The sequence below is a fragment of the Clupea harengus genome, chromosome 23, assembly GCF_900700415.2.
Source record: "Clupea harengus chromosome 23, Ch_v2.0.2, whole genome shotgun sequence".
In the NCBI taxonomy this organism is placed as follows: domain Eukaryota; kingdom Metazoa; phylum Chordata; class Actinopteri; order Clupeiformes; family Clupeidae; genus Clupea; species Clupea harengus.
Genome location: NC_045174.1, coordinates 6,852,243 through 6,964,088, shown reverse-complemented (window position 1 = coordinate 6,964,088; position 111,846 = coordinate 6,852,243). Strand labels below are relative to the sequence as shown.

At 40.7% G+C, this 111,846-nt stretch overlaps 4 protein-coding genes across 9 annotated transcripts; 3 read left to right on the top strand and 1 right to left on the bottom strand.

The window, feature by feature from the left end:
• Positions 1 to 1,412: 1,412 nt before the first annotated feature.
• ccdc57 (coiled-coil domain containing 57) lies at positions 1,413 to 28,321 on the top strand. The gene is made up of 19 exons (XM_031561521.2): positions 1,413 to 1,572; positions 2,348 to 2,772; positions 2,917 to 3,025; positions 4,116 to 4,217; positions 4,467 to 4,624; positions 6,355 to 6,429; positions 6,651 to 6,851; positions 7,561 to 7,719; positions 9,344 to 9,506; positions 10,888 to 11,019; positions 11,324 to 11,501; positions 11,612 to 11,782; positions 11,870 to 11,970; positions 12,263 to 12,373; positions 16,014 to 16,167; positions 16,379 to 16,482; positions 21,084 to 21,203; positions 21,300 to 21,480; positions 28,137 to 28,321. The coding sequence occupies exons 2-19, from the start codon at positions 2,375 to 2,377 to the stop codon at positions 28,319 to 28,321; spliced, it is 2,802 nt and encodes a 933-aa protein (XP_031417381.1). The 5' UTR covers positions 1,413 to 1,572; positions 2,348 to 2,374.
• Positions 28,322 to 29,199: 878 nt separating this feature from the next.
• fasn (fatty acid synthase) lies at positions 29,200 to 58,862 on the top strand. The gene is made up of 42 exons (XM_012814622.3): positions 29,200 to 29,579; positions 33,249 to 33,389; positions 34,287 to 34,439; positions 34,549 to 34,722; positions 34,838 to 35,038; positions 35,297 to 35,419; positions 36,152 to 36,267; positions 37,037 to 37,171; positions 37,426 to 37,900; positions 38,046 to 38,233; positions 38,440 to 38,629; positions 39,828 to 39,922; positions 40,050 to 40,184; positions 40,767 to 40,970; positions 41,150 to 41,265; positions 41,445 to 41,620; positions 41,889 to 42,080; positions 42,210 to 42,290; positions 42,400 to 42,579; positions 42,733 to 42,912; positions 43,195 to 43,398; positions 44,214 to 44,527; positions 44,946 to 45,329; positions 45,660 to 45,824; positions 46,075 to 46,190; positions 46,455 to 46,609; positions 46,736 to 46,939; positions 47,117 to 47,267; positions 47,501 to 47,679; positions 48,562 to 48,681; positions 48,791 to 48,913; positions 50,283 to 50,506; positions 50,625 to 50,817; positions 51,057 to 51,208; positions 51,390 to 51,481; positions 52,156 to 52,553; positions 52,684 to 52,872; positions 53,845 to 54,072; positions 54,529 to 54,740; positions 55,337 to 55,435; positions 55,764 to 56,015; positions 57,689 to 58,862. The coding sequence occupies exons 2-42, from the start codon at positions 33,263 to 33,265 to the stop codon at positions 57,809 to 57,811; spliced, it is 7,518 nt and encodes a 2,505-aa protein (XP_012670076.1). The 5' UTR covers positions 29,200 to 29,579; positions 33,249 to 33,262; the 3' UTR covers positions 57,812 to 58,862.
• LOC105888806 (potassium voltage-gated channel subfamily A member 7-like) lies at positions 58,782 to 66,690 on the bottom strand. Its single transcript, XM_012814548.3, has 3 exons — positions 66,211 to 66,690; positions 64,654 to 65,435; positions 58,782 to 60,927 (listed from the first exon to the last, which is right to left on the bottom strand). Exons 2-3 carry the CDS (start codon positions 65,356 to 65,358, stop codon positions 60,076 to 60,078), a joined length of 1,557 nt encoding a protein of 518 aa, XP_012670002.1. The 5' UTR covers positions 65,359 to 65,435; positions 66,211 to 66,690; the 3' UTR covers positions 58,782 to 60,075.
• A 12,178-nt stretch (positions 66,691 to 78,868) lies between these two features.
• si:ch211-234p6.5 lies at positions 78,869 to 98,942 on the top strand. 6 transcript variants are annotated; one of them, XM_031561107.2, is made up of 22 exons: positions 78,869 to 78,995; positions 84,851 to 84,923; positions 85,019 to 85,117; positions 89,579 to 89,651; positions 89,875 to 89,975; positions 90,068 to 90,186; positions 90,402 to 90,581; positions 92,114 to 92,330; positions 92,432 to 92,551; positions 92,722 to 92,790; positions 92,924 to 93,004; positions 93,094 to 93,231; positions 93,330 to 93,428; positions 93,545 to 93,647; positions 94,222 to 94,247; positions 94,433 to 94,516; positions 94,617 to 94,695; positions 94,801 to 94,874; positions 94,982 to 95,488; positions 95,742 to 95,824; positions 96,452 to 96,528; positions 96,623 to 98,942. In XM_031561107.2, the coding sequence occupies exons 1-22, from the start codon at positions 78,961 to 78,963 to the stop codon at positions 97,639 to 97,641; spliced, it is 3,456 nt and encodes a 1,151-aa protein (XP_031416967.1). In that variant the 5' UTR covers positions 78,869 to 78,960; the 3' UTR covers positions 97,642 to 98,942. The 6 variants fall into 6 exon arrangements, with proteins under 6 accessions (XP_031416967.1, XP_031416965.1, XP_031416964.1 ...); XM_031561105.2 differs by having other exon boundaries at positions 93,539 to 93,647; XM_031561104.2 differs by having other exon boundaries at positions 93,330 to 93,443; positions 93,539 to 93,647; positions 94,442 to 94,516.
• Positions 98,943 to 111,846: the final 12,904 nt, after the last annotated feature.

The following is a 111,846-nucleotide window of genomic DNA, read 5'->3' as shown; positions in this document are numbered from 1 at the left end:
TGCTGCATATCAGAAATGGCCAACAGAAAAGCGAATTATTCTGAGACGGCTCCTGTTACCATGGAAACAATAAACGAAGCTAGCTTTAGTATCTGAATATCAGAAATGGCTAACAGAAAAGTTTTGAAAAGGTACGAGAACGGAGGGCAAAGAAAACTATGCATGGTCTTGGTCATGCTTATATCAAATTGTGTATATGTACAAACATGTGTATATTTGAATGTGTGTATTTCACTGCTATAAAAATATAGAAAGCAGGTGTTTGATGGTTGTCTCCATTTGCCTTCTCCGTCAGTAGTTTGAGTATGCTATGCTAGGCTATTTGCAGATTCTGTTCCGTTTTTCTCAATGATGGTCAAATTCAATTATTAGTAGTTAAAGAAGCACTATTTCGATAATTTAGATTTCGTTTCAGTATTTCAAAGTGAATGAGCTGTGGGAGCACAAGAACAGTGAGCGTCTAGCAACGATTATCATAGACATATATGATGTATGTACATATGCCTATGGCGATTATATCCTTACTATCAAGATTCTAAGTAACATGGAGACAAAACTTTTTTTTGTACTCCACGTAGATCATAAACCCTTCAATATTTAAACGAATCAATGAAATCGGTTGAGAAATGTAAACGCTATAGTGCTTTTTATCCAGAAAAGCAGGAGCTCCCCCATTCACTTGCATGTGTTTACTGGCCAGTCATCACCTCCCCAAGATGGCGGCAAGTTGGCACGTCGCAGCAACGTCCTGAAGCAGACAATGGGGCGTCTATGTATATATGTCTATGAATGCAACAGCCCTGCACACCTCCTCGTATGCATCATGTTATTGAAATGAGTTCCCGAAAGTGAAAAATGGTGTTTGTTTGTTTAACAAGAAGCAGACCACTGAAGCATGTTGACGTTGTCAGAGGAGTAGAAAACCTTTGTGATTAAATTATTACCAAACAGTTTCCAATTGATGTCTTTGAAACAAATCTATTTAATTCTTGCCATAATCTCGACACATAACTGCTCTGAAATTGAAGTTATGTACTGACATCTGAGTACTTACACATTACAGCCATCAGTAGAGATATCAATAAATACGTTTCACATTGATTTACAGGTTGCTTGCCTGCTTTTAAAGGGGAAAATTGAGAGAACCACAATGCCCCAGTTATAAAAAGCAATGTTCATATAGCACAGTAGCTGAGCTCATTTTGTGGACTTTTCCATTTACGCCTATATGCGATACATATTTATATAAGCGTTGAAAATATATCAATGGAGAGATTATGGGAGTCACGATTTTGTTGTGAATATCATGACACGTTTTTTAATTTAGAGGCAATTCATCCCTGGTCTTCCTGAAAGGGTCTATCCCCCTCCCCCTCGCAAACCGAGTTTGAGGAAGTCGTTCGTCAGGTGGCTCGATGTTCATCTTGCCCCAGTGCCCGGCTACGTATCTAGAAAGGAGTTCAGTGATAAGAACGGGTTTATCACCACTTTCTTTTTAATCTTTCATTTCGCATAAGAAAGTTGAGTGTGTGCGAGCCGATCATTTTGGCAACTTGGTTTTCCGTTGGTAAGGTAAGGTAAGGTAAGGTTCTACGTTTGGCCAAATGTCTCGGCAGTGTCTTTAGTGTCCAAATTAACGTTGCTTAGCAACTCCGCTATTGTTGACAAGCTGTTGAGCGGTAGTTTGGTGTTAGTAACGTTAACTTTATACAAAATGAAAAATTCACTACTTGGACGTTTACATTATGTGGCATTCAACATTGTAACACTGGTTACATTGCCGTTTACAGTGCCTGCCATAGACGGTTGCCTACATTTGCCACTTGTTGGCATAGCCTACACACCATTTCAGTTTTTGTATTACCCCACCACACCTGAAAGATCCATACACAGAGAATGAAGAGAAAAGGAAAAAAAGAAGAGAAATCTTAGTTGAAAAGTCCCAGTATAAATGCTATAGATGCGGGCATTTGGCTACCTATCTCGAATTGAAACCAGTTAAAGAAATCGTTTAAAACGCAGGACTGATGGTGACATTTCGCGCCCTCCTAGTTCCCTAGGATACTCTTGTAGTTTGTGAAAGCCAGTCTTTTTTTGAATAATTGCCGTCAATATGAAATGGGTGTCCTTAATCAGCAAGTTGCGTTTACACCTTCAAATGTTTAAGATCCTGTGAGTTGACAATGCTATCTAGTTCTAGTACATATGCTGTGATTTTCTGTTTGTTTATTTATTTATGCATTTGTTGTAGATATTTTTATTTTCTGTACTGATTTTGTAAAGCTTTAGTCAAAAAGGTGCTATAGAAATACAATTATTATAAATTATTGTTATCTCTTATATGCAGGTTACTTGACATAGGCCTACTGTGGAAATGCTGAACTCCAAGGACCTTGAGTCTACATTGGTCCAGAAAGAGAGGGAGTGGAAGGAGTTACAGGCACTACACACCCGGCAGCTGGAGGCTGCCCTCAAGGAAGCAACAACTGAGCTTGATGCCCAAAGGACACGTTTCCAGTGCCTTCAGGAGGACTTTCAATTCAATCTCAAATTGTTGGAAGAACGAGATCATAAACTGGAGTGTTATGATGCCATGGTTACCAACTTTCAGGCTAGTGGCTGTATAAGACTAGAGGAGGTGAGTGAGCTGCATGTACAAATCGGCAAGCTGCAGGATGCAGTGATGCAGGAGAAGAGACAGTGTGCAGCGCTGCATACCATGCACCAGCAGAAGATGTCAGAACTGCAGTTGCATCTCAACACAGTGTGCAGGTAGGCTCACAAGCACCATGCTCACCACTCAACTTGGCTGAATGTTTTCCTCCAAAATGATGCAATAGCCTGCCAGACTAATCCATCCATTCCTAAGTACCTCAGCTGTCACTTTGTGTCTTTTGTCACTCCCTGCGATGGCAGTGAAAGGAACGAAGAAATGCAGAGGCTGAAGGAGGAAAATGAGAGCCTGAAGGGCAGAATAAGGCTAAAGACACAACAGGCAGAGGGGGAACTGGCATTGCAAAAACAGGTGTGCTTGAAAGAAATACATTCATTGACTTGGAGTTCAAAGGGAACATGTATTTGGAAACTGTATTTTTTGACCTATTTTCAAAGCCTATTAAGGTGAAAATAATGTGATGTATCTTAACATGTGTTTCTCAAAGCACATTGTTTCCTCCCCATTATTACATAGGCCTTCGGAGGGGCCTTTGGAGGTATCCATACTCTTTAGTTATTTCTGTGTTCTTCGTTTTCAAATTTTAATGCATTGACATATATTTTAGAATACATATAGGACCCTTATTGATCAAATGTATTCAATTACATTGTTTTAAAGCTATTCTAAACCTAAAGGTGTATTTTAGAAACAATTTGGGGGTCTTAAGGGAAGTGACACCATCTATAATCTATAATGATAAAGTAAGGGGTGTTGTGTATTCCTACCAGACTGTTTTTAATGGGGTGCTATGGAGCACGAACCTAGCTAGGAACTATCCTAGCTATCTCTAGCTTAGGGAACCATCTTAACAGTTTTCAGCAGCTAGCGTGTAACGAACTTCTGTGGGAATATGAACTCGTGAATATGAACTCGTGAATACCTCAAACACCTCAGTCTGACAGGCCTTGGACTCTGGAATGTTAAGGTTATTAAACAGTTTCCTTAACTACCTAGCTAGTTAGCTAGCATAGCAACTCTTGGAGACGTTACAAGTGTTGTCAACTTTAGATGAGATGGAAAGGAATGTCTATGTTAATTTTAATATTTCAAATGTCAATTTTCAATTTTACAGGACATAGGATCAGAAGATTATCATACTTGAATTTACGGCATTACTTTATTGTGATGTTGATTGTGCTGTTTATACAGACACCATATTAGTATGTAAATATTTGATTTTCAACACAAGCTGTTACACACTAGTTAATATAACTATTACTCAAGATTTTTTTTTATTTGAATACATGAATCAGTGCCATAGTACGGTAACAATACTTGAAAACAGTTTTGGCTTATTCTACCGACCACCGATCATAACACAGCAAAAGACAATTCTTGAAGACAAGAGTAACTTGTTTTATGCAGATTGTTATTTGTTTTGGTCTGATTTTCACCACAGGAAATGATGGCATACTTTGACGTTGAAATGCAGAAACAAGAGCATGAGTTCAACCTGAGGACTGATGACATGTGCAGTGAGGTCCTGTCTCACAAACTTAAGGTAACATATTTTATGACAAACTTGTATTGCTCAGAATGTTTCTGTGTTTCTGTGCTTCATTAATAGATTGATTTTTGACAGAAAGTTTTATCGTTCTAGATTGCTTTCCCATTGTAGTTCCTCAAACATTGCTTAGTTAAATATCATTTCAGCTTTATTGCAAATCAGGTTAAGTTTGTTGCAGATCTTTGTGTATTGAATGTGCAGCTCCTGTGACTAATTTGCAAACTGGATAAAATCACTCTGCAGGTGGAGCTAATGAATAAGGAGCTGGAGGTGCACAGCAGAACTCAGAGTCAAGCCACTCAAGCCTTACAGGCCTCTGAGGACCAGTGCTACCAGGCTCAGAAGGACATTCAGCATGGAGACTGGGTCCTGAAGAATATCATTGCAATGAAAGATACTAGGTATTTTCTACATGATTGCTGTTTTTTTTTTTTATCATTGCTACTTGTAGATACATTGTGTACAAACAGTCAGGTGAGAACAGGCTGTCTCTTGATATGGAGTGAGTTCATCTCCATTATCCACCCATTAGCCTACTGAGACTGATCAGATGAGAACAGGCACATTCACCTGTACCCCTCCCTTAGCCTCTCTCTCAGCTCCCTCTTCATGCCCCTCAGTCATCCTCTGTCCCCATCCCTGAAGGCTCTCTTCTTCCTGTTCATTCAGATCATTGGTGATCCAGGGCATATTATAGAGAACATCCCAGTCTTTGGCCTCAAAACACCCGTGCAGAGTCCCATTTGCTTCCAGTGACCACCTCCTCACAGTGGGTTAAAGTCTCCAGAAGTTGTTCTGAAGGCATTCAGGTGTTGTGTTTTCTGTTCTGGGGGCAGAATGGGGAGAATGTTGTTAGGCTTGATGGTGCCCACTTGAGCAGGGGTGGAATGAAAGCACTAAACAACCTGTGCTGGTAGAGCCCACAACCTCATTTTCATTTTCAAATGTTTGTTGTTGCTGGCTTACCAAAACCGTCTACTAACACTTCCAGACATTAACATTTCTTATGCTAACTGAAATTGTGGCAAATGTTCAGTACTCCGCAGATTAAAATATGACTTATGGTACAGATACATGCCAGCGACGCAAAACGCTTCCATCACTTTGAGTGGGCTTGGCGTAGCGTGTGAAAATAGCATAATGGACTAGCGAGCTAGTTAGCAAGCTAGCCAGCTAGTAGGCTATCTAGTCATTTGTCTTTATATCAAAACTGTCATTCTGTTGAAGTAAACCCATGATTAAATATCTAACATACCAGGAACAACAGCAACCCCTTACATGGCCATCCAAGCTTTTCTTTTTAGAAAATTAAACGACTGAACAACGCCATAGTCCTGCAATTTTCAAACCGTCAGAGAGAACATCAAACAATCTGATTGGCCGCTGCTGGCGAAATTCGCTCCTCATTTGCACCCATTGTGAAATGTCAACTTATATTTTAGTTTCAGTAACCTGTGTTAGCAACAAAACATATTTAATGAACAGTGAAAACTAAACAAATATTTTACGGAATTATCCAATTTGTAGTCATATTACATTTGAGAGATGTTAGGGTATTTTAGAACGGTAAATGGGAAAACGATGCATTGATTAGTGGCCTAAACTGAATGAGCACTGTGCTGTAAAATACAAATAAATGTTACCTTTCTGTCTCACCTTTTGTTGTGCATTAAGGCCCCGATGAATGATAGGCAGCTGGATCATTGTATTCACTGTGTGGCGTAGGGCCAGTTGACAACATATTCTGTTGTTTAATGACCGTGACGTGTAACTGAGTGATCGTGATCGTGATCGTGACGTGTAACTGAGTGGTAAATGTTATGCTGTCAAACTGTGTAGAGATCAGATTAGATGTGCCTGCCAGACATTGAAAACCAAGATGCAGATTACATACTAAAGAGGGAAGTGGCAGAACGCCTTTCTCAACATGAAAGGCCTTCCTTTTTGATCAGACGTTCTAAATGAGGCGTCGTCCCTCAAAGGTGCTTAGGTCTTTGGGCATGTTAGGAAATTACCAAACTAATGTGTTCTAGTAATCAAAATATTTTGTTTTTGATTTGTGTTTTTACAGAGACTCTGCTGAGGGGTGTTAGGAACGTCAAGTGATTTTTGCCTTTTTGATATTTTCTAGAATACAGGAGCTTGAGGATCAACTGAGCCAGACAGAGTGCAAACATGAAAAGGAGGAGGAGAAAGCCCACAGAATGTATGATTTCAGCTCTTTAATGGTTTGGTTTGACAATTCACTTGTTCAGAGGTTGAGGTGCTAATATTAAAAATACTACACCTATTGTCAGTCTTGGATTGGCTTTTTCATCAGAATCTGTTCTGAGTATTAAGGCCTGGAAATGTTTCAGTCAGAGACAGATACTTACTCCTATCAATATACCGTATATGGCACTTACCGTGTGTAATACATGTTCACAGGTATGCAGAGCTGGAGGGCCATGCTCGGGAGAGAGAGACAGCCCTGGCCCAGATGCGTGATGTCCATGCTCAACAGCTCTGTGAAGCAGAGACCAGGAGAAGAGATCTGCAAACACAGCTGGATGTCTTACTGGTTGAACAGACCATAAGAGACAAAAGCCACACAAAAGATTTGGAGCGGAGGGACCAGGAACTTCTGCAGTAAGCAAGAAATCTATTAAACCCTAGCTGAACAATGACATCGAGGTCATCTCAAAGAAAGAAACCTACATAGAAACATTTTTGCATTCCTCTCTCAAGAAGAACAGCTGTGACATTACATCACTGTCTGATTCCATTGTCACAGCACTGCATAACTCCACCTCTTTTCCAGGGTGTTGTTGTGTTCTTCTAAGAGTTGTTCATGGCTCCAGCATTGCCTTCTGGTTTGAGAGGTTTAAGAGGTTGTGTGAACGGCCACGCTACAACCTCTCCTCATCTCCAGCAACATGCATGCCTTTTGCATCTCATGGTGCCGCCCTGATGGCAGCATGCTTTTCTTCCCCAATCCTACATTTATACTGGCTGTACCGCTCCTGTGTTGTTTTTGTCATCCTCATGTTACCGTGCCCTGAATCAATTGTTTTGGTTGTCAGAGCACTTTCATGATTACCTGTAGGTGTGCACCACCCTCCTTTGTGCACAATACAAATAATATGTACTATAGTTACTATTCTTATACAAATAATATGTACTATAGTTACTATTCTTAGGAGCAGTTTGTTTTGTCCGAGTACACAGTTTTTCCTGCTGATGAAAACTGTTATTGTGTACCCGTGGCAGTTGTGTACTAGAATTAAAATGTTTATTTCAGTATTGCTGTAGTTTGCTCTATGATGTTGACAGAGTACTTTTGTCATGCTTTGCAAAGGCTTCGTACAGAACTTGAGGCGACAAAATCCAGCTGGGACAAATACATCACACAGGTGTCTAAAGACATGGTGATCAAAGACACAGAGCTTCTGACTGCAAGAGAACAAGAAACCAGACTAAAGGAAGAACTGGACAGATGCATTGAAGATGTGAAGGGGTGAGTTGTGAGCTGAAGGTGAGGATGGAGAGGGGGGTTTGAAGATGTGAAGGGGTGAGTGGTGAGCTGAAGGTCATGATGGAGAGGGGGTTTTGAAGATGTGAAGGGGTGAGTAATGAGCTGAAGGTGACGATGGAGAGTTGGTTTTGAATTGTAGTATGGCTTATTTGCTTTTTTCACTATGTTCTGGTGTTTTTTTAACTTGTTGTTTCCTGAATAGGGTTAACATTTGGGACTAGCTACATTTAACCAACGGTTGGGGTGGGATCAATCTTCTGTATTTCTTTTCTGTGGCAGTTTTCTAGGGACTGTTGTTGTTATTCAACTGTGAACTGATATTTAGTTTTGTTATGGGAACAGAACTTTTTATCACCCCTCAGTACTACCCTTTTTACTATATTGTACATAAATACATGTCTTGATGTTTCATGTGCCTTTTAACTATATTACACATAAATACATGTCTTGATGTTTCATGTGCCTTGTTCGATGCTTGTTTATTAGGCCAGTATAGAAACTGTGTTACAGCTATGGCAGGACTTCTGCACAGTCTTCTGTATTGGCCCTGTACTGGTTCAAACTGTACTGGGCTGTTTGTTCGTTCAACACTAAATATTGAATTATTTCCCAGTTGTAAAATGTAAGAGAAGCTTTCGCAAACACAACAATGCCAACTATATTGCCAAAAGACACAGTGAGCATGTTAGCAAGCTTTTATCAGTGCCAAATAGGCTTTTGGTGGTTTACGCAACATTTTTGCATGCCTTTGAAATAGTTAGCTTACTAGTGTCAAACCAAAACTCCTTACTGCTGCTTTAAAGCTGAGATGGAGTCTGTGAGGGAATAGGGCCGTCTGCTGAAGTTGATTCAGACTGAAAGTCTTTATCCCTGTGAAAAGCAGTAGCAAAGTATATGAAACATACTCTCCATTCTGTGGCGTTGGATTGAACAGTGAATGTTTTACATTTTAGCAATACTATTTCAGCTACCAACTAGGGTTTAAATGTAAATGAGGACTAATTTGAGTTCTCTACAAGACAATTAGGTTCCCATTGTTAGTATAATCGTTCAATTTATGTGACATAAGATGGTTCTCGTAGACCTGCTCCCATGCCTATTCTGCTAGATGGATGGCTGTCACACACACTTCTGTTTGTGTCATGTTGACTCCAGGGTGTAGACCTTCCTTATGACACCATGATAAGAATACCATATAGTTGGTGTAGATATCATGACTCGGATAAAATCACACATTTAAGCATAATTATTAATACTACTGTGCGTTATCACGGGCAGTGCTAAATGTTATTATCAGAATAATACTGCAATACCCACTGTAGGAATCTAGACCCTTAGTATAATATGTCAATACTGCAGCCATGAGAATAGTTATATAACAGTATATCTGGACAGGCATAAGAGTATATGAGGACAGAATCAGCGGTGTCTATGAGACTATTTATATAACAGTATATCTGGACAGGCATAAGAGTATATGAGGATAGTATCAGCTGTGTCTACCATACTATAGCAGCAAACTAGAGCGTTAGCCCTGGTTGAGTATCTCTAAGTGAGTTTGAGTAAAACATTTTGATTTCTCTGTTGATGTGGCTGATCTGCCTAGGTACAAACGGCAGCTAGCAAATGGGCTGAATCGTGAACAGGCCCTAGAACAGAAATGTATGCAGTTGGAGTTAGATTGGAAGAAGCGCTGTGAGGATACCTGGGCTAAAGACTACATCAGAGACAAAGAGCTTATAGAAGGTCTCACCCTCTCTCGAGACAAAGTAAGTTTAAACAACGGAAATATACTGGGTACTCATTCATTATAGACGCATGCAAATCTATGATTATTCCTCTAAATTGTTAGCTTGGATACCAGACCGAACTTAGCCCCGCCCACACATTTTTTGGTTGGGAAGTTCGGTCTGGCATTACTCCATTGAGGAGAAATTATCTGCGGACAGACATTGCCGTACCAATCAAATTGTCAAGGCGGGCTTTATACGATGATGGACAGATGATCAACCGTAACGTAATCAACCACGTCACCAAAGAGCTTTTGGGGTGAATTCGTTTTCAACAAACATGGCTGCCGTTGGAGAGCTGAAATGTGGTGATTCGAGTCTGTTTTAGAAGACATTGACAGCACATTAATTTTGAAAGAGGAACAGAGAAACGCGATCAAGGCATTTGTCGGTCGAAAAGATGTTTTTGCCGTCCTTCCTACGGGATCCGGTAAAAGTTTAATGTATCAGCTGGCCCCATGGTCTACGTTATGGTCATACTACGTTGCTCTGATTGGTTCTAGATATATCCAATTGAGCGAAGAGGCATTTTTTTTCCTGGTTCGGTTGAAACACGCCCCATAATCACAGCCCATTGGAGCGGTATCAGACTCATATTCTGACTAGAATTATGAGTATGACGTCGTCAGGCTACTAAATTGTACTAGCTAGCTATTTCAAATGGATTGTGGTCCTCTGGAGTTGGAGAGAATATTTGGGCATTTGATACTTACATTTTGTTCTGATATTGTTAAAAATGTAAGCAACTTCCAGGAGTTATCCCAAAATCACATGCATTTTTTTTAGAATCTGCACAATATCAGTTTTATAATATAGAAATAGAATGCCTATCATATTTTTTTTCTTACAATCGCTTGTACACTTACAATAGGCTGTTAACACGTATGAAATCACCACACCAATGAGAGTATGTACACAGAAGAGGTGGATGCACTGGCTACAGCTGAACCCCCTTATCCCTCAACATTCTACTGATAGGTGGACTGTTTAATGAAAATAACACAATTTTGAGGCAAATATAAATTAAATTAGAAAACGGAAAAAAATGCAGAAGGGCCACCTATAAAGTCAGAGGGCAGATGCTTGAGCACCACCTGGGGTCTATCTGCAAGTGCCTGAACTTAGCTACTCATTCCAACACATATAACTATGTAAAACTAGACCGCTCATATAAAAGCTTTACTATTTAAGCTATACAGTAGCTATATTATTGGAACCAGGTTAGATATTGGCAAGTAGAAGAAGAAGAATAGTTAGCTATTGGAAGTTTGCTTAATTTTTTACCTCTTTTAATAAATGTACCTCAATTCATGTCTATGTTTGTATTGTTTTGTGTAAAGCTTCTGGCCTTTCTACTCAGATGATGGCTGCACTACATGACAAGGACAAAGAACTGAAAGAGATGACTGTCCTGCTGAATGCGGTCACCATGGAAAGGGTGGAAGACCAGGCCTTGCATGGAAAACCTCATGGATTTACAAATAACTCTGAGGTGAGAAAGAACTAATGACTGGGCTTTGGCCATAGCATCCATCCATTTAGAACTAGTAACGGCTGCTCCACAGCTCTGCTTTGCATGATGACCGTATTACCACCTTTAACGTGCATTATATTCTGCTACCCGAACGCCATGTCATTCGTTATCCCTTACTTACAGTACAGTGTAACAGTTGCCGTTTTTTACCTGAAATTCACTATAAAACATGATGATCTTTAAGAACTGAATTTCATTAAAACAAAGTGTACTTTCCCATTCACTACTCTTAACTATTGCTTCAATCTGTGGTGATTTGCAGCAGACTCCAGGCCTCAGTCTTCCCTCCTTGGAGCTGTGCCGGCTGCAGAAGCAGAATGCGGGTCTTCGTGCTGTGGTTGCTGAAATGAGGAAAGAGATGGAGAGCCTGACCACAGAGCTTCCTGCTGTACGAACAGTCAGCCACACTCAGGACAGGAAAATCCAAACGTGCCTATCAGGTCAACCACATCACATCTCATGATCAGATTGTGATGTTTGTTTTGAAAACCAGTCTGCAGTTATGCCAAGACTATAAAACACAATAGTGATTGTCATGAAACTCCCACAGACAGGACAGAAGATACCCATATCATGGAGGAAGAAGTTAAGGAACTTAAAGCCAGGTGTTTGCACCTTGAGGACCGCTTGGCAGAAGTCTCCAGGACAGCCACACCAACACCTAGGCCTATTGCCTCTGAGAATCTCGTGAGCCATATCAGAAGTCTTAAGAACACCATAGGTAAATCTGCCTCTAATAAGTCTGTGTTTAGAGTGTTATATAACTTTGCCATAATTACAGTATACAAATCTGTTACTTTGTTTACAGATAAACTCCAAGTGGAAAAGGTTGCCAGTGTTGCAGCACTGAAGGAAAAACAAGTCAGGATAGCACTTTTAGAGACAGCTGTGTCCCATGCCCTGCAACAGGTACCTAACTGTAACTGCTCATGGTAGAAAATTGCTTTCTTCATCAAGTTCTATTGAATATCTCGATAGCTGTTTTGATTTGTTGTCTCACATATTCTTATGACTATCAAGAACTGTGTGAGAAGTCTAAATAAGAGTCAAGGCCTATTTCAGACAACCGACACTGACAGCTTTTTTTTATATTGTCAATTAATCATATTCAATGGCAAATGTTCAACTTTTCTCTGCTGAAGTCCATATAAGGTTCTTGTATTCCTTTTGCTATTCACATGTATCATGTGTCTTCTTCCAGAATCATTCTACACAAACAGAGAATGAAGAGCTACTCCAAGAACTGTTCAGTAAAAAGAGATGCAGTGTTACTAAAGAACAGGATGGGAAAGATGGTCCGAAAGCCAGTCAGGTAAAGGCTTCCCGTTACAAGTCTGAAATTGAAAGATAATAAGTAATATCTGAAGGATTATAAACCATGGGAGAAAATAACTGTGCAGTTTGTTATTGGATTCCATTTCCCTTTTATTTATTCATATAGTGCCAATAACAATTTGAATTTGTCTCGCGGTGCTTTACAGAGCCCAGAGCCTGAACCCCCCTAGAGCAAGCACTAAGGTGATGATGGCAAGGAAAAAGCCCGGCTACTAAGGGAAGGGAGGAGGAGATTTATAAACAAGCAGCAGTGCTTTAATGACAATTATGTGACTTACTGGAAACCACTGTAAGGACTGTATCCGAGTAATGTGGTCAGTTCTTTTAGTTTTCGTAAGAACCATAGCAGTTGGCATTTTGCACAAGCTGAAGCTGTTGGTTGTTGTTTTTTTAGGAAGTCCTGTGAAAATACCATTTGATAGGTGAAAATTCACCCTAGTTACTTCAGGACTCCGGAGTTGTCAATCAGTATATTTATTAGACAAACAACAATTGCAATTGGGCTCACTCCCAGCACAAGGCTGAAAGTGAATCCCTGATAAACACATTGCGCAAGGTTTATATAGACAGAAGTTTAGTTTTCAGCAGGGATAACCATGTGGTGGATCTCTGACGTCCGAGGCTCCCTATATTACAAGGATGGCAGTTTTGCACAAGGTCGGAAGAAGCTTATCACCTCTGGTCTAAACATGCTCTTGTACATATGCAGACTAAGTGGCACCTAATAATCTAAGTTACACACACACAGAAACACAGAAAGGCCATGTTCCTGCTTACATAGGTACATGATTCGTATAAGGTAATTAATAATACAAGGCACTTGATTATTATATTCTTAAGTCTTTAACAGTGTTTGGAAATTATCTCCATCACCATTGCAGTAGTCAAACCTGTTAGAAATAAAAGCATGAATGAGTTTTTCTAAATCATGGTTTGGCATAAGGCCTTTAAGTTTGGCTGTGTTTTTGAAAAGGTAAAAGGCTTATTTAGTTTTTGCTTTCACATGGTTGTTAAAACTGAGATTGTAATCAGTTAAGACACCAAGGTATTCAACACTCATACAGAAAATTCTCTGCAGCTTTACATGTCCCAAAGAGCACAGTGGCCACCAAGAAAATTCCCAACTTTTTTCGCTCGCTTCAAGTCGCTCGTTTACGTCAAAATGGCTTGCCTCCCAACAGAAATGAATGGGATTTAGAATTTTGCTTCCGTTTTTTACGTGTGTGTGTGCTTGTGTGTGTGTGTTTGTGTGTGTGTTTGTGTGTGTGTCGCGTCGCTGGCATGTGTTCGGGGTGTAAGGGTGTGTACAGATATGTAACCCCTAAATAACCTATTTTTGTCAGTAAAATAAAATCGCATTTTTCTAAAAACCTGTTTTCACGTAGTCATTATTGTGTGTAGATGTTTGAGGCAAAAAATAAACTAAATCTATTGTAGAATATGTCTGTAACGTAATAAAACGTGGAGAAGGTAAAAGGGGTGTCCAGACTTTCCGGCTTGACTACATGTGCCAAATATACACAATACATACAAACATAAGATGGTGTATACATGACACATTAGGTGGGGATGTGCTTGTGCATGAATTATGTTATAGTCTTGTCAGATAAACAACGGTTGTAGAAGGGAGTTAACTCCGATGTTGCGCAGAGTTCTAATGGCATGTTGAATGTAAGTAGGGGATGATCTGAAATGGCAGTATTTTGAGGTAGAACTATAGGGTGGTCAATTTTTAAGCCATATGTTAATATAAGTTCAACGATGTGGTTCGCAGTGATGAATTGGCATGTTTACATGTTGGGAAAACCCAATATTTTCTATTAGTGACTGCATTGCATGTGAGGGTCATGTGACTGCTCCTCAGTGGGGTTGTTGTGGAACCCTCTGCAGCTCTTGAGGGGATACAGCTTCTTATGAAGAGGACACTGCCTTTCAACATTGCTAGCTTTGTTGCTTGAACCATCCTTCCTTTGAGATATCTATCCTGTGAGCGGAGACTAGGCTCTTGTGTGGTCTCTTTACGGTGGCATCTGACTTTAGGTGATCTGTGCTGCCTATTAGCAGCCTAAAGCCAGTGTTGGACAGCCACCTGTCTTGGATGTTAGGTGGTAACCTGTCTACGATTGGAGCAATACCAGGTGAAGTGACGAAATGGCTTAGGCCAGGAAGACAACTCTCTAATTTGCTAGCTTCTAACTCTTGAATGAGATCGCCAAGCTCTTTCATCTTCACAGGATCTTTGCCACTGACGCTTGGGAAGTGTATGAGTCTGTCGAAGAGTGACTTCTCAATTATCTCTGGAGACCCAAAGCATTCTTCTAAACGCTCATAGGCTTCGCTTAATGCAGCTGGGGAATGACCCACATGTACTGCTCTTAAAGCATTCTTCTAAACGCTCATAGGCTTCGCTTAGTCCAGCTGGGGAATGACCCACATGTACTGCTCTTATTATTCTTACGTCTTACAGACCACAACCACTTAATGAGTAGGTCCAGCTCTTCACTGGCACTGAGATTCAATCTATCGATCGCATTAAGAAAAGAGGATTTCCACACCCAGTAATTCACAGGGCAGTCAATGAAATTTGTGGGATCAGAGTTGTATAAGATAAGATCCCTCCATGCCAAGTATCTTGCCACATCACTAATCTCAGCAATGCCATCTAGTGGCTGTTGTGGAGTGGCTCTGTTGGGCGAGCATTTGGCTCCACTGGCTGCTGGCTGTACTGGAGGATGCAGTCTTAGCCTCTTGGAGTGGTCCTGGCCAAGACATGCTCTCATTCCTCAAAACAAGCTTCTGCAGGGATGGAGTCTCTGGTCTCACATGGACAGTGGGCACTGTAGACTAACAGGATTAGTTACCCAACAAGATGATATTAGTTGGCTTGTTGAGTATTCATGAATAAAAACAGAATCCATGGTTTGTTGCCAGAGGATGAGCACCTGTGCAGTCCATTGACCATTCTATGTGTCTTGGACTCATGTATCATGTACATATGCAGCATGTGTGTTAATATGCTTTATCCTCTAATACATGGATGAATCCATCTGCTTGCTCCTGATTCTCCCCCCAGTCTAGCCATCCTTTGAGATGAAATTCTGCTCAAGGTTTCTTCCTGTTAAAAAGGAGTTTTTCCTTGCTCCATCACCTTAGTGCTTGCTCTAGAGGGTTCAGTCTCTGGGCTTTGTAAAGAGACACTTTCAATTGTCATTGGCGCTATATAAATAGAATTGAATTAAAATATATTTTTTATCATGAGGTCAATTATAGCTTTGTAAGGTAAACAGCAGCTGCTACAGTGTTTTCAATTAAGTGTGCCCCTTCAATTAATGGAGTTTTGAAAGCAATTATGTGGTCTGTTGAAAAACGTGCCACGTATCAAAACTGTACACAAAAGTGTATGATTAAATACATACATTTACATATTTGGGAGAATAGTAGAATTGCTCTCAGTTTTAAAATTCTCCACTATGATCATGAACATGCTGATTAGTATTCATCTATTATTATGCGTGTTATTCACATGTTCAACCAGCCAAACGAGCCATACTAACTATCAGACAGGGAAATGTAAGCAACAGTAAGTATAATGAGGTATTTATATATTTTCTGACTAGGATGAATTGAAGGGCCCAATCATGGAAGATTCCACGCTGCCAGACAAACTTAGACAAGCAGTATGGTGGATGTCACGGCTGAGCAGAGAAAAACAGCAGCTCATTGAGCTAGGAAACTGTCTTCGAGCACAACTCACAAAGACAGGACTGGAAGGTAAATGGAAAAACAAGCTATCATTTCTGTTGGTGTCCAGCTGGGCAAAAAGAAAGTTGAAAAGATTTATCACTAACTTCAAAAAACTTAAAATTTCCAGCTACCTCCAAGAACGTTATTTCTTATGTTGTTGCAATAATAATAATGATGGTGGTGTACCTGCCATGTGGATATACTTCTTCATTGTGAATTCTTTCTTCATTGTCATTAGTCGTCTACCATGAGGAAGGACTGGTCCCAGCAGCAGAAGGGCAAATGCAAGGCAATAGTCACCTGTCCACCCTGGAACACCTGCAGTATCAACTCACCTCTCAGGTCATCATTTATATTAAATCATTTTAACGAAACATTAATATTGTAGAAATCTCTTTGTGATCATAACTCAAAGATTAGTTCTGGTTGTGTAATTGGTTTGAACAAGAGGCAATTCATAATATTCTATAGCTTATTTCACTGTATTTTCAGGTTACAGTGTTGCCTGGCAATAGGGAATATTGTATTGTTTTGTATTGTATTGTACCTAGTGACTACTGTGAATAGGGCAGTTGGAATCCAGGGAAGACTGGAGGGCAGCCAGGAAAGACTGGCTGACGGCGGGAAAGACCGCACCGGGAGTGGGCGGCTAGTTACCCAACCCACTAGTCTCTCAAAGAGAGACACCCAAACCTAACTACGAAGTCTACTAAAAAGAAACAACCCGCAGGCCCTCCGAGAGGCGGGATGGAAGATGGGCCTAAAAGGACAGATCACACGGTAACGACTGGAATGGAAACGGATAACGAGAAGAAGATCCTGCGGAAATGTGGATGTGGATGGGAAAAGGTGACCACATTCAGGGGGCTGCGAATCCACCAGGGGAAAGCAAGATGTGGGGGGAAAGGCCATAAGCAACCTTGCGCTGCAGCGTCAGGTCAGACAAGAGGGACCGAAAGCCGGGTTGAAAACCACAGTGCTGACGGACCCAATGTTGCTGAAGGCAGGGAAGTAGAGGAGGAAGAAGGTCCTCCGGTGGAGGACGAGCCTCCATGTGAGCACCAGGCAGAAAAACCCACCAGTCCCCTCAGAACTGAGCCAAGCCGAAAAGCAGAGGGAAAGGAACCAGCCAGGAGGAGCAAGATCAAATGGCCGAAGGCAAACATGGTAGAGGAATGGAACAAATTGGATGTGGACCTGGTCAGGATATTGGAGGGGTCTTTACGAGGAGGGGCAGAGTCCAAGCTTAACCAGTTTGGGGACATCCTATACCAGGAGTGTAAGGGCAGGTTCGGCGAAGTCTCTAACAAGCAGAGAACTGCCCCGAGGGAGAAAGGAAGGAGAGAAAAGGAGATTGGCCAGCTGGTACAAAGACGACGACAACTCCGTAAGAACTGGAGGAAAGCAACTCAGGCAGAGAAAGAGGGCCTGAAGGCACTGTGGGGGGAGGTCAGGCAGAGATTGGCCCTTCTTCGCAGAGCTGAGCGCATCCGTAAGCGCCGGAACCGGAAAGAAAAGGAAAGAGCCAACTTCTTCAAAGACCCCTTCAAGCACGCCAGACAGCTGCTGGAAGAGAAAAAGAGTGGGAAGCTGGAAATCACTAACGAGCAGCTTGAGCAGCATGTCAGGAAACAGTACAGCGATCCTGCAAGGAACGTCCCACTAGGAACACCTGGGTATGTACCGCGGCCTACACCACCAACCTCTAAGTTCAACATCATGCCCCCCAAGCTCAGCGAAGTCAGGCACGTCGTGGAGAAGGCAAGGTCTTCATCAGCACCGGGTCCCAATGGAGTACCCTACAAGCTCTATAAGAACTGCCCCAAGGTGCTAGAGCTGCTATGGTACCTCATGAGAACTGTCTGGAAAAAGCGAAGCATTCCGTCTGAGTGGCAAAGAGCGGTAGCAGTCTTCATCCCCAAAGAAGAGAACTCCAAAAGCATCAGCCAATTCAGGAGCATCGCCCTGCTCAACGTGGAAGGGAAGATCTTCTTCTCTGTGCTGGCCAAAAGGATGACCAACTACCTGATGGAGAACAACTACATTGACACCAGCTGCCAGAAAGCAGGGGTCCCAGGCTTCCCAGGCTGTGTAGAACACTCTTCGATGATCTGGGAACAGATCCAAAAGGCCAAGCGCGAGAAGACGGACCTGCATGTCATCTGGCTCGACCTCGCCAACGCCTATGGGTCAGTGCCACATCAGCTGATCAGCTATGCCATGGAGTTTTTCCACATGCCCTCCTGTATTAAGAACTTGGTGGCAAACTATTTCAAGGATCTGCAGATGTGCTTTGCCCTACAGGACTTCATCACCGGGTGGCAACAACTAGAGGTGGGAATCGCCATGGGGTGTGCCATTTCTCCCATTCTGTTTGTGGCAGCCTTCGAGATCATCCTCATCGGAGCAAGACAGACTGTGGGAGGGATTAAACTACCATCCGGACAGAAGCTACCTCCACTGAGGAGCTACATGGACGATGTCACAAGCCTCCTTCAGACAGCACCCTGCACATCTAGACTGCTGAAAAGGATGGACGAGCTGATGTCCTGGGCAAGAATGAAAATCAAGCCTGCCAAGTCCCGCAGCCTGTCCCTCAGAAGGGGAGTCAGAAATGACAGCACCATCTTTGTCGCAGGGGGCGAGAGAATCCCACTTCTGTCTGAGCATCCCATCAGAAGCCTAGGTAGAGAGTACACATCAGAGCTCTCCGACAAGCAAATGGGTAGAGCTGTGTTGAAACAACTCTCAGATGGCCTGGCAAAGATCGACCAAAGCCAGCTCCCGGGGAAGTACAAGGTGTGGATCTACCAGTTCACACTCTACAGAAGGATAATGTGGCCACTGAAGATGAGTGAGATTCCCTCATCTACAACAACCAAGATGGATGGGAAAGCCAACTCATTCATCCGAAAGTGGCTTGGGCTACCAAGGTGCTTCTCTGACACTGGCCTCTTTGGGAAGAACACCTTGCAGCTGCCACTACAATCCATCAGTTTGGGCTACAAGCAGGAAAAGACCAGGCTGCTTCTTGAATTAAGAGAGTCCACCGATCAGTCGGTTAGAAACGCAGGCGTCAAGGTCCGTACTGGCAGGAAGTGGGACGCCCAAACTGAAGTCGACCGAGCAGTTGGCAGGCTGCAACACCAAGAAATCGTGGGCAGGGTCCAGGCAGGAAGGGCAGGACTAGGCTGGGGAGAGGCACCACGATTTTGGTCTAAGGCCAACCGGAAAGAGAGAAAGGAGATGGTGGTGTCAGAGGTGATAAGGACGGAGGAAGAGCGCTATAAGATCAAGGCTGTGTCCCAGAGCCGACAAGGAAGCTGGACAACCTGGGAGGGGGTTGTCGACCGGAAGATCAGTTGGTCAGACTTGTGGAAGATCCCCCAAGCGAGGCTCGGCTTCCTCATCAGGTCAACGTATGACACGCTTCCCTGTCCTCGGAACCTCCACCAGTGGTTCGGAAACGAGGAAGTCTGCCCACTCTGTAACACTCCCAACGCAAGCCTCCGGCACATCCTGTCGGGCTGTAAGATCGCGCTTTCGCAGGGACGCTACAGATGGCGCCATGACCAGGTCCTGACAAAGCTAGCTGAGGTACTGGAAGGGCGCAGACGGGAAAGCAGGGGATGTCTCCCACCAACGGAACACCACATCAACTTTGTCAGGGAGGGTGGAGAAAAAAGAAGCACCAGGCCAAAAGCAACACCAAAGCTCTTTTCCTCCGACCAGGAGTGGAACATGCGAGTAGATCTTGGCAGGCAGCTCCAGTTCCCCAGCGAAATCACCACCACGTCTCTCCGACCTGACATAGTGGTGTGGTCCACCAAGGCAAAAACTGCACTCCTCATTGAGCTCACAGTACCATGGGAGGAGGGAATCGAGGCCGCTTTCGAACGAAAGAAGACCAAGTACTCGGACCTGGCTGCGGAGTGCAGGGAGGCTGGCTGGAAGACCACCATCTACCCAGTGGAGATTGGATGCCGAGGCTTTGTGGGGCAGTCAACCACACGCCTACTAAGGGACGCAGGCGTGACAGGAGGAAAGCTTAAGAAAGCAACAAAAGAGCTGGCGGAAGAGGCAGAGAAGGGCAGCTTTTGGCTGTGGCTAAGGAGGAGGGGAAAGGGCTGGGGAAAGAACACCTAACCTAGATACCAGCTGCAGGGGGTGACAGGGAGACGTCCCCGTCACTGCTCCGCCACCAGGAGACGTTCCAGGATTAAAGGAGCGAAACGTCTGTGAATGGTGGTTCCTGGCTGACGACCCTGCAGCTGATCCACAGGCACCGAAGGAGGTGCGTCAGGCAGCAATGCCCAGCAGGAAATTCAAGCTACCTGTTCAATTACGTGGTTGTACCTTGAGTTAGACAACACAATGTTGATATATCAAACATTTCAGCCCCATACATTCATGTATCACAATTTCAAGCGTAGTGAGGGATGCACTGAGATATTTGAAGGTTAAAACCTGTTTAGTTTTTTTTGTCAATTTTGCCCTACAACCCCCAATATTCATTGCTATATTTAGCTATATATATTCCTTGAGATATAAAAAGGTGGTTGGACATTGAAGGGGTGATGTATCAGACCCTGCCCTAACCTTGCAGAAAAATGGCTCTTAAGGAAAATAGTACAGGCTAGATCTCAATTGCAAACCTCTCTGAACCTCAAGTGTACCCCACTAGAGCAATGCATATTAAGACCCTGTTGATATTAAGGCCATTACAAATACAGTTTAAGCAGGAGAACAATTGGGATACCCTTGTCAAGATATCCTTTGCAAAACACTGGGGGAAATTAAGGCAAGGGTGTCAATAATTCTGTAGTTGTACTCTACCCTTCCCATAGACTCACTATGAAGTAACTTTGATCTCAGTTTTGAGCTCAAACTGGTTCTTTTGAGTAAATTTAAACCATAGCTTTGTTGTTTTGTCTGTTTGTCAGGAGTTACAATATGCTCAGAGAGATCGTAGCAACAAGTCAGTGACAGTAATGAAGCCTGTTGTCTCAGAGAGTCAACATGAAGACAAACATCAATCCAGGCCAAGTAATCAATGGAGACAGGTGAGCCAAAGACAAAGGCCTCAAACTGGAACTAAAAGAACCCTTTGAACCATTTCTATAACAGAAACTCCTGTGACCCACTTCTATACCTCTTAGTATATAGGATGCAGAAAAGAAAACACCCCCCCCTTGTCGAGTCCAGTTAGGTCCTTCACCATTCCATCGTCTCCCTGGATGTCCTCTGTTGACACAGATGGCTCTCTGCAAGATGTTTGGCAAATATTGGAAAAAGGTCCGAGTCCGTCCGTCCTCACGCCTACAGGAAGTACAGACCAAGGTAAATAGTATTTAGTATGAATTTTCTTTTGTACCACAGAACACAGTTCCATAGAGATGTGTAACGAAGGACAGATAAGCGATAAAGAGCACCTGTGGGGTGGCCTAGTAGTAGGGTGGCCAGGCCTAGTAGTGTGGTATCTACTAACAGCCCCCATGCAAATGAATTAAGCCACAGTTTAATTAAGGTAAGTAAGGTCAGAGCTTTTTAAATGTGCTTCATCATTTGGGAATGTGATGGTTTACTAGAGGAGTAGGAGACTAGATTCAGGCTCTTTTGTGGTTCTGGCATGCTGTGATACTTTTGAAAATGTACGAATTCCACACAAGTTCAGATAGAATAATATGAAAGTAGTATGCAAATCATATTTCTCTCTAAAATCACTATCAAATAATCATACTGTGAAAAGTAGTTATTTTTTTTATTTGTGCTGGAATTTGTGCAAAAACATCTTATGAACCATAGTGACAAATTGTTTGGTCACTTGAGATGATTCTGCAAGGTCTTAGGTATGCTATAAGCATACAAGCTCTTAATCATTCCATTCATATGAACAAATAAATGGTCATCTAACATTTAGGACCCTATCATTGTAGTATGAATAGGTATCAATGGGAGGGCTAATGACCCTGAACCCTAGATGTGCAGAGATCCCATCCATCACAAAGCCTTTTCACAAGGGAATGTTGGAGAAGAAAATAACACAATTATTTTACAGAAAAAACTCCACTTTACTTGCAGTATACACTATGTATCTACACGTGCAAATGTAAATGTTGACACAAACTCCACTTTACATGCAGTATACACTATGTATCTACACGTGCAAATGTAAGTGTTGACACAAACTCCACTCTACTTGCAGTATACACTATGTATCTACACGTGCAAATATAAATGTTGACACAAACTCCACTCTACTTGCAGTATACACTATGTATCTACACGTGCAAATATAAATGTTGACACAAACTCCACTCTACTTGCAGTATACACTATGTATCTACACGTGCAAATGTAAATGTTGACACAAACTCCACTCTACTTGCAGTATACACTATGTATCTACACGTGCAAATGTAAATGTTGACACAAACTCCACTCCATAACTGTGAGAAGGTGAATTCTCCCCCTCCTCCCCGGGGCAAGAAGGGATGGTGCCCTTTAAGACTCTTGGACTCCCCGACCATAATGGTTGGGTCCGGGCTCCCCTGCATCCATAGTTGGACCTATTTAAGCCAAAGTGGCTGTGCCCTATTTAAAGGGTGCCTCATTTTCAAGAGGGGAGACTGGCTGAGAAAAACATGAGAGAACCCTAAGAAAGAGGACTTGTTTTGGGCATTAAGGTAAAACAGTTCCCTGCGAAAAGGTGAAGTGTTTTGGGACTAGTTGTGTAGTTACTGTTGGCCTTGTTTTGTGTCTGTTGTGCCTCTGTTCTGTGTTTGGTCTGTATGCCTTGTCTGTGTGCCTAGTGTATGTGATTGTTTTCTATAAGGCCTGTGTATGTACTTAGCTGCAGGCTGAGTCACGGTTCATGTTTTGGGGCCTGGCTTGGGTCGAGCAGGTTCCTGTGATTGGGCCTCAGTTGGACAAGCAGGTGCCCAGGTGCAGGTGACTTTAAGTGCCTTTGAGTACGGCCTGTACGTTTCATTTATATGTTTTATTTTATGGGCACGTGTTGGGGTTTATAGTCCCCCTTTGTTAATAAATAGATACATTTTTGTATCCAATAGCCACAATCTCTTGTGCAGTGTTTTTCCCCCACATCTTCACCCAGTCCAGTCGCCACATCCCAAAAATAACGTGGGGTGACCTTCCGGTCCCTCACAATAACCCTCCAAACCATACTGAATGAGTAAGCATACAGTACATTGCCTACATAGCCAGGGAGAAGCATTGGAGGAGCATGGAACTATTTGAGATGCATGAGAAAACAATTTAATTCAATTTATTTTATATAGCGCCAAAACAATAAATTGTCTCAAGGCGCTTTACAGAGCACAGTGCCTGGACCCCCTTAGAGCAAGCACAATGGCAACAGGAGCAAGGAAAAACTGTTAATCAGGAAGGAACTTTAAGCAGAACCACGGCACATAAGGGGGGACCCATCTGCTTGAGGTCGGCTGGGAGGAGATAGGAAAGGGATGGGGGGTTGGGGGCGTTGTGTGGCAGAAGGGGAAGGGAAACAGCAAGTGGTAGATGGACACAGCATGCATTTGGTAGATGTACATAATATATATACAAACATCATATGATCTATATACAAATATTGTATAATATATGTATATACAAACATTATATTGTATGGTACATGATACATACAAAAACATCTTAGTGGGTAAACAGTGTGCTAATAGTGTAACAGTTACAGGGGTAAGAAGAAGAAACAGAAAAACAAAAAACAGAAAAGTCAGTGATGGCAATCATAATATAATATATATATCGCATATAAATACTAGAACAGGGTATGGGGTAGAGTAAGTGTACAGCAGTACGGTGGTGATGGGTGCATGTGGGCCGAGGGTTTCAGCAGCGTTCCATAGTGAAGATAGTCTAGACTAGGGGAGATAGAAGAGACAGAGTGAGTGGGGAGAGTTTGGCTGTCAATATGCGTAGATGAGGAGTAGTGATGGTGGGGAGCAATGTTTCCACATCCATCAGCATTTGGATCATGCTATAAGGGAGAGAAAAAACATTTTGTTAGTAGACATCAATTTGATAAACAGATAAGGAGATACTTTAAGGTAGTCAATTAACAGTAGGTAATATGGCCATTTTGGTTTTTGATATCTTTGGAACTACGAGGAGGCCTGCACTCTGGGAACGAAGCGATGTTGGTGGGCAATAGGGGACAACTCATTTCTTAAGGTAGTTTGGAGCCAAGTCGTTTAGGGCTTTGTATGTTAGAAGGAGTACTTTGAAATCAATTCTACTTTTGACAGGGAGCCAATGCAGAGAGGCAAGTACAGGTGAGATATGTTCATATTTTATAGTTCTAGTGAGTGTAGAGCAGCAGCGTTCTGTATAAACTGGAGGCTCTTTATTGAGTTGTTGCTGCATCCGGACAGGAGAGCATTGCAGTAATGTAGTCGCGACGTAATACAAGTGTAGATTCGTTTTATGCATCTTGGAGGGATAGGACTTTTCTAATTTTGGCAATATTGCGTAAATTAAAAAATGATGTCTTTGAGATCTGTTTTATGTGTGAGTCAAGTAGAAGGTCTTGGTTGATAGTTACACCAAGGTTTTTAATGCTAGTACTAGGTGTTAATGGGATGCCATTGAGTGTGGGTAGATGGCTAGATAATGTAATTCTCAATTGCTAGGGGCCTACAAGCATAACCTCAGTTTTATCAGAGTTAAGGAGTTAGCCATCCAAGATTTTACATCTTGTAAGCAGGTTTCTATCCTGGGTAGATGTACAATTTCATCAGGGTTCATCAAAAAACACTTACCTGCTGTGAAGTGGTAATGGTGTTTAGATGTGTGAACACTGTGTGCCTAGTATGTTGCCTAGAGTGTGTCCTAGAATGTGTCCTAGAATGTGGCCTAGAATGTTGCCTAGAATGTTGCCTAGTTTCGGTGCCTGTACTTGGACCTGTTTTGTTGACGAAAGACGATCTCCTCCCTTCTAGCCACAGGTAAAGTCTTTACCATGTCAATAGAAGAACTACTGAAGGGGTGGGTGGTGCTGTGACCCTGGGCATCTGGGCCTCAAGGCAGCCTGATGCAAGTGAGCTTGCAAAACTGAGCTAGTTGATGTTTTATCAGGTTGGGAGTGATGGCGACATGATCAGTGCCCCTAAAAGTGACCCATAGGTGAAATGTGAGCCAGGAGATCTGAGAGAACACAGTCAGCATTCCCAGTTGTTTGCAATAGTTCATTTAAGCAACAGTACATGAGAAGCAACATACTGGATCTGGGGTATATTTTCAGAGTATCTCTTGCCTGAATGCATGTACGTATAATAATAATTTCCAAATTTCGTTGTATGCAAATACAATGACAATAAAGGCTTTTCTATTTTATTCTATTTCTAATAGTTTGTAGCAGTTCACCTGATTTACCTGTAGTTTCAATCAAGATTGGTTTTCTTTCCATTTCATCAATAGATTGTTGGGCCTGGAATTGTATTATTCTGTTAAACACAAGCGACTAAAGGAAGGACACGATAGACAAATGTATACTATTACAATGGAGCACAGAGCAATGGGTTATGGACATGATGTAAATATCGGACCTGCGAACGTTGGGATGGCCCATTCAAATCAACGGTACTTTTTGGAACATTCTGAAGAGCCGTATAGTAAACTAACACCAGACAAACATGTTAAACCATTTATAAAAATGTACATATTTATTGACAATATGACCTTCATTTTAAATAAATCTGGTTAATGTTGTTCCATAACCTTTCTACCTTTTGAGATCCATTTTCACTTCTGTATCTGGGATGGATGTTTGTGTCATCATATGAATTTCTGCACAGTCTTGGCACAGTGGCAAGCCTGTCAGACGACTGGTGGCTTTGTGTGTCTTGGTCAAAACCCAAGAGCCTTTGCAATCAAGAGACCACAGGGCAAAATCTGAGCTCTTGCAATCCATGGAGGTTGCTTCACTGTAGCTCATTTGACCCTGTGTTCTAAGTCAAAGATGACATGATGTACCATCATGGTTCAGATAACTCATTGTTACTGTCTGTCGAGAGAATGGAATAAAATGTGGCATTTTGGGAGTTAGGTTATACGTCAAGGTTACAAAGAGGTGGTTGTGTAGTCTAAATGAGCTTTGGTCTTTTAAAACATAACTGCAATTTGAAAATTAAATGAAAAGTCCTCTGTAAATTTCTGGTTTTAAAGCTCTCCCAAATATGGAAACTACAGTTCTGTGGCATTGTTTTAAAAGATGTATTGTGACTAGAAGGAGTGATATGAAATTTGATACTGTGTATCCATAAAAAATGTAAACACATTCGTAAATGTTTATTAAGTATTCATATTGCATAATAGTGTCTGACATAAGTCTATATAACTATTTATAAATTGACATGGCTGTACTCACAAAGTCTGATGATGATGTAATATAAGGCCTACACAACTTTTCTTCTGAATGCTTGTATGGGGACACATATGGATCTAGAAAGAGCATGTGGTGAATAAACAGCATTTGACAAAAGGCAAAGATGTTATCAGTTCCATTACCAAGACATAAAAGAAGCTTTATTACGCATTCTGAAACTTCAAGGTGTAAGGGCTTGTACTATAACATCATAATGCTTTATGAGTGAAGTGATTACTATGTATAAGTTGTTATATATAGACTTATGTCAGTCATTATTAATACTTTATAAACCTTTATGGATAATGGGTTTAAGGAAAGAGTTAACAAAAAATATACTCCCACTAGCCAGCTAACTTTGGTTAGCTGATTTAACATTTGACAGGTTGTTGGTCACAGAGCAGAACTGCCACAATTCACAGTGTCCTTGTAGATAATTTTAGCTAGGATGAGCACCACATCCAATCAATTCATTATTTTGCATAGAAAACAATTAAATCGTGTATTTCTTAATGTTAAATGAAACTCACACTAGAACCTCTGATAGAAAGGACTGTCTTTGCTGTTGTCTTTCTGTGTCTTACTAACATGTCTTATTAATCTGTTGTGACCCAAATCTATTTTCTCCCTTGTACAAAGATCACTGCTTTGCACCACCCAAGAATGTGATTGGTTTACCTTTCACTACTTGATGTAGCTATATGAAAAGGCCAACCTCATCACCCTCCTGCCGTAGACATAAGGCTTTTACATTTCATGACATCAGCAAATTTGCACCACCCTCAGATAACCAAAACCAACCAGTGAGGCAAACTAACACGAAAAGGTGCTCAACCAATTATAGTATTATGCCTTTTCACACATTTTAGTGTTGGCAACATCAAAGTTTTAACATGTATGTTTATTAACAATAAAATATAAATGTATCATGAATTTAAAAACAATGGCCCAAATACAAAAAAAAGACACAATAATCTGAATGTAGGCCTACACCACATCTAACTTTGTGCGTATAACTCATGTAAGGTTCACCCATAGAGTAAAGAAAACAAGACCAACCATATGGGGGGGGGGGGGATATGTTGTGTCATTTGTGAAATAAGAAGAATATCATGGCATCATAACCTCAACTTTATACACATGTCCAACCTTACCAGGCTTCCACTTGTATCACAACTTCTAAGAATAAGACTAGAGTGTCTGCCTGGCTGTGAATTCATTCACTCCTGTTTACATATATGTATTAGGTATTCCACACAAATTGGAAATGTACCAATTGTTCCCTTTTCTTCTCCTTTCTCTCATCCCCCCTTCTTCCGGTCACTCACTTAATTCTCAACACTCACCATACCAGTATACTCACCATACCTGTCTATCTGCTGGGGAGATGAGGAGGCATGTAATTAGCCATTTGGTTGCCTTAAGGACAAACTAGAGGGTGTATATTGAGAGTCCCACTATATAAATAAATTAGGTTTAATTGAGTTTAATTAAATGCGACTGTAAAAAATATTTATGTTGAAATAAATAATTTACTAAAAGTTAACTACAGGTTGAGAGACCCACAATTACAATGTAAATGTCTTTTCTTTTCCAGGACTACAGTTCAAAGATGGCTGTGAAGAAAAATCAGAGTTGATTACCAACACGGCTGTCCCCAGAATTCAGTGCAACACATCAGACCAGGAGAGACAGAAAGAAGCAAGGGTGATGCACAAAGACAAAAAGATAAGGGCTCCTGGAAAGAGAACGGAGATAAGGAACTACAACATTAAAGACTAATATAATATCTATTGGGAGAGATTGTCTCAGCTTTGTCTTTATATTTTGTAGGCTAAACAATAAACCATCTAAAAATGGATGTTAGCTCTGATATGATGCAGGTTAACAGCTTTTTTCTTTAATACAATTTATAATGTATTTATACTCATTTAATGGATATGAATGTATGTACAAGTGAATCATTCATATTCACGTCTGCAGTTCTATGAACTCCAGTAACCTTCTGGTGGCAAATTACGTCACCAGCTGAGTGAAGCTCCACCTCCCACGGTGTCATCACATCACCCTATCACCTAGCAACACCCTTATATTCACTGTGATTGGACGAATGGACACACCTCCATTTTTTGATTCGTTCACTTTTCACCAACTCAGAATAAACAGTTGAATTGACAAAAGTGGCATTTTCCCCCTATTGTTATGCTTGCAAGTGCATTGCATTCATTTACAATGACAGGCAAAATCATACAATTAATATATGAGATCTGAATAACATAGACTGATGCATTCCATCTTTGTTGCAACCCTTATGGTAAATGCATCATTACAATTCATATTACAAATGTGTTTAGTCTACTGCATTTTGGATTATGATTCGAAGTAGTCAAATTATGAAAACTAAAATGCTACGGTCATAATTTTTTATCATTAACACTATTTTAAAATCAACTGTTTTACCATGATGACAAATATTAACCTACCGAAGTGCACCACTTAATAGTCTTACACACGAGTTTGCCTCCACCAGTTTCGAAATGCAGTCAGTATTGGTCTGTTGACACTGGCATCCTCTGACTTCATAACACCTTGAACGTGAAGGCAAGACTGAACATGTAATTTGTCTGTCACAAGCGCAGTTTTCCTGAATGAACTCAAGTAACCCACCCTAGACATTTCAGATTTTTGTATATGAGACTACGGGACCGTGGGCAATCACCCCATCTTTGGCTGGGTATGCGAGGCCATCCTCCTCTCCTATTGGACTGTGCTGCACAGCCAAGTTGTCAGCCCATGTGGCGTGGCTTCAGAGCATGTCAGCCATTTAAATTAAGCAGTGAAAGAACCAAATCAGCAAGACAAATTTTGAGGTGTAGGATTAGTTCTGTCAAGGAAAGGCTACAGTGAAATCAAGTGACAGAGCTAAAGTAAAAAGTGAAGACAGGATTATTCCTGTTCTCATCAACTCGCTTCAATAACGTTACAGTTTCTGCAGGAGAGGATATTTCAAGATCTGTCAAGTGCCGTTAACTCTTCACAGGTAAGTAAGTGGCGTTATCTGTAACTTCCTTCTGTCTAACTTTTTAAGTGAGGGTATAGTAAGCATTACGTTCTTTACAATTGTACCGGTGTAATGCGCCCCTAAAAACACCCTCATTTGACAGTAGCCAGCTACTCTTTACGTCTAGGGCTGCATAAGCAATGGTTGCCGGGCGTTAGCTTGCTTCATTTGATGGCGAGAGGTGACATTGTTGTCTGGATCTAACATTATGCAGCTAACGTTAGTGACGGCAACGTTGAACGCCTGTAAACACTCTGGATGTAGCATGATGTGGCGGACAGGACCACGGGCTTGCTAGTTTCTGACGCAGACCAACCTTGAAGCCAAAGGAATGACATTTTTTTCCATTTCTGCGGTTGAGACCGTTGTCGTGTGCACTGATGCACTTGTTAAAATGGCCTACTTGCAAGCTGGAAAGCTAACACTAGCTGTTCGTGGTGCATATTAGAACTGGAGGAAGTGTGGTAGGCCAATGTCGTGGCGCTGGCTAAGTTAAATTACATTCATGTGATCATGAGTTAAGCTATGTTGCTGTATTGGCTGTATAAAATGTTTAAAGTCTGAAACGTCAAGGCAGTCTATGAATTTGATCTATCTAATCCGACCCGCCTTGCAGCTCAGATCGGTCTTGAAGGGCCATCCTTGTACAGTAGGCTATCATAGTCATGATGCGGATCCTTATCATTTTGAGGCCGGTTTGTCACTTCACTTCAAGACTAAGATGTGTTGCCACTGAGCTGACGCGTTCTCTCTTAAATATCTACTGTGATTTTAATTTTAGTGATAATAGTGATCATTTAATTTTATTTCCACCACTCCTTCAAACTATAAGTCAACTATCAACTACGTAGTTAAATAAGGCCCGACGTAGCCAGTGCTTTTGCGATTTGCAGTCATAGTTCTGATATTAGGGCATAACATTATCAATATGGGCCACAACTTCAATTTATATTTAATCTAGAATTGACATGTTAAGTCTTCTTTGATCAATTTCAGAAACTTTGCCATCAGGAAATAAGCATTTCTGCCAAAGTACTCAGCCGAAAGGTTGGACATTGGATATTTACAGCTCCTTGTATCTACTTCTGTACAGAATTTAGTTTTGCTTGATCAAAGAATGCTTAATTTGCAGCCATTAAAGCTTTACTGCTGCTTCCCTAAATAGGTCTTGTTTAAGATTCCGTTTACAAATGTTCCACTTAAGCACCCCCAAACACACATACTGCACTGTGGTTCACAAGCAGTCCTTCAGCATATTTTCAATTGTTCTGCATCTCACAAATGTTCTTTTCTGCAATACAAACTGACATGTGTCTGCTCTTTTGCCCATATTAATCTTTATTTTTATTGGCCAGTCTCGGGTATGCCTTTTTCTTTGGAACTGTCTTGAAGGTCAGCATTAAATGAGCCTTCTCATGGTTGAAGATAAGACTGCTTTTTGTGGATACAGTTTATGAAAGTTGGCAGCTGAGCAACTGAGAAGGTTGTGAAAGTGCCCAAACAGGTCCACGCCACCTTTATTCAGGCGATACCAGAGTATGCCAGCCCAGTGTGGGAAGGTCTTCCATAAATTCTTTATGAATTGGAAGCTTTTCAGAAACGTCATCATCATCATAGACATTCCTACTTCCTCATACCCATCTGTCCGTTAAGCACTGTGAGCTGCATTGTTTTGTATGAAAGGTGCTATACAAATAAAGTGTATTATTATATCTAGCTGCCAGATCTAATGAAGTGTCTCTGCATACCTTTTTGAACTTGTTTGAGGATGACTCATCTCCGCTGTGGGACTCTCATTCTCACTCCTAGTTCCAATCGGTGCTGGCACACTAGAATTATTGGGACAACAAGTAGGACTGAAAGGCGTAAACTTTCCTCCATTCCAAGTGCTCTTAAGTTGTATCTAGAAAAGTTATCTATGTTCCTTTTAAAACCATTTGGCACCGTTTTGGCACATTTCAGGTAACAATGTGTTGTTACCTGCTACATTGAAACTAAATAGATTAATGTAATCTAATGGACTTTTTCCATTTAAGACTGGGGTCAGCCTCGGGCTTAAACCAGCTGTTTTCGCTGGGGGGTTGAGAGTACATTGATAAGAGGACGAGGGATTTGATACTTTGAGGTATGCTTTGAGTCATTATCCTGTTGCAGAAACCAACATCTTGTACATTTACATTTATTTACATTTAGTCATTTAGCAGACACTTTTGTCCAAAGCGACATACAAGGGAGAGAACAGTCAAGCTAAGAGCAATAAAAAACCTGGTGTAACAATAAATACTACTTTACATAAGAAATAGAAAAACGACCTAGAAAGGAAAAAGAAGTGCAGGAATGTAACTGCTGAAGTACAAGTTAAGCACTAGTCAAGGTGCCAGTTAGGAAGGGCTTGTTTGTAGGCTTCAGTTTCTTGACTGACTACATGGCATTTGCATCCTAAATTTGCTGATTTTTTTTTAAATGTAATTCCTTCTTCTCCTATATGTATGATGTTTCTTGTGCCACTGGCTGCTGGAAAACCCACAACACAATAGATAAACAGGTTTTCCCCCATTAAATGCTGCTCCTGTTTTCTCCAAAGACTTTTATGATTGTGATCAAACAGCTGAAGGCCATGATCTTGCTGACCATGATTGTCTAAATGCTAATTGGCCCGGCTCCAACTATCTTGTCATGGCTGAGAAAAAGGCCCAGAATCCAGTCTAATAGGCCTGGCACCACACCCCTGGGTAGAGATCCACTGATATGGGCTAGTATGTGAAACCTACCAATAGCTAACACAACTGCATTTTTTTTTACTTTTGTCATTGGTGAAGTTTCCCTCTGATGGTCCATCTAGGTAGACTGTGCCAAAAGCACTGCACAGTGGAATGGTGTCCACCACGCCTGTGTCCAGTCAATCTTTCTCAACATGTCGTCTTGACTTCTGCAGTTACCCTTAACAGCCTTTTCTTAAAACATTTCAGTCATTGGAAATGCTGTGCTCCTTTGTGGACATCGAATGTGGTTCATTCAGATCCTTTGTCAGTTGCTTAGAGGACTCTATGTCCATTGAGTGTTGATTGATCATGAGGGGACCATCCTGAAAGTTGACCTGCTTTAGAAGTCCTAATTAATCCAATAAGGCCTAACAAGTTAATATTAGACTATGTTAAACTTTAAGGTGGAAGGATGCCCAAACTTGCTCAAGCAATAATTACTTTACATTTTTTTTTTCAATTTTTGCTGCAGTGGTTTTATTTACTACTTTTCACTTAAAAAACAACAAAATCTTCCTCTGGGGTGCCCAGACTTTTGCATACAACTGTACTTTTGTTATCAACTATTATTTTTGTATTGTAGTTTGAGAAATATGCTTGCATGATAAAGAAAAGTCAATGTAACTTACTCAATACAAAATGCCGTTGTAGGTATCAGATCTGTTGGACATAATGCCGCATTTTATAGTCCAAGAGTTCAAGGGCATGTTATTTTTTGCCAGAATATCTTATGAAGGACCCTACACATTGTAAAGCCAGAGATTTAGTTAATGTTGTTGACTTCTACCCACACTGTATGCAAGCACAAAGGATCAGGATGGGCATGTTATACTTGATGTCGATATCTTGCAATCTGACTAATAACTGATTTTCTCCCACTACACAGCACTTTTTGACACCATGGAGGATATCGTCATAGCCGGGATCTCAGGGCGACTTCCTGAATCCAACAATTTAGAAGAATTCTGGGAGAACCTTTTTAATTGTGTCGATATGGTTACAGAGGATGACCGACGGTGGAAGCCAGGTTAGTAAAGACATTTCAGTTTGGAATAGGACATTACGGTTCATTCAGACGGTCTGTTGGATGCTTCAACGACAACATGCGTTGCCGAACTGAATTGTGGTTCTGTTACGTCGCATTGCTTGAGCCGAAAGTAGAGAAAAGTTCAACTTTGAGAGGCAACACATGCGTCAGCCAATCAAATCGCATTTTTGCAAATACGCAAGCACAGGCGATAGCCAATGAAATTGCATCTATGCTAATATCCAAAGAGCGCGACGCTGAAAAAATCAGATGGTGGCCCAATGGTTGTATTGGTACATAAAAGTACTTTGTTTGACTTTTTTAGGTTTTTTGTTAAGTTACAGAGAAATAGACACTGTGCAATGTAAAAACCCTGTTATTGTAACTGAAGAATACATCTGAAGTGATTTGCGTGGCGTCTGAGCCAGTTATCTAATGTTATTGACAGGTCAACAACCAATCAAACCAATCTCACTATAAATGTCTCTGTTATCGACCCCATGCGCCAGATTTCACTGTCATCCGTCAACGGAACACATACCGTCTGAATCCACCATCACATACCGTCTGAATCCACCGTCACCTACCGTCTGAATCCACCATCACATACCGTCTGAATCCACCATCACATACCGTCTGAATCCACCATCACATACCGTCTGAATCCACCATCACATACCGTCTGAATCCACCATCACGTACCGTCTGAATCCACCATCTCTCTTCATTATGTTTAGTTATGGTTACTGTTCGCTTAAACACACAAATAATGAACTCTCTTCTGGTAGTCAGGTTCTTGGTCACCTGATTATAGATTGAACTAACTAAAAAAGATAGTTCTACAAAAACAGATATCGCTTTCATTAATGTTTGGAAAAATCTTTCTTCCTTGTCTAGGTGTATATGGGCTGCCCCGCCGAAATGGCAAACTGAAAGAGATTGACAGGTTTGATGCTGCTTTCTTCGGTGTGCACCCTAAGCAGGCCCACACTATGGATCCTCAGCTCCGACTCATGCTAGAAATCGCATATGAAGCCATCGTTGATGGAGGTGGGGAGAATGATGTAGATGTTGGTGAAGTCAGATTCAAAATACACCACCTGGAAAACCATTTATGATAATCTCTCTTGAATATCTGTTTTTCTGTGGGCTTGCTCAGGTATAAACCCCTTGACGATGCGTGGCTCTAAGACTGGAGTATATATCGGTGTCAGCGGCTCCGAGGCTGGCGAGGCTTTTAGTAGAGATCCAGAGGAGTTGCTGGGATACAGCATGACTGGTTGCCAACGTGCCATGTTTGCGAATCGTATTTCCTACTTTTTTGACTTCAATGGTAAGGTTTTGTTTATTTGACCAACATCTAACATCTCTGATTTTCGGAATTAAACCAGAAGTGGAACATTTTTGTGGAAAATATAAAATTCAGATAATGTGTTTTTGCATTGTAGGTCCCAGTACAGCCATTGACACAGCCTGCTCTTCAAGTCTCCTGGCTCTGGAGAATGCTTTTAATGCCATACGCCATGGCCACTGTGAGGCTGCACTGGTAGGCGGAGTCAACCTGCTCCTGAAGCCCAACACCTCAGTGCAGTTCATGAAGCTAGGCATGCTAAGTCCAGAGGGAACCTGCAAGTCATTTGACTCCTCAGGTACCTCCTCACTCTTTCTGTCATTACTGACTTTGCACCATTCAAATAGTTAAGGATTACTCTAGTCAACCAAAGGGCGAGACAGCCCATAGTGCTCTTCTACTATATTTACTGAAATACAAATCTAGTTTATGATTTGTACATCAGCATTGCTGTCCACCACTGCATTCCTTATCTAGTTATTAATTACTGGCTGTGTTTGTATGTGTGTCTGTCTGTCTGTCTGTCTGTCTGTCTGTCTGTCTGTCTGTCTGTCAGGAAATGGTTACTGCCGGTCTGAAGCTGCTGTTGCGGTGCTGTTGACTAAGCGGTCTGCTGCCAAGAGAGTCTATGCTACGGTGCTCAATGCAGGAAACAACACTGATGGCTACAAAGAGCAAGGTACTGAAATTACACTTTTTCTCGGTTTCCATTCTGAGAATGAAAACAAATGTTTTTCACAGGCTGATAATTTTTTTTTTTCAGATGTTTTTTTTTAACCCAAAATGTTTAATTGCTGGTAACCGGCTTAATAATTCACAATTATATTTGAAGACTGGCTAAATCCCCCATTCTGCTGATTTTTATTGGTGTTCATCAAATCCATTTTACCTTTTTCTCTATAGTTCTGAAACCTTTTAAGATGGTTTGCTAAATCTCTAGGATTAAGAAAGAGACATATACGTCTTGAAGTGAATGAAACTTTTATTCTTTTGTGGAACATCCACAGATTTTTGTCTTTCACTTTCAGTGTAGACGCTCAACTGTATATTTGACATAGTAGCAAACTTTTTAGCCCATAAACACCAACATGTCACATATTTGCGGAAATGCTATTCAAAATGGCTTTCAAGTAAACAAAAACTAGGGCTACAAGCAAAAAATATGCATACCACTTCATCCACATGGTTGATTCTTCTACAAAATGTAGGGTCACATGACCAATGTATGGTTGCCCAGATACAGGTTGTGGGCCCACTGGTTCATCTTACCCCACTCTCCTCTAAAGTAGTGCTGGAACTTTTTAGTTTATTTAGTCAGTATTTAGAACGGGGGTAGTTTTCCTCTGATTTGCCACTGTCCCAATAAGGCCTGGTCCTACAGCAGAGACTAATGTGAATGTGATGCTTGCAGGTGTAACCTTCCCCTCAGGAGAGATGCAACAGCGTCTGGTTCGATCCCTCTATCAGGAGGCCGGCGTCTCCCTAGAGCAGGTGGAGTACATCGAGGCCCATGGCACTGGCACCAAGGTAAATACAAATACACAGAGCTTGACTAGTCCTCAGAACAATCTCTAACTCTCATTCACAATCAAATACAAGCAGGTCATGATTAGTGTGAGCCATGAAAAAAGAACCAGTCATGGTGTAAGGTCATACAGAGCAGCGGAGCGAGGGGGAGGCAGATGGGGGGGGGGCAGATGGGGGAGGGGGTGCCCCGCGCCCAGGGTCACAAAGGGGCCCAATCTGCCTGACTGAACATGCAGTGTTGTTGTTTAGTTGAATATTTTGAATAATTTTAGTTTGTGTCTTGATTGCAGCAAACAATCAAGTCAGACCATGTCTGAGTCCATGTCTGTCTCCTGTGGTTGAGTCCCTCCCCCTAGTTCCCCCTTAATAGCCACTGCCTGAGCCCAATGTAGTTGGATGATGAGGACCATTTACACAGTAGAACAGTTAAAAAGGGATATCTGCACAGCACTAATCTTTATATAGGTGTATTTACCTGTTTGTAATATGTAATATATGTAAAAATGTTAAAGATTTATATTTATTATGTCATTTTCATGTATTTGTTCAGTATTATGACCGTGAACTCACCTAATACTGGAATTCAACCTGACCACAACTCAAACTCGAATTAAGCTAAGCTAAATTATACCCAACCCACTACTTGATCCGCTTACTTGATGAAGCTCATTCAAAACATCCTGGTTTATGATCAACTACTCCTTCCTCTTTGTTACCCAGTTCAGTACACTGCAGTTACTCACTGAATTTTGCCCATTCATTTCCTCAGGTGGGTGACCCTCAAGAGGTGAACGGTATTGTGGGTGTCTTCTGCCAGGAGGAGCGTAAGCCTTTGCTGATCGGCTCTACCAAATCCAACATGGGTCACCCAGAGCCTGCCTCTGGTTTGGCTGCTCTTGCCAAGGTAAGCCTATATGCTTTTTGGTTTAAAATGTCAAGTTGTGATAGGACCCCATTACATTTCAAAGCCTTTTTCAGCTATTTTCAGCAATGTAATCTTTACTGAAGCAGGATCCATTGTGGTGACTCTTAGTATTCAGTTTATGAACAGATATTTAATAAATTGATGATAAAAGATGCTCAATCAAATAAGACTTTCACTTGTGTATTTCTGCACCAATATAACCTAGACATCGTGCTCTGTACATCTGTGCACAGGTGGTCTTGTCTCTGGAGCATGGCATGTGGGCTCCAAACATCCATTACCAGAATCCCAACCCAGACATCCCAGCGCTGGTGGATGGGCGTTTACAAGTGGTGACTACGCCTACTCCCACAAGTGGTGGCATTGTGGGCATAAACTCCTTCGGCTTTGGTGGATCCAACGTGCATATAATCTTGCAACCCCCTACGTCCAGGATCTCACCTACATCCAAAATGGAGTCCCAGTCCACCCAGCTGCCAAAACTGGTGCAGGTATGTGGCCGCACTGAAAAAGCTGTGGATGAACTTCTCCTCCAGGCCAAAAAATGCGCTGACGACCACAGTTTCTTGAACCTGTTGAATGAGGTGTCAGGCATGCCAACGGCCAGCATGCCTTACAGGGGCTATGCACTCACTGGAACAGAAACGGATAGCCGCGAGATAAACCAGCCCTCACCTGCACCACGACCCCTCTGGTATATTTGCTCAGGTGATGTACAACAATGAAATCCCAGCTTGTTTGTTCTGTCTAAAATAGAAATCTCAAAAAAATACAATGATATCTGGATATGGTCAAGGATGTTTATCATGTCTGGTTTTTAACTAAATACCTGAGGTCTGTGTGTTTTCTTCAGGCATGGGCACCCAGTGGGCAGGTATGGGCCGTAGCCTGATGCAGCTCCCGGGGTTCAGGGAGTCCATCCAGCGCTCCGACGTGGCCCTGAAGGACACCGGTCTGTGTATCTCAAAGCTGCTCATGGAGTCTGACGAGACCACCTTTGAGGACACCGTCCATGCTTTCGTGGGCCTGGCAGCTATTCAGGTATGGAAATGTGTATGGAATAACACTAGTTCATTGCTTTGGGTTCCACTGACTGACATGAGAAGAGTGTTATGCTAAAGTACTTAATTATAGCAATTTATCTGTAGTATGAATGCATAAGGATATAAAGACCGCAATATGCATAACATCTTGGGTAGTTTGTAAAGGAATTTATTGAACTGAAAGAATCATTTCAATCCATCCAGATTGCCCAGATTGACATGCTGAAGAACATGGGCCTTCAGCCAGATGGGATCGTAGGGCACTCTGTAGGGGAGCTGGCCTGTGGATATGCTGACGGCTCGCTGAGTCACACCGAGGCCATACTAGCTGCTTACTGGAGGGGGCGCTGCATCAAGGAAGCCAACCTCCCCCCCGGAGGCATGGCTGCTGTTGGTAAGGAGTCAGACGAGTGCTCAACACACAGATGAGTCACAAGTGCTCAACACATAGATGGTCCAGATTGTATTATTGCAGGAGTGCAGTGTGATTGCATCTTCTGTACAGTATCATTCGATCCATTATATGTTTGGATTTGGACTACAGCATTTTCAATCAACTCTAAGGGCTTTTGGCTAAGTTTATCAGTACATCATGAAATATAAAAGTAAATAAAAGATTGAAAGATTTAGTGAGGTAAGTATTAATTGATTGATATATGGATTCATGGATGGATATATTGATAGATATGCTCATTAAAGATCCTCCATAATACACTTTCTGTAGGAAGTCCTGACAAACATTCTTAAATGAAACAGCCTTTGTGACCAATTTCTTCAGTACGTAGCTGGTATACAACAACAGCAATGTTGGTGGCCATTTTTGTTGAGCAAGTCAATTGGTAATTTAGAAAATGGGACCAAAAGTGGTCAAGTTATAGTAGCAGCTATGGATGAGTTATAGCACCTGTTATGGATGAAATTTCACATTTCAGAAAGGATGTGCTGATGATTCAGCATATCAAGTTTCACAAAGGTTGACTTTTAGGTCCAGAAATATCGGCTATATAGTCAATGTGGACCTAGTGCAGCAGGAGATCAAACAATTTTTTTTTAAGAAATTCAAAAATGGCAGGAATCTTTGGCGTGTGGAAATTGCTGGAATAGGTCCAATGCAGATTCCCAGAAAATGGAAAGAAAAAAACATTCTTGTGATAAGTTATAGTTATGGATAAGCCACACCATAAGTTGGAATCTACAAATTTGGATAATGTGGAAGTCACGGTTCTTGCTGCCCCTGTTTCAGAAAAGAATAATAATAACAATAAAGAAAAGTCAGAACAATCTCAAGGGTAGCTTCACAGCTTAACCTGTCAGACAACACTGTTTACGTTCTGCTATTAAGATAAGATAAGATACACTTTTATTAACCTTTATTACAGTTATCTTATCTAATTAAGATGAACTAACTAGCGCTTTACAACATGTATGAGAAGTTTGCAATAAGTCACTGCATATATGTGGATACTACTGCAGACCTGCAGCTCCACACCATTGACCCTGACCTCATGACCTCATGTCTGAGTTAGAGAAGGCTTCTTTTAATCTTTTATCTTTTATCTTCTTTTTCTTCTTTTCTTGAACTCGCTCGTCAGGTCTCACATGGGAAGAGTGTAAGGCCCAGTGTCCACAAGGCGTGGTCCCTGCGTGCCACAACGCTGAGGACACAGTCACCATCTCAGGGCCTCAGGTACCCAAAGACTCTTTATTCTGTCTCTGCCTAAAGAGGATGCGGAGACATTATGTACTGGACAGAACCATGGGCATGTGAGATCTAACTATGCTCCAATCTGTCTGTCTTTTGTGTCTGTCCACAGGAGGCCGTCAGTAAGTTTGTAGCAGAGCTGAAGGAGAGTGGTGTTTTTGCCAAAGAGGTGCGGAGTGCTGGGGTGGCCTTCCACTCTTACTACATGGCCTCCATCGCACCCAACCTCCTGGCTGCTCTGCAGAGGGTGAGTAACACATGCACAGAGTACATGCACAGAAAGGGAGTTGTGTTGAGGAAGGTGGTCTGTGGAGACTATACAGGCACAACCAGCTCAATGCCACACAGACAGGAAACACAATTATCCAGTCGAAGTCATCGGGCCCTTCGCTAATGAAGAGAGACAAGATAGTAGTATTTCGTTTTTACATTGTAGTACTGACTCCGTTAGACCACTGATCAACGGATTCTCCCAGTTACCGCTCTAAAGGAACCTAATGTCTTTCCGTGTATTGGCTATGATAGGCCTAGAGTGAGAAGGAGACCATTTCTGTTTACAAATGGGATCATTCTGTAAAATATTTGTCGTTTTCACTGTTCATTGAATATGTTTTTTGTTTTTTTTTGCTAACATGGACAACTGAAACGAACACAAGTTGACATTTCACAGCGACTCTGTCCATGTTCAGTAATGTTGCTTGAATTAGTAGAACCAACCACATGAAGCTGTTTTTATGCAAAAATACATCATGCATTATACTAGTGATAATAGTGAAGAATTCCCATCATATAGGTAGCCTATATTAATAATCATCATTGATGGTTGCAGGTTATTAAGAGCCCTAAGCCCCGCTCGCCCCGCTGGATCAGCACCTCTATCCCTAAAGAAGATTGGGAGAGCCCCCTGGCACTCTACTCCTCTGCCGAGTACCATGTCAACAACCTGGTGAGCCCGGTGCTCTTCCAGGAGGCCCTGGGGTCCGTTCCAGACAACGCTGTGTTGGTGGAAATAGCGCCTCATGCTCTTCTCCAGGTCAGAATATACATATACATGCATTCTATTTCCTTGGAATTTTTTCCAGTGTTCATTTTCCATTTCATATAGGCAATAATGTAACAAGGGATTTATTTGTTCATATCAAACCAGCGTCCCACATGTTCATAGTCTAGTGAATGCTGATGATGAGGACGATGTTGTCTTGTGACTTTCAGGCCATCCTCAAACGCAGCCTCAAGCCTACTTGTGCCATTCTTCCCCTGATGAAGAGAGGCCATGCAAACAACCTGGAGTTCTTCTTGTCTCATATCGGCAAAGTCTACATGCACGGGTTGGTCAACTCATCTCAAGTCTTTATGAGCTCAAAGTGTCCATAAATCACAGATTTATCACAAATTAACCACATTTTTTCTTATTTCCTATATTTTTAGCAACATATATAAATGTGTGTGTGTGTGTGTGTGTGTTTATATGAATATTTCTGTATTTTTTTTAATTTAATTTCTATAGCATCAATTTGGACAGCAACAAGCTGTTCCCAGCCCTGGAATACCCAGTTCCCGCAGGGACTACTCAGATCTCCCCATATATCTCATGGGACCATTCCCAAGTGTGGGATGTGCCCAAGGCTGAAGACTTCCCCTGTGGATCTGGAGGCCCCTCCTCCGCTGTAGTCTACAACATTGGTGAGACTAGCTGACCCATCAACAGCCTTTTCAGATGGACATTTCAAATACAATTAACCACAGATTTGAACACCTTTCATGTGCATCAACTCTGACATTAAAAGATTATTTTTAAATATTTGAGATCAGATTTACAATGGTCATCTCAGCTACATATTTCTGATGTCAGAAATTGAATTGAAATGTTTAGAGGATGCAGTCAACTGAAAGCAGAAGTGTCTACCTCTTGAAACATTGAAATATGTGTGGTTTCTCCCCCTTTAAACAGATCTGAACCCTGAGTCTCCAGACGCCTATCTGGAGGGCCACTGCATTGATGGCCGTGTTCTTTACCCCGCCACGGGCTACCTGGCGCTGGCCTGGAGAACCCTGATCAGGAGCTTGGGCACAGTGATGGAGCAGACACCCGTGATCTTCCAGGATGTCACCATTCACAACGCCACCATCCTGCCTAAGGAGGGTGAGACTGGCCATATCTTTTGAAGTGTTGGAGTGTTGTCCAGTATGAGTGGTCCGGTGAAGACACAGACATGATCTAGAGAAGTGAAGGTGTGACCTGCTGAACACTTTGTTACTTGATGGGTTACAGGCTCCGTCCAGCTGGAGGTGAGGCTGATGCCTGTGACCAATCGCTTCGAGGTGTCTGAGAACGGCACCCTGGCTGTCAGCGGTGAGGCACAGACAGACACACAGCAGAACAGACTGTGTTCATAGTCAAATCATCTCTCATTATCCCACGTAGAGGAAACCAGTGGTTGATTGCTTGTTCCCCTCAATAGGCAAAATCAGTCTTCTTGAGGATGCTGCGTTGGACTACTTCCACTCCCAGCTGGATCAGGCCGTGAACACTGGGAAGCAGGAGCCCAAACTCAAGTCTGGGGACATCTATAAAGAGCTGCGGCTGCGTGGTTATGACTACCGCGGAACCTTCCGGGGCATCTTGGAGTCTAACGGTGCCGGTAAGTTCCCGAATGCCTTAAACCATTACAAATGAATTAAGACACGTTTAATGGAGAAAATGGTAAGAATTAGAAATGGAATATTTCTGCTGTAGTGATTAATCTTTCTAATGATCATCTTTTGTGATTTGTGCCTCTGACGGGCTGTTGTAGGTGACCAGGGGAAATTGGAATGGACCGGGAACTGGGTGACCTTTCTGGACACCATGTTGCAGATGATTGTAGTGGGTTTGTCTGGTCGCAGTCTCCGCCTGCCTACGCGAATCCGCTCTGTCTATCTGGACCCTACATGGCACAAAAAGTCTGTGCAAGACTATACAAATGACAAGAAAGGTATATAACTTACATTTTCTTGTATATTTCTTGTATATAGTGTACATTTGTGAATGGCATGACAATTATATGTGAATCAGGAAATACATTTGTGAATGGCGTGACATTTATTTGTGAATTCTGAAACTATTGTAAGTCCAAAGAGTTGCTTTCCATCTCCATTTTCCAACACTGCCTTCAGTTTTGTTTCAAGTTCACCCAGCAGCATAGAATTCCCAGTTTACAGTTACGGTTTCAGTTTAGGTGTTAATGAAAGTTCTGCCTTCTCTCCTGCATTATTAGCTGTGGATGTCTACGTCAATCGCTGCCTGGACAACATAACTGCAGGTGGGGTACAGATCTGTGGTCTCCATGCCACTGTGGCCCCCCGGCGCCAGCAGCAACAAAGAGCAGCAACACTGGAGGAGTTTGTGTTCGTTCCCTACTGCCAGACTGACTGCTTGGACACTGATGAAACGCTCAGAGAGCAGATGAAGGGCTGTAAAGGTAAGCAGTCATACTTTAAAGTTCATATACTTCACTGATGAGGATACGACTTTGACTTGTGCTGCGTTTACACTGTCTGGTAAAAGCGACCCAATTCTGATTATTATTTATTTTTTTGCCCACGTGTGCCCGGCTAACCGCTAGCTAGTTAACATGCACTGATCCCCGGTCCCTTCCAGGATTTCTGTCAATAGTTGTTGTTTTGTTTGTGTCCATGGCAGTGCCGGCTGGTTGTTTACTTCCGTTTCATTAACCAAACCCTGTTGTTGATTCAAGTGTTAAAGTGACTCATATCAAATGCCTGTGTTGACACTTGCTGGAGTAGATGGAAGCAAGCGGCCAAAATTGGATATAGACAAAAAATCTGAACCGGTCATCAACAACCATCAAGACCTGCAGTGTAAACACTCAGTCTCAGTTTCAGTTAATGAAATGAATAGTTCAATAATGCAGTTACAATTAAACATTTCTCTTGATTTCATTTCACTTCAGTGTACTTGAAATATTATACTATAGTAATTATAGTGATCTTTATTTGTTTTCTTTTGCCCAAAAATGGAACTGGTCTGGGTTTTGTGAGCTCATGAATGCAGTTCATAATGAAATGTGAAGTTCAACTTTATTTGGGCTTTAAAAGCAATGTTGCTATATTTCACCTCCATTTTTATCATCAAATTAGTTCTAGATTATCTATTTAAACATTCAGGATTTAGAATGGCTGGTATTTACTTTTTGATTGAAAAACAATGTGAAATACTTACCCCCAGGAATACTATTTGCACATCCTCATATTATCTGCGTGTGTGTGTTTGTAGTCCTTATCAACCGTCTCCAAGGAAAGCTCCGCCATCAGGGTGTGAAGATCTCCATCCCAGGCCTGGAGGATGTCAGTGAGGCTGGTCTGAATGACACGCAGGTGGACGAGGGGTTGCTAAGGCTGCTGTCAGAACTGTGTGGTCTGGAGCTGAATGGCAACCTGCAGTCTGAGCTGGAGCTGACTGTAGAAAAGGAACGCAACTGCCTGCTCACTGACCCTCTGCTTAATGGCCTGCTGGACTCCCAGACGCTGAGACACTGTCTGGACACAGTCCTGGAGAACAGCACACCTGGAAGAGTTAAAGTCATTGAGGTCAGTGAGCTATGATCTACATCTTCCCTCCTTATGATGTATGTCAGGACATTAGAAATAACAGACTATAACGTTTGAACAATATGGACTAGTTGCTACTGCCTAAGTACATTCCTACCATGTATACCCCTCTGCAACTCTTCTGTATATTTGCCCTCAAAACTTTATGCATTTCTATAGAATGCCGTTCCACTTATCCTGTCTATCATCCCAAGTATGAATCAGAGCAACAATGCTCCTATTTGTCAGAATTTGCCATACACCATTGATTAAAGCCTATTCAGAACTCCATGTACAAATCATTAAATGTGACATGTGTAATTAACATAAACATCATTCCCCCTTTTGTGTTTTGCCTGTCAGAGATGTTTGAAGGAGCTCTGAGTAACTCCGTCTGCCCTTCTCCCTTGTTTGTCAGGTGATGTCCGGTGAGGGTGGCATCTTCTCTCGTGCTGTGGACCTCCTGAACATCCAGCCCATGCTGCAGGTGGACTACATCGCCTCAGATGCGTCCGCTGATCTGCTGGCTCCTCTCCAGGGCTCCTTGGATGAGATTGGGGTTTCCTCCGCTGTGTGGGACCCCACAAAGGGTGCTGCCACTGGGGCTCTGACGAAGGCTGATGTAGTCATCTACAACTGTGTCTTGAGCGATATTTCTTCAGTGGAAATGATGGACAACCTAGCTTCAGCTGCCAGAGATGGGGGATTTGTGTTACTGCACACCCTACTGAAGGGAGACACACTGGGAGACACACTGGCCTTCCTCACCTCTCAAAAAGACCAGAAGGGTCTACTGACACAGGTACAGTACATAGAGCTTTCAAAGACCAGAAGGGTCTACTGACACAGGAACAGTGCATAGAGCTTTCATATGTTCAGGGTCACATTACTGACTGAAAGTGAAAGTGAGGCCCCTACGTGTTTTGTCTTGACAGCAGTTGCATCAGTCTCCATCTGCCATGACTACCCCACCAGAATTAATTCAGTTGTTCTCATGTGCAGACTATAGATAAAGTTTATTATTAAAGGTTATTCTTTTGATTGGGCTTGTATTAATGTAATGTTGGTGGTGTATAGACTTGATCTGTGGATGCGTGAGAATAACTCCTGTTGTGTTGGGACTTCACTGCAGGCTGAATGGGAGAAATTGATTGATCAGGCTTCTCTGAATGTCGTCGCTATGAAGAAGTCCTTCTACGGCACAGTTATGTTCCTGTGTCGCAAGCGGACCTCTAGCAAGCAGCCTGTTTTCCTGTCTGTGGATAACATGGATTACAAATGGGTGGAGACTCTACAGGTATGAGGAGTCAGACATCCACATCACATCATTTGAGTTGGTGTGGACAGTCATGTGTCAGGCTCTGAATCAGTATCCAAAAAGCTAATATTGTCTTCTGGTCACAGGCTTTAAGATCAGTTCTCATTAAATGAGGAAGCCCATGTACGAACATTGAATGTTGTCTGTTTTTGCATGCTACTTTCTGTTTAGAACCAACCATAGCCCTGTTTTTGAAGCGTTTCATGAATTATTCATTCCTTCCTCCCAGAGTACATTGGCTCAGACCTCAGATGATACTCTGTGGCTCACTGCCACCCAGAGCCACAATGGTGTCGTTGGTATGGTCAACTGCCTCAGACAAGAACCAGGTGGCAACCGCATCAGGTGATGTCCGTTATGCATTACTGCTCTTTATCATAATTAAATGTCACCGTCACAAGAAATTAAGGTTGACCACAAATTATCATCTGCGTTTTAAAGATTCACAACTTGAGTTTTAGTGATTTTGTTACCTCAAATATCAAATAGGAAGGAAGGTAACCCAGCTCCAGCAGTAGAAGCCTTTGACTGGAGTAAGATGACACGCATCAACTACAGTTGGAGTGGAAGTACCGTACTAAACCTGCTTCTTGTCTTCTCTCTCTGTAGGTGCGCGTTTGTGTCGAACCTCAGTGAATCTTCCACCACCCCCTCCCTCCTGCCCACCACCAAAGAGATGCAGGGGGTGATGGAGAGAGACCTGGCCATGAACGTGTCTCGGGACGGAGTCTGGGGGGCCTTCAGACACCAGCTCATCCCACAAAGTATTTAAAGATAACCCTAACCCTGTCTTCAGTGTATTTGCATCATTCACTGCATGCTTGAAAAATAATACACCTGTTACTAAGCTTATACTGAGCATTTGTGCTTGTGTCTTGGGCTCTTCCCAGAGCTGGAGGTGGAGCAGACGGAGCAGGCCTATGTCAATGTGCTGACCCGTGGAGACCTGTCATCTCTGCGCTGGATCACCTCACCACTGCGATACTTCGTGCCCTCCGACCCCAATGTGCAGTTATGTCAAGTGTTCTACGCCTCCCTCAACTTCCGGGACATCATGTTGGCGACAGGGAAACTGCCCCCAGATGCCATCCCTGGTAGGAATCTCTCCCCGCTGTTCTCTTCTCATTTGTTTGCCTCTTCTAATTATTTTCGTCTTTTCACTTGTTGTATAAAAAAACAGATTATTGTTATTATTTAGATATAACATTACTTCTTGTCATATACTTTCAGTTTTGGCAGGGTAGGCTGAAAATATTCTTCCACTTTTGCAGGTGACCTGGCCCTTCAGCAGTGCATGCTTGGAATGGAGTTCTCTGGGCAGGACCCCAGTGGCCGTCGTGTGATGGGCCTTCTGCCCGCTAAAGGCCTGGCCACATGTGTGGATGCAGACACACGCTTCCTGTGGGACGTGCCGTCTCCCTGGTGAGAGAGCCGTGAGCATAGTCACTACACATGAAACAACCAATGGTTCTATTATGTTTTGGGATCCACAGTAATGGCGATACGCCCACAGTAGAGTTTGTACTTATCACAATGCAAACTAGGTCAAACACCTTTCAACACTGTCAGGCTGTTTTCAACACCACACTTGTGTCCTCCATGTTGTTTTCTCTTCTTCCTCTCTATATTTCCCCACCAAACCTAATGGGCTTCAGGACCCTGGAGCAGGCCGCCTCCGTGCCTGTGGTGTATGCCACTGCATACTACGCCCTTGTGGTCCGCGGCCGCCTGCGCATTGGAGAAAGTGTGCTCATCCACTCCGGCTCGGGTGGGGTGGGCCAGGCTGCTATTGCTATCGCCCTTAGCATGCAGTGCCAGGTCTACACGACCGTGGGTGAGTACAATCTCACTCTGTATCTCAACACTGAGAAACAGAGGTGCTAACATAAGGCTCATGAGATCTGGGGCCCCATTTTCTCATTGGATTTCTATTTTCAGCAGCCATTGCCAACAGAAATAGTTCTTTCATTCCATCATTCAACTCTTTATTTCCCTCTTGTAGGGCTCAGTCTCCACTTGTTTACTCCATAATATGAAAAACCATTGCAATGACATGCGTGCTAATGGGGGCTGATCCAGTGTGCAGTAATCATGGAAAGAATAGAGGTGTCTGATGATCTCATGTTGATTCAAAGTGGTCTATCTTGTCGCTAGCAGCTGTGCTTTTAGGGCTGTAGGCTAAGGGCTAAGGGCTTAGAAATCAGAAAATAGGACCTGTCAAACATCACCCCACTTGGTGAGTCCTGGACAGTGAGCCAGTCTAGTGGAAACTTGTTGTTGTTGATTGATTAGACCTCAGAGATAAACGCCCTGACAATCTCTGAGCCTTGGAGTGGCTCTTATGTGCAGATACATAATAAACAGTCATGAAACACCTTCCTGGTCGCCCTAAATAGCGTCAGGTTAGATAGGTAGATTCAATTATTCAGTTTCAGAAGTAAGCTACTGATTACTTAAACTGAAAGTCATTTTACAGTTCTGTTTGAATTTGCGTATAACGGCAGTAAAACTGCACACCTTGAAATTCCATCAGATAACTTTAAAACTACATAGGCCTAGGCCAACTCTGAATAGATTAAGGAGTTGTTTCTCCCAAATAGGAAATATAAGGGTGCAACCTTTCTATTACTGTAAGAAAGATTGCATTGCTGGTGAATGGGTGTATTGGTGCGTAGATACTTAATACTGATGGCCATGATGAATGTTTCTGTTGTAGGCTCTGGAGAGAAGCGTAGATACTTGCAGGAGCGATTCCCCCAACTCAGCGCTACATCCTTTGCCAACTCAAGAGATGCTTCATTTGAGCAACACGTCCTACAGCAGACACAGGGGAAAGGTGAACAGACACATTCACAGAAGAGTTTCTAATGTAAATGTTTAGATGTGACATTACAACTGATCTAATACTGTGTATCTTAATATACATCTTCATTTGTGTCCCACAGGTGTGGACGTAGTTCTTAATTCTCTAGCAGAAGAAAAGCTACAAGCGAGTCTGCGTTGTTTGGCACGACACGGCCGTTTCTTAGAAATCGGAAAATATGACCTGTCAAACAACACCCCACTCGGTGAGTCTGTGGACCAACAGTCTTGGAGAGTGAGCCAGCAGGGCCAGGAATGTAGATTGTTTTTAAGACTAATGTTATTCTCAAACTAAGGGATCAAGTAAATGGCAGTATTTTAAGGATGTTCCCATCTTTTTAAAGTGTTTTGGTACACATAGGATATGACAGAAATAGAGAAGGAAATGTAAAACATTGTTATTACATGTTTGGTTTATGACAGACAACTAATAGGAACCCATTTTGTATCTCTTGTAGCCTCATGATGGATAGCATTTTGATGTGTCTATCAGAGCTGTTAAATAAGGTAGCCTAAATAACAAAGGTTTTAGAAACCTAAAGCCATCCCAAGACAAGGAGGAGAAACACGAGGCCTAGACCAGGTTTAATAAGAGTGACATGTGATGGAAGGGAACAGTGTTTCATGGGCTCATATCAGTCTAGACAGGGTTTAATAGTGACATGTGATGGAAGGTAACAGTGTGTGTTACGATACCATCAACTTAAAGAAATGGCAAACATAACATAAAGAAGCCAAGAGAAATGGTGACGGTGAAATGGGAATATATTTATTGATAAATCAAGAGTTAACGGAAGAACATGGTGGCGGTGAACATAAGGAATAACAAAAACTGAAAAACAAACCCTCACACAGTCTGCTTAGAAATCAAATGGGGGAAACTGAACTCCCGTTCAAACAAAAGGACAAAGGAGTGTGGTGAGTCTTCCGGGAATCTTCCTACTCTGAACTTAAACTAAGCTTTAAAGCGTGCAAAAACCCACCACCTGACACCACCAGTTCTATAGTAAACATAAAGTAAAGTACGCTAAACACAACCGGGTAGTTCGCGTCAAACTAACGATAGCAACAAACAATGACTAAAGCAGGGCGCCAGCGGAGCACCGTGCTGCATGCCCACAGCAGAGTCCGACCGGAAGTGGAGACGGGGTGTGGCTGGAATGAAAGGGTGAGCCAGCGAGCCAGAGAGAGGGCCGGTGTGTGAGATGGGCCGCTTTTATAGGCGAAGGCCAACCCACAAACGCAGCCCAATCAGACGCCAGGTCACCTGTAGAGGGGGAGAAAGGGAGCGGTAGGGAGAACAAGCGCACAATACGGCTCCCCACGTAACAGTGTGTCATGGGGTCATATCAGTCTAGACAGGGTTTAATAGAGTGTCATGTGATAGAAGGTAACAGTGTTTCATGGGGTCGTATCAGTCATACTCACACTGGTATCTTTCACACATAAATGTTGCCAGGAATGAAGTCGTGAGAGCACAAGGCAAGGCCACTGTCCATGACCACTATTGTTCTCTGCTTTCTTTCTTTACCAATGACTTCACTGACTCTTTTGAATGTCCTTCCACCCATGCAGGCATGGCTCTATTCTTGAGGAATGTTTCCTTCCACGGGATCCTGCTGGACGCCCTGTTTGAGGAGGGCAACCGTGAGTGGGTAGAGGTGTCTCAGCTCCTGAGGGAGGGCATCCAAGAGGGAACGGTCCAACCGTTGCGTACCACCATCTTTCAGAGGAGTGAGGTGGAGGATGCCTTCCGCTACATGGCCCAGGGCAAGCACATCGGGAAGGTCCTCCTCCAGGTTGGCCACAAGTTTATACTCCCTCTTCGATTTCTTTTGGTTTGAAAAGTAAAACATCTTTCTGAAACAGAACCTATTGTGTATGGCACTGATTAGAATACCATGTCCTCCCTGTCAGGTGCGCTCTGAGGACAAGAAGAGTGGTGTCACTCCTCTCTCCGTTCCTGCCATCTGCCGCACATTCTTCCCATCATCCTCTTCCTACATCATCACTGGTGGCCTTGGGGGCTTTGGCCTCGAGCTGGCCCATTGGCTGACCGAGAGAGGGGCCCGCAGACTGGTGTTGACCTCACGCTCCGGAATCCGCAACGGTAACTGCTCAACCAAAAACACACACTGTCTGCAAGGCTGTGCAATCTCATATCTTAGCCTTATCCATATTTGACAAATAGTCTTGCCTTATTTTGTCATTGAATCATTGAAAATGGAAAAACATTTTAAATTCCTTTGACTGGTTTTCTAGGCAAACTCTCCAACTGGAGAAGGTACTTATCAGATGTATTCTGGAGAGTCTCTTGGTCTCATTGGGTGTATTGTGTGTTTGTGTTAGGATACCAAGCTAAGAGGGTTCAGGAATGGCAGGCCATGGGTGTCAAGGTGTTGGTTTCCACTTGTGATGTCAGCACACTGGAAGGGGCGGAGCAGCTCATCACTGAAGCCTCCAAGCTTGGACCTGTAGGAGGGGTCTTTCACCTTGCTATGGTAACCACATAGTGTTATGGATTTTACAATCAATTGACCTGAGTGGAAGAACTATATCTGTGGAATGAAACATATTTAATATTGTTGCATGTTTTCAATGTACATCTGCTGTGATGCAAAAATAAGTAGATTTCACACTGAAGGATAGAGTGGTAGTATTCATATATCTATTTTCTTCAAGGTTCTGAAAGATGGCATGTTGGAGAATCTCTCTCCACAGCATTTCCTAGATGTCAACAAACCAAAATACAATGGAACAATCCACCTTGACAGGTACCCATTAGGAGCTAGGTTTTTTTTGTCTTTGTTTGTTTGATTTGTTCGCACAATTAGTTAACTTGAGCACTATTTTGACATGATAATGTTAACATGGTGAGCTCAGGTAACACAGTTAATAAAACATCGAAAAAATGGAAAGTAAATGCTTGAGGTGTAATGCTTGTGTAATGCTTGCCACTTTAAGACAATTATTTTGTCGGCCATGGTAGTGTAGCTTTTATAAATAGCCTACAAGCTATTGTGGTCTCAAGACCTGAGATGAGCTAGATGAGATGCTATATGATGTAATCAACTTGCAGTGAAGACACAGTATGTGATATTTTGAGACGCCTGAATTTAGCTCCCTCATAAAAAAACAAAGTTTAGATTAATACAGAAAATGTTTCTTAAATTTGGCAACCGTGTCTATTTTCAGAAGATCCTCTCATCTAAGCATCCCAGTACTATTTATTCTGTGTTTATTGAATATGAAAAGTACAGAAGTATGATCAAACTTGCATAGCAGACATTAGTTCAATCAATCCATACAAATAAGCCTTCTTGTGGACCACTTCACGCTTTAAAACAGCTCAGTGGTGAAGAGAAACGAGTGACTTGAAGCAACAGAAAAGCTGATCCCTAATCAGTGCTGAAGGATTGATCACCAACCTCCTCCTTTGTCCTCCCAGGGTGACCAGACAGCAGTGTCCAGATCTGAAGCAGTTTGTGGCCTTCTCCTCTGTTAGCTGCGGCCGCGGTAATGCTGGCCAGAGCAACTATGGTTTTGCCAATTCTGCAATGGAACGTGTCTGTGAACGCCGGCGTCATGATGGCCTACCTGCCCTGGCCATCCAGTGGGGTGCCATTGGAGATGTTGGCGTTGTTCTAGAGACAATGGGTGGCAATGACACAGTTATTGGTGGCACCCTCCCTCAGCGTATCTCTTCCTGTATGGAGGTACTGGATAGTTTATTGTGCCAGTCTAGGCCTGTGATGTCTAGTTTTGTGATGGTAGACAAAGTGATTGCGGTAAAAGGAGATACTGGTGGGCAGAAGGACCTGGTGGAAGCAGTGGCTCATATACTGGGTAGGTACCAACCCTGATGCTGGAATATCTCTTCTCATGGAACTTAAATGTTGGCTTAAGAAGGAATGAACTGAATATCTTGTAATTGCACTTGTCCTGGGTGTGTTTCTCACGGCTGTTCCCCTCTAAGGTGTGCGTGATGTGAGCACTCTGAATGCCGACGCCTCCCTGGCGGATCTTGGACTGGATTCACTCATGGGTGTGGAGGTGCGGCAGACACTGGAGCGTGACTATGACATTGTCATGGCGATGCGAGAGATCCGTCTGCTTACCATCAACAAGTTAAAGGAGCTTTCTTCTCAGCCAGGGGACAAGGAAGGTGAGTTGGAGTCGTTTTTATGATTCCATTTTGTTGTTGCTCAATCCGGAAAAGCAGGATCTCAGAAATATATATATATTTTCCTTTGACTAGCTGCAAAGACATGCTAAAAATGATGTATGAGGTGGTGTTGTTTAGCCTCTCTCCAAACTTGTATACAAATAAATCTACATTCAAACCTAGGGTAGCCACACTCACATTACTGCTGTCTATTCTACATAGCTCTTGTTGTTTTGCTCTCCGTAGATTGATATTAGTTCAATTTATCAACGTAGATCCTGGACTAGCTTTCAATGTAACAAAGCACCTTTCATGGTAAAGGATTTCAACAAGAAATTAAGTTTAAACATGAACATTAACACAAACATAATACATGACATTACAATAGGTTACACACAGAAAAGCTATTTTAAGTCTGTGTTTATTTTTAGAATGAATTCTGAGATGATAATTGCTTTACATTATGCAAAAAACAACATGTCTAGTGGTGATCTAGTTTGTATAAGAATCTTTACAGTTATTTGTCAAACAGATGAAGTAGAAATGGGCACAGATGATTTGTAATTGGCGTATTCTATTCTCCAGCTTGAGTGGGTGAATTAACCAGCATGCCCACAGGGGAGTTGTTAGTTTCCGTTGTCAGACAGGGACCCCCATGGTCATCGCTGACCTTCTGTGGAATATGTCGTTAGGATGTCCTTTGAATTAAAATAACTGAGTTGAGTTTATGATATGTACTGTATGTAAGTGTGTTAATTAAATCAACACACAAGCTGTGGATATATGCAGACACACATGCATCATCATATGTCCTCAGAAGGGATTACATAGTAGTAAATGACTCCGAGACTGAATTACAGCTTTGATTAGTGCATAGTTTTACTTGAACTGAGACAATTTAATTAATTTCAATGATAACATCACAATTCTTTCTATAGAGGTGCACACACTAATAGATCTGTTTTCATCCAGAGTCTCGGACGCAGTCCTCCAAGAAGTCTGGCCCACGGGCCCTACTGGAGTCAGATCTCAGTCTGATGTTGGTCAACCCAGATGGGCCCACGGTCACCCCGCTCAATGAGGTCAAGAGCACGGAGAGGCCCCTCTTCCTGGTCCATCCCATTGAGGGTTCCGTTTCTGCATTACGCACCCTCACCAGCAAGCTCAATGTGCCCTGCTACGGCTTGCAGTGTACCAAAGGTAAGGGTCACTCTGCGTTTGGCTCTGTTGTGTTAAAGGCTGGGATGGGCTGGGCAGGCTGATCGTACAGCACTGCACAACATTTTCTGTGATCTTCTAAATTCATATTTTTTAGATCTTTAGATTTACTTTACTTTTTCCACTATCTGGGTCATTTGTTTCATTCTTCTACTTAATCCCTTTTCTGTTCCTCCTTATCCGTTTGACATTGACTCATCCTTTGTCATTATGGGTTGTGTGTTTGATATTGTTTAGATTTGACTACGGATGAATAAGCTCACTGGTCTTGTTCCTCTTCATATCTCCATAGTTGTGTGTTTGATATTGTTTAGATTTGACTACGGATGAATAAGCTCACTGGTCTTGTTCCTCTTCATATCTCCATAGTTGTGTGTTTGATATTGTTTAGATTTGACTACGGATGAATAAGCTCTCTGGTCTTGTTCCTCTCCATAGCTGCCCCGCTGGACAGCATTCACAGCATGGCTGCGTATTACATGGAGTGCGTGCAGAAGGTGCAGCCGGAGGGGCCTTACCGTATTGCCGGCTATTCCTTTGGTGCCTGTGTGGCCTTTGAGATGTCCTCTCAACTTCAAGTAGCTGGCTACCCAGTTGAGCACCTGTTCTTGTTCGACGGCTCCCACTCTTATGTGGCAGCTTACACTCAGGTGAGTAGAGTCTTTGGCTCCTGACTGCACTTCACCATAGTAACCTATTCGCTTGTCATTCTTGATTACACCCAAGGGCTAAAGTAACCTCCATTTTCTGCAACAATATGTAAAAATAGCATATATGGTCTGTGAGTGAGTTTTATGTTTACAAATGTATGTTTTTGAACAAGAGAAATGTCTTGTTTTGTTCCTGTTACATGTTTGTTCTTGTTTAATACATTACCGTAATAGCAAACACACTATGACGTATTGTCATATGTCAAAGTTCAACACGTGTGAGTGTAATGGTGTGTCAACCTAAGACCTAAAGTCAATGGAATTTAGTATTTCAATACTAATTTTGTAGTGTCAATCATATTGAAATAATAGGCCACTGTATCAAACCGCATCAAATGGTGAAATATGTGTATCATTACACCCCTAGTAGTCACAGTATTAAGTGAGAGTTACAGGAAGACTTTCGTAACATCTATAAAATCATTGATATCGTCTTCTAAGTTAATGACCTAATGAGCAAGCACCATAGGAAACTACCATGGTTGGCATTATATATTCAAGCGGAAGCATGTCTGTTGTTTGTTCCGCCTGTGCAGAGTTACAGAGCAAAGCTGACCCCAGGCAACGAGTCTGAGGCTGAAACAGAGGCCCTCTGTGCCTTCATCCAGCAGTTCACAGGAATCGAGTACAACAAGGTAAAAAGACATACTCATGACATGAATGTTATTAAAGGTACCTTCCAATCACATTTACTTCATGTTCTCCTTAATGAGGTAGTATTATGTCAGCAAAGATGATGCTGATGAATGTGGACCACTATTAGATAAGCAGAAGCAGAGTCCCAATACCCATGCACTGTTTGGGGAGGTTATAAAAATGATGCACTGTTTGGGAAGGTTATAAAAATGTAATATATTGGCAAAAAGATGACTGCATGTCATGTTTGCAAAAAAAGTAAAGCATCTTTCTAAGTAATAATAATGACTGTGGATATACTAAAAGTTGAACACTCTGTCTTCCCAGCTGCTTGAGACTCTTCTCCCGCTGCCAGACTTGGAGGCCAGAGTAAATGTGGCTGTGGACCTCATCACCTCCGGCCACAAGAACATCAGCCGCCCCTCACTACACTTTGCTGCTTCCACCTTCTACCAAAAGTTGAAAGCGGCAGACAGCTATGTCCCCGCCAACATGTACCATGGCAGCATCACCCTGCTGAAGGCCAAGACCAGTAGTGATTACGGAGAGGGCCTTGGGGCAGACTACAAACTCCATGAGGTGAGATTTTTGCTACTCTTACATAATCCTTATCCTAAACCAGCCTGAAAATGTAAGTTTTGTACCAAGTACAACTTTTCTTTTACCAAATAAAACTATTTTTCACAAATTGCAACCAGATACATTCAAGATCAAATAACTTACAAGAAAGAAAAAAGTCTTAATTTTTCCACAAAGTTAAAAGCACTGATAGTTTTGTGATTGTGGTCCATTTGAATGGAATTACATATTGCATTTATTTGCATGTTACTCATGGCAAACCAGTTCAGGAATACTATTGGTCTTTACTTATATCTTGTGACCTGATTGGTTTATCCTGATGAGTGGGATGTCATTGGAAAGCTCAAACTGGGTCCATCTGGATACCAAATATTTCAACCTTATTATGTATTTGGGACATAAGACATAACTGTGATCAGGACTATGTCCACTTAAACTACCTCACACAAGTATGTGGAAGTGAAAGGGAGGAGAAGTTTCAAGGCTGCATCTGAGAGTTAAGGGGATCCCCACATCAGTGCAAAAAGGTGCTTCAACCTGCTGTTGTGTGTTTACTTAGAGTGGACATTTGTTGTTCAAGGGAATCACGTTTTATTCTTTTTATTTATATATTTTATTAAGTCAGTGGGTTTGTCTTTTATTTCAAGGGTGCTTGGTGTCCAAGTGTGCCATAGTAGCCTATGCTTCCCACATTGAAAGTGTATAGCCTGCAAGCGCATAGCCTTCCCTCGTTTGAGAACCACGGCTATAAGCTAACAGCTTATTCATATACATACTTATGACAGACCATGTAACATTAGCTGTTGCACACAAAAACACAAGTTTGTTAATTGTTGTGTTGTGTTTTGTTTACAGTGGATTTTCTTTAACATTTGAATTTGAACATTTGAAGGGGACGGATATTTACACTGCCCTACTGGTGCAGAACATTTAACTTATTTAAGTACTTTAAAAACGGTAACTTAATTTGTCCGCGGATTTCTTGGAGGGAAAAGCCTTTAAGGTTGTTATGATAATGTGTTGCGAAGATAGGAATATAATTTTCCTCGGCATCACCGCTGATCCCATGGACATCAGAGGGTAAAGAATTAGAACTAGTTTTATGCACCGCATTAACCAATGATCTTATTTTTGGCAAAAAAAACAAAAAACTGCATGGCTCCAAAATGCTAATTGCATCTAAACAGCTCTATAGCATTATAGAATTGTGGTTCACAACAGAGGTCTGCTACTACTACTGCTGCTAATAATAATAATAATAATAATAATAATAATAATAATAATAATAATAATAATAATAATAATAATCAGAGAGTGTCCTAAAGTCTAGGTCACAGGCTGTAGACTATATTCGTCAGTGTTGCTTAACAGAATGCTGTCTAAAAGTCATGAATCCTTGCAATGCTGCCCAGAAATGTGTCCTCAAAGTTTCCAAGGACTAATTTGACGAGTCCTTTTAGCTGTCGGGACACAACACCTCGCACAGACTGGATCTGCAGTTAAAAAATGAAAAGACCAACATGAATAGCACATTATTATAGTGACTTGTTAGACATGTAAGAGTTGCTAGTTTCTGATAGTCTCCTTTCAGACTCTGTCATGAAGTGTGCTAAAATGAATGATTTGTGTGCTTGCTCTTCATGTTTTAAAGCTGTGTGTCTTCATCCTGACAGGTCTGCGATGGGAAAGTGTCTGTTCATGTCATTGAAGGCGACCACCGCACATTCCTGGAAGGTGAAGGCGTGGAGACCATCAGTGGTGTTCTCCACAGCTCATTGGCTGAATCCCAGGGCTGACCCAGTGGCTTATGTGTCACTTTCCTCCTCATTCCAGCATGCTTCCTATTCCATCACCTTGTGATATCAACTCTGCTCCCTAACATTCTCTTTCTGTTTGTAACCAAAAACTCATCTCTGCGGCTTCTATACTGATTCTCTTCAACTGTTCAAAGAAGGATTTGGATAGTTTTGCTCAATTTGGTGTTTGCATTGTTGGTCCCTCGATTTATCATTTAGTTTTATTTTGATTTAATCCAATGTACATGTATTCACTGCCGTCTTGCACAAATGGAATATGACATCATGTCAGCATATTGAACTGCATATACCATCAACTGTAGAAGATTAATTTGTCTCTTGGAAAGGGATCCATAACAGTCTAAAAAATAATCTTCAGTAGGTGGTATTATTCAAAGTTACATGCCCACATCCTTATTGGATCATGTTGTTATTGTCAGTGAATCAAATTCATCTTTGTGCTTTTAAAATCATGTTAATTTTGTCTGGAGGAAGTTTACATGCTATAGTTTACATGGTACATGGTCAAAAGTAACAGTTAAGGAATTAGGCGTTACCATACGTGAGTTAAGAATCATTATTTTTAAGGTATATTTTGGTCTGTTACATGTATAAGTATGAAGATAAACAATGCTGCTTTAAACTGCTTATCTGACTAATCAATAAGATCATTTGTAATATGTTTTGCATAGTGGGATTATCCAAAATGGACCAAAATGGCATCCAGCTGTGAACTTTTATTTTTTTGGTTGCGGGTGGGGTAATGGATTAGCACTACGCTCTGTCAAAATCCTAGAAATGTGTGAGCACCATATTTGACCTTTCATGGTTGAATGCAACAAAGTGGGGTCAGAAACTTGAGATACTACATTCTTGCTCTTTCTGAGACTTCTTGTCAAGTCTATGACGAATGCATCATCCTCTGCTTTAGTGTTGTGAGTGGCTGCGCAAGTGGTCAAACTGGTTTTTCGTTTATTTTTGTTTTTTTTATTGTAATTTTCCAAGTATTTATTGTGCTAGTCCCAATAAAATGGTACCACTAACAATTTAATCAGATGTGTCCTGTTTTTACTCAGTCCCTTTGTGTTAGAAGGGCTTAGAGCCTGTCCTACAGTAGAACGTTGTACAGAAGTTGAGAAATAGTGCATGGTGAAGTCTAAAGTTGTACACTGTTAAGTTAAGTTTGGAAGATTAATGAAGACTCCATTGAGATCTGGTTTTGCCAACAGAATAGCAGTTCCTTTGACCTATGAATCCAAATATCTCACTGTGGTAAAAAGGTCAGTGTCCATCTCAGAAGGAGCACTTTTCTGGAAATATAGTAGTACCATAGAAGTGATAAAATATGCTTTTTTCAAAGTGAGGACAAATGAAGCAACTGACCAATATATGAAGCTATTCCTCTACTGAACTAATAGACAATCATTCAAATAATCCAGGCTTCCAATAAAGAAAAAATGTAACATACTTGATCCTTTTGGACCATACATTTGTAATCTTATTTTGTGTTCATTTTGATTTTATTCTGATGTGCCTTTTCATTATTTCTTTGTGTCAGCCTAACACAGAAAACTGCCAAACCTAAAATATCATTTTTATACAATATCCAGCCTACTTATATTGCCAAATATCCTTTTGAAAGAGAATTGCTTTGCAAAGACACAAAGACATTGAAATGTAGGCCAGATGACATCAGTGATACCTCTGCTGCTCTAACCCTAAGACACTATCCAAACGAGTAGTGTAGACCGCCATAAGATTGGTAAATGTTTAATGATAGCTACCAAAAGCTCAAATATTCATTTGACTTACTCCTCAAATGGCTGTAAACCCTCCAAATAGCCTTTTCCAACTAGCTTGACTTCCACAACCTACATCAGACAAAGGATTACGGTATGCATGGGAAGGGTAATGATGACAAAATGTATTGTTTTGTCATTTTAATGCTTACAAACAAAATTATGCAAATTCCATTACAACCCACTTTAACCTACAACTCAATTAAGCTACAACTTACAATGTGTTTGTTTTAAACTATGATTTGCTGCCCTTTATCCCTGCAGACTCGGGTACTTTGGTTCAATACAAAATGTAAATTAATCAGTACAATCCATAAAACTTATAAAGCTTCTTTTTTGTCATTATCTGCAGTGGCAAACCACTGGACGGTATCAATAGAGTCTCTATGACTTGTACACCATACCATGTCTGCAGTAATTAGAAACATACATGTGGGCGAGAGAGGTGTTTGTCTCCTTTGTTAATCAGACCTGGGTTACTACTGGTTCTCTCAAGGAATAACGAGTCATTTCACTCCCACGTCTTGCATATGGTTCCCTATTCAAGTCCTCTTGCAACAAAGTCCAAGATGAGATCTCCTCTTCCTCTTCTGCATACTGATCATCCTCAGACAAGCTAGTCTTAACATGTTTGTGTTCTGTACTGACTGAAAGATCTGTCTCACGGTGGTAAAAGTAGCTGAAATTAGCAACGATGACAGGTACGGGCAGGGAGATGGTAAGTACACCTGCAATGGCACACATGGAGCCCACCAACTTCCCCATTACAGTCTCTGGATACATATCACCATAGCCTACTGTCGTCATGGTGACAACTGCCCACCAGAATGCATTAGGGATACTAATGAAGGCTGTGCCTGGGTGGTCAGCTTCAGCAAAATAGATGACACTAGAGAAAAGGAGGACTCCAATGAAAAGGAAAAAGATGAGCAGACCAAGCTCCCGCATGCTTGCACGCAGGGTCTGGCCTAGGATCTGCAGGCCCTTGGAGTGGCGCGACAGCTTGAAAATACGGAAAACACGTACAAGTCTTATAACACGAATTATTGTGAGAGACATGGTAGGTGTAGCTCCCTTTGCCTGAGCTATCTCAGTCCCCAGAGTAACAAAGTATGGGAGGATCGCAATGAGGTCAATGACATTCATCATGTCCTTGAAGAAGTTCATCTTGCTGGGGGAACAAAGGAAACGCAACAACAGCTCCAGGGAGAACCAGCAGATACACGTGGTCTCCACCACGAAGAGAGGGTCCTGGAGTGGGCTTGGGCCAGGTGTCAAAGGGGTTGATGAATTGGTGACAAGATGATGTAAGTACCCCTGGTAAAACAGAACAAGATAAAGAACATTCAATTAAAATAGCCAGAAATGGAGGCCACAGTGTTTCACAAAAGAGCAGATAAGGCACCATAGAAAAATATGAGATTGAAAAAAGTTAGTGTATTACAGTTAATGATCAGAAAATAAAAGATTAAAAGGAAGAGTGCATTGATGTCAACAGGAAGTTGGTTCCAGAGTTGGCCAGTGTAGCATCTAAAAGCAGCTCCATGTTATGGTCTAACAATAGGTCTTATCCACAGATATCTCTCCAGTCATCTGAGAGACGGAGCAGGTGTGTACTGCTGAAACAGATCTGATCAGTATTTTGGTCCTGCTAAATTTAGTCATTTATAAATAAACGGACAAATGAAACTAATTCATGAGCCAAAACGTGTGTATCAGATTACAAAAGCTGTCATCCCCCTCCTAGTCATACTGCTAACTGTGATAGTATATGGAATGACAAGAGGGAAAACCCCTTCTACTGGTGCACTTCTCTGGCAGGGTTAGGTTCTATTTTTAATTTGAGGAGGTTCAGTGGCGTAACGTAGTTACGACGGGCCCAGGTGCAGGATATTATGACAGGCCCTAGTCAGTGGCGTAACGTAGTTACGATGGGCCCAGGTGCAGGATATTATGACGGGCCCTAGTCAGTGGCGTAACGTAGTTATGACAGGCTATAGTGCATGCTAGTTACTAGTCATGAGGCGCGCACACACACCATTGACGTATATGTATTTTAACAACAATGTGTTGGATTTTACGGTCGAATGAGTTACTTCGGCTATTGTATTGGGACAGTAGGTCAATGAGAAAGCGATCAGAAACATGGATAGTGCTTTGACTCGCGGTAAAGTAAACAGACTGTCAAAGTGCTGAAACATTCTTAAAACACTGATGAAAGGCATTATTTGGTACGACGGCACACACACAGCAGCTTTACCCACATCTGAAAAACACATACACAATAAAACAGGCGCTCGGCGACGACCTGACTCCGAAATTATAACAACCTGTTAAATAAGGGCTCGGCAGTTTGAAGGATAGGAGTTGTGCAGGAAACGTTATTGCTATGTCCCTGTTGTAGTGGTCATTAGGTCGCAGGCAATGATGAGCTATATGACCAGGCAAAACGTCTGTCTGACCACTACAACAGGGACATAGGAATAACGTTTGGTGCACAACTCCTATCATTCAGGGCCGGCTTTAAAGCAGAGATGGCTCAGCAGTCTGCAGTCTCTCAATTTGCCAAGATGCTGATTATGGATTATCACTCCGTGTGCACTGCCCTTCTATTCTTTCTGACTGTGGCAACAGCCGAGCGACCCTTTTCCAAATTGAAACTCATTAAGACCTACCTGAGGAGCAGGAGAGGCTAAATGGTCTGGCTATCCTGTCCATTGAAAAAGCAAATCATGCATCACCACTTTTATGTTTGAAAGGCATTGTGCAGGTGTGCTGTGCCTCTGGCTGTGCTTAGTCAGCTTGTCGGTCTTGACGTTCAGATTTTGCGCTTAAACTAGCTATATCGTATCGTCTCGTCACATGATCAAATAGAGACTTGACATTGGACAACAACATACACATTACCCAGGAATCATTGCAATTCTGAATATGAAAATAAGAACTTATTAATTTCATTTAATCGTTTTTTAATCGTTTCTATAGTGTATGTGGGTCATAGACTTCTGTCAGACGCAGTTTAAGGGGGGGGCCCGTCAATTTAGACATAAATGTGTCTATTGGCCCCGGCACACGGGGAGACAAGATTTCCCCCTCTTGTTATTTTCTTTTTCTTTCTTTGTTTACTGAATGTAGGATAGGATCTGGACTAGGATCTGGACTAGGATCAGTTGGCTAGGACTAAGATCAGTTGGCTAGTGTCACTACCGGATGGAAATCCGCTACCCGATGGTAGTCGCGGATACGCACTACCCGATCAGTCGCTACCCGATGGTAGTCGCGCACATCGGGCATGCGTCACTTTGCGACACTGTCGACAGCGGAATACAATCGCTAGCTACAGCTGGTGGAAGTTCGCGAAAGATGGTATACTTTAAGAAGTTTGGTCATTGTATACAGCTGTAAGTTCTTAACGTTTGTATAATAAATAAGTTAAAGATATACTGGATATCCTCTTTTGTTCTCCCTGTCATGTTCTATTGGCTAGCACATCAATGCTTTATTTGTTTTACTTACTGCTATATTTTCTCACTTCTTCATAATACAAACTATTTGCCTTTTACCCTTACTCCGTCTCCACACTTTTAATAATTACATATTACATTAAATATACCCACATTATGCGTTAAGACAACCCCATATGTTGACGTTGAGCCTTCTGCCATGCGCAATGTGCACGACTACCATCGGGTAGCGGACTACCATCCGGTAGTGACAGCTAGGACTAGGATCAGTTAGCTTGGACTAGGATCAGTTAGCTTGGTTGCTAGAGGTATGGAATCAATGAAGTTGGGCATAACAACCAAGGTACAATTAGTAGGCTATAGGTTTAGGATGTTTACCAAAGATATGACTCAATATGTTGTGGAGAAAAGTTGTTCTTCAAATAACTACTACAACAAATGAAAGCAACAGTATGCAACACTATTCCACTTTTTGAGATAAATGTTTACAGGCAACTAGCTTTGGTATCATCTTCAAATGCATTCTGATGGTATACGGTCATGTGAAGGACAGATAAACACACATGTCATCACCCAGGTTATGCACCTTGCACATGTTAGCTAGCTTTTATCAGTGCCAACTGCTAACTGAATATTTCTGCATGCCTTTTACATTTACATTTTACATTTAGTCATTTAGCAGACACTTTTGTCCAAAGCGACGTACAAGGGAGAGAACAATCAAGCTACGAGAAATAGAGACCTAGAGTAACAATAAATACTATTTTACATAAGAAATAGAAAAAAAGTGCAGGAATGTAACTGCTGTAAGTGCAAGTTAAAGTACTAGTAGAAGTGCAAGTTAGGAAGGGAGGTGCTCTCCAAAGAGTTGGGTCTTCAAGAGCTTCTTAAAAGTAGAGAGGGACAACCCTGCTCTTGTAGTGCTAGGCAGCTCGTTCCACCAACGTTACAAGAGCATTTAAGTAGGTGAGAGCAGAACCAGCAATCTCTCTGTAAGACAGGCAGCCAGTGTAGCTCAATGAGTAGCGGGGTGACGTGTGCCCTTGTCGGTTGGTAGAGGGCACCAGGTTGTTAGCTTGTTGTTTTTTGACCAAAGCCTTTACTGTTGCTTTAAAGACAGAAATGTGGAAATTGTCTGTAGATTAACATAGCTGTAGTATAACTGGAATTATGGACACCACGTCGTTAGGGGTCTAATGGTCTGTTTTGTGTATATAATAATTGTACAATAACAATATTGCTTCAAAAAGTTTAAAAACTAAGAAAGGTTTAATGAACCTTTATAAATATATAAATAAACAGTAAACAAATAATCTGGAATGCAGTGTAGACAGGGACTGGATAATGGGTACAAATGTGTCCATCCTTATTCTTCATATTTACTTTTAAATATTTGCCTAGAGACAATTTCAATTGTTACTGCCGCTATATAAATTAAATTGAATTAAATTGATTTGAATATTTTGAAAAGTTAAGCTGAATTTTAAAAGTAGTGGTTCACATTTTAAAGCACATTTCTTGACAACAAGATGACAAACAAGCATATTTATAGAAATCTTTCTCGTCATCTTTCTTTTACCTCTTGCATGTTTTTCTCATTTCTGAAAGCAGGCAGGGTTTCCAGACAGAAGATGAGGATTGATACGATGATCACCACAACGCTAATTACAGCAATGATCCGCGCTCCTCCAGAGGATTCTGGCTGTTCAAACAGTATCCATATGCGCCGCTGTAGCTCATTCTCTGGTAGGGCACACACCTCTTCTTTTGGGAAACCTTCATCCTCTTTAAATCGTGTAATGACCTCATCTCCAAGCTGATAAAACTCAAGCTCATCCATGAATATGTCAAGAGGAATGTTGGCTGGGCGCCGTAACCTGCCCCCTGATTGGTAAAAGTAGAGGACAGCATCAAAGCATGCTGGGCTGCGGTCCAGGAAGAGCTCATTGCGGAAGGGGTCGTAGAACCTCATCCGACGTTGTGGATCTCCAAGAAGAGTGTTTGGGAACTGGGCCAGCGTGCGTAGCTGTGTCTCATATCGCATGCCTGATACATTGAAGGATAGACGCTCACTCAACCCCAAACCTATCCTTCCACAGGTGCGAGAGTGGGATCTCTTTCTCTTAAGGTTTCCTTGTTCCTTCTTCTCTCTCGCTCCCAGCTTGTTCTCTAGTTCACCTTTCTCCTCTGCATAAAGTTGATTCGTCATCTCTTGACAGTTCTCACTGGACACTTCTGGGATCTCTCCTTCCTTGTCTTTTCCCAGACCATTCAGATTCTCCATCCTGCATTCCTTTCCACCCAAATCTTATTTTTATTATTTCTTTTGGAAGTCAATGAACATGGAGATATTGTTTGCACCTTAAATAAAAGGAATATGTGACATGTAAATATACATAGAAATAAGAAATTGTGTTGAATGTGCAATATGTCCACTTGAATGAATATACTTCTTAACATTGGTCAGTATTGTGCCATGAAAATGCTTTTGAAGTCAGGATTTTCTTCAGCCTTAACTATGAATATATGTTACATTTCTCAAATTAAGATAAAATATTTAAATTTCACATTACACAGCTGAATTAATAGCTACTTTGATTATCACATTTGATCACAGTTGAGACAAAGCCACAGTACTGAAATAGAAGACAAAAGACAGACTTTTTTTTACCCTTTTTATCCTCAAGTCTTACTTGGAGATGAGGATATTAGTAGCTCCATGCTAAAAGCTTATCAAATTTTTGTTAGTAAAGGATAATGAACTCTAAACATTTAGGACACTTAATTAACTCTAAACATTAAGGAAACTTAATGAACTCTAAACATTAAGGACACTTAATGAACTCTAAACATTAAGGACACTTAATGAACTCTAAACATTAAGGACACTTAATTAACTCTAAACATTAAGGACACTTAATTAACTCTAAACATTAAGGACACTTAATTAACTCTAAACATTAAGGACATTTAATGAACTCTAAACATTAAGGACACTTACTGAACTCTAAACATTAAGGACACTTACTGAACTCTAAACATTAAGGACACTTACTGAACTCTAAACATTAAGGACACTTAATGAACTATAAACATTAAGGACACTTAATGAACTCTAAACATTAAGGACACTTACTTAGTGAATCCGTTGGACACACTCAGCTGTAATGGCTTCACATTGTTTGTAACAGATGTGACCCTGGAGCACATGGTGGCACAGGATTTATATATTCATACTTATTCATTTTCCTTCTTCAATTCCTGGTTGCTTAACTTCTTTTTCTTTTCCCAGCTTGTGTTTTGTGTCAAAATGTTTTCCTGAATATATCCTGCTAAAGCTGTCTCTACAGAGGCATAGCCATTACATTTCCACAGATTCACTCACAGCACCAGATAGCCTGTCGAACATTTTTTGAGAATGCTGTGGTGTTGAAATTCAAGCCCTTCTCCTTCTTCTACCTTCCTATCACCAGTAACTATGAGAGATCCCACCCTTCTTAAATGTCATCTCAATGTGGCTGCATATCTGTTGATGACTCTGCCCACCAGCCCAACACATGAACATAAAATACACACTTACCAGGACACAAAAACACACAAGTATCACAAATACACACTGACCAGGACACAAAAACACACAAGTATCACAAATACACACTGACCAGGACACAAAAACACACAAGTATCACAAATACACACTGACCAGGACACAAAAACACACAAGTATCACAAATACACACTGACCAGGACACAAAAACACTAAAAGTATCTGCAGCCAGCCTATGGTTCTACACTAGACATAGTTGAACAGGCAGATAGTTAAAATGCAGCCTTAATGCAGCAGATTGTACAGTGTAGCCTTTTTCATGTGTCTCCCCAATATGAATTATATGATATGAATTCATAATTTACACCCAATACTAAATATCAACTAGATTTGAATTATCCAGACACAAGGAATCACTTAAACCTGTAATGCCATTACCATGTGCAGCAGGAAACATGAGGTTCCATCTGACAAGACATGTGAGAGCAATATGAAGGAACTGTGTTCAAAGGGCTGCCTCCACCATGAGGTTCCATCTGACAAGACATGTGAGAGCAATATGAAGGAACTGTGTTCAAAGGGCTGCCTCCACCATGAGGTTCCATCTGACAAGACATGTGAGAGCAATATGAAGGAACTGTGTTCAAAAGGGCTGCCTCCACCAGCGGCGTCCAGCTGTGCACCCCGTAGAGAGGTCACTCATGGGACCTGGGGATCACAGAGAGGTCACCCTATCAGTTGATCCCAGAGTTCCGTGGGGCTCGTGCACACTGGAAAAGAACTGACCAGTTGGCTACCCCAAGCCGGTTTCAAGGCTCCCCCTCAGCACTCCTATAAATATCTGCCCCATCTCTGGCCAGTTGTCGGGCAATAGAAGTTGGAGGAGTCATCACCAAGAAGTTCATATTCAGAGCCATTCACTTTCGTCCTTGCCGTGCGTCATTGAGAATGTGAGTGTTTGTATATATGTGTGATTTAGCGGTTTAGTATGTCAGTATCATTGTATATTCAATTCAATTCAATTCAATTCAATTTTATTTATATAGCGCCATAACAATAAAATTGTCTCTAGGCGCTTTACAGAGCCCAGAGCCTGAACCTGTTAGTTTTGTTAGGATCTGTTAGTTACATCGGTTAGTTACATTTATCATTATCATCTGTAGCATTCGTATTTCACTCTGTTACTGCTACTTGAACCAGTCACTGTTGGTAACGGAGATAATGGAATGTGTATATACCAGTGTTAATTTTGGCAGCTATTTTAGATTTAGTCTTAGTCTTAGTCTTTAGACGGAAATGCATATTAGTTTTAGTCACTTTTAGTCATTTTTATTCTGCTTAGTTTTAGTCTAGTTTTCGTCGACGAAAACTCAGAACATTTTAGTCTAGTTTTAGTCTACGAAGTCTCATTACATTTTAGTCTAGTTTTAGTCACATTAAACTAAAAATTAAGTCCATCTTATAGTCACATTAAACTCCTTTCCATCCCTTCTCAGGCCCAGGGACCCCCTGTGTTGTGTCTACAACTGCATAATAGTCAAGCTTGCAGTACTTAAACTGTGGATGCAATTAGTCTCTAAGATACAGATCTCCTATGCCTACAGCTGAATTCCAATGAATTCAATGTAATTAATAATTTTAAGGCAATACTTAATTAACAGTATTATCATTAAAATATAAGAGAATATCAAGTCTAGATTTTGAAGATTCAAATGATCTGATAACACAATACAACTACTATGCCTACCTGGCCTTAGTTAAATCAACCACATATCCTCCATATGAATTGCTGTGCAATCTGATAACCAACATACAGTATTCAGCTAGACGGATAGTTTGAGAGTTGAAAATAGTGCCAATGATAATAACAATTGCCCAAATAGACAAGGATATGTAAACCAATCACATATTAATTTATTTTTTCTTGATTAATGTCATGCGTGGCCTGTCCTATAGTCCATTCTGCAATGTGTTTACTAGCTAGTTATCGATAGCTAGTATAACTTAGCTATGCTACCTCATAGTTAGCCAACGTTAGCTAGCTAAAAGTTTTGGAACTCATTTGCCAAGCCAAACGGGAGGTTTCAATCGAAAATGACTAGCTAGTTATCCAAGCTGACACAACCTATACACTCGACTGCCCCTTTGAAGTTAACTTAACGTTGGCTAATATATTCGAATAACTAGTTAACATTAGCTAATTATCATTGACAGTTACTAGCTAATTTACCTTGGCATAAATGGCAGGGTTGTGCGCTTTCAGGTGCCTCTTGTTGTGTTTTTCCCACCTATTTTGAAGCCACAAGGTTTCTCTCCGGTTATTGCGGTGCATTGTGTTTTATTTTCTGTCAAGTTATAATTAAAGACTGTCCAGATATCTATTCTTATTTGTCTTCCAGTACCGAGTGCTTGAACTTCAGCCATCATAACGTTAGCCTTAGGACGTCACTTGCATGTCTGGCCATCTCAGAGAGTGGAGGAGGCATTGATACAGGACCGGGCAACATTCAACCAATGATGTGCATACAAGTTTAGAAAAAAAAACAATTGTGACTTAGTCAACCACCAACATTTCGTCTCGTCTCGTCTCGTCAACGAAAGTTAAAATAGATTTAGTCATAGTTTTTATTTATAAAGATCCGTTTTCGTCACGTCTTAGTCTCGTCTTAGTCACGGGAAAAAGGTCGTTAACGAATATTTTTCGTCATAGTTTTCGTCAACGAAATTAACACTGGTATATACTATATCCATTCTTGTTGTATATATAATTGTTAATATCTGTATGTCTTGTTATTCATATCATTTCATAGAAACCACGGTTCCCCAGTCATTCCATATTCACCTACCAATTCATGTCTTGTGAGTGTGTGTGTGCAATAAAAACCGTCATCATTGGAACTTTGACATCCATTCCTGTTCTTACTGGACACCTGTGGCGATTGGCACCTAGTCATTCACCTATCATACAGATCCTTTTGGGATTCATAAATCAAATATCCCCCTATTTTATAAACTTGCTGATCAGTTTGCATTGTACCCCATGAGATAAAGACATTATGACAATTTGATGTAGCACTTTTTGGATTTCAATCATTTTCACAGATGAACAACAGACAGACAGTTGCTAAAGACACCCACTGTTTTAAGAAATATGACTTACATTTCTATTACAACCAGAATTTGAGATATTCAGAGAGCCTCAATTTTGCACATTCTGCAGTTGGCTAGAGTAGTGAGGAGCCGCTACCTTTGTAAGCCATTGTTATTGTCAAGTAATTTAGCTTCCTAGCTAGCTTCCTGAACAGGTTAACACTGTGGGATGACTATTAAATGTTATTGGATTGCTTTAAATATTTGGGGCTATACCCGTGAGTGGTTGGACCTAACAACATCACTGCCACAAGATGATATATGACTTCTTCTGTGTTCATGTGATATTTCATATCTCTCGAACCCTTCTTCAATAAATCTAGGGTTCCCAGGTTTACTCTTTCAGTCAGTGTCGGGAGGCTGAAGGGGTCTTGAAATATGTCAGTGCACACTCGTCAAGACTCCCTGACATTTTGACACACAAATGTATTGACTGGGAACTTTTGAAAAATGTCTACAATGCCTAGGATAACTCAGGGCACTGCCACCAGGATGACTTTCAAAACAGTACTTTTATTTTTGCCCTTTATCTGGGTGTCTCTGACTGCTTCTGCTCCTACCAAGCATATTCGTGGCACATACAATGGGACCTTTTCTGGAACAACGTTGGGATCATTTGGGTGCACTGATATAGAGTGCAACCGTCAACAAATATGCATCCTTCAAGAAGGATGTTGTTATGGTTATCAGGTGAAATCTTATCTGATTGTCATTCACCACCCACCAGGACAAATGGGTGATTTTGTGGATGAGCTAGACACACTGTTGTCTTCCATTCCTGAACATGGCTGTCCTCTCCTCATCCACTTACACATACACAAACAATCCAAACTCACTGGACTTCTTGCCCCTCAGAAACTCTTTTGACTTGAAACATGTTTGTTTGTTGTCTCTCCGACTCAATATCTAATTCTTGTTCCAGAGACACTCCAAGTCTCTCATCTGCACCTCCTGGATCAGTCCTCTGTTCTCCCACCATTGGAACAGTAACAGACTCTTACCCTCCCACTTCTCCTCCATTGTCAATCATGCCACTGATGCTCTCTGCTCTACACTGAGCTCTTGTGTTGATAGCCTGTATAACCAGTCACCCCTGACTAATAGCATCTGAAAGCTGTGCTCCAATCTCAGAGCGACTGAGAGAAAATGGCACAAATCCAGTGACCCCCACTGACCTCAAGAGTTAACATTCCCTTCACTCATTGTTCTCATCCAGCAGTACTGACGCCAAAACTGCTTTCTACCATGATTCAATTCAATTTAATTCAATTTTATTTATATAGCGCCAAAACAATAAAATCGTCTCAAGGCGCTTAACAGAGCCCAGTGCCTGAACCCCCTTAGAGCAAGTACAATGGTGACAGGGGCAAGAAAAAATCCTGTTAATCAGGAAAAAAAACCTTAAACAGAACCATGGCACATAAAGGGGGGCCCATCTGCTTGAGGCCGGCTGGGTAGAGATAGAAAGAGGGGGAGGGGAGGGACAGAAGCATGAACATACACATCAGAAACCAGACTTCATTCACCAACTAGGTTCACAAATATGGATTACCTTGCATGCCTTATTTAACATTTTAAATTCATAACTGCCACATGCTTGCCAGCTACTTCCAGCATCATTTAAAAAAAAACCATTTCATCCCTCTTTTAGGAAGGCGGTCACCCATGTTTGGGGATGTGGGCGACTGGACTTGGTGGTGAAGATGGGGGGAAAAAATGATGCAGGGGATGGTGGCTTCATATAAAATTATATATATTTATTTACAGGGGGATTGTTTATATCAACCCCAAAACATGTTCAGACACAACAACAACAACAAACTCATAAACAAGCAAATTCTAGGCACATTGGAACTACCAAAACTAGGCAACATTCTAGGCGCCAAAACTAGGCAACATTCTAGGCCACATTCTAGACCACATTCTAGGCCACATTCTAGGCAACAAACTAGGCCACATTCTAGGCAACAAACTAGGCACACAGTGTTCACACGTCTAAACTAGGGTGACCAGACGTCCTCTTTTACCCGGACATCGAGACCTAAAAAATGCGTCCAGCAGGGATTCCAAAATTGGCCGGGATTTTGCCTCGTCGGATATTTGTGTTTCTCTGGGTCCTTCACAAACTAGTTTTTACGCCCTTACAAGTTTTGGAAAGGGTATCTCCCTTGCTTTCCACCTTCTTGCGCGAGCTCTGACTGTAGAGAGAACTAACATTGGTCGACCGCCCTCTCAGTGTTGCCAGATGAACAATAGTTGCATTGTTTACAACAGCACATGACATCTGCATGTGGAAAAGATGTCAACATTTTGTCGCAAGGGAGGGGAGGGGTCATCTGCATGTGAAAAATATGTCAACACTTTGTCGCGGGGGGGAGGGGGCGGGGTCATGTGTATGCTATACACTACCATGCCCCCTCCCCCACAACGAAGTGTCCTCTTTTTCACAAACTCAAATATGGTCACCCTATTAACACTTCACCTCACAGCAGGTAAGTGTTCTCATGCATTTCAAATAGTTCCATGCTCCTCCAATGCTTCTCCCTGGCTAGGATTGAGGCACCCTTTAAATAGCCTGCCACCTGGGCCAATTGGACCCAACCATTGTAGTGGAGGAAGTCCAAGTCTCTCCTGCCTTTGTAGGGAAATATGAGTCCACCTCCATTTTGGTGCCACGGTGAGAAGGGGGATTTAACCTTCTCACACACACACAAACAGGTTTTTACTGACTGTAGCTGGGACGTTGCCATGAAAGATAAACTTCATCCACTCTTCTGTCCTCAGAGGCGGGGGGTTGATATAGTGATGTGTGTTGGTCGATCAAGCCCACAACAGAGCAGTTCCTGTTCTTAGCTCACTTCGATAATGTTAGCACGTCTGTCACTTAAGAGTAAAACATGTCTGACCTTCTCAAATGTAAACTCTCAAGCTGTGGGTGGAGCTCCTCTGAAGGGGGCAGCATCATTCTGACAAGAGTGTTTGTGACCTTCCAGCTGGAGCTGAATGGCTTCTCAGATAGCAAAAAGACACTGGGACGGATTCGCCGACCGGTCCAAACGCACATCGGCCCAAAAGTCATCTGAAAGTAGAAGACAAAGTATCAGTCACATATTTATTCATGCTAAACTAACATTGTAACTGTAGAAAACAAAATACGGTAAAGATCTCAATTATTCTGTCATTTCACAAAATATAGCTAACTCCACTCGGTTGCTGTTGTCTCTGAATAAGTTAAAAATCATTAGATACATAATCATTTTGCAGAGAAGTCATGCTGTTTTCCTGTACATGCTGCAGGCTGCTCCCAGGAGAGAGTCGATGGATCATTTTTACCGAGCTGTCAGTGCAAGTGAAACAAGTTTTCCGACTGAGATAGCTGGTGCCTGGTCATACCTGTATGGTGGTAACACACTATTTAACATGAATACAACTACTATTCCTGCAGCTGGGTTACGCAAAACTACTAAGCACTGTTGAAATAACTTGACACAATGACACATTGAGACCATGTTTGTGTAGGCTACTAGACAAAAAAATCATGGGGAGTTTTTTAGTTTTTTTGTTTTTCATCCATGGCCATGTGGCTAGTGAGTTTTGGTCACATCAACAAGAGGTCTGTAATATTAGCCACAAATGTCACCAGTTAACAGATGATTTAGCATACAGCTAAGGCTATGATGTATGTTACAGCCATGGACATAGGGAGACCTAGGTCTACAATCTTTTCCATTTTAAATTTGCAGTTATGAATGGAACCAAACTCTCTTAGGAATATTTTCATGATATGAATTGATTGGCTGAAGTCTGCTCTGGAATGTTTACATAATGTGATTTGATTGGCTGAAGTCTGCTCTGGAATATTTACATAATGTGATTTGATTGGCTGGCGTCTGTACTACCGCTTGAAATTAGCTTTGAAATGAATGAAATGGACTTTTCTCATTACGTCAACCCATTCAAAGAGAATGAGAAGTGTTTCCATTGAAGTCTAAAATGCGTATGTGTGAGTGCTCTGTCAGGGCAGGCTCGAAATACATTATTATCACGATGGGGTTATAGCTTTAAAAACATTATTATCACGAGGGGTTAATAGCTTTAAAAACATTATTATCATGAGGGGTTAATAGCTTTAAAAACATTATTATCACGAGGGGTTAATAGCTTTAAAAACATTATTATCATGTGGGGTTAATAGCTTTAAAAACATTATTATCGCGATGGGTTAATAGTGTTAACTTTTGCTGTGTCAGGTTAACCCTCAGAAGTTATGGAAGTTTAATTGGTATCATTTGTAACCCACAGAAGACAATCCACAAATGTGTACCATGATCCACAAATATTTCACTATCAACAAACATGTATTTTAAAATTTGTGTTGTGCAAACTCATAAAAACTTTGAATTTGTTGGGGAGGTGAGTTTTGTTGTCCAATTTGTACCGCAGAAATTGGTAGAAAAGATCCACAAATATCTCACCATCCACAAATGTATTTTTTCATTTCAAGTCAAAGTCAGTTTATTATGGTCACAACACAACGCAACACACACATGCATTTTTTTGTTTGCCGACACAGGACACACACACACACACACACACACGCATGCCGAAGAGGTCACAGTGAAATGTGTCCTCTGCATTTATCTCTTGTGAACACGGGGAGAACATGCAAACTCCACACAGAAAGGCCCAGGAGATAGCCCACCTGAGCACTGAAGGCCTGGGGAGAACCTGCCCCCAGTACCAACAGCGCCATTTGCGTTGTGTAAAGTCATATCCACAAAAATACAGAGTGATTTGCAAATACGCCTCACTTACTTAGTTATGTTTATTAATTTCACACATTAAGTGTTTATATTTACACATTTGTGGATCGCTTTCTCTGAGTTTGTGGCCCTTGTGACATTTGTGACTTCCCTTCTATTCATTTCTGGATTTTTGTCCAATTTGTAATATCCACAAGTATGAGGTGCAGTCACTAGCTACACCAACAGGTACAGTACTTCAAATGAGCTGAGAGAACTACGTAGCATCGGCATCTGTACAACAGGAGACAACATAGAGAAGAACAGCACCCTGGCTTCAACTTGGAGGTGAAAGACAAAGTGAGCTTCTTTATTTAACCCAGTGGTTGTGATTTAGGATTGGGTTCATCATTGTCATCTCCTGGTGAGTGTGTTGTGCTGTGCTGTGCTGTAATTGCTTACTTACTTACCTACAGTTTGCTTTCTTTGTGATAGTTGTGTACAAGTTTCCAATCCTAGCTCTTCATCAGATCATTTAGTTGAGGTACAGAGACATTTTGTATGTGAGGCATGAATGGCAGCCATAGATGCCGACAACTGTAAACTCCCATGGCCAATGTTAATGTTGGGTAAACACAACCAGCATCTGTGGACTAGTGGGTGAGGGGCGCCCACTGGTGTACATTAAGCGTAAGGTTAACGTTTATAGCTAGATTGATAGATCGCTATGAATTGCCGACCGTTGTTTAAGCTACATTTGTGTTGAACTCTGACTTCTGGAAGTGTGTCTGTTGGACTCTAAACCATGTCTCTGTGCTTTGGTGTACAGGCCTTCAAAAGCACACAAAAATGTCATTGATGAATTCACTGACTTTCTGAGTACTCTTATACTGACCGTGGACAGAATTTTAATTGTTGATTTTAACATTAATTTGCGTTGCCCCAGTCTTGCCAGAGACTTTTGTAATTTAATTGAGTTAACCTAGTGTTGTCACGTGGTTTTACTTTGGGTGATCTAGAAGTATTGAATACGGATCACCTACCAATTGTATTGAATGTAAATCTGCCGCATCCCACCATCAGACACTTGCCCTCTAGTGTCCGGCGACAGATAAGGATCTCTTCGGCCAGCCTCTTTTGTGCTTCTTTTAAACCTGGCTGTCAGTCTAACTCCCACTCAGATGTCGATTAGTTAGTTGCGTGTGTAAGCTCTGCATGTACCTCAGTCCTTTTGCACTATTGCACCTATGAAAATGTTCAGACCCAAGCCTCCCATAATGAACAAATCACTGGTCTCTGGAGTTGTACCTTTATCCTTTAAGCATGCGGTGGTGGAACCTGTGCTTAAAAAGCCTAACCTGGATCCATATTCTCCCTCCCATTTTTATCAAAATTACCTGAGAAGGTGTTTTTTTCCCAAATATAAAGTTATTTGACTGAGAATATGATCTTAGATATGTACCAATCAGGGCACAATATGCAGTACTGAGTCTGTCTTTTTGAAAGTCTCAAACGATCTGGTGCTCATAGCTGACTCTAAGAGTTGTTCATCTTTAGTTCTCTTCGATCTTACAGCCGCATTTAATACAGTAGACCATAGAATGTTATTTTAGCGGCTGCCCCACTATGTTGGCATTAAGGGGATGATGCTTCAGTGGTTCGCCCCCTACCTTTCGAATCGGATGTTTGTGGCCAACCAGAGGAACCTGTTGTAAGGAACCCTGTTTTTTTTTGTTACTCTTTAATTTGAAGCCTGTTGTTAGTGCCTCATTTTATCAACTAAAAATAGTTGCTAAAGTGTGTCCCCAATAGACTGTGAGAAGGTGGTACATGCTTTTATATTTTCCTGAATGATTAACCTTGACTTAAAAGCACTTTGGTACAACTCCTGTTGTTTTTAAATGTGCTATATAAATAAATGTGACTTGGCTAGCAAGCGGTCTACTTTGTAGGTAGTTAGCCTGCTAACGTGCTAACATTAGATAGTTGGCTAGCATATGCCTCGCAAATAATCTCAGATGTATTTTTTGGTTTCAATAACAAGGTTTTTAGATTTCTCATTAACTTTTGCTTAGTAAAAGTCTAAGCAAAAAAAAAAAAAGCCAAACTTATTACATTTATGTACAAACACGATCATCCACAGCGGAGTTTAGTCCACCATCTCTTATTTTCCAGTTGAGAGGTCTCTTTAGATTGGATTGGCTGGTGCCTGTGCTCTGCTTTAGAAGTTGAACTTTTCTCAACTTTCACAATGCAAGCACTCTGTAAGCAATATTGTTCAAATTCTGTAATTGATCAAACTCCCCTCAAGTAGACCTATTGTCCATGCTCCATCCTCCACGGAAGAGTGACACAATTACATCAAATACACTGACATCACAGACCTCCGCACATTAATTAAAGCATTGCCAGTGACACATTTTGTTTCCCCTCACCCACCTTATCCCTTCCTGCCAAAAGGTTCAGAGCATGATTAGTTTAGCTACTAATTAGTTTAGCCCACACCTTATGTTCCCCAAAAGCACCCCCAGATGAACACCTGTGGATAATCTATTATTCCATTGTTTTAGTATGTTTATTCTGTAGCCCTATAATAGTTTTGGTATTCTGTGTGAATATGGAGTATTCTGGGCTTATGTGGAGAACCACACTGTGGAGACATCGTTGTGTGCTAAGCTTGGCTAAACTTTGTCATTTGGAATAAACGGATCTCTTCGCCAGTCGGCCTCATCAAGTCTTTGCCTATTCCATCTACAATCAGCAAACTTGAATTGAATTACAAAATACAACTTTAACGCTTCGTCCAAGATTCGTCATAGAAACAACAGACTCTTTCAGTTATGACATTTTTGTTGTATTTCTGTTGATCTCATTATGTTGTCTAAAATATAAATGCCAGTTCTGAATGTTCACTGAGGTGTTATTAGGCTTTGCTTTCTTGAATTGTGAAGATGTTAAATTGTAAACCTCAAATCATATATAAAATTAAATCATGAGATAACTATTGATCCACTCCTAGTTGTTACAATTACAGTGTTCATTATGTGTTGTTACAAATACAGTGTTCATTATGTGTTGTTACAAATACAGTGTTTATTATGTGTTGTTACAAATACAGTGTTATTACATTATGTGTTGTTACAATTACAGTGTTTATTATGTGTTGTTACAAATACAGTGTTATTACATTATGTGTTTGTGAGGAACACCCCAGGTTATTTTGGGAGGTGGCGACTGGACTGGGTGGTGTAGTTGGGAAGAAGGGTGCAGGAGATGGTGGCTTTCATATATAAATATAATCTTATTTATTTACATGGGGGATTCTTCGGTATCAACCCCGCAACATGTATATACAATAAACAAACATATAATCAAAAACACACAGACGGCCACACTTAAAGTGCTACAGACACTAGGGAGAACTAGGCATATTCTTGAGCATGCTAGGCACAGATTCATTATTCACTGATTCACTAATCACAAGTTCACAAGGAACATATTCACTACACAGGTTCACTAGGAACATATTCACAATGCACAGGTTCACAAGTTCACAAGGAAAATATACATTACACAGGTTCACTATGAACATATTTACAACGCACATAATAGTATCCACACAGCTAGATACAATTCCACTTAGCCTCACAGCAGGTAAGGGTTTTTCAGCCTCTCATGCCTGTTTCCAAAGTTCATCCATTGCCATCTCAAAAAAGTCTCTCCTCATGAACATGAGGCACCCTTTAAATAAGGCAGCCAGTCAGGTTAAATTGAACCAATTTGGTCTCCTGGGTCCAGCCACTATGGTGGGGGAGCCTGGATCCAACCATTGTGGCGGGGGAGTCCACCCCACACCTGGGCCAAACTCCTCATGAGTCACAGTGAGAAGGGGAGGAGATTTCACCTTCTCACAGTGTTGTTACAATTACAGTGTCCATTATGTTTTACAAATACAGTGGTATTACATTATGTGTTGTTACAATTACAGTGTCCATTATCTGTTACAAATACAGTGTTATTACATTATGTGTTGTTACAACTACAGTGTTCATTATGTGTTATTATTTGTAAGTATTTCATTTTAAAGTGACCTTTACTTTGAGGTGCTGTAAAAAGTTTCCACCTCTCTTAAATATAGCTTTTATACTGAATCTGAGCAGACTGTATCTGTAGATATTTGACTTTGGAGTGAATCTTTGAATTATTAATGGGACAGAAATATGTGAATCTGGTCAAAGACTAGTGGCATGTGTGAGATGGGGGGGGGGGCTGGAGCCAAACAGCTGGGCATGGGAGAAATGGTAGACAGAGGAACTACTGTTAGGAAACCAACTAGATTGGGCCTTCATAGACAGTGCGTGTAGGCAGGCAGAGGACAGAGAGAGTGAGAGGGGGAGAGCATGGGAGACGGGATGAATGCAGAAGCCATTCCTGTTGAAGAAACGTTATGTGGTGGACAGCCGATGAAAATTCAACTGAAAGGTACAACAAATTTCACTAAATATATACCATATATAAACATGTGGAGTGTAAACAATAATGCCAACATAAAATGCTAAAACATTATGGAAACATTGTAGTCTAACAATATGACAGTTACAGTAGGGTCAGGATGAAATATAGGATTTGAAGTATAATATAGTTTAGTTATTATGTTATGAATTTGAAACCTATAGCAACCTTCTCTTTGATAGGGAGCAGTATCAGCTACGTGACTAAGGTGTAAATTCAGAAATACTAGATGCAGTTTTTCATCTTAAAAAATAAAGACCACACTTTATTTGGATGGTCCTTTATAGACTATCTACAGATGCTAAGATTATAAGCAAACTATCTGTTAAATGTTAGGTACAATTTATGGTTAAGGTTAGGTTTAGGGATTGGGTTTGGTTAAGGATGTGTTCCGTGAATATTTAGAAAGACTGAACTTGAATTTCAACAAACCATCTGTAAAGTCTCTGTAGTCAGACTATCCTAATGAAGTGTTACCAAAATAAATGTTTTAACATTTAAAAAAAATATTTCTGACAGTGGCGAACAAACCCCAAAACAAAACATTTTTGCTGATTTAATTAAGATTTTTAAGCTGGCAAGCAAGCAAGGCTTACACAAAGTACATTTGTGATGGTATTTTCATGAATAGATATATTTAAAACTTTCATCTTGATATTACCAATATTATGGTAATAGTAGCATTCAATTTTGTCAGGAATTTGAAGAAACACTGACATTTTTTTTGTTACATTTTGCCACTCTTCTCAGTATTTGCGTTGTCACATTCAATATGTCAATTCAGTCCATTCATTTCCTATTGACAGAATGTAAACAGGAAACAGTATCAGGCTGTATGTGTAATCTAACTCCAAAATGTTTTAAATCTTTATTTGTATTTAATCTTCTCATTTGCTGTACTGAATGTTTTCCAGGAGTTCTCATACTTTGTAATGTAGAGTGTGAGCACTGCTGTGTGCACTCATTGTTTCAGAGATTCAACAACAGGGCTATGTGATGAGATCTCCTAAGTGGGTGTAGTGAGGGGGTTAGGAAATATTCTGGACATTTTTTCCATTTTCTGCTTCTTTGTCTGTTTTTTTTTTGTCTGTGTCCTTGTTATGGGCTAGCAACTCCATCTTAATTTGCTTACCTCAAACAGCCAGGAACATGCTGAAACACTGATGGATTGATAACGAAGTGTTTGGACACTGAATTCTCCTGTCCTGTGATTACTATTACCCACTGCATTAGAGCTGAAGTTCATGATTTATGGTTTCTGCTGGGCCTAAATCGTGCAACTTCCATGAACTGGACCATATAGATACCCAGCAGTAGCTGTTTTTTCACCCATCCAGCCACTTCAGATCCAGATAGGTGCAGTACACCTAAAATGAGTCTTACACCTACCCTACCTCTCTCTTTGTCCTTGACATGACAAAGGCATGACAATGTATTTCTCAATTTCTCAATACTGAATATTCAAATTGCAATTGGGGAATGTGAAAATGCGGTAATATCTTCACATTTGGCATCAGAAGTGGGACATTCCTGCTGCTGTCCTGTTGGGTTTGGCCAGAGCCTGGAGGAGGAATAGCTTGGGAACCCTTCGTTGCTGATGTGAGCCTTGTAGGGAACTACAGCCAAGCTCTAAGAGAGCAGCAGTACCTGAGAACTTCCTGGTGAAATACAGTGGCAGAGCAGCTTGTGGTCCAGTGAAGGCCCAGGTGCTCACAGGCCCAGGTGCTCAGAGGCCCAGGTGCTCACAGGCCCAGGTGCTCACAGGCCCAGGTGCACAGAGGCCCAGGTACTCACAGGCCCAGGTGCCTGCTTGTATTGCAGAGGACAGGCCTTGATGAGGAAGTGTCTCAGATCTGGGCTGTTTGCTGTGAAGAGTGCAGTGTAGGTGTGATCTTGGTTTGAACTGTAAAGTACCAATGGGTTTTAAAAGGCTCATACAATCTGCTGTTTTTATTTCTCCTGCACTTGCAAGCTTAAAAGATGTGGACGGTATTGTGAAGATGCCCAATGCTATATTCACTATTTTAAAACATGCTTAATAGTGTGAGGTTTTTGCACATGTTTCTGTCAGGCTGTTAGCTGTGGAAAAGCCTGCAGGTGGGTCTAATAACCTAATTCAGAACCACACCCACTCTTGTGTTTTGAAGTGAGACAGACGAATATGCGAGGAATGAAGTGATGTGTGTTTAAAACCTGTATGTTTATTCAATTTTAAAGTATATTAATTGAATGGATGCTGATAGTTTTAATCTAAGATTGTGGTCAAATAATGTCCTGATGACTTGTTGGTGCATTTGATAAAGAATATGAAATTATATTTGTTACTGTGATGGTGTGATGGACCCTTACATTGTACTAGATTTTAACAGAAAAAAAACTCTGCATAGAAATTTGTCCTAAAACATCTGATCTTATCAACATTTTTAAGTTGCTTAAATACATCACCAAGCAATACCTTTGTGGAGAGTACCAGTGGCGTAACGTAGTTACGGCGGGCCCAGGTGCAGGTTATTATGACGGGCCCTAGTCAGTGACGTAAGGCAGTGGTTCCCAAACATTTTACAGTCCCGTACCCCATGTTTGTAACCGCCGCCGCCACGCCCCCTCCCCCTGCGCAGATATTCAGCCTAACACTTTAAACTGTGAAATTGTCAGGGTATGTCAAAAACCTTAATAAGACTTTATCCTGCCAATGGTCCTGATAGACACCAAAACTATCAAATTCATCCTCTGTACAATTTATGCATGTTTCTCTTTGCTGGCTCACAGGTAAATCTTTTTCAAGCAGCCAGCCACCTCATGAAATGACCATATTTACCACTAAGATTGTGTGATGGGCTATTTTAGTCAGGTGCTGCTATGACCATCCTGCAATACTTGAAGTGATACTTGGATTAAGTATGTGAAAGATCGTTGTGTTTCGAATGATTTCATGTGAAAACACCACTGTTATACTATACTACAACAGAACTTGATTTTAGCTCTGAAGTTAGTTCCATGATTTAGCAAAGGACTCGATAGAATGCCGGTCTGATGGGTAGGGTGTTGGTTTATTCTGCATATTCTATGCAACAGATCTGAAGCGCACACAACACGCTACGATGGAGTTAGGAAGGGGAACAGAGTGTACATTTGTACATTAAATTAAAATACCAACATGGTACAGGCTGTGTATTAGAAAGTCTGGCAAAGTATGTGTGGACTGTACATTGTAGGGTATTTTAGTCTGTTGGGAACTAGCAAGACATGCTTAAGTTGTTTACAGGATCTTTTGCTGCTCTACCTTGATATACTGTCCTACTTGTGTGTATTTGATCTCTACAACAAGCTGCTGCATGTACAAGACAAGTGCTCATTCCGATTGCCTTGAAATATTATGAATTTGAAAAATGCAGGGCTGTAGTTAAAAGCAGACAAAGCAATACATACAAATTGATTCATGTTTTGTGTTTGTGTTTGTGTTTGTCTGAGAAACTTGCATGGACAAGCTTTAGTTTGACAAAAAAATATTGATCTTCCTATTGAGTTTCCTGTTCATCTCTACTGATCTGTGGAATTGCATGTACGTATGATATTTGGGAACACTAAATGAGGTATATAAGATATTAGGACATTTATTTATGTACAATATAGTGAAGAGGGGAAGAAGAAAACATGTTGGCACTTAGACAGAGCAATGCACATTATTAGAGCTCCTCATTAATGAAGAAACCCAAATGATTCCAGTTGTCTTTTGTGTCTTGGAATCAAAATGTCCACATTTTAATGGCAAAACAGCCCCAGGAAAACTTCAATAGAAAAAAAGACAAAATGATTGATCTCACCTCGACAGTTTCTTAAATGTAGTGAGTCGTAATAACCCTTTTTAACCGTTTTTGAGTCCACAGAACACTGCGTAGACTACATTAGCATAGATTACAATATCATAGAGCACATGAATAATCCAAAGAGGGACTATCCAAAAATACTTGAAAAAGTAATAGCTAGGCAACTTACTTCCTTTCTACATAAAAACAATATCAAAGAAGACTTCCAATCTAGCTTTAGAGCCCATCACAGCACTGAAACAGCCTTAGTCAAAGTTCTGAATGACCTACTAACTAAAGGTGCACTTCAATACTGGTTCTTCTAGACCTTAGTGCTGCTTTCAACACTATCATCATATCTTGCTACAGAGACTTGAACATCATGTTGGCATCAATGGCTGTGTCCTATCCTGGTTTAGGTCTTACCTTTCTGTTCATCACCAATTTGTTAATGTCCATAATAAGTCATCCAATCACACCAGAGTAAGTAATGGTGTTCCCCAAGGCTCTGCTTCTTGTACATGCTAACCTTAGGTGCTTTCATAAGGAAACATGGCATTAACTTCCATTGCTATGCTGATGACACCCAACTTTACCCTTCCGTGAAACCTGATGAGATTGTACATCTACCCAAGATAGAAGCCTACCTGCAAGATATAAAAGCTTGGATGACTAACAACTTCCAGCTCCTTAACACAGATAAAACTGAGGTTATGCTTGTAGGCCCTAAACAATTGAGAATTACACTATCTAGCCATCTACCCACACTCGATGGCTTCTCATAAACATCCAACACTAGTAATTATCAACCAAGACCTCCTACTTGACTTAAGACTTAAGACATTCCCCCCCCCCTTTCTCCATCTCTGCCTCAAGCAGATAGCCCCCCTTATGTGCCGCGGTTAACAGGGAGTTTGTCCTTGCCCTATCGCCCGTTCAGGCCCTGGGCTCTGTAAAACACCTTGAGACAATTGTATTGTTTTGGTGCTATATAAATAAAATTGAATGGAATTCAATTGAATTGAACAAAGGAGATGTAGTAAGCATCTGGCCAAGCTTTCAATGTTTTACAACACACATACAATGAATATATCATCATATATGTAGGATAAAAGCAATCATTTCATAACACCATACACTGTTACAATAACTCCAATTGCATTTTAGATAGAACAAAGCTTTATGTGACTGCAAGGCAACATTAATGCACTCAGCACATACTGTAGCTCGGTATGAATTATGAACCTTGCACAGCACAATTGGCATGGAATTCCAAATAAGGCATTGGCCTGCCCTTGAAGGTGCCTAAGACTTGTGGTATTAAATTACCTAAATGAGTTTGTTCAGTCAAGGAGTTATGTTAAGTCCTTGCCAACAGACTTACAATGCAGGTTACACGTCAATGAAATTAGGGCCGTGAGTCTTACACACGAGGGAGATTGGATATTACCAAACTCCACCACTAGCATGTCTGGCATTCACTCCATCTCCCTGACTTCTGTCAAGTCCCTCCCCTACTACAGCCAAGAGGTTGTCAGCTGTCAGTAAGAGCATGTGGTGGCTACAGTTTTCTGCTGCTGAAAATAGAATTAGAGCAGGCCAGAGGCGGAAAGGGAACACACTGCTGGGTTAAGACCTCACACAAACTCTCAGAAGACACAAAACCTTCACAAAAGGTTAAACATCTCATGGATCTGACTGCTTAAAAACCTCAGGTATATTTGTCTTTTTAGTGGCATTAACTGTAGCTGTTTGTGGGATGGGTGATGTCATGGATCAAAGGAAAGAGTTGGTAGTATTGTATGAGTACCCACATAGAAAATGTATGTTTATTTTCACATATTTCGCACACAGGGCATTTAAATAAGTTTTAGGGAGACTTTGTGTGTCCTCTTACATTGTTAATGTTAGGATTCTTATCTATCTTATTTATTTTATTAGATGCCAGTATACGTTAAACTGAATTGTCTAATGTTTGCATGGTGACCAGAATAGACCCCTCTTCTTTATCTCCTTTAGAATGGATGAACAGGACAGACTGAGTCAGGCCTCCAGTGTGGTAACCATCTCCTCATTCCCTGTGAGGTCCCAGGTATAACACACCTCCCTGTTAAACAATAGTGACACATTTGTGTTGTGGGATATTCATGTAGCTGAAGAATGCGTTTTATTTGATCGTCTGTATAGACAGGTGAAGAGAAGCTTCAGACGTTTGGGAAAAGATGCTATGCAGTAAAGCGAGATCCTAACTGCGCGGTGGTAATCAGAGGATGGCTCTATAAAAAGGTATAACTTTGATGTTCTTTGTTATTTGCTGTTGAATGAGTGGGTGAATGTGTGTTCTGCGCCCTTCTGTTATTTTCATACTATGGAGTTTATGAATTTGCAGTATATGTACATCAAATAGGGAAAGACCTTTTCAGGAAAAGTTGATTGGAACTATAGAACTACTTTGGAAACAATCTGCATATTTACCTAGCAAAACATTGATTAAAAAAAAAAGAAAAAAGAAATCCAATTTAAAATTACAGAGTTAAGTTACAATCTAAAATCAGCAATGGGGATTTAAGATGAAAGATTCAAGACGTGAAGATGTTTAAATCTGTTTCTTTTCTTCACTGTAATGACCAGACAAAGTTGAATCACCAGTGTAAACAGTTAGGGGCGGGACAAGACCGAAGCAAGGGTGTGTGCTAGCAAACACATTCCTGTGCCAGTGATCGTACTCAGTATACAGTATCACTTACATGTTTGAATGTGTGCAATGTGTTTCTCTTTCTTTCTATTAGATTCTATGTTTTATATGAATACTGAAGGCAAAACTGTGAGATAACACATATGCAATTATATAGTGAGCAAAAGTGTGTAAATACTCCAAAATATGTATGTATTAATGTTTTAGTTCTTCAGAATGACCACATTTTGCTTTGATGCCAGCTTTGCACACTCATGCATATTGTCATTCGTTCAACCAGTTTCAAGAGGTAGTCAATGGGAACGCTTTTCCCCTTCAATAGTCCCTCATGTGCTGAGAACTAGTTGGCTGAGCACTGCCTTTTCCTCTCTCTGCAGTCCAACTCATCCCCAGCCATCTCAATTGGGTTTAGGCTGGGTGATTGTGGAGGTCAGGTGATCTGATACAGCACTCCATCACTCTTCTTTTTGGTACGCTAGCCCTTCCATAGCCTGAGGCGTTCTGGTCACTGTTGACAAACCAGTGATAATCCAATGGGATGGCGTGTCACTGCAGCCTTGAGTTTTGAGTAAATAGCCAATAGTATCATCAGAGAGCACCCCTATATCATCACACCTCCTTCTCCACCCCTACATTATCACACCTCCTTCTCCACCCCTACATCATCACACCTCCTTCTCCATCCTCCATGATGCTTTTCTACCAATAATCCACCATTTATTGTGGTAATAAGTCTTGTAGTTAATATGGTATCACTTTTTAAATGTGCAAGTAGTGGTGAGAATTCTTGGTGAGATTTTATATGTAGTAATGAAATGGTAAGATACAGTAATTACCCAGAAACAAATGAATACATTTCTCTGCGGTAGCTGGAAGGCTAGCCTTGAATGATTGTCCAAAACCTAGATCTGTTTCTTGCAATGAAAATATGTTAAGAGCTAGACAAAAGAAACTAAATGACTAAAAAGTCAGTCATTTCAGTCATCGTATGGCACTGGAAGAACACTCATTTTCACAGCTAATGTTAATCCATGCTAGACATAGCTATAGCATAAAAAAAAACAAAGAGAGCAGATCAGTGGCGTAACGTAGTAACGACGGGCCCAGGTGCAAGATATTATGACGGGCCCCCCTTGAGAACGCAAAAAAAAAAAAAAAAAAAAAAAGAATCGTAGCGTTCCCTACTTCCAAAGGTGTAAGGCGATAACAAGGTGTTTGTTATCGCGATGGGTGCCTACACAATGAACTAAGTCTTGTTTGACTCTCAGCGGGAACATTTCTTACCGTAAAAATTGTTAACTGTTGCATGGTTGCTGACACACCCACTGAGGGCAGAAGCAGCGATGCTGATCCCAGCTGAACTGCTGCACTGCTGACTCCGTGGGCTGGCGACTAGTTGATGGGCTAGTTAAAAAGCCAAAATAATCTAATTTAGGCAGCTTTGCCGCCTTCTCCTTCTGTTCTTTTTTCTCTTGCCCTTTTCTACTTCCACTCTTGTGCTTAAAAGGCATTGTTACGAGTAAAGTTGTGCTGTAAAGTGCTCAATGAACTAGGTTATCAGAATTGGTTTAACTATAACGTATTGTATTGTCACATGATCAAATAGAGACTTGACATTGGACAACAACATACATATTACCGAGCAATCATCATGCAGTTTTTTGATAGTTTCTATAGTGTATGTAGGATAAGCATATGATTTTGTTATAAATTGCTAATTTTCCCCCAAAAATAATAACAACCATGACTGAGATAAGTTTGCCTTTTCAAGTGTAGGCTATATAAAGCATTTGGCATTGCCATCTATTTAAAACCAGCGCATATTTGAACATGAGCATATCCAAAAAAAAATTGACGCTGTATTGAGACTGAAGGTGGGCCCGTCGAGCGACGACCGTCACCGTACTTGGTGGGATGGGCCCGTCGAGCCACACGTGTTTATCTTTGGGCCCCGACACCCCACGGGCCCAGGTGCAGCCGCACCTGCTGCATCCCCTATAGTTACGCCCCTGGAGCAGAGACAAGTAGATTGAAATAAAAAAAAGAATTTGTACAATTTATGTAACTTGTTCACCCTTTAAGTCAGGTCCTAACTGTTAAACCATGGAACCAAATATATATCATAGGCTGGACATTTAGCTTCAATTCTGTAGGCTACTTCCACTGTGTGGTTTACCTGTGTGTGCAAGGAACAAGAAGTGCTGGCTAAAATAGAGATCCTCTCAATGGACACACTCAGATAATACAAAATAAAAAAATATATATGAAGAAAACTCATACCTCATACTTGTTGAGCAGGGTCATTTATAAGAATATTGGTTGACCTTATACCAATGTATTTTGTATTTGGTAATGTCTGAATGTTAACATTGGCAGGATTTTTATTTTGGCGAGCACATTTTCCTTCTTGCATACAGATGCACTAAACAGGTAATGTCACAGTTGTGCATTAAGGATTAAATGGTTAAATGTAGTTTCCTGACTGAAAAGGCAAAGTCCTTTGTTTCTATAGATATGTTGTATCTATTTATTTTCTACAGAGTAATGAGTTTAGCTTTGCCTAGCATATTTTTCAAAATGAGCATGCTCCTGGTGTCATTTTGTGAAATTCTAATTCACTCTATAATGTTAGTGTTGAATTGTTATCGATATTGGTATTTCATTTGTCAAGCTCTTAACATGTCTCCAACCCAATAAACAGATTAAATCTAAAGTATGTATGATACATCAGTTTTAGGACCATCGTTAGAAGGCCAGTCCTAGCCATTGCAGAGAAATGAAATAGAAACAGGCAATCCCTGATTCCATGGAATAGACATGAAATTAATGGTTTTGTTTCTGGGTCGTTACTGGAAAAATACTGTATATTTTCATACAAACTTTTTCATCAAATCTCACCATTAATTACTACATTTTAAAAGTAATTCCATATCAACTCCAAGATATTACCATTTTGTAACGGACCTGTTACCACAAATTATGGATTATTGTTTAAAAACAACTATTATGCCATTTTTGGGAGTTGTTACCATGATTTTAAACACTTGTTGCCATGATACTACCCACTTATTACCAATCTGTAAAGTAAAGTGCTACTGATTACTTATTATTTTGCTCCATTTAAGAAATGTTGTGCAATAACATGATTTATTATACGGCTCTTCAGAATGTTCCAAAAAGTACCGTTGATTTGAATGGGGCACCCCAACGTTCGCCGGTGAATATTTCCTGATATTCACCGCTGCGAAAAGATATTGACCGCTGTCATTGGCAACGGGTTTTGTGCTTCTAATTCACATCTTTCATATCATTCCGCAAGTAGTCCGGTCATTTAACGTAACAGACTCATTGTAATTTGAAGTCAGCAAGTAATGGGTTGCTACGCAACACCTGAAACTTAAAAGTTCTATTTGCTTGAAGAACAATATTTTCTTAGCAGAAATCACGAAACGGCAACTAAATCATTAAAGAGAGGTATTTTGGAGGAATGTCTTCTATCGTTTTTGGCAAGTATCCGTATAATAAGCGGGATAATGTATTGTCCGGAGGTATTGTCCGGATTTTGGATAATGACAATACATTATCCCTTACATAATGCAGAGCCTGGACAGCGAGGCCAGAAGGGAGTGACAGGTGTATCTACCTCTGAGGTGTTCACCATGAAAGGAAGTTTGAGTTACACTTCATAAAGGTGAAAACCTGCATAACGCATTACTATATAAAGTATATAAGTATGAATCTGTTTCAAATTGTCCCTTTTTACTTTTTAACACTTAACTAACTTAGATGATTTGATCTTGACTCATCTTTTCTTTCACTTGACTATGCAGACTCTTTAGACACTCTCACTTACAGGACCTCAGTGATACAGTAAAGAGTAGGCCTACAGGAATGCAGGGCATTAAGACCTCAGTGATACAGTAAAGAGTAGGCCTACAGGAATGCAGGGCATTAAGACCTCAGTGATACTGCAAAACAGACAACAGACAATTTCCTTATTTGCACCAATAATTTGTATTGATGACTTGCTTGGAATTTGGCTCCTATTGTAGGATAGCAGTGGTCTGAAGCTGTGGAAGCGAAGATGGTTTGTGCTCTCAGAGTACTGTCTCTTCTACTATAAAGGTAAATAAAGACAGAACCTGCAGACATTCAATTGAAATCAGTCACAGTTTTCCCATTTGATTTGACCAAGTTGATACTTAAACTCAATACATTAAATATTATCGAAGTTCATATAGAATAAACTGATTACACACAAAATATCCACATATGTTTTGAATCTGGTGCAGAGTAGGTGTGAATGTTTATGAAATAAAGATCAAAGAGTCAGGACATTTTCCCTTAGACAGCAGAGAGGAGACCGTTTTGGGGAGCATCCCTCTGCCAAGCTACAACGTTCTCTTCTGTACCCCAAGGGAATGCAGGAACCGGAAATACACATTTAAAGTAAGAAAATGTTGAAATATGACCACTTTTTTACATCTTCCATGTTATTGCGTCATACCATACGAATGTATATGTGTGTCTGTATTCGACAGGTAGTACATAAAGGCATGCGCACCTATTTCTTCAGTGCAGACACCCAGGAAGATATGCTGGGCTGGGTCAGAGCTATCAGCCAATCAGCAAGCATGGATACAGAGTCTACCATTAATAAGTGAATTAATCCTATTAAAACTTTTTTGTCACAGGACTATTAATATAATTTTAACTTCTACTCCAAAGATGCCAATTTGTCAGTTTAAACATGCAAATTGTCAGTTTAAACATGCAAATGTGTACTATGTGTTATTATTATTATTATTATTATTATTATGATGCGTTAACAGTTGTAGTTAACTCTGATGTTTATTGGGGTATGTTTTCTTCCAGGCGTTGCTCTAGTTACCAAGACTTCACACAGTTAGGCAGCAGTGAGTTTGAGCATCTTCATCACAGTGCATCTATGAGAGATGTACAAACCAACAAACAGACTGAACCAACTCAGCCTTCAGAGGGTAGAGCAGACGCTCAGATAGAGGATGGAGGACAGAAGAAGACTGGGCAAAGGAGGTATGGTCAAATGAAAGCATCAGTTACTTACTTTATTAGAGGATCTTACAACTAATCTAATGTGAATGGTGTCGACTAGGAACAGTACAAAGTTCCTCTCCTGGAATTGATTAAATCCCTAAACCTCTGTTCCTCAAAATGATTTTTTTTCCTTAAAAAAATCCCTTCATGGCCTTGAATGTACCTCTATACGTTATATGCCTATATACCTAATTTAGTATTCACAGAGCTATGAATATGGTAAATGGACTTCATTTTGGACTTTTCTACTCAGAGAGCACTCAAAGCGCTTTACACATTAATGACACATTAATGACACATTTACAATGAGAATCACCTACATCAGATTGTCATGCTTGTAGCGCCACAATACTGATAGGGAATGTAAGGTTTGGGTGCCTTGGTGGACGTGTCCCATCGTTCTAGTGCCCTGAAGTGGGGTAGACTCAAAGCACTTTATACAATAGCTCGACCAATACTGCGGCCACTTTTGGCCTTGTTTGACACTTAGCAGTCCATTAATAGCGTATTTGTTTTACTTAACCCTGTATGGCGTATTTGTTTTACTTAACCCTAATGTGTGTTCTATCATATGCTACATTCGTTTTTGAAATGTCTACATCATCATGATAAATTCTTTCCTGAAAAACCTGGTATATGACATCTAACACATGTCTTCTGCCCTCTGGTGGAATATCTGTGCACTGTAGGTGCCTTTGAATGCAAAATCCAAAATGGCTGCCTTCATGTGGTAACTCACAAGTATTTGGCAGGAAAATCTTTGGCAAATTTTTAAAAGCTACTGTAAGAATAACATTCATATTATTACTAATATTTCAATATAGAAATATGCACTGTATTGAAGCAACTCATAGTTACTTAATATTTCATACTTTATTTTATAGTAAAATCTTGTTGAAAACTGTATGTATCAAATATGATACTGCAGGTATTTAAGATCATTATATCAAATATGAAATATGACATAGTAAGTATTTAAGGTAATGTATCCGTAAATCCCTCCATTGTCTTTGTATTGCTATTCATGATGCTGAATCATGACAAAGCGAAACAAAAAGATTGTAAAAAGCTCCTGTTTGAAAAAAATAACCTCCTGCATGAAATATTCAAAAATGTTCCAAATGCAATGTTTCTAAATGAAAAAAATGTATGATCGATAAACTGACTCAAATCCTGATGTTTCAAATATGATACAAAAAATGACATTTGCTTGACAGTTTTTGCATTTTGTCAAAAGGTCCAATAAACACCATTCAATGTGTCAGTATTTACAGGGTGAAATTACATACATAACATCATGTATAAATATGTAAATGGCCTTGTTATATTTATATATATATATATATATATTCCTATTGCTATGGGAAACAGACTTTTAGAACCTACTTTTAGCTATAGAGTCTTTCATGGTCATAGATTTTTTGTGTTCTTTGTAGACAGTTTTTGCAGAATTCAATGAAGTGGGTGTAAAAATATTTGACCAATCCAGGCTTTTCTCTTGCTCTTCTTAGCGTGCCATCAAGCAAACAACAGACTGACATCAACAGACCCTTCCTCACTGTTCCTCAATACTTCCCCTCTTACTCCCAATCCCTGAGCTCCAGAGGTCAGTTAGACTCCCGGCCACACACTCCAGTGGGGAGAGTGGACATTAGACCTCATAATGACCTGCCACCAATGCCACCATCCAGCAAACAAACATTTGGTGTTGAGAGACATACACACAAGGTAAGGAACACAAACATAGACAGAGACATAAACATGTTGTAACATACACAATGTTGTAAAAGATGTCAGCCATCATGCCATCATTTGTTCTCTTTCTTCAGGGGTCTGTGGGCAGCCAGCTGCCACCTCTGCCATCTCCCAGGCCCTCCCCTAATCCAGCCAATCCACACTGTCAGTCCCTTCGCAACCAATCATATATATGCCAGCATCTACCCAATCTGGTACTGTCAGCCTGTGATGTGCACATATGTGTTTCTGCTTGGCTATGTAACAGTCATTCTGTCTTTGTGCTCATCTCTTTCACTAGCAACTCTCAGTGTCCCCCATCTAAGCGATTACACAATAATACTGTATGAAATGACTGTTTGTAATCCAGTTTTCTGTTTTTCAGTGTGAAAGGTATGATGCATGTCAAGGGAGTGAAATTCAGTCCAGCAAAACCCTTGACAACCATGTAGATGTAAGAAAACAGCACAAAGATTGATTCATTTAGTTGCTACGATTGATTGGATTATAATCTCTGCATGTTCTCTTTCTTTTCCTCCTCTCTTCCTCCTCTTTCCATGCCTACTCTGACTCATTGTCCATTTCAGGCTGTTTTAACAAAGCTCTGTGGATGTGATAAGCAACTCCAGTCCCTTTGTATGGAACTGTCCCATTTGCAAGTGGAAAAGGTAAGCAGTGTCTTTGCAAATGTCCTCTGAAAAGATTCATATGACTTAGAAAGCAATGAATCAGGTGGGTGGGTGTGTTCTGTGTGTAGGACAATCTTCAGGCTGCTCTTGAAGTGAGCCACTTACAGCGGGACGAATGCAGGTACACAGAGGCACAAATGACCCAGAAGGCCTCACTACAGGAGGAGCTGGTCAATATCAGAGCCAGAATATGTGATGTGTCAACGGTACGTTTATAAATACCCACATTATGCTAAGTCTTCAGACACAATCACTGTTATGGCAAAACTATGTGTCAGTTGATTGTATTCTGTGTGCATTACAGGACATGGATTATGTGTGGTGTCAGTATGAGAGAATGGAATCGGAGCTGGCCGTGTTTCGCTCTCAGCTTCAGCATGTATGCCACTATGGCATGCATCAGGTACAGAGACCTCAGGTTGGATATGGTTCATTTAACTATGGTTATCACTTCTGAGCAGAGTACGGACAAACTCAACAGGAATATCCTGTCTCTTTCACTTCTTTTGTAAGGAGCAGCATCAAGCACAAAAGCAACTTTGGATGATGGAGGACATTCTGTGTGGTCTGAGAGACAGCAGAAATCACTATAGGCTTGTATTAAGCCTGCAAGTTCAGCCAGGTAAGTCTTAAAGTATCTGCATTATACCAGCCACCCTCTGAACTGAACCAGATACAAGGACATACAGGACACTAATTACTATGATGAGGACCAGCAGAGAATGTAGATGATTACTGGGGCATGAATGTTATTCATCAAGGCATCTGCACAAGTGTAGTCGATTATGGCCTCACTGTCAAATCAAAATTAAGCTCCAGTAAATCCAAACAGGGTTGGAACACTAGCGGCCACTTTTGTATTTGGCAAGCTCTTTTGCCTTTACTTGGTATTGCTTTTACTGAAATTTACTTTAACTGTAACATGTATTTGCCAAGCTTGTTCGCAAGATCATGTGATTAAAACTTTTTTTCTCTGTTGAACAATGTAGCCTATTATAATGTAATGTAGTGTATTACCTTATGTGACATTGTAATGGAAGAAAACGTAATGTTATTCCTTGTTATTGAAATGACATGAAATGACTTATTAACATCATTTAGTATGCCATTTTAAAAGAATCTGTCTCACAGACATCAATCTCAAGTATTTTGTTTAACCTTTTTGTTACTTCATGACTTCATTTTACACCCCTCAGGTGAAGAAATACTTGAACACAATTTGGTAAGTTCTTCCAGTCAGTAGCATACTTAAACACACAACCTTATGTGACATTACTCTGCTACACGGTATTAAGACATGACGTTTTTTTTTTCTCTATAAAGATGTATCACCTTGTTATGATGGATATGTGTTTGTGTGTGTATTGGTGTATATATATGATGTTAAAGAATGTTAATCATGGAAAGTTAATGCAGGAAAGAGAGTTGGAGGCCCCATTTGTTCCCCCTATGACTCACAACCTTTGGACAACCAGCCCAACTCTGTGTAGGGTGAGGCCACGTCATGACACACAGGGTTTCATTGTATGTAGGAATGATGACATCATAACTCACCATATGTATTATTGTATATGTACACATTATTTCTTAGACTCCAAGATGTGATTCACATATCTATAGTAAGCTATCTTCTTGCTACAAAGAGCAGATACAGGATGACTGCAATCAAGGTAATTCAAAGTATTATTTTCTACTATGAGAATGAATTGAATCCAATGCAAACCCCAAAAAGGTTGTTAGTCTTACCTTAATGTTTCTTTTCCTTGTCGACATAGATAATACAATTCATACCTGGCCATCAGCAAATCCAGCTCTGAATGTTACTAAAACAAACACAAAGGATTACACAGTAAGTGTAGAAAATGTGTAGCTAAAGTAAAGCTGTCCCTACACTGTCACTGTTAGATGCCCATGGACATGGATGCTAACACACACAATACTCTCTGTATCAATTAGAAGGGAAGGAGAGAGCAAGAACTGATTGAGGAAACGAAGAGCTGTGAGGACACAGCTGACACCCAGAGGGAAGCATCCCTATCCAAACCCTCTGCCACTGATCATGAGTGGAGTTCAAGTGTGCATGAGGCCACAGCCATGCCCCTCAGGGTGACCCGTGTCATCACAGCCACCCTGCCCTCTGCACTCGTGGCACATCGAGTCTCCGTGCAGGACCCACCACTGGAACTGGTTAATCCACTACCGGAGCAAATCCCCCAAATGCTGCCTAAAAGGGCTCCAAGTAAACCCTCACGGATGTCTTCTCAACACACTGCACCCAGGTTACCAGAAGAAGGCAAAGCTGAGATGAAAGCTCAGAGATCAGTGAGAATGGCACAACAAAGGAGTCGAGAAGCCACTCAACAAAACAGGAGACATTCATCAACATCCAAAGAACAGAGGCTTGCTCCGGAGGCGGAGAGGAATGTGCATCCAAACAATGGCGCTGAAGAAAGAAGAGAGAAGGTGAGGTTTATAACATTCAAAAGTGTCACATAGTGGTGTTTGCTCAACTGAGAAAATGATTTGGTTGTTCAAAGATTCTATATCTATAAAGACATGCTCAGACAAACCTCCTATACAGAAAAAGAATGCATGGACAGGTAATGTTACAAATGTACAAAGGACCTTTTATAGCCCATGTTTATAATAGCATTAATGTGACTACATCAAATAACATGTCCAACTATATGCTGTGTTTCTGTTGACTTCTCCCCAGCCCTCGGACCTCCACCTGCGCCCTGAGCAGAGAGAAGCCAAACTGAAGCGAGTGGAGCGTATCAGACAGAGAGTCATCAGAAGGTGGGTAGACAGTGCATGTCTGGGCAACATGAATGAATAATGAAAGAAGTGACTTACATTCAGGTCAAGAGCTGGAATTTCAAAAGATACAGTTAGTGAGCAGTGCATTATAAAATATACACATCCTAAACACATATCTAGCTTCAGACTACAATACCTCAGTTTTTTTCCATTTATACACAAATTCTAATTGGCATTCTTACTGCTCTCAGATTTGTGTTGCTGAGTTTATATATATATATATGTAAGTACAGTGTTTTTGACCTACCTCATTGTCTGTTTTATAGAAGTTATGGGTTTTGTGATTTATGTGAATTGCTGTTGCAACACTGCAATTTCCATTTGATGATCAATAAGTTATCAATCTATCTATCGATCTATCAGAGTTAGACAATCGATATGGAATGTCCGTGTCACTATGGCTTTAGTTTTAGTCTGATAAAGACTAAAATACCTATTCCCTTGGAATACATCTTAAATAATAGTATGAAGAGTCCTTATAAAATCTCTCTCTCTCTCTATATATATATATATCTCAGTGTATCTAGAGAGAACCATATCTATATATATATTTCTCTCTCACTGTATCTAGAGAGAACCATATCTATATATATATTTCTCTCTCAGTGTATCTAGAGAGAACCCTATCTTGACTGGCCATCTTCCTCCCATTACCCCCATACTCCAAACAACTGAATTGTCAGGTAATTCATCTTTTTAACCTTTCATATTTTAAATCTTAAATTAACAATTTATCTTGTTGTTCTGTTCAATTCGTCTCAATATTTTACTCAACAGTCTTCAACATTTCAGATTCTGAAGGACCGGTATCTGACAACACCTCTTCAAGTGTTCATGCTGGTGACACTGTACAATCCCAAAAAGCCTTGGATTCTTGCCACAGGCCTACAAAAAGCATTAACCATGAAACCTGCAACAATTTATCGGCTCACTTATCATCAGTCCCAGTTCGAAACACTGCACTAACTGATGAGGTTGGTGCAACAGAGAGGCCTTCAGCATCCACCAATAACCGATCTGAATGGTTCCTGTCAACTTGTGAATGGCAGGGATTTAGATCCTTGGCCAATCATGGAGTTGAATCATTTTCTTATGATGATACAACTGAGTCTGAACTGGAGGATTTGTCAGAGCACTCATCAACAACCCAGCAAAACAAGTCAGCTGATGAACAATTAAACACAAACAAGACATACACATCAGGAGCAAGACCCAGGTGCAAGGAAACTAGAGTACAGTTACTCAATGCATTTAGAAGTCGGGATAAACAAGAGGGGATGGGTGAAAGGTTATGTGGCCTATCACTTCCATCAAAGTCACTGGTCATGACACCAGCAGCAAGTTGCACTTATGATGGCAGAAAAAATGGTAGTCTGGCCAAAAATGAGAATAACAAACTTCCTAACCATTCAATGGCGACATCTGTATCAACAGACAAGAGTATGAGTTGTTTACCTCACCAGTTAAGCCTTGAGTTGTCTATTTATGAGGAGATATCCAATGTTGATTATTCTTCTCAAAGCAAAAAATCTAAAAATGATGATGATGATTCATTAACAACTAAAGACTCAGGACAGGAGAAGCAAGAGCTAAGAAATACATGTGTAGATGGAGGTACAGAGGATGTTATGGTTGGAAAAAACGGATGTCCACAGAGTGAGACAGGCTCAAGTATACCAGAAAATAGCCAAAGCCAAAAAGGTAATCAATCAGTGTACAGTGCTATTATGAATGGAGCCGAAAATCGCAGTTCATTTGTTTGGAGCAAGGTTACCGTGGACAGCACAAGTTTATAACACCATCAGTAACATCCAGAATGATACATTCATTTTTCACACCAGGCGTTGTGATTAAGGGTATTATATTTTGAAACATATGATAGCGTGTAAGGTGTTATTGCATAGATGTTATCACACTATCCACTATGAACAACCTACCAGCTTTTCTATAGAGATTTGGAATTGTCGATTTGTATATTTGTCATAGTGTGTGCTTTTGCTGCGGACATTGTAGATCTGAGTACTTTAAATTCTGGTGGGATACATTCAACAAACTATCTCAATACATACTTCCTGAAGGTTTATTTATTTGTATGTAAGATTTGGTAGATGTAGGTGGTTGAGGAACGAAACAGAAAGAAAACAAGGTATGTAGGGAGAGAAATCAAATAGAGGGTAGATAGCAAAGCCGAGTAGAATGGAGAGAAGGTCAGGCAGGTGCTTACATTTATATGTATACATTAACAATTATATGTATACATTAACACATTTAATTAAACAGGCAGAATAGAAAGAAATATGTGGTAATGCTTCACAATCACTGCATCTGCAGGAGGCATTCATGGTGCATTTCTGAGCAGTACAGAAACATTGCAGCACGATGACATACCTTCATTTGGAAGATTACTAATGTATAATGATGTTGTAATGTATTACATTCAAATCCACCTTAATGATGTCTGTCTGCTTCCTGAGATGGCCATGAACATTTAAAATAGAAATAGAAATAAAGTACTTCACCTTATTATGTACATCACCCTATATTACCTTGGGTGTTGGATGATGATGATACACTGTATTAACAGTGATGTACCATATTAACAATAGCCTATTTCAGGGCTCTTTTGATCAGTGGTCAATTGAAGTGGGGTCCACCTTGGAGAGTGTAGAAGCAATAAAGATCTGTTTATATTGCTCTTACTGGAATACTTTTTTATGAATTTCATGAAGTTCATACAGTTGCTACTGTATGCATTTATTTAGTATTTGTTTGAGTGAAAACCTTGGTTCATTAAAGGATGAATGTGAATGTGAACTCATTGTAATTTGGTTCTTGTAATGTCAGTCATTAAAAAGACAATACATATAATAAAGGTGGAGTCCATGATTCTGCCAAAATGTGGTTGATATTTGAGCTAATCAATTAACAGTCAATCAAATTACAATTTGGACTAAGGGGAGATTTGGTGCATCAGAACTGAGACAAGTTTGGGGTGCTCCAGCACATATCTGGAGGGAGGCCTTCGCCCTGGAGAAGGAACGAGCTCCCTTTCCTACTGACCCTTCATGCAAGTGACTATTAAAGTTCATTGGAAAGATGTTCAATGTCTTCTAGAAACAATGTTTAGCTCAAGCCTTTTATTGAGCTTTTTTGGAGAGAAGCGAGTGGGCCATGGACCATCCATATTTTACAAGCATCAGTCTGATTATTCTATATATTGACCATTTTTTCATATTCTTATTTGGATTACTTTTTGACAGATATATTTGGAATGATCCTATAAAACCTTACGATCAGAGTAAAGCTGGCAAGTATGGCTATGTTTTGACTATAGGACAAGACGCTTTTTTTAACACTGGCTTGCATAACGGGTGTTGGTCTTTCATGCAATTTGTAAAGACTGTAAAACTGGTGAATGCCTGGTGAACTGATAGAATGTGTTATCTCATACTGCTTTGTTCTTTGTTAACCATGTGAGAGTTGGCGTGAGTTCAGGCGCTGACTCCATTATGTGGTTACAACTCGATTTTCTCGCGGTAGAACAGAAAACACTTAAACCACCATTGTCACTGTTCACCCGTTTATTATCATCACCATCCATGGCATGTAGTGTGGTACCCACTGTTTCATGTTACTCTCTGTTTCCATATAGAACCCTGGACCGTTCATACATAAGGTTACTCACACTCTCACACTCACGTCCTGCTGCTCGTATGTCGAAGCGCGCGCCGCTGAGGAGTGATATTTCTCCACGTCACACGGGGGAGGGAGAAGGGACTGTCCTGAGGGGTGGTGGATGTTAATTGTGTTATGTATGTATGATAATAATATGTGTTGTGTGTGTAAGGTGTGTAAATATTGTAAATATATGGTTTTGGGTGCATTAGTTAAGTTGGTGGTGGGCTTATATTACTTCCACTTATTATGTTATCTATGGGACTAATGTGGGGAGGGCTCCCCCACTTCAATGGTTGTGTCCAACTAGGGCTGACCAATTTAGCTCAGAGGGCAGGATTATTTAAAGAGTGGCTCATTCCTTCAGAGGGGGCATTAGAGAAGGAGTGCTTACTTCCTCACGGTTGCAAGGAATACTGTGAATACCGTGAATACCGTGTATACTGTGTATACTGTGTGACCTGTGTGACCTGGGTGATTCGTTTTTGTGAGTACTAGTTGACTTTTGATTTATGTTTGTTTTGTATACATGTTTGGGGTCGTTAGAGAGATTCCCCATGTCAAATAAATAATTATATATTGGGGGGGCATACAGAAATCCATGAACTAATCTCTTAAATAACACAGATCTTCTTCAGAATCCAATTGTTTATTGGATGTGCAGAGAGTCATAAAACACAGGCAGGAAGTTGTAGATTCTTATACCAATATTTTGCAATACTAGCCTATAGAATCTGGAACCAGTATAATACTAACAACATTCCAAGCCATCTATTCTAAGCTGTATAAAATCAACATGCATTCACAATCAGTGGACATTAATTTCAGTTAATATTGCACCTAGAATCAAAATAAAATCATAACATCATTAATTTCATTGTAATATCAACTCTTATACAATGTTGAATAACACGTATGGACCCAGAAATAAAACTCTGCTTCCACAGACTCAAGAACTAGTTTTGGTTTTTGCATGAGGTGCAATGTCTGAAATGGTAATAGCCCTCTTGGGTTCTACTTTTTTTCATTCTTTATTGAGGATTGTACAGGTGGAGTTAATTCCCATCCAGAAGCCTGGCAGAATCCTCTGTGTCATTTCAGTCTGTATTCTGTAGAGTAGTGTCACCTCCTTATGCTCTTCCCCCTCTTTCCTACCTTGGACCAAGTAGAAGTTGATGATCCCAGCAGGCTGGTCGATGTAGACACCAATGGTTGAGCATTGTGGCACCCCATTGATTCTCTTGTTGACCCCATTAACCCAGGCCTGATAACAGACCCCAGACCACTCCAGAGCCCAAGACTCCTCATTCTCTCCCAGACCGCAGGGACCATCACCCCCTCTCCTCCCCACCCCTTCATAAGTGGCCCCAATGACCACCCATCCTGAATACTCCACCTCCCAGTAGCCCCGCGCAGCCCATAGAGACTGCTTACACAGCACCTGAGGGAGCAAGACAAAAGGGCCATGGAATAGGATGAATGCAACTAATATGGAGGAAAAAAGAATGATGGAATTAATAAATGATGCCCAATACCTGTGGTGAAAGTTCATAGCGCTCTGGACGATCCAAGCAAGGACACACCTCCTGTGTCCGACGAGTTACTTTAGACCCCGTGTTGGAAATCCATAGCATCTTGTTGGCTGTTTTGTCATCAAGGGATAGATTAAACCAATCTACGAAAGAGAACAACAAACACTCCAATTCAAAAAGTAATATCCCTGAATGCATCTGTTGAATTTAATTAATTAGTGTAACGCTTTTTATGTACCATTGTGAGGGATAATATATAGTCTGCTAATCATTCCTGAAAAACAAATCCCAACAGGATGATCAGGACAGAAGGGATTTATTTTTTAAGGATTTACTGGTGGGCTATACATTATCTCGCTTATTATAATGCTACTTGCCAAAATTATAAAAGGATCATCACAGAAAATATTATTTGGAATAATGTTATTGGCAATTACTAGAAAAATTACTTAAAAGTAAAAATTAAAAAAAAGTATTGCCAACCAATGCAAAGAATGTCATAAGCTAAACTAGCACTGACACTAAATGAAGATCTTGAGGGATGGTGAAAATGATGTTCTCTTGTCGAGCCAGAATGAGACATCCCAGTTGGTGATAAGTAGTGTACCTATGTCAGTTATCGGACAGTGTCAAACATCGGCCATTCTGTTAAACAATCAAAATGCTAAGTTTAATAATGGATTAACAATCTATAACTTCAGTAATGGATTCACATGACAACACGAACGTTTGCCGATAACACACGCCGTCCGATAATTACCACCGTTACGATAAATTAACTACTTGGCAGAATTAAGATTTATGGAACTTCAAGAACATTGCAAGAATTCTGGAACTTCAGAACATTGCAATGTCCCATTCTATGAATTCCATCCCAGATATTCCATCCATGATAGAATATTCCAAAGCATTCTGAAGATCTGTATAAAAAATCCTCTTGTATCCCATAATACACTCTTCTAAACATATGTTATCGTGATATTGGGGTAACTATGATCCACAATTCTTTGATTTTTGGTCTTTATTTTGTGCTCACTGATTATTTCGTGACTCATATTGCGGCCATTTTCCCTGATAGCCTTTTCCATACAAACGTCCTCACACTGAATACACTTATCTAACATACACTTATCTAACATCTAACACTTATCTAACATTGTTGTATTTTGAGATAAAGAAGTTCAACATTCATACATTTTAAAGTTCCTCATCAATGCTGACTTTCATTAGCCTGACGATGTCATACTCATAATTCTAGTCAGAACTTCCCAACCAAAAAATGTGTGGGCGGGGCTAAGTTCGGTCTGGTATCCAGGCTAGACTTTCATTGCCAATCACCTACAAATGTGTTAAACCAACAGGGAGTATATATTCCATCCTAGTGCAGGCAGTCACAGGGAGTTTATATTCCATCCTAGTGCAGGCAGTCACAGGGAGTTTTCTTACATTGCATTAGCTCAGCTCTACATGTTGGCTCTGTGATGTTGGGCTCATAGATGGGCACCTTTTCTGTGGAGAACAAGATTAGAGGGAAGAGGACATACGATTATGTATTTAGCACAAGCTTTGATCCAACTGTTATGTATTTAACAGAGGCTTTGATCCAAAGGTTATGTATTTAGCAGAGGCTTTGATCCAACTGTTATGTATTTAGCAGAGGCTTTGATCCAAAGGTTATGTATTTAGCAGAGGCTTTGATCCAAAGGTTACAGTATGTATTTAGCAGAGGCTTTGATCCAACTGTTATGTATTTAGCAGAGGCTTTGATCCAAAGGTTACAGTATGTATTTAGCAGAGGCTTTGATCCAACGGTTATGTATTTAACAGAGGCTAAGCATCCAAAGGTTATGTATTTAGCAGAGGCTTTGATCCAAAGCTACTTACAAAATGTGCTAATGAGAACAACAATATTAATGATAGCAGATTATAATCATAGCAGAAACAATAACACAAATATAAAAAACTACTGTTCAAAAGTTTGGCATATCCTTGTTTTTGGAAGGAACTCCCTTTTTTCAATTACGATAATATTAAAATGATCAGATAGTCTTGACAATGTCAATGTTGTGAATCACTGTTAACGCTTGAAAAGGCTGATTTTCAATGGAATATCTCTGTAGGTGTACAGCATTTTTCATTGCTGCGTGCCAATTGCAGAGTATATCAGTGAATCCAACTTTATTATCTTATGGTAATTATGTTTGTGCACCTATCTTATCTTGTGTACTCCCTTCACAGAACAGTGTAAACTGGCTTTAACCAGGATAAAATTAGTCTTTGGAGGACCCAGTGCACAAGTGCGCAGGAGGATAAAGCCATCAATCTGATCCCTCACAGGTCCTCAGCTCACAGCTTTGTTTACAGTGCCTCAAAACAGCAATCTCATTTTCAACAGTGAATAGGTAACTGTAATGCTAGCCTTCTAGGAAGAGTTTCAAAGAAAAGCCATATCTGAGACTAGCAAATAAAAAGAAAAGCAAAATAACAGACACAGATCACAGGATCATAGGATAATTGAGCTGTTTGAATACAAAAATGTGGCAGTCAAGCCAGTCCAATAAGCGGGAAGTGTGTTATTCAGGAGTGGTGTTTATTTGACAAAGTAGGACATTGTACCCAGCTATTTTAACACTACTGAGTCCGAGCCTGTTTTTCACTCTCTTAGGTAGTCTGCCATGCCTTGATATTTTTGTTTATTTCACCTAACTAAAAACATTGAGGCAAAAGTGGCATGTATGATTATATTCTAGAATACCTCAGCAATAATAACATGGGAATGAAAGGAATGTAGTAAAAAAAGATTTAATTTAAATCAAATCTAAACAAACCCTTCCAAAAACATACTTTCAGAGGTGCTCAGACTTTGTACAAAAAATACATTGTAAATATTTTGGAGCAAGGCTTTTGAACTCTGAACTTTATAAACATAAGTGTTAGTTTTACAAAGGTGAGTTTAGCATTTAGAAAGTGTGTGTGGTTTCACTACTATATATTTATAATTTTAGAGTGACCTGTACCTTTTCAAAACTAGTGTCCCTACAAATGCATATTGATGAGTTAGGTGTAAACACACCTGGGACACCTCAGACAAGAACAATGGCCCTTACCTAATGGCCCTGGAATGTCTTTGTGGCCCGTACCCCCCACAGGATTTCTTGACACACCATGGCCCAATAGAGATCACTGAATTACCATACCCTTATCATATGAATAGCTGTCATTTGCAAATAGGCGGGTCGTTAGGAGCTGAAACCTCACTCAGAGACTGAAAAGTGCAAGAGACTAGTCCTATTCTCCTTACAAAGTGCTTATTTATATTTTTGTTTCAAACTGTGTAAATTTGAAAAGAAAAGGGTTCAAGGTTTCTGGGGGTGTAATTTCTATGTCTCTCCGACAAAAACTGGCTGAGCTTTAAAAGCAATTCCCCATAAAAACCACCATATCCCTGCACAGGGAGCGTGGACTTCAAAGGGTTAAGAGGCCGTGATTTTTTTTACTGTCATGATATTTGGCCCAAAGGAATTTACCTGATTCTTTATTTCCTGGCTTTGTTGGTTTTGCAACTTTGTGTCCTAAGGATGAAAACAACACTTGAAACAAACAACCGAAAATACTGATATTACGGAGCTATTTATTTATCTGCATCATCAATGTAAAATCATTGGTAGTTTATTTGTCTGCCCTCCAAATTGACACAAATGCCCGGTATGAAAAACAGAACAGCTGAACAGATTAGAGGAAATACCTCTGTTCCAAACAAGTATCTGTCATTTTACTATGTACTTGCTGACCTCGGTCTCATTTTACTATACACTTGCTGACCTCGGTCTCATTTTACTATACGCTTGCTGACCTCGGTCTCATTTTATGTCTGTCAAGTATTTTTATAATTTCAAGTAAATGTCATGATAAGGTATAACACTGAGCTAAGTGCAAAGGCAAAAAAGCCTTTGTTATAAAACTATATTGATGCAATGTTGCATGATCAAGACATAATTGTGGGGATGACAAACTGACAGTAATTCCAAAACACCAACGCACATAGTAGCTGCCTCTGGAATTGATCTGGCGAAAAGCAACTTCTAACCAAGAAGTCAAGTTCACTGCCATCGCTTAAATTGTTGCTCACCTCACCCATACAAAGAGACCATGTAGACCAAAAGTGTGTAAAACACATTGAATTAGAGAATCATTCAAGACCAGCATTAAAGAATCATTCAAGACCAGTATTAAAGAATCATTAAAGACCAGCATTAAAGAATCATTCAAGACCAGCATTAAAGAATCATTCGAGACCAGCATTAAAGAATCATTCAAGATCAGCATTAAAGAATCATTCAAGATCAGCATTAGAGAATCATTCAAGACCAGCATTAAAGAATCATTAAAGGCAGTGGAGCACATGTTGAAAGACCACTGGCCAGGTGAATCAGATGTCTTAGAAACATACACAATTCGTATTTGATCAATACATTTAAAAAAAGAGAAAACACTCAATTTAGCAGGTAAAATACTTTTAGCTGTCCTTTTGTTGTTTTCAACATTGTTTCTTTACATATGAAAATTCAGATCAGACAAAATTATGATTTAAATCAAAATGTAGAAAACATGCACAGCTCACAGACATGCACTGTACCTGATTTCTTGGTGTCAGGACTTATCCTGGTTGGAGTTCTAGTTGGCATGTTTGAGCTCTCCTACTCTTTCTTCAAAGATGATGCTACAAGTGTTTGGTCAGCCTCAGGCTCTCTCTTATATTGGTGAGCGGGGTCGAGGGGAGATGCCTTTGAAAGGACAGAAAAGAGGATGAAATAGGGGTTCTGTAGCTGAACACTGTTGGGATGGAGGTAAAGATAGTAAATGGGTTAGAAATGACACTTGAAACATGTGTAACCTAAGATTCCAAAACGTAAAGGATGATCATAAACATACCTGGGATGCCTTCTTCATAGGATGGCCACCACAATGTGTCAACACTTCTACACATGCCTATATGCACACACATAGACAGCCGGAGAGAGAGGACAACAAGGAGACAGAGAGAGCCTGTAAATACTGCATTGCTATTTTCAACTGATGGAGTTGGGGAGCCAATACTAGTATTTGGTAGCTCTTTGTGGAGTAAACTACTCAACTTATGTTGTAAGTTCTATGTAGAAAGTGCAAACTCATTTAGAAGGGAGTTTTAGAGGATTAGTTGTTTCAGCTGACCAAGAAGGCCCAGTAACATAAGAGGGAACATAACAGGAAAGAAGACACTTCAGATGATGGATGAATGTAGAAGGGCTGGAAAAAAACGTGTTGAAAATGAAGGTGATAATTTGAGCCTGACCCAGTCCAGACTTATAACAACCCTATCGACAGCTTCTGCACTAAGTTGTCAAACTACAAATGAGACACGTCTGGTTATAGTATAATTTTTATAGTAAAATGAAAAAAGTGTGTGAACAGGCAACCCCTGTGGGGGAGAACAAACATGCTTCCTAAAGGACTACATTTCAAATGAAACATTCCTCTCGTAGAACCACTCCATCTTTTTTTAAATGATGTACCAGGTGTATGTTTAAGTATATACAGCATGTCTACAATCATGATTAAATATGTTTGTTCTATCTATGGTAAGAAGTGTTCAATCATGATTACATATGTTTGTTTTATCTATGGTAAGAAGTGTTCAATCATGATTAAATATGTTTGTTCTGTCTATGGTAAGAAGTGACCCCTGTTACCCAGTATTAGTAAACAGAGAAGAAATAATAGGCTTCGTTGCATTCTGTAGAGTTTGTTAACTTGGATGCTGTCATTAGGGGCTTTTGTTTCCCTTGAGGTATTTATTTGTCTTCTTTGTTCTATTTGAAAAGGATATACAGTCATGAGTTGATGGTGATTCTTTCCTTTTGAAGTTGATAGCTGCTTAGCAGCTGTGTGTTTTCGTTTGTAAATGTTGATATGTAAATTCGATTTAGATTTGTTGTTGATAGTCTGTTTACGTCAGATGAGGGTACTTGCGGTTCAGTCACTCACTGTTAAGCTGTTCCTGAGTTGACAGATAACCAGGAGGTACGTGAACACAATCAAAGTATAAGGTATCAAGCATTTTAGAGGCAATGCCATGAGTTGATCTGACATGTTTTATGAACATACAAACCCAACTCGGAAAAAGTTGGGACGGTATGGAAAATGCAAAAAAAAAAGAAAGCAGTGATTTATAAAAACAGACCATCCAGACTGTTACCAGCAAGTCCAAAAGATAGGGTCTGTCATGGTATGGGGTTGTGTCAGTGCCCTTGGCAAAGGTAACTTACACTTCTGTGATGGCACCATTAATGCCGAAAAGTACATAGAGATTTTGGAGCAACTTATGTTGCCTTCAAGACGACCTTTTCCAGCGACGCCCATGCATATTTCAACAAGACAAGGCGAAACCACATTCTGCGCACATTTCAAAGGCATGGCTGAGGAAGAAGAGGGTGCGGGTGCTGGACTGGCAGTCCCCAATAGAGAATGTGAGGTGCATTTTGAAACGCAAAATGCGACAACTAAGACCCCGTACCGTTGCACACCTTAATACTTGTTTGCAGGAAGAATAGGACACATTTTCACCTGAAACGCTTGGTGTCTTCAGTCCCTAAACGTCTTTTTAGTGTTGTGAAAAGGAATGGTAACACTACAAAGTGGTAAATACTTTAAAAAAAATTATGTGGCAAGAATCAAAATTGAATTAAGTGTTTAATTTGAAAAAACTATTAAATTCATGAGGTAAAACATCAAATAATGTGCTGTTGTATTGTTTTGAATGTTATACAGGTCAAAGGTAATTTATAAATTACCGTACTGTTTTCAGATTTAATTTGAATTTAACATACCGTCCCAGCTTTTTCTGATTTGGGGTTGTATATTATTAACAATTTAATCAGCAGTTGATGTTGTGTTTGTAATACAATAAATAATGTTAGGGAATTAGATTCAAAATGTATTTAAATCGGCTGGTGAGAAGCAGGGCTGTAACACAAAAATGGGGACCCTTTGACAAATCCTGTAGGGCCTACTGCATACACCTACACTATAAGGCAATCCTGTAGGGCCTACTGCATACACCTACACTATAAGCAAATGTTGGGCACACTTTCTATTGGCATCAACATTTTGTGGCGTACTACAGCTAGTTAGACTAGGCCTACATCTCAATTACGTTATATTATTACTTCTTATAACTGTGCTGGTAGAGTTATAAATGCTTATTTATAGAACTGGTAGAGTTATAAATGCTTCCATTACGCTTGATCTGATTAAAACACTTGCTCACTTGTTGTACAGTCAACCACAAGCCAAACAGATCAGGTCCAGATGATGAATGACAACATTTCCCAGGTGAGTTAACTGCCGATGGCACAAACATATTGTAGAGTCTATGTAAGGCTATGTAAAGTTGCGTGAATATAGGACTTACAGAGCAGCAAGATGAGCAGGAGGCAGTAAAGGATGAATAGGTTAGCAGACTTACATTCTAGATGAAACGTGATGAAGTTTACAAGTATATTTGCTATACTCACAAATACCTCTATACTCGTGTTTATGTACAAACCTCATCTTTAAAAGTGGCCACAAGTATGTACAGAGACCACAGTAGTAGCAGTGAGGACATTATTGAAAATGAGGTAAATGTAGCATTTTGAGTGTCGTATTCAATTACCATATTAAAATAACTTAAAAGAGTTAAAAAAAATGAAATGGTTCAAGGAAATCAGTTATTCCTCAACTTCCTTTTTAAAGCGAGTCACTTGCTTCATTTGTATTGAGACTATGTTACTCTGGTAACCAGATCTCTGCCTTCAGATGAAGACTCTGATTCCTTGGATGAGCAGGTTAATTAGCCTATAAAGACACAATGTAAAATTGATCTAATTCCCAATATCACATGTTATCACAAACGTTAGCTATTGGGCTACGCAATTGTGGCCACAATCACTGTTGAATACATATGCAAGCAGGATCCAAGCAGCATGTGTAAAGTGCCCCCGGTGGCCAAAGGTTGAAGAATTGGACAGCTTCAACAGGTGAAAGAGGACATTGGCACTACAGGAAATGCCAGGAAGTTACTACATTTTACTTTTGTTAACTATTATCGACTTTTTATTCACACTCCGTCTTCCATAACGATAAAGAAACGTCTGTGTGTATATTCCGACCTAACAGTAGCCTATTTAATGGGATGCTACGAAGCTCGAACCTCTGCGAGGGAGGGATGGTGCTTAGGGAACCATCTTGACAGTTGACAGCTGCTAGGGTGTGTTAATATGAACTCATGTTAAAAGTTGTACAAGCACCCTGAGGGTTTCTACCTTTTCCCATTATTATTGTGAGGAGTGTGATGGAAATCAGTCTAATGAGATCAGTCTTATAATAAGAGATAATTATAAAGTTGATTAGTCTTCTGCAGAAGGATCAGAAACACACAGAGTGAATAGCAAGCAGTCTGTGAGAATCAGATGAATTCTCTCACAGGCAGTGTCTATTTAACAGGGTTACAGAGATAAGAAGAACAGGGATTATCACTGTTCCAGCACACTATATTCTCAAGGACAGAAAAAAACAATGACCCCAGTTCTCCTCAACTTCACATGACGTGTTTTCTACAATAACACTTGCAATTCACATCATTTCTAATACAGGAGACTGTAACATCAGCTTGATACCTAGCCATCATGTCATGCAAATAGAACTCTGCCATATAAACCATTTAAGGTTATTTCGTTTCCTTTAGCTAGCTAGATTAATACCATAGCAAACAAGTGACACCGTTTGCTGCATAACCTGAAGTTATGTGTCAGCCTGTTTATCCATACTATCCAAACGAATGCCATCACTGACATAGTTTTCTGCTTCAATGCTCTGCTTATCCTTCTAACAGTAACCGTATGAGGACACTGTGTCCCACTAAGCTGTTCTGTAACCAATACACACTGGCTCTCTCCATTTTCATCCACTAACATCTTGTATGTATCATGTATGTTCTATCTTCAACACCTTTCATCAACTAGTTTGCTGTTGGAAACATCTACCAACACACTTCCAAACAGTATTCATGAACTGTGTGTGGTGACATGTGTAGTAACGTAACCCTGATTCTAAATTTGTACCTCAGCTCCCATAAAATTTGACAGAGGCTTTGAGGTCATGTGACAAATGTGATAATTCAGGCCAGGAAAACATGACCTACTGACCTGAATAGCACGGCAAGGATTTGAAGCGTTAACTTTAAATGCAGGGATGTTGTGTGCGGTAGGGTTGGGGTAAGAGTTATAGTCATACACCATACTGCTCAAGGGAACAGTGTGTAGTTATTAGTGGTTGTCATGTAGAGTGGAATGAAGAAACATGGCGGTGCAACATGGCAGATTCCGTAAAAGAGGACCCGCTCCCTATGTAGATATGAAGGGCTCCTTCTAAGCCAGTGGTCACCAACCTTTTTTGGCCAAAGATCACAACCTCTGCCTTGGTGACAGGCAAGATCTACCTATTGAGGCGTTGAGAAAAAAAGACTGTCCAGACTCCAGACTGTACTTACAACTTAACTTTTTATTTAGCATAATTGTAATTGAATGAAATTAAACACTTTGGTCCAGCTTTCAAATTGATGTTGCCAAGAACACACTAAATCACTTAATTTAAGTGCAACATAAAAAGGAAAATATTTCTTAACTTAACAATATGAACAAGAAAAAACACATTTGCAATGAGCAGGCTGGATATGAACTGCTTTATTTATCAACTGAAGTTACAACACAACACTGACTATCTTTGTTTTCAGATCATTTGACAGTTGTTTTGAGGCCCCCACTCTTCAGAGGAGAATCAAGGAGAAGCACATCTTGCAATTGGCTACCTTAGATAGTTTTTCTAATGATTGAATGCACCTTTCTCTGGAATTGAAGGCTTAACAAGCTAATCAGACTAATTATATGTTGCAATTATTCAGTATTGAGTAGTTACAGGTATTCAAATCATGAAAATGATTAGGGTGCCTAAATATTTGCACAGCCTATTTTACGACGACAGTATGCGTGCATATTACTATTTCGAAAACCAACGCGGTAATTGGAATGAAGTGGGAGTGGCCGATAACATAAGCGCAAACGTACTCATGTAACGTGTCACCTTTAACATTCTGCAACTTTACCCAATCCGACAGTACCCGACAATGACCAACAAACACCAACTGCTGCCGCACGCTGACCCAACTGTTGGTGTTTGTTGGCGTTTGTTGGAGAATGTTGGCGTTTGTCGGGGCAGTGTGCAAGCTGCTTTAGAAGGGGCATTTAGTGGGAAGGGCTAAATTTGTGAGAAATCGTTGGTGATTACGTTCACATCAACTCAACTCTATGGACATCCTCGGATTTAAATAGCTGGCGTTCATGAATCAGGCGGAGATCTTTTCTGACTTTGGTCTTCCGAAGTCCGTAAGAAAACATTTCAGAAGACACCAGAAAATGTTCACATTTTCTTTTCTTTTTTTCTGTATTTAAAGGATCGACAGGGAAGGTCTTCGCGATCGACGGGTTGGCGACCTCTGTTCTAAGCTAACGAAATCACAATGATTCATAGTTACAGGTGATTATACACTAATGAAAACACAATTATGAATACTATATTCCATTTCTACTAATATATGCCAAGTAAAACTACTCAGTGTACCTTTAATATCAAGAAAGTTTGTCGACCCACAACAGCATTTGAGAGTCAACAGAAGCGCATATCTGTGGAAGAGTCTGGACCTTAGCATGTTAACCACTC

Excerpts from the sequence above, each read along its gene's own strand:
- si:ch211-234p6.5 (XM_031561103.2), top strand. The coding sequence starts at position 78,961 with ATGTGGTGGACAGCCGATGAAAATTCAACTGAAAG. Across the intron at positions 92,791-92,923 it reads CCCTTGACAACCATGTAGAT|GCTGTTTTAACAAAGCTCTG; the intron begins GTAAGAAAACAG and ends TGTCCATTTCAG. Across the intron at positions 94,875-94,981 it reads CAAACACAAAGGATTACACA|AAGGGAAGGAGAGAGCAAGA; the intron begins GTAAGTGTAGAA and ends TGTATCAATTAG.
- ccdc57 (XM_031561521.2), top strand. The coding sequence starts at position 2,375 with ATGCTGAACTCCAAGGACCTTGAGTCTACATTGGTCCAGAAAGAGAGG. Across the intron at positions 7,720-9,343 it reads TGCATTGAAGATGTGAAGGG|GTACAAACGGCAGCTAGCAA; the intron begins GTGAGTTGTGAG and ends TGATCTGCCTAG. Across the intron at positions 12,374-16,013 it reads ATGGTCCGAAAGCCAGTCAG|GATGAATTGAAGGGCCCAAT; the intron begins GTAAAGGCTTCC and ends TTTTCTGACTAG.
- fasn (XM_012814622.3), top strand. The coding sequence starts at position 33,263 with ATGGAGGATATCGTCATAGCCGGGATCTCAGGGCGACTTCCTGAATCC. Across the intron at positions 40,971-41,149 it reads CGCCTCATGCTCTTCTCCAG|GCCATCCTCAAACGCAGCCT; the intron begins GTCAGAATATAC and ends TGTGACTTTCAG. Across the intron at positions 47,680-48,561 it reads CCAGGTCTACACGACCGTGG|GCTCTGGAGAGAAGCGTAGA; the intron begins GTGAGTACAATC and ends TTTCTGTTGTAG.
- LOC105888806 (XM_012814548.3), bottom strand. The coding sequence starts at position 65,358 with ATGGAGAATCTGAATGGTCTGGGAAAAGACAAGGAAGGAGAGATCCCA. Across the intron at positions 60,928-64,653 it reads ATGAGAAAAACATGCAAGAG|GGGTACTTACATCATCTTGT; the intron begins GTAAAAGAAAGA and ends CTGTTTTACCAG.